Here is a 143,511-nt window from a genome sequence, read left to right as displayed (position 1 = left end):
GGCAGGTCTCTGCAGGGCTGCATGCCAGCTCGCTCCCCGGCAGCAGCAGCTGCTGCTGCAACTCTTGATGCTTGCTGGAGTGGTCACAGGGGAGGTTTGGGTCTTTCCCGCCACTTTTAATTCCCCAGCAGCTTACAGAGCACTTGTCAAGCCAGAAGATGTGCATTGAAATAACTAAGGAAGAAAAAGAAGTGAGGTGCAAGTTTTTAACAGCTGGGATAAATGACTGCTGAAAGCATTTACTGAAGGATGGCGTGACGTTGCCACCGCTTGAAGACTGTATAATTCAAGAGCAGATCTTCCAAATCATCACTAAAATTCACCCACATATTATTCAAGCTGGTGGAATGAAAACTGAAGTGAAATTCCTGTGCTGTGTTACACAGATGGATTGACTAGGTCATCGTTATAGTCTCTCGTGGGCTTGAAGATCTCGAGCCTATTGCTGTAATGTACCAGAAACACTGTGAGGAGTAATTCAGGTGCTGGCATCTTATCACCTGGTCTATCAGGACCTGCCTTCTGGCTGCCTGCTTTGATAAAGGTACAAGAAATACTATGACCTACTTGAAAATTATTCAAAGTCTTGTCCATGTGCTTTGTCACCTCCTGCAATGAGTTCGCTCCTACTGGGAGGAAATCTGCAATCTGCCCAAAGGCTCAGTGCAAGAAGTAACCACTAGCCATAAATACCTCTTTAGAAAAGGCATCCCCTTCTTACCCCAGTCCCACAGGAGAAGAGCCTGAGATCCTGTAAACTCCCACCTGACCGCAGCTCCAGCCCACTAGCACATGCACAAGGAGGGGTGATTATCTGCTTGGAGATACTCCTCCAGAAAAACAGGTTCAGGGAGACTCAGTGTCATTCACACTGTAAAAAATCCTCATGCTTTGAAATCAGAGCATGCCCCTGCAGAAGTGCAGGTTTCAATTCTGCAGGGGAAAAGAGGGACAGAGGAAGTGATTTTGCATCTTTCGATGATGCGAGCTGCAGATAACCTGGTACCTCCCAAGGCCAGTGGCCACCTTCCTGCTCCCTTGGTCACCACATCACTGGGTGGTCTGTGCTCCCCTCACTGTAGCAGAAGCCATGGAGCTAGCCTGGATGCTCTTGTGGAAGGGAGATGGATTTTACCCTGTTATGGTCACCTGCGAGGAGCGTGACCCACTCCTGTGTTTTGTTTGGGGTTGGAAAGGTTCATTCTGTAATTAACAGCATCTGACATAATTTCCAGGATTATGTTGTTACCAACAAAGGAACTAACGCTTTGTCCTGTAACACACACATGAGTGGCTCCTAGATGGGAACTAGTGCTGCCAGCCCACTTGGCATGGCTCTCTGCTCTTGGAGCTGACAGCAGCGCTCCCAGTGACACCGGGCTCCTCATCGACTCCTGGCCAGCCACTCGAGAGGGAAGCTCACACTTGGCAAGCACCCTACACATGTCTGTCACTTTTCCTAGCAGGAGCTATGGTGATGTGCCCTGCAGCCCTGCAAGCCAAATACTAAATGCATCAGACAGTACATTTGCAGCTAAAAATATCACTGAGCAATTTGCCTGAGAAGGAGCCTGTTCCTGGCTGGTTGGCAGCCAGATGACTTCGCCTCAATCGCCCCAGCTAGAGCTGCCTTGTGCAGTCCTTGTGTAAAACCATTTCAAATATTATAGCGTGGTAACATTGGTGGCTGAGTTAAATCTCCCAGAGAATGGAAGCTGTGGGTGCTAAATTCTGGCACAGGGAAACGAGTCCAAAGTACATTCCTTCAGCAAAATGATGGAAGTGTGACCGTCAGCCCAGCTTCACACATTTACATTGAGGTTTATGGTATTAAGCAGGTTCTCATGCCACAACCTCTGTTCACTGAGAATGTTTGACTGAGGGAATAGCAAGTGAAATCCCCATTCATTCATCAGATTACTGTATGGTCATCACTTGTCTCTTAAATACATAATAATTATAATGCATAGCACTTTGGCAATATTTTTCATCCCAGAATTTCAAAGCACTTCAATTAAGCCTTCTAATGCTGCTGAGAAAGAGGGCCAGGAATACACCCTCTCAGTTAATCATTAATGAGCTTGGAGTACACGATATATAGAGGTTAAAAATAACATTTTGTGAATATAATACATGATCTTGATAATACACATATAAATAATCTTGATCACTGCTGGGCAAAGACCCAACATTAGAATAAGTGCAAGGCTCCCTCCTGCAACCTCACTATTTCCTGTCTGTTAAAATGGACGTGACTGAAGCTGCAAAAGCAGCGCAGAAGAATTAGGGAAAGCTTGCCAGTTTTATAACCTTTTAGGCACCAGCTGAATTTTGAGAGAGCAGAGGTTTTTATCTGCAGACCACCTCCAGTGAACCCCACTGACTTACCCTGTTGCTCACCTGTTTCTTCCACACCTGCTTGGCCAGGCAGAGGTGAGATGTCTCACTGGGGTGAGATGGGGCAGCCCTGGGGGCTGTATGGCCCAAGCTCTTTTGAGACGTTCTGATGCCCAAAAGATTTCAGCTAATGTTGGGAGGCAAACAGGACAGGACAGATTGCATCACCAGCATAGCACCGCCAGCTTTTGTCGTGAGCCATAGTCTGTTTTCCCCGAAGGTTGGCTTTGCCCAGGGAGCAGGTTGGTTGAGATTCTCCCCACTCCTAGGAACAGCAGCACAGATCTAACTCACCCTGCAAAATAAGAAGCATGAAAATCACAAAATCCTAGTACTTGCAGGACCAGAAAGCCAATTAAAAGGACACATCACCATACAATTTTCAAGCTAATCGTGTAATTGCTTAGGAGCACGAGTTATGTTTTTTTAAATACCTGGCATTGACATTCCAGTTTTCATTACCAAGATGAAGGCAGATTTAATGTACAAATTAACTCACAGATGCACTGAAACTATTTTTCTTTACCCTGACCCTCAGTCTCCAGCCAGATATAAATCCCCAGCTGTGAATCAATGGTACTTAATGTTCTCCCATAATTAGGCTGGAGCTTATCTCCTTCTGCAAGTGCAGCATCCAGGGTGCAGCAGTTTGCATTTGTCTGAAGAAAAACTGCTGGTACGGGAAGGAGTGAGCCAAGGGACTGGCTAAGTGTGCTTTTGGTGGAGTGAGTTAATGTTTGATGGACAGGTGATGGAGTAGGCTAATATTTGAACCTCTGGAGATTTAACTTCAAACACTTGCCGCGATTTGAGTCAGCTCTGATCTGTTATGGCCTCTTGCCATGTCAAAGGTCTTCTACACAACCAAGCAGACTTCAGTCAGGCTGGCAGTCACACTGGCCGTCTCCACTTGGCTTGTAGAGGTCACCATGTCCCCAGTGACCTCATAGCCTTGTCCCAAAAAATGGCAGATTGTCCCAGGGCTGCTGTGACAGAGAAAGTGGAGGTGAATTGACTCCAGTGTGTGGAAAGGGGCAGATCCAGCAATGATGGGAATGAGGTGGGGCGTCCCAAATGTCCTGCTTCAGTGCCCAATTTCTAAACTATCAGTTTTCTCCAGTCAGAGGAAGTGATTTGAAATAACAATTCGGATACATCCCCCAAGGTAGGAAATTAACAGAGCTGCATAGGGAAGTCTGCAAAGTGTTTGGCAGCGTTCCTTGGAGCAGAAAAGACTTTGGGATGGCCGATTATATTTGCTTTTCTCATGCTTTGGTTTCTGAGGAAGAAGGGTGCTTTTAAACAAAGATTTCTAGCATACAAGGTTTCTCCTTGAATTTGCATTTGTTTGATATATATTGCCCCGCTTCAGCACAAAGCCAAACTAGTTTATCTCACAGTCTGCCCACCTATGTGTCTAGTTTTGATGAACTTCAGTCAGAATTAGCAACCAAAGCTCCAGCTCACAGAGATCTGTTTACTCAGCCCAAATAATCATAAAATAGGGACATGCCTTCTGGGCTTTAGCCTCTTCTGGACAGTCTATACTAGGAGAGTGTGCCAACTCGCTGGCTCCTTACTCTACTCTCAATTCTGTCCTTCCATCTCCCAGATGCATAGAGGATCAGCAGAGGTCCCATTGGGGAAAAGTGCCAGAAAAGAGCCTGGAAACAAAGCTGGAATGTGGGGCAGTTGCACTTGGGTGAAAAGGATGGTTGGGGGTTTTACTGTTCTTACTGTGATGCTGCACTTAAAATGTGGCTTACTCAGAGAGCAGCATATGACCCATGTGTACCTTGTCACAACCAATAGATCTCATGTGAAAAGCTGAAAGCTCTCAATAGCAGCTGGGCCCCAGGGATTGTCACAAGGCTGAGCTGTGTGAATTAAATAGCCAAGAGCAAAACCCACAACTCCTCTGACAGAGCCAGAACCCTTCCAGGAGCGCAGGGCTGCTCCAGCCCTGCCCTTCTCTTTCGGCACCCATGGGACCAGACCTTCCCAATATGACCCTTGTTGCTCCAGTGACTCCAGAGAAACTACAATAGTTTAAATCAACACCATGTCTGGCCCTTTGCCTTAAATCTCCCACACAGACTAGATTTTATGGACGCTCAGGGTCGCAACAAAGTCCTCATTTATCACCGTCAGGTTGCTCCCCTCCTATCCTAAATCAAACAAGCCCAACTGAGGGCAGCTCTTTTGTGGAAGGCTTTCTGGGCTGGTTACCTGCTCTTCCCTCCCTAATTGTTCATTAATGTAGGTAAACGATTTAACCAAATAGAGGCTGGAGTTTCCCTCTTCCAGAGGAAGGGAACATTGTTGGAGGAGGGGGACAATAACACAGATGGATTTATCTGTATCTGATTCTGGGTAAATATTTATTCTCCTTTCCCTTTTCTGCACCTTTCTTACCCTGGGAACAATGACAGATCCTTCCTGGCTGTGGGGCAGCAGGGAAATATCATTACACCCATTTTACAGATACACAACTGGGCCAAAGGTGACTTAAGCTCAAGGTGGGGAAAGTCAGCAGTGCTTTTAACCACTGAGGCCGAGGGACTTTGTACAGGAGCAGTCGGAGCAAACAGCCAGAGCCAGTCCAGCTGCAGGCAGGAGCTGGTGTCCCCTGCTGCATCACCAGCCATCCCCAGAGTGACACCATCCTGCCTTGGAGCCTCGGTCACCACCAGCCTGAGTCATGGTTCCTCTCTCCAACACGGCCTCTGTGGAGGCTGACTTCAGCCCCTCTGGCTTACCTGGGGAGGTGCTGGGAAGTTTCATTAATTTGTGTTTGCCAAGCAGATTTAAAGTGCTGTCTACAATGCCTGCAATGAATTCTTTGTAGCAATAGCTAGAGCATTCAGCAATACACAGGGTGCAGAACACTCCTGTGCCTTTTCTTTTTTTTTTTCTTTTCTTTTTTTTATTTTTGCAAACAGGAAAAATCGATGTTAGGTTTTTATTACAAAACAACAGACTACAGCCATCCTTTTTTTCCCAGAATAAGAATAATAATAATAACGCATTACGTCAGGTTAGTCAGTAGTTTTCACAAATCTGCAAGACGTGCACTGCTGACCTCTGAGGTAATTTTGGATCATGTTCAAGCCAAATAAAGGCAGATTTGTGGCTGCAGGTGAGAGATCCTCTGAAAAACCATAAACGTAACCACAATGTCCTCTGGTTTGATCTGAACTCAGCCTGGCCTTCATCAGTTTTTCTGGCACTAGTCCAGAAGTAAGACAGATTAATGATTTAAAGGCATTACACTATGATATGATGTAACTCAGCACAGGATGGTGGTTTTATGAAGATAGTTAGCAGTAAGTCAGCAGTAAGGACCCAGGGTAGCAAACTATCGGCCACCCCTCCTGGATAGTACCTTGCTCCTCAAAGGATGTTACAGGGTTGACCAGAAACACTCATGGCATGAATGCATCCAGTGATCACAGGGGCATAAGAACATGCTCTTCTACAGGGAAGAAAATGCTCCTGTGAAATGGTAGACCCCATTTTCTGCCTCCTGAAGGGACAGTGAAATACTTTGAGGCTTTGGTGGATGATGAATGAAGTCAAAGGAGAGAGGGGTGAGCCTGTGAGGGCAGTGGCAGTGCCCATGCATATGACATGACGTGGCATGCTGTGTGCCCCAAGGGTGGCTTGCAGCTCCAGCAGCAGTGACCCTATGGCCTGGGCTCTGCATGGCATCTTCTGTCATCTCTGCAGCCACTGCTTTTTGGACTCATTAGATATATCTACCAGGGGTCCACTTACCCATGCTGTAATCCCATCTCTGATTAAGGTCTGAACCCCTGTGTTAATCTCAAGCCTGTACAGAAAGTGTTCCTCAGTCTGTTATGACTACAGGTCTGTCTCTGTGCTAATAAATCAGCGTGGCTCCAATGGAGTAATGTAGAGCTTGAGGGAGCACTGGGTGGAGAAATGTATATGAATGCAAGTCAAAATCTTCCTTTAGCAGCCATTAATTACAGCTGGTGATGTGAGTAGGAAACAGCAGTCATGCTGGGATACTGCTGCTTGCAACTCAGTCAGGAGAGGCTGAAACCTGGAGAGAGAGAGGGCAGGCACTGTGCAGAGGACTGGGGAGATATGTGATGTTAAAAAACAACCTCACCTTGCACTTAAGGGTTAATACTTATTCAAGCATTTGGTCTGTGAGATGACATCAGTAGGGTCAGGCACAAGCCCTGTCATTGTATGGCAGAGGCATAGACAGAGAGGAGTGGCACATAAGGAAGCACATCAGTAAACGGTGCCAGCCCCAAGGGGCAATGTGTTGACATCAGCCAAGTAGTACTGCTTCTCCTCCACTTGAAGAAGACTGTGTGTTAAGCAGCAGTTAGCAGGGACTTTGTGAAGGACAGCAGGTTTCCTGGCCCTGCAGTCAGAAGGACCAGAGTGCTGAGCCAAGGCAGGTGTTGGGTCAGGAATCTGCAGGTAGTGAGGGGCCGGCCTACTCCGCAGTTGGCCATTTGAAACACTCCTGAAAGATCTTTTTCTATTTATCAAACAGTTCGCAAAGAAGCTTAGCCAGTTCCTCTACAGTGATTTGACAACAGCCAGCCTGTGACCATAACCATAAACAGGGAAGGAGAAATTAGCAGTGTGGCAGGTTTGAACAGCGCTCTTATGAAGGTGCATTCAAATCAGTGGTCAGATCACAGCCCCTGCTTTGTTTATGCAATAGCCACTTCTGCGTTTCCTCCCTCAACAAACAACTTTCTTATCACCGAGGTCTAAGGCGAAGCACCTTCACCACCCAGCTGGAACAAGTCAGGAGCACAGGTACAGGCTGTCCGGACGGTTTGGCGGCAGCTCCTCGCTGTGCCACGATGACTTGTCTGCACACCGCCTTCTTCTCACTGGGGTCACCCTGTTCCTGCCAGTACTGAAATAATGCTGTGTGACAGCAGAGACAGACGTCCAGCTCCAAAAAGTGGTGTTATCCTGTGATTGCTTTTCCTGACATACTCCTTTCACTTAGGCTAGCCACAGAGGCTCATCTGACCACTTTCGTACTGCCAAATACACTATCAGTTTAAGGCAATGTGGTACTTTCTCTGGTGTGGAGGATTTGGCTTTCCCGCTCAGCTCAGTAAAATTCCATGTTGGCTTCATCTGGTGTGACTCCACCATGGCTGGAGCAGTCCCACTGCTTCTGGACGTCCTTCCTGACTGCTTCTTCTCCATTTCAGCATGAGAGCGCTTGTGCAGCACGGGATACCAGAGCTGAGTCTGCTGTCTTGGGAGATCTCGTTTGGAGCCTCGTGAGGTCTCTTAGCAGATTTATGCTTAAAATATCTCTGGGCTAAGAAGGTGTTAGTCTCTCTCAGAAGTTCTCTCTCTCCCATCTGCTTTTTCATGTAAAAACTGGAGGTGCCAAAATCTGCTCAGAGGACTATAGAGGAACAGCCAGGAAAGATGCCTGCAGTTGTCCCTCAGGCTTCTGCACAGACAGCGTTTCACAGATGTGAAGTCATGAGTACAGCTATAAACATTTTAAGACCCACCTGCCAAATAGTTCTGGAGTTTTCGAGTGAGAACAAACCTTGTGTAAATGTCAAAGGGAAAAAAAAATCAGGAAGATCCTCATGTTGTGGGTGGATCCAGTGAATTTGCTTTCTCTGTCCATGATGAGCACAGACTGTTATCTTCACCTTCTCCTATAAGCTCACTAACATTCATTTAGCTATGTAAAGCACGAATTATAGGAATATTAAAAAAATATGTTTCTGTCACACACATGCTCTACCATTCTTTTTTTCAATGTCTTTTCCTATCATACAAATGGGAGTTAAAACAGATACACACACAATCTTTCATGCTCTAATTTCCTGACTTTTAGGTCCTGTTATGGCACCCACACACTCTCACTAAATGCAGCCTTGCTCGGTGAATTATGCTGAATATGCCCTCTCCTCTGTCAGCATGGGTGGCTTACATACACACAAGCAAACACACACACAGACTTCTCTTCCACTCCTACAATGAGAAAGTGCGGTGCAGGAGCTGATAGTAGGCTACAGGATGGCTCTCATCTCCTCACAGTGGGGGCAATCCCATCCCAATACAGCTCCCACACACCCACCTCACATCTCCACCTCGATGCAGGCCCCTGATCTTACCCTGGTGTCTCATTCCCCTGGTACTGTACATTTATTTGTGGAAGTATTTGAGTCTCGAGAGACAGGGCTGTAAGCAGGCAGATGTCCACTTCTGACAACCGAGCCCCTAGCACAACTCCCCTTGCCTTACTGTGATGGTGAGAGGGCTCTTTCCGCCTACATAATCCCTGGTAGCTCGGTCCACCTGCATTTTTAATCACAACTGAGTAACCACTGTGCTGATATTGGCTGGAGGGAATAGGACTCAATCATCCTGGACTTCAGTTTGTCTGTGAAACAGGAATGGTCCCTCCAGGAGCACCCTCCTGGAGCCCTTCCTCTGGGCAAGCTCACACTGTGCTGAGGGCCAGCACAGGGCTCAGGGTCAGGAGTACCCATCTGTGGGCATTTAAGCGACACTGAGACCTTCTGCCAACTAAATGCCTTTCACTGCAACATTGGTAAAAAAGCCCTGAGATGCTTTAACCACATCTGAAGTGATTCACAACCTGCTGGGCAGAGAATGGGAAAATATAAGGTACACTGCAGCAGGGACAGTGCTACCAGTATAATGAAAAGGTAGATCAGTATAGCTACATCATTGCTTATGAGAATAAGATAAAAAGATATGACCTCCCTAACATTCACTCTTTCTAGTGTTAGTGTAGCTATACAGGCAACTATATCTTGCTTCTGATAGTTTATCCCCATTTATCCCCAGTTTACACTCTACTAGCAGGACAATCTGGATTTTATTTGCCAGAATGGGGCTGCATTTTCCCTGAGATAGCCCAGCAAGCCCTCTTCACCACAGACAAGCCCTTGAGCTGCTGGCTCTCACCTAGTGATGGTGAATGGCCTTAACACATGTCGTCTCCCTTCCTCGTGTGCAAGGCTGTGCTATGGGGAGGGGATGGGAAAGAAGGGGGCTGTGAACCAATTCCAGCACTGAGTGCTCAGTCTGGGATCAAAGATCTTCTCTTCTGCAGCTGAGTGGTAGGTTTTTTTACCCTCTTAGTGTGGCCTGGCCAGTCTCACTGCTTCTTTCTCCAAGGGGTGCCCTTCAGGAAAGCCTGGAGATCATCCAGCCTTGGTGAGAAGTCTGACCTGCTGCAGCCCCACTGGCTGTGTCCATCTAGGCTGCAGCCCACTTCCCAGAAGGGCTTGGAGACCCAACCATTAAGTGCCCAGTTGTCCCTACTTTGTTCTGGGGGAGAGAGGGACACCCAGACCCTGCTGCTCAGGCACCCCAGGTCAAGCTGGGCAGTGTACTCTGGAAAACTCAGCCAAATTGCTGCAGGAAAGCAGATCTGTGCTCCTCCAGCCAGCAACCCCCTGCTCCAACTCCCACCTCCCACGTCCCATCTACTCTCAGCTGGGGGCAGGTGTTGTGCAGAAGCTGAACCAGTTTTAGTCACTGTCTCCTCACTTGTGGGCGAGCCCCAGCGTGAGCCTGGTGCTGTGGAGGGACATACGTCCCACTCCTCTCTCTAGCTGGAAGGCAGGGACGCCTGCAGTGGTCCTGCTCTGATGAGGAAGCAGTGTCTAGACACAGATTAGGCAAACAGCTAAAGCACAAGACCAGAAACTGAAAAGAAAAAGGAAGAAGAACAAAAAAAAAAAAAAAAAAAAAGAGCTCTGTTTCAGACCCAACTCTGTCCACAAATGATTTCTATGAGATTTGGGGCGAGGAAGGGAACTTCTTTATGTCTTTGTCTTCCTCACCTGTGTAGTATGGGATAATATTTCCCTTTCTGGCAAGACTATGGTCAGAGTTAATTAGCATTTGAAAAATGCTTTGAAATGGAAGATGCATTTGGAAAACAGAAGTATTATTACTGGAACTGAGTGAGTGGCTCACAGGGTAAAGAAGCATTTCACTTCTTTTTCCCTGTGGGTGGAGTAGTCTGGAGAATACTGGGATTTCTTCAGATTTATTCATTATTCAAAAATCTAGTACGTATTAGGTATCTAAAGCAGAACTCGGTTTGGATATTTATTCCATGAAATATTAGATTGCAGATACATGAAATCCAAGCTACATTGTCCAGACAAATAAATCACATGACACTGGAGCTCTTCCCCTACTGGCACCAACTCTCCTGGAGCAACTGCCCAAGGATGGGCATTTAAAATCTGTTTTCCATGACTCCTCATGCAGGATTTTCAAATATACTCTAAGTTTGCCAGTAAAACAAGCTCTTGCAAGAGTCTCCAGCAAGCAAAGAAAGAGCCCTGAAACAACTATATGTAAAAAAAAAAAAAAAAAAAAAAAGATTAATGTGCTTTGTATGCTCAGTCTATGATTCTGTAGGATGTTTTGAAGTATTAATTTGTAGTCTTGTGAAGCAAGTGGAACTGTTTCTGGACACAATCAGGCAGATGCTTAAACACTCTGCTGAATACAGCTTCCAATTATTATTTCATCAGTCCGAGTGCTCTTGTACTGTATTTTAAAGACTTCCTGTGTATTGTTTCACTGTCTTTCCCTGTATGCTCTAATGTCAATTGCTGCTGAGCCTAGGTGGGAAACACACCACCTCTGTTATCCATGAAGCATGCATTAGTCTATAAAAATGTGTTTTCCACTCCAAGAAACCTCCAGTAAATTTAAAAAAAAAAAAAAAAAAAAGTGATGGGGCACATTTTCAAAGCCCTGCTGGGTTTTGGGAATGGTGGTTCTTAGCTCTGTGTCTCTCATTAACTTCAGCTGAAATTGCCTGTCTACCTGTGCAGTTGTGGTACCATGCTCTGAAAATCTACTCTGAAAGAGGTGTCTTTTGGAAAAAGAGTCAAGTTCCTGCGTAGGCACAGGGGTTGGGATTGATGCAGAACTTGTGCATCCCAAGCCCATCTCATTTTGATTCTGTGGAGCTGAGTGGTGCTTCCCTAAGTGACTCCTGCATGTACACAGGCAAATCTTGCATATTTTAAATGAATAAGGATGTGATCCAAGTATGTAGCAGATCCTGCTTGGCGAGGAGGATTCAGGTTAAATCAATCTACTGATCCAAACCCGGGGTGATTTTTCCTTTGGCTGAGCCACAGACAATCAGTCACTGGTCTGTCTTCTCTAGATCAACAGGCTCCAGCTCAGCTAGGAGAGGTGCTGAACATGGGATAATCAGAAGATATTTAGACAAACTACAGCTTCCCTCCCTGGCTGGGTGTGCATCTGTTTTGAGGCTTGGGGAAAGACGCCCACCATAACTAGATGTGGGCAAAGCCCCATGGTTTGCAGCCACAGTCTGCACCCTGCACTTTTGCAGTGCCACACAGGGAAGAGGCGAGGGGGAAGATGGTGGTCAGGAGTCTGAACTGTTTAGTGTGGTGCTCTGCAGGGTCACTACCCCAGGTTTCAATCCCTGATGTATTGACTGTAAAGGGATCTTCAAGCAAGCTCAGAGGTATGGCTGCCTGCCCTAGGGAAGCTGAAAGCCGTGGGCACTATGCCATAGCTGCCTGTGGTAACTGCCTACATTCATGGTTTATATCATAGCACTGGTAGATAGGAGGCTCCTTGGCTGGCAGAGCTACATGCCCCATCAGCAAATGGGTGCACATGGATATATACCACAGAATAAATCAAAACATGGCAAATCCAGATCAGGACACTCAAGTTCTCAGCCCCTAAGTCTCTGTCTGTCTTCATCTCTTTCCCCCACTAACCCTCTTCTGAAGGATCTCCATGAAGTCAGCACAGCTGTGTGCTGACCTGTACCTAGGACTGGTGGCAGGAGAGCTTCTCTTGGTCCTGTGTGAGTAGGGGCCAATGTTATCACCTGTCTGTGCCACAGCAATGAGGTCTGTAGTGCAAAGCAATGTTAGCTGCTGCAAATGGTAGCCTGGAAAGTGACCAGGCTGGTGATGGCCAGCTCCTGCACTGGCCATGCTGTGAGAAGGTGTCTGCACCAGCCTGTATCTTTTCGGAGCAGCTAGACCAGCACAGGGATGGCACATGGCTCCCATTGTGAGTATCATCAATGAAACCCCTCTTTTTTATTTTGCTTTTTTTCTGCCTGGTTCTTCACCTGAGCCCCTGTGAAATGTCCTCTCTGCCAAAGTCTCTGCTTCCCATAATGATGGTGCAGTGCTGAGCCGGACAGAAACCAATGCAAACACCGAAGTAAAGCAGTATGAATAGATGCATTTGAGTCAGCTCCATCCCTGTTTAAGCCAGTGTCTCATCTTGAGGATGCATGCCTCCCACTCAGCCAAAGGCAAAGTCCCAGTTTAAACCCATTGCTCCTCTGTTCCTCTGACTCACGGTTTGAGTTGTATGTGCCAGTGTGTGTTTTTATCCCCCTGCTTACAAAGCTTGCTCCTGCTAGCAGTGACAGGAGTGTGAGTCTGTGGTATCCACAGGAGACCCAGCTGCTTGCTATTAATGTTTAATGACAGCTCTGCAAGCTGGAGATATTCTCAGACTCTATTTCAGTTGGTCAAGTTTCATACAAACCGTTCTCAGCAAACATTGTAAATCTACAGAGCATTAAGTTATTTAGTAACACTGGGCCAGATTCAGAAGACAGCAAAGAAAATTTGGTGTGACTTACTCCTTCCAAAGGCTTTCCTACATCCAGGCTTAATATTTTTTGCATATGCAAAACTCACTATCTGTTGCTGTGGTGTTTGTGCAGTGACAAATGTGTGTGCAACAGCCTGCACCAAAGGGTCAGTGCTGAATGGGACACAGACACCCTCCCCATTTCTCCCAGACAGGTTAGTGTGCTGTCAGCATAATCCTGCACGAGAAGTGGTGTCAGATGGTTTCCTAAATTACTGCAGCTCCATTATGTTAGGCCAACTGATATCAGCAGAGAATTCAGACAGCTAATTTTTAACCTTCTCCAGTTTTCCCTTGGCTCGTGAAACCATTTCCTGTCCTGGTCCTTCTGACAGTGTCCTGGTTCTCCTCCAAGCATCTATCCAGTGGAGAGACAAAGTTGTACATGATGTGTAGGAAGCTCAGATCCTAAAATCATGCAAACAGCATATAAGTGACTCTAATCATCCTAAACTTGTATTACTTATATGCCAAGCTTTCTAGCAGAAAGGGTAAGTCAGATCAGCTCAGCTAGGAATTTGAGCCCTTAAACCAAAACCTGCCTTAATTTAAATCTCATCGTAGCTATAGAGGTATTATAGCTCAAGGGGAATGTGATGCCTCCACCTCCATCTCTACCTTGACCAAGGACTTATCTGAGGCACATGTATTTTCTGCAGATACTGTTGGCAACTCATTTTCAAGAAAGACTGTGACTGAGAACGACTCTGTGGAAATTTTGAAGCGCAGGACTTGGCCTTGGCTGCCTTGATGTTCTGTGAAGACTTCGAAAGACCCTGAAAATGTCATTGCTTTGGTGAGCTTGTACAAAGACTTAGGAAACTCTGTGCACACAGCAGTGAGTTTACAGCACAGGAAAGTTGGCTTTACCAGCTGTGAACACAGGCACTGCGAGGGAGCCAGGACAGACCTTTTTGGGTGCAACGACAAAATGGAGTAAAGGCTGTCCAAGCCATGAAGATAAATTTAAACACATTACTCTTTCTACCTTCCCTCCTCAAAACCATGAAGGCTATTTATTGTCTGCCAAGGCGCATTACATCCCTAACTGGGGAGGGGACTGCACAGTGATGACAAACTGAATATCACAGGACAAGGGACAGAGACAAACCCCACAACCACAAGTACTCCTGGCACCATGCTGCTTGGAGAGCCAGGATCTTCACTGTGCTCCTCATCATCACTAACTTCCCAGTGATGGGAAGAGGTCCCTTTGCCATGTAGAGCTGCATGTGCTTGGCTGCCAGATGCTCACATGTACAAAACCACACAGCAACATTAGAGGAACAAGGTTTGCCTGAAGATTTCTGGTCCTGCTTGCTCTGGGACATGCTGGAAGTGCACAAGACAGCTTCATCCCTGCCCTTTATAGAGAGCAGGCAGCAAGCTGTGAAGTCAGGTTTCCATCTACCTGGAGCTAAACTCTTCAAACTCCAAGGTTGTTTGGACACAGAGATCATAGGTTCAAACCTGTGCCTCATGCTGATTTTTGGTCATGGCAAGGGAGACGTGAGCAAGCACAGTGGAGAAGGCAGAAGCTGGCTGGAGTGGGCAGTGAGAGGCTGTCACTCTGGGGCAGATTCTGTAGGCAATGGTTTTAAAACTTACTTTTGGCCCCAAGTGAAGGTGCCAGTCTATGTTGAGGATGCAGGGGATGCACCCAAAGTGTACTGCCACCTCCAGTCTTCTCTTTCCTTCCCTCAGTCCTCTTTAAAAACACCCCTTTTGCAAGAAGAATACACTCTCTGTTGAACTAGGAGTGCTGTCAGTGGCCACTGTAAGTAACCATAATAATCTGTAAGGCAATGTGCAGCTCTGATGTGCAAATGGGATTTAGGGAAGCCCTGCTAAAGGGATAACACAGACAGCATTTAAGCTGAGTTTCAAACTGATCGTAATGCTTCACTTGACAAATGTCTGGTTTTGAACTTTTTAAGCCTTCAGGGCTTTAAGCAGAGGATGTCAGTCTCCTGCAGAATAAATCCTTAATATTTTGAGCTTTCATTTAAGAAGAGGAAACAAACTTTTGAGCAGAAAGGAAGCCAAAAAGAATATCTGATTTCTTTGCTTTCATCATACACCACTATGTACCATTTATTTTCTCTCAGTAGCCAGGGGCATATCTTCTCTAAATATTTACCTACTCTCTTTTGAAGGGCATGTCTGCACTGCAGTCACCATAGGCATTTGAGTTTTAGACATACCCACTGTACTTTTGACCTAATACATCTATTACATCCAGGCTCTAATAGCAACCTAGTAAAAGCGAGGCCTAATAGTTACAGAGTGAGGTCAGGGTAGCCTGTCATATCTGCTGGGAATATCTTCCAGCCCTTGCTCTCTGCCACAGCCACCCTATAGCTACACCACAGGTCTTGCAGTGAAACTGGGGACAAGTGGGCGTTACTGGGCATGAAAGTTTGGCTACAGGAAATCCTTCATCCACACGGAAAATTAATACCTTTCTGAAATCAATATACATCTGCTGGGTCCCTCTCTGCTTTCGCATTCGCCCACCAGTCAAGCCAGACAAGCAGAGGCTTTGCCATCTTCACCCCTAGAGGATTTTAAGCCCTGATTGGATCAAGTCCAAGCAACCTGGACTGACCTCAAAGCAGGCCTGGCTTTGAACAGTCAAGAGACTCCTAAGGTTCCTCCCAGCCTGAATTATTCTGTGATCCTAGCCCAGAGATGCCCTTCTTGACTTCTTGAAGGGCTTGGCCCTAACTCTGTCCCAGCAACAACTGCAAGAATTCTAGTCTGAGCATTTTCAACCTCAGTATCAGAAACTAAAGGTATGACTATATCAAAGACACGTTTCTTCCCCACCTCACTTTCCCACAGGCAGGCAGTATTGATCTCTCCATCCTAGAAAGGAAACTAAGGCACACTTGAGTGCCATAAGATGGCTCTGATTGAGGAAATAGAAAAAAATCAAAGTTAACGGATAATCACAAGGAAAATAAGGATGGGTGACCAAAGGCTCACAATGACTCTGTCTAGTCTGATCAGTACTGTGGGAGGCCTTTGGAATATCTTAACTGAAGTTAAATAGAGATTCCCATCTAAAAGAACATGTCCAGATTGTAATCACAAACCCTGGTGCACAACCCACTTGTTCTCAGAATTGCTGATCACCTCAGCAGTCTTCCCAATGCCCTGGACAAGAAATGTTTTAAAATGCTTATTTCAATTTTTTGACCCTCACATCTCTCTTAAATTCTATCTGTTTTTCTGTGTATGGTGCTATGTGGATGGTCTAAAAGCTTATAAATATATAAAGGGTGAGTGCCACGAGGATGGAGCCAGGCTCTTCTCCGTGGCAAACAATGATAGGACAAGGGGTAATGGGATCAAGCTGGAACACAAGAGGTTCCACATAAATTTGAGAAAAAACTTCTTCTCAGTGAGGGTGACAGAGCACTAGAACAGGCTGCCCAAGGGGGTTGTCGAGTCTCCTTCCCTGGAGACATTCAAAACCCGCCTGGATATGTTCCTGTGCGACTTCACCTAGGCGTTCCTGCTCCAGTAGGGGGATTGGACTAGATGGTCTTTTGAGGTCCCTTCCAATCCCAAACATACTGTGATACTGTGATATGTGGCACAACCTGCAAACCAAGTAGAGGGTGAGTGCTTAGAAGCCATAGCTCTGTTCCCAATACTGGCTTTGCTTTTGTTTTGTATGAGCTCGCTTAACACCAGTGCCTCTCTCCACTTCCCTTTGCAGAAGGATTATACAAGTAGCAACCCACTGTGACATGAGGATGTGAGCATTCGCATGTCCTTAGCCAGAAGGTCCAAGAGAAAAGTATTTTGTGCCTTATAACAGCCCCATCTCCTTGTCTCCTCTTCCCCTGAGAGGACAAATCCAGCATTACCACCTGCCCAGTGATGTTTCCTCCATCCCCTGCAGCACTCTGGCTGTGCTCCGCTGTGTTTTTCACACTCCCATTGCCTCCTTTCTGTAGCAGCCAGAGCTCCACACCCACTCCACTGGGCCTTAGGAGCCCTGTTTTCAGTGGTTTCTATGAAAGTGAAGAAGGCATTAGCGTAGCTCTTTGTAAAATGGGGCTTGGGTACTCTTGGGAAATTTGCCTGAGGTCTCTTCCCAGACTTTGCAGTAGGTTCATCTGAAATGTCTTTACATGTGAGTGACATCTACACGTGAGCCAGACACCCTGGGCTCCATTAACAGAGATAAACAGGCATTTACAGGAAACAATTCATCTTCTCCTACGGTGGATACATAAAATAGCCCAAAGCAATCACAAAACAATTGCTTTCCTCTATAAACTATAAATTTAATCCAGAAAGCCATCTCGGTCCTTGACATGTATTGGAGGATACAGTTGCCTGGTGCTTTTTTGAGCTGCCCTACCTAAACTTAGACATTCACACACAGACAAGCAGGAATATACATGTACGTATAGGAGTCTGCAGAAGGCAAATGACCTTCCAGCATGTCACTTGGACACCAGGCAAAGGATTCTGCATTCACTATCCTGTTGCCAACAAGGTGAGGGTTGTTCCTTTCATGACAGCTGGAATTATTTCCCTCCACTGGATCCTTGTATTTATATCCTACATGTTAGTAAAAACGGTCCATGCTGGTATAGCTGAAAACCAATAATTGGGCCCACAGTGCTACAAAACAAAGCAATTATTATTGAAATCGTAGTTTATTTTATTAAAAAGAAAATTAACCAAGTGAGATTCATTGCAACTTCCAGAGTAATGCACAGGGGTGTCATTCTGGTTCTGCAGATAACTACCCCAACCAGGATATGTATGCAAGATGTCACGTTACAAGTGTTACATCACCAGGAAAAAATCTCAATGGCTGATCATCGCCCAAGGGGGATGTCAGTGTTCCCAGTTCCTGTGCAGAGAGAAGTCTTATAGGAATTAACTCTTTCCTAGGTGGTGCACACCACTAGATTTTCCCAGTATTTCTTCCACCTTGTTTACCCAAAATGAATCATCATTCCTTACTTTCCATTTTTGTCTTTCACTCAAGCCATAAATGGCATGACGTTGCAGTGACAATTGTCTATCACATCTGCTGTGTGACTGAGGACTTTTTCTCCTCCACCTCACCAGTGGATTTCTGCTGGATATTCACCACACACATCATTCCCATAGAAGTCAATAAACGTTACCTGCTAAACTCAGACCGGGCAGCCTCTCTGTTGTCTGGAGAGCAGACCTTTGTCTTACATAAAGAAATAATGCCTGTGCATCACCAAAATTACCCATCCTCTGGTAATACCCAAGATGGTGTGAACATACGTCTGTTTGCCCTGAAATACATTCTGGGGGATGCAATGATGAAACACCACAGCTGGTTACTGCTGGCATTAAGGGACCAGTGCTGCAGGGATTGATGCCATCCACAGCCCCATGCCTGGGCAGGACAGACCCTTCACAGTGAGGAAATTCCCCTCATCTAGAGGAGACATAAGCAACAGTGCCATTCCCCAAGTTCCCATGGAGTCCAGGCAATCTTCAGCCTCATAAAAATGTTATTTCTAAGTCAGGAGAACAATGGATAGAATATATTTCCTTCTCTTCCTTGACCTTTTGTACATAGAGACGCTCTTCTCAGACACAGGTGCCAAGGCATCTGAGCTGTTCTTCATGCTGAATTGCTGCGGTTTGTGCCTGGAAACTGGAGTCCAAACAGTTCCTGCTGTTGATGCAGGCTCTGTCCTCTTGAAAATTCACTTTTGTGCCCTGGGCCAGGCTCATGCAGGGCAGGAGGAGGTGTCCCGTGAGACACAAGTGCCTGTAACCTCTTCCCTCCCACCTGCTTTTACTCTTAGTTGTTTTGCATCCTTCTTGGTCTCTCAGTCAGATAGGACAAAAATTTTTGAGTACCTTGTTTTATTTCACTTCCCTGCTCATGGCCACCAAGGCCAGAGCTCACAGACACCTCTTGGACACTGAAGGCCACCATCAGTCCTGAGGCAGTCAGAGCCCAGGGGACAGCTCTCCTCAACATCTCAGTGCCCAGGACATCCTGCCTCCCATCTTGGCCTCTTTCTTTCACTCCTTCCTTCCTTCCTTCCTTCCTTCCTTCCTCCCTTCCTTCCTTCCTTCCTTCCTTCCTTCCTTCCTTCCTTCCTTCCTCCCTCCCTCCCTCCCTCCCTCCCTCCCTCCCTCCCTCCCTCTCTTCCTTCCTCCCTCCCTCTCTTCCTTCCTCCCTCCCTCCTTTCCTCCCTCCCTCCCTTCCTCTCTTCCTTCCTCCCTCCCTTTCTCCCTCCCTCCCTCCATTCCTTCCTCCCTTCCGGCCTTCTCTCTGTCCTTCTTCTTTCCATCTTTCCATCTTTCCTTCTTTCTCTCAAATGCAATTATTTTACTCTCTTTAATGCTGTGAAAGCTCTAAGTCTCCAAACAAGTGACTTACTTTCCTCCAGAGGAACTAAAGGCCCCCCCGCCAGCACAAAGTACACACTGTGTTGCCCCTGAATGTCTAGATTCAGGAAGCTTTGAGCTCTCATTGTTTGCAGTTCACAGAGTTCACCTGCATTTTGCTGTCCTCATCTATTAAACAAAACAAAGAGGAAAGGAGAGAGAAGGAGAAGTATGGCTGTGAAAGCAGCATTCGGTCAGAGAGCCCTCATGTTCCTGGTACCAGTTGTGGTCCAATCAATCAGTCTCAAACAGCCCACTAGAGAATAACTGCCCAACTTACCCAAATTTATTTTCTTTAATAACACAATCCTCCTGTGACCCTGTGGTTATTCCTGACACAAAGCAAGGCCTGATTGAGCCTGATATCTGTTCCCTTGCTCCCTGCTGTGTGCTGAGCAATGAAGCCGTAGTCCCCTTGTTTTCTGCAGACAGCAGCTTTAAATCACCGCTGGCCACTTCTGCCTGCGGGGGCTGGGAGACACTCTCCTGCACCGGTCACTCACTTGTGTGTGTTTGCCTGGTCATACTCAGGGAGACTTTAGCTTTTTCTGTTTTCTCCTCACTTGCTGAAATAAAGGCAAAAATGCCTGGAGAAGCTTGTTTATTCTTTGAGTGCTTGGCTCTGTGAGGGCTGTGAACACTATTTAGGTGCCACAGGACCTGGACAATTACACAGATACTCAGCTACAAAGCAAAAAATGCTGTAAAATCTCCACAGACTCTGGCCAAGTGTGACTACTAGCCAGGAGACTGGTATGTCTCAAGCCATCAGACACTGAGACTTAAAAAAGAAAAATGGAAACTTCAGGATTGCAGGGCAGGTTTGCATTGTAGGTAGAGTCTCAGGGCACAACATCCTATGTAACATTTTTATTGCAAACCGTGATCCTTCTTTGGAGGGTGTTCAAAGTCCTTGTGAGAAATGTGGAAGAATGGTTTTTGGGAACTGGGGAAGAGGAATCCTGCTCAGCCTGCCAGGAAAGGCCAGGGCTCCCTCTGCAACACTGCTCCAACGTCTGTCTTGCCCCTGGCTCCTGCCTTACCGCCAGATGCCTCTCCCTGTGGAAACCAAAGCCAGTGTTATCACCATGCGCATGGTCTCAGCAGGGTGAGTTGGGGTAGGAGTTGGCTGTGGTGCTGCCTGTTGTCAAAGGGGAAAATACACATATTGCTCACATGACTGGTCTGTCTGCGGGATGACACTTCAAGGTTACACCCCAGATTAAGCTTTGATTTAAAATCTATATCAGGTATCTCTAAGAACGGGTCTGCTGCTCAAAAAATGGAGAGAGAGCATCTCGCCCACAGAAGGAAAGAGATTTTTGGCACTTGGCTTTTCTGATTCAGTGAGGAGAAAGGCCTGAGTTACATTTTCTAGGCATGTAGGTATAGACCCAATCTCATATTACAGTCCATTGGAAGCAAGATCAGACCCTGCTGAGATAATAAAACCAAAACTGGGTCAGCTTGGACATTTTGCTTCAGTGAGGGTTTTAAAACAATTTCCCTTTAAAGAGCTGCACTTTTTCTAAGTCTTAAGGACTAATTACAAGAGGAAATAGCTGCACTCTGCCTGGATTAGAAAGTGGGTTCTGGGAAAGGAAAATCCACTCCAAAACTGTAGGAATGGCCTTGTGAGGCAAAGTTTCAATCCAAACCCAAACCCTTGCATGGTCCAGGAGCGGACGTGTGTTCCCTGGGAAAGGAGGACACGGCTGGGCCCCTGCCCTGCCAAGGTTAGGCAAGACCAGAAGTGAGGAGGCAGCGATGAAAAGCTGGAGTGCAGGAAGGGAAGGTCACCGGGGGTGCTCAGTAAGCCTGTAGTGAGGGAGCACGTGCAGCCTACAGGTATTTCAGGTATTTCCAGGTGGAGCAATGCAGTCTTCTCCTGGGCTTCGTGGGCAGGGTGTGTGCTGCAACAGGCCCCAGGGCTCCTGGATTGCATCGTGCTGCAGGGACCAGGTGTAACTGGGGCAGCACCCAAAGCAGGGAGCTTGGGATCTCATCTGTGTCCCCTGTGCAGCCATAACCCAGGGACCCAGGCAGTTTAGGCTGGGTGCATCTCACTGACAGCTAAACATCCACAACCCCTCCTGAAGTGTGCAGGTTGGGGATCTTTTTTGAGGGCACATGAACGGGCAGGGCTGAAGGCATCTCGCTCACCTGGCAGAGCTGCCACTGCTCACCCAGCACTCTGTGAGTGGACACCCACAAGTCTGGCCATGGGAATGTCTTATCATCCTCTGACACATGGAATAATTAATGGACTTGAAGCTAAAAACTTGGCACAGGCTGTGGACGAATGTGTTTTTTCCAGTCATTATCATGTTTGCACTTGGATGCAAGCCAAAGTGTATAAACCTTCCTGAGGACGTTAATTGGCTTCTTATTGCCTGTCCCTCAACATGGTGGAGGGCTCAGAGCTAAAGCTGTTTGGCTTTTCATAGGTTTGCTCAGTCCCCTAATCTTATGTGAAAATTATCTGGCATGAGTTCTGCAAGTCAGCATGGCAGAAGTATAATTAATTCCGTCTGTGAAGTGAAAATAGCCAATTTTCCACAGCATCAGCTTGGACATCAACAAGTCATGGAAGTAATATAGAAAAAACAGACAAAATTTGCACACATACAGCAGATATACTGAATTTTTATGGGGCTGCAGTGCTTTATGTGCCACCGTGTAAAATTGTCAATACAGATCTGTAGTACTCTTCATTCCCTGTATGTATTCCTCAGGAAGTCTGGCACAGTCTATAAAGACAGCCTCTTTTTCCAATCACAGAATCACAGAATGTTAGGGATTGGAAGGGACCTCGAAAGATCATCCAGTCCAATCCCCCTGCTGGAGCAGGAACACCTAGATGAGGTTACACAGTAAGTATCTCAATACAAGGAATTTGTTGAGAATGTGTGCTCATGGGATATTATTTTCTAGACACTACCATTCTGCAAGCAGTTCCTTTCCAGATATTTTGGCATAGAGCGGAAATTGTTTTTCTCCTACTAAGAGCAGGGATTTAAAATAAAATATTTATGAAGCTCAGGCCCATCCTTTCCATTACTCAGGTTTTCTGTCCCAGTGGCAGACTGTGTGCTTATGGGCTGTTGTCCTTCTCATCTTGTGTTTTTTGAATCATTAGAAATTCATTTGCCCAATCTGCACCTCACTTAACAATCTCCAACAGCTCTAATAGAGGTCTTCATTCCTCTTTGGTTCAGGCAAAGTCATAGCACTCACCACAGTCTGGCTGGCCTGGAGACCTGCTGGTATGTCTGAAAGCCAGCTAAAATGGTCTCTCCAGACTAATCCTGACCCCCCGACCACTGTTTGCTCTGCGTGGCTGATAACTTGATTTGGACAGGATAGCTCTCCAAAGGAAAACCTGAGCTGCTGATGTGCCAGGGAAGCCACGTTGCATTGTTTTTTGTAATGATTGGTGTTGAAAAGCACCTCTCAAGTCTCCATCCTGTTGTTTCGATACAGGTGAGTTGCAAAGCAAAGAAGAAAAGCAAGTTATGCTCAGCTAGCATCAAATAAAACTTGTTCCTATTAACTGTGCCCTGGTGACTATCCAGAACAGATGTTACAGATATACATTTCACCTCTGCAAAACCCCCTTGATGCTTCCTGTTCCATACTGGGACAGTGATGAAATTAAATATTAGCACCCATGTCATAAAAGTCAGCATGTGAAAACAATGAACTGAGGTGCCTTAACCTTTTTTTTTTTTCCACTATAATTAGAATAATGACTAGGTAGCACAGCTGTATATGTTGGCAAATGTGAATTCTTGGAGGCAACTACCACACTATGTATTACAATGACAGTGTTCGCGATGTCATTCTCTGTGATGCTGCAAACCAACAATTTGAAACTAAAAGATCTAATAAAGAGGTCATGTATTTACTATTTTCCTTTCCTCTACCTGCATATAGCCTTATTAGTGGGAAAAAGAGAGGGAGAAATCCATGTTCGTCCTTCACTCATTTCTATTTTACACTTCACATGTCCCAGAAACTTCCTCACCATCACAGGGACCACTTCTTATGCCTCTCATTGCTGAACAACTCTTAGAAAAAGGCCACGATAACTCTTTGTGTATGTAAAATGTAGCAGAAATATTAAACCAAAGATCAAAGGCAGTTCTGTTTCTCAGATATTTTCCCTGACCCTTTAAACTGGCTAGGTGCAGAATGAATAACAAGGACCAGACTGTGCCATCAGTTACATGGAGTTAAATTCAGAGTGGGCTATTGTAAATCAAGTTACTTTAGAGTTACACAGCATAACCGGGAGCAGATTTGGGACCTGAGTCTGCAGCCCAAAGAACCAGACCACAGCAGGAAAATCCTACCTCTCTCCCTCTTCATTTCACCTGAACTCTCCAGGTTTTCACATAAGCAGCCTCATCTGCCTGCTTAGAAAAGCTCACAAAGCTGAGGTCTTCCTAAGCTACCCAGCCAGAACAATCCCACCTTCAAGGACAGACAAATGGATCACAGATAAATGAGTTTTTTATTTAACTAATGTGGCAACATGCAGCCCAAAAGGACCAAACAACATCTAATTTTTATCAGCAGCTACAAAAGGTAGAGGGGAGAAGCTTGAATTGGATGGGTGCAAAGGTTTCTGGAGGAGGAATAAAACCAAAAGACTGTATTGAGTAAAAGGTGTCTGGAAGCACATTTATACAATAAATTATTTCTCTTCCCATTACATGATGCTTCTCCCCCTCATGCGAGCCTAGTGCTTTAATCTAGCTAAATACTTGCAAATTTGCACCACATTGGATCGAGATAATAGAGGGGAATAAGCAAAATGATGCAAGCCATGATATACTTCTTATTACAGCGATAGCATTTCACAGGATTAAAGGGGATTTCCAGGCAATGGAGACAAACCCAGTGCCAGCTTTATTGAGAAAACGTCACTGATGCTTCACCCATTAACATGTGGTAGTGCAAACAAAGGAGATTATCTCCGTTTCCAAAAGTGCATCATCAGTGCTGCTGTTTCATTTTTTACACATTTTCCCACTAAAGTGTTCGGTTTTGAAAGGTGACACATGTTGATTGTGGGGACCTGGGCGAGCCAATGGATTATTAGTCTTTGAAGTAGAAGTCCCAATCTTATTGCAGCATCCAGGGTAATTATCAATCGGTGACACTGGTGTTGGGAGTAACACTGCCAACCAGGATGAGAAAAGAAGGGGGGGAAAAAAACGCAACCCAAGCCTCTCCATCATGGGGATTTTATGGGCCACGTGTCCTGAGAACCTCCACTCTGGTCCACCCACTGAGACAAAGCTATTTGTGAACACCAGATTGTGCTATCTCTTTGCCACCGTGATCGCTAATTAACCAGAAACAGAAGTGCCTGGGTGAGAATTACAAGGCGTCAGGGGAAAATGAGTGAGAACCTGCACAACTGCGGTCCACAGTGTGGGAACACCCCTCTGAAGCCAATAGTTTGGACTACAAAGCAAATGGGGGCTTGCATTCAGCCATGACCCTAGGATCTAGCACTGCTCAGCCCTGAACACCTTTTTATCCCATTTATTACAGAAGTGACAACTGTCAGGGCTCCAGAGAGCTGCAGCAGCCCCAGGACACTGCTTGGTTGCAGCCCTGACCCACTGCCACTTCCATTTCTCTCACTGTGCCTCTCTCTCCTCCGTGATCTTCTGCATCCAAAGCAAAGGTCAAAATTTCTAGCCTCATAAATGTTAAAACTCTCAACTGTACAGCAAAGGGATGCAAAGGAGCCAGAAGAAAGCTGTTGTGAGACACCAGTTCACTTTGAGCCATCACAGATCAATGAGGGCCTGGGGCTGCTCCCTGGCCAGCCAGCCCTGGCTCACACCAGAAAGCTTTACCAGCAAATGCTGCCTCCAGTGAGAGCAACCTGGTCCCAATTAGGACGCTTTCAAGGGGTTTAGTGACTGTTTTAACTGACCCGCCGGATGAAGAACTCAAAAAGTCTGGACTGGATCACAAAATGTAACCATGTTTATCAAGTCACCCTTCCGTCATCAGGCTTGTCAACTGCCCCCTGTCCATCTCTCATCATTATTTTGATGTTACTGCTCCCAAAAGCATTGAATGTAAAAGTTGCTCCTCTGTATTCACAAGGGCAAAATGTCCAATCATCTCTGCAGGCTGCACCTCACATCCTGACACTAAGCTCTTGATGTAACAAAGGGGAATTTCACCTGTTTAAAAATTACGTTGGTGTACAACATACTGGTTTCTTTTGCACTTTTCCTGCTGAAGGTAGCCATTATAATAATATTACACTCCTTTTTTCCTAGCCTGGAGCAACGGTATATATCAAGTGTCCCTCTTGCCTGAAGTCAAGCAATAACAGACATATATTGTTGAAAGCCTGGGATCACAACCTCACAGAAAATTAGGAATATTTTTAAATTACTAGGCTGAATCTGTTCTCTGTCACTCTACTACAAATATAATATTTGCACAAGCACCTTTCACATTCAAATCTATTATGGAAACATTTTCAAGTTATTTTGAAAAAAATTTATAGAGTTTGCATTCCAACTGGGCAAATGATACATTCCGGACAAAATATTTGTCCAGTGAGTTAAAATCATTTTACGGTATACTTGAAAGAAGGACACAGAGACTCGTTTCTCAAAGCACTTTGTTAGGAGGATATTATTTTGCCCTGCTGCTCTGCCTCCTACCTCGGGCACCTCAAGCTTTTTTGCCTTCCTAAGGTCAAATGTTTCAAGTGTGACTGGGGATTTGTGTAATCAGACCTGGAATAATTATAAAGGGACCTGCTTTCCACTGGGTTGGTGATCAGCAAACCTCTCAAAGAATCCCTGGTGAGCTAACTACCAAAGTGGCCAAAAACTTGTGTCACACCTGAGAATCTTGGCCTAGCATGCTGGAGCCTTATAGCACTCCAGTGCAACAGGAAATGTTCACGATCTGTGTCCTCCAGATGGAGTGGATGAGGCAGGAAGTGGTCACTTAACTTTCATCTTTGGTAAGATCACAGATCCAGAGAAAAATCTGGATCAAAGGAACCCCTGGGCAGTTTCTCTTTCCCAGTGCTGTACCGCTCTCACAACAAAGGCTATTACCCACATGTTCATTTGAAGGGTAGACACTACAAAAAATCCTAAAATAAAGGACAACATGGTCCGTTGGGAAAGTGCCAGCTGCTTTCTCTGAGGGGAAATCTTTCTGGAAAGCTGCTGCAGATGTAAGGGGTAAAGACAAGCTTGGAGTTAATGCGGGTCCCAGGGACATGATACGGCTGGATTTCCAGGAAGTATTTGACAAGGCTGAACGCCAAAGCTTGTTGAAACACCCCTGACAACATGCTGGGCATTACTAGGGAGACTGCTGGACAACAAAACATAGGTCTCTCCACTCCTCAGGAAAAGGACAGTGCAGTTAGAGGGGACCCAGAGGGACAGCAAGTGAAATGATCGGGGGGATGGAGTGACTGTCCTATGAGACTAGAAGAGGCTGGGATTCTTCAGCTGGAGAGGGAAAAAGGAAATATGATGCTGGTTTACAAAACAAGGCAGAAGATCAAGTCTCACTGTCATTTACCTGGTCACCTATTTACCTGTAAACTGTTACTGGCCACCCCCTACAATGCTGGAGCCAGGGTGCACATGATGGAATGGACGGGAGCTCAGTTTAAAAGAAAAAAAAGAAAATACTTGTTCACACAGAGGATGTGGGACCTCTGGGACTGGCTGTCCTGGCTGGCTGTGTGGGCAGACAGTGTTGGTGAGGGAGAAGGCAAATTCACAAATAACAGTTCCGTAAGCAGGGACTGAAAGCATCGGGCAGGGTTATATCCACCAATGTCACACTCATACAACTGCAGGCCTGAGTCAGATGCTAGAAAAATTATTTATTTTAACTTTTAAAACCCCGGGTTTCACATTACTTTGCATTTTCTGCTTGAATCTCTGCGTATCTTCTCTGATGTCAGTAGCCCAGGTTTTGGCCTCCTGGGTTACCCAGCCTATGTAAACATACATGCTGCTGAAACTGGTTCCAGGAACTCCTTCCTCTCCTTGCAACCTCTTATCTCCCAGAGGAGATTGTCAGAGGGTACTTCAAAGCCCTTTGAAAATGGCCAGGGCTCTGCCTGTAGCCCAGCAGATATGGGCGCCCGCGCCCCAAGAAGAAAACAGCCACCCTGCACACAGGCAGTTAGTACCACCTTATTCCCACCACAACCACCAGCAGCAGGAGGGGCTTTACCTCCTCGCTATTGCTACCCCATCTTCAGTTTTTGCAATACACTGCCCGTCTTCTCACCAGATTCACTCAGGTGGGTTGTGGCAAATTACAAAAATGAGAGAAAAAGAAGGAAAGATGACAGGGGAAGGGAAGGGAAGGGAAGGGAAGGGGAGGGGAGGGGAGGGGAGGAGAGGAGAGAGGAGAGAGGAGAGAGGAGAGAGGAGAGAGGAGAGAGGAGAGAGGAGAGAGGAGAGAGGAGAGAGGAGAGAGGAGAGAGGGGAGGGGAAGGGAGGGGAGGGGAGGGGAGGGGAGGGGAGGGGAGGGGAGGGGAGGGGAGGGGAGGGGAGGGGAGGGGAGGGGAGGGGAGGGGAGGGGAGGGGAGGGGAGGAGAGGAGAGGAGAGGAGAGGAGAGGAGAGGAGAGGAGAGGAGAGGAGAGGAGAGGAGAGGAGAGGAGAGGAGAGGAGAGGAGAGGAGAGGAGAGGAGAGGAGAGGAGAGGAGAGGAGAGGAGAGGAGAGGAGAGGAGAGGAGAGGAGAGGAGAGGAGAGGAGAGGAGAGGAGAGGAGAGGAGAGGAGAGGAGAGGAGAGGAGAGGAGAGGAGAGGAGAGGAGAGGAGAGGAGAGGAGAGGAGAGGAGAGGAGAGGAGAGGAGAGGAGAGGAGAGGAGAGGAGAGGAGAGGAGAGGAAAATGGAGTGTTTTTTCTCAGCCCTAAGGTACAGGGAAGTCTGAAGCCTGCTGAGCTTGTAATTAAAATGTGGAAAGGCCATGACAAAGCTGAAAAGACAGAAGAATGGGATATGGGGAGCAGAAAAATGCTGAGCACCAGGCTTTGAGCAACACATCATTTTGAATCAAGAATAAATGAGAAAATGGCCTATGGAGAGGGGAATGCGGGGGGAGAGAGGTGGCTGTGGAAAGAGAGGATGACTGGGCGAGCTATTGTTCCAGCAATGCCCTCAGATAAATCTTGTTCTGTGCCCCTCTGCCGAAAGACTACAAGGTGTAGTGAGGCAGAGGAAAGCAGTGCAGCTGTTTCATGGTGTTCTTACCCCCACTGAACCACAGAAGACCAAGTGCCTGCCAGGACAAAAGACAGGACTCCGTGCATGCAGTCCTCACTCCATCAGCAACTTGAAAATGGAAACACAAAACATAAAAATCACATTTCTGCCTGTAACTTATTTTCTGCCATCGTTAACAAGCAACACCACTTGCAGTGGCTGGCACCAGGGACACAGGCAAGGTGGCCACAGAGGTCCCACATCACACGTGCAGCCAGGGACATCCCACAGTGACAGGAAAATTAACAACTGGACAAAGTACCCTGCTTTATCCCTTGTCATATTTATCCCATCCATATCAACCCCATTAGACCACTGCGACTAAAATTACCATCCAAAAAAAAAGGATTTTTAAAAGACATTTGGAGTTAACTGAATAAATTGTGGACCAGGATTCAGAAACATCAGATAAGTATACGGGAGATTGGTGACAAACACACACTTTTCAGAAAGGGTGAGCAAAATAATTTGCAAGACATATTGGGTTGGGATTGCAGCAGCCAAGTGATTAAGCATATCCTCTGATGAAAAATAACCAAAGGACTTCTACATGACTCTGTGAAGGAGACACTGAAACTAGCTTCTTTGGGTAAATGAATGCTTATGCACAAAAATGGCAAGCCAAAACTTACAGCGACGTGAGGTAGGTGGGCTGGACACAGAAGACCATCAAGAGCAGCAGAACTCAGGAGAAGAGGATCGATACTCATCCCTCTCAGTGAAGTTAGGGGGGAAGAGCCATACAGAGACAGTGTCATTACAAGCACACCTGCAACTCCAGAAGCTTAACAGGGATCCCTCCTTGAGTCTTTTTCATGCTGCATAAAGCTTTACAGGTGTGCATCTCTGCTGACTTGGGTGAAATGATTCCTCTTTTGCCTCCAAACAGTAGGACCAGAATCCAACCAAAATGCACAGACCTAAAGAACAATAGAGATCTGGGGACACTCTTGCACCCACCACTAGTGTCTGAATCAGTGTTTGCTATAGGTCTCCTTGCTCTGTGCTGAAGAGCCAGAGGAGCTCCTCAGCAGATCGGTGCAGTTCCTGGCATATCAGCAGGGCTGTTCCTCATGCTTCATCCTCTAGACACATTTCCATTGTCAAATTAAAAAAAAAAAAAAAAAGAAGGCAAAAACTAAAAACAAACGAACAAAACAAAAAAAAAAAAAAAAAAGCCAAACAGGGCTGAATAAAAAAAAACTGGTCCAAGCTGGGGCGTTATGCCTTTTTTCATATACAACACTGATTCATCCATCCTGTTAAAGCAGTGTGGGAAAATAAATTGGTAGTGCTGAAGAATACTCTGCCTCAGGTGGTAAAATTCATTAAATTATACAACTGCTTGTTCGCCAGGTTATACCATAGAGGACTGCACTAAATGGGTAATGAACAACCCTCATCACATTACATCTTCCCACTGTCTGCCAGCAATGTGGGAAGCTAAAGCTTCAGGAGGCCCTACTGGATCTTGGGGCCTTGCTGGCTTGAAACCCATCTTGCTCTTACAAAAACATTAAATACATTAGGACAGCCAGGCTGGTGGATGCCAAAAATCCACCTCATCCCATATCCTGTCCCTAGCCAGTGCAGATGCTTGAAGACAGTATAAGAACCAAGCAAATGCAGTGATTTTTCCCTATGGAGTGCAGTGATATTTCCTCCCAGCTTCCAGCTATCTGCAGCTTTGAGATTTCCTGAAGAAAAGTCTGTATTTTTATACCTAACAGCCCTCCCTGGGGCTCTTCATTTCCCCATGAATTTCTCTAATTGAGCTTTTAATCTGATCATGCCTGAAGTAGGTAGAAGTAGTTTCTATCACTTCCCATTGCTCAGGAGTCCCTTTGCCAGTTCTTCTGAGGTTTATAATGTCTCAGTCTTTCCTGAGTAGTTGTTTTTCCCCTCTCCACCCCTGGCTGAACGCCAGGGCAACACCAAAGGCATAAGTTTACTGAGGTCTCTTCTGTACAAACCTCTAAGCACATTGATTATCTCTTAGAGCTCAGAAAGGTTGCTCAATTGCAAGAGCACTCACATGCTTCACTGAGATTCAATGTTTAAACATAATATATATGACAATATTAGGTCAGCTGCAAGTGGTCATACAAAAAGGCCATCTCCTGCAGCAGTGTCTCCCTCTCTGTGGTCAATAACTGATGTCTAGGAAGAAAATAAAAAGCAAAGTAAGAGTGTGGTGAAGTTTCCTCAGACACTCTCTCCCCAAACTGGCACATTTTTTAGTGTCTCAGCTCTAGTTAACCCTCGGTCATACCCTAGAGGTATGTTCAATGCACAAAATACATGGCGAAAAATGGTAAAGGTGACATTGATTTCCATTTAAAAAAACCCCCACAATTTTTCATAGAGCACTTAAATTTTATATGAAAGAAACAAAATCCTCTCTTGGGAACTTCCATCCATCACAAAGCAGCAGCAATTTCAGCATTCCTGGAAAACCTTATGTACAGCAGGCTTGCCTCAGTACGCTCTTATCGGCCTCAGCTGCCACCCCATCCAGTATCTCAAGCAGGGCAGCTGAAGGAGCCTTTTGATCACAGCAGCACACACATGCACAACATTACCCTGGCGTACAGGATGGCCTGAACTGCCTCAGCCCTGCCCAGATGTCAGGATGCATAAGACAGCAAGCAGCCCACCTCAGCAGAAAAGCAATGCCTCACAGGTAGAAGGGTTTTAGCACTGGGATTTGGCAATGGCAGGTTCTGGGCTCTCAGCTAGCACAGCCCCTTTTCCTCCAAAGTGAGTGTACAAAGGCGGGGTGACTCAGCCTCCAGGGAGCACACCCCAGCTTCACACTGACCTGCACACAAACCCATTGCAAGTGATTCTTCAAAGGCACCAGGAATGGCAGCAGCAATTCGACACCCAGTACTCACCAGAAAGGAGCCCTGCTGGTGGGTCGGGCACTCAGACAGGGTTGCTGTGCTGCAGGTGAAAAAGCCACCCAGCAGCCCCCAGCATGTCAGGTAACAAAGCAGAAAAGAAGCCAAGACTTTGTTTCAAACAGTGAGGAACTGACCATGGAGAAGACAAACGGCACATTAATCTCCTTCCTCTACTTCGTGCAGGTTGCATGCGTTTCGATGTTTGAAAATGCATCACCCTTACAACCTGGGAGATAGGCAGCATGGGAGGGCACACTGGTATGCCATCCAGGTGTGCCTGCTCCACCAGAAAAAAACTCAACAGTGACAGTTTACAAACCTTGGTCGAGAGCGAAGCCCATTCTCCTGAGTGGTTTTTAGTAGCAGGACCAGTGGCTCCAGGAGGATGTCCCAGGGTTTAGATGCTACTCTTTGCTCGAGTGACACAGCCCTATAGCAGCTGCCCTGGCTCTGAAGGGCAGATGGCCTTTGCATACGGCCACCTGGGAGCTGCGCACAAACAGCCTCAAGCCTCACATGTCTAGGCCCCAGCACAAGGGAGAATACTCAGGGAGGGGCTGACAAGAGCTTTGCTGCCAAGAGGGAACAGGCTCCATTTTTCCACAAATGCCCTCCAGCTCCCACGGGGCATGCGTGGCACAGTGTGTGGTAAAATAACAGCCACCAGTCTCAGTGTCCCCCCAGTCCATCCTCAGCCAGGCTGTGCTCCTCCTGCTGCTCACCCTGCTTTCAGGGTCCAGGCACAAGAGGCTGCCATGCAGAGAGGCAGAATGCCCATCATCCTGCCCTTCCCACCTAGCCCATCCTCCTGGAGATGCAGCAGCACCGGAAAAAGTCTGTATTTTTTAGCCAGAGGCCTTTTGCCAGGGTGCAGGGAGCGCAGCCCCAGGCTGGCTGCACAGCTGCCTCCTCTCTGCCGGATATTGATGTGGTGCACAGCCAGGGACTGCCCTTCACCTTCCCCGAGCAGGCAATGGAGGCAGACACATACAGAGGTCAGAATTTATTTCCAAATACCTCATTTATATCATTCTCACCTGAAATATTTCTTTCAGAATATAGCCTACACTTAGAAAACAGAAAAGAGGTGTTTGTTTGTTTTTTATAAGGCACATCAGATTATAGACTACATAGAGACATCTCCCCCTCACTTGCTCTTGTAAAATACTGGTGATTTTAAATGTAGTATTTCTAAAACTTAGACCCTGTGTAGCCCTATGTAGAGCAGTATTCATAAAGTTATTAGACCTCAGTTTACATACACCTAGTAAAGGGCTATAATGAGTTGTATATACATCACATTTTCAGAAACAGTCACAGCTGGCTAACTTTAGTAATGCTACTCCAGACTATGAAACAGGCTGCTTATAAAATATAACCTACTGCTTCCAGTATGGCATGATACAAAGCAGTAAGATCTTGCAGAATCAATTTTGTTACTTTTGCAAAAGGAAGCTGTTCTGATTCAAGCCTGTCTCCTCCCAAACCCACATTTTTGATTGACTGAGGCCGTTTTACAGAGAAGCAAAACACCCAAGAGAAATCTGGCTCTGTGTTTTTCTCCCGGATGACAGTATGACTGCATATCTGAAATCCTGTCAAAGCATCTGAGTATGAAATATAAAGGTTCAGATGTTAACTTCATGACCAGTAAACATTAAACCATTACCGACCAGACATAATCAAGTTAAATGCATCCAGCTTCTGTGCTGTGGAAACTTTTTCTAGGCTGTTCCAGTGCAAAAGCCAACACATTTTTATTGAACCAGACCCTAGGTAAAGATTTCCATCCCATTTTCAAATTTTTAACAATAGAACATCACCCATTCTGCACTCAGTTCGTTGTAGAGAAGGAAAAAATACTGTTTATGTGTGGAGCCTATGCCAATACAGCCCAGAATCCATTTACATAGTGTTATTTTCTTTAATGGTCCAGGAGGTAAACTGTGGTCAGCTTCATCAACTCAAACAGCTTCCGCAGTTCTTGTTTATATCAGGCGTTGGTTCATTTCTGATGAAAAAAAGGTTTCAGCTTTCTGTCACTGCAGTTTAGTTTAAGACTATGAAAAAGGTCACTTCAAGGCTATGACCAAAGGGGGTGGGAAAAAAATAATATATATATATATATACACACATACATATATATATAAAATCTGATCTTGAAATATCTAGTGAAAAAAATAAAAGTAGTCAGGGCCATAAAAAGGCAGACAGACAGCACAAACTAAATGTCCTCTGCAGAATAAGTTAAAATACTGGTTCTTGCAGAGGGTCACATTACTCCTCAGGTCTCTCTAACTCACCAGGGCTGGAATTAGGCTTAGTTTAGTAGGAACCAGATTTAGTCAGAGAGTAGGTCACACTCAACTCTGCATCATGTTGATCACTCAGCTACATTTTAGGCACATTTCAGTTAATCTGTTGGACTGACCTGGGGAAAAAAATTATCAGTTAAATATCCAGGGTGACCTCAGCCGATTTCACGACTGTGAGCTTGGACAAGGTTAAACCACAAACGTCAGTTGCCTTCAGAAGGGAAACATTAACTTGGTTGAAAACAGCATCATGAAGAGGACACAGCAGCCTCAGTTTCTAGAGTCCAGTTTGTTATAAACCTTGATCTGCCTGATTTGTTATTTGTTTAGCAGCCTTAAAAGGTAAGGAGAAGCATCCTGAAATACTTGGCTGAAGACTTAAAACCAGATGTGGTTTACGTGGTACTGCAGGAATATTTGTTACACATATTTCTGGAAAAAAAAACAAAACAAAACAAAACAAAAAAACCACCACCACAAACCCAAACAAACAAAAAAACAAACAAAAAACAGCATTTACATTCCTTTCAGCTGAAATAGATGAACTGTCATCATGTCTGCAAAAATACAGAGGACATCACCACTGCTCAAGGTAGCAAGTTAAAGCTTGGTCATGTTCCTCGGGCTCCCACGCAGCTTCCTGGGAATGGCAGGGGAAAGAAGACAGAAAGGACTTTCTCAAAGTCAGGAGGTGACAAACGAGATGTCAGCTCCATAAGGGATTATGTTCCCTCACCGTGTGCTGAAGGTATATTCATGACCTTTCCAACTGTGGCATTTGCGTATAGATTACGCCTCTCACATACCCTTTTTAAAGCGATCCCCAAGAGCATTGGCTTGGGAAGACACAGAGAAGAGAGCAGGAGTGGGGTTTTAAAGCTACAAATGTCAGTTAGGAGGCACAGTGTTATTTTTCCCTTTGATCATCCACGTACAGAGCTTGACGTCTCCACCATCACTCATGTGTTCCTCCTGCAAAGCCTTGGCAACAAAGGCCTTTGGTGTGCTCCTCCCCATTGCATACGCCTTATAACACAACAAGCCAAATCCTTAGGACAAATCCTTCTATCCTCACAGACACGTGGTGCTCTTCTTCCTTAATGAGAGGTTTTAGTCACGAAACTGGATGCCAGACCTGATTTATAGCAATTATTTAACTAAGAATCCTTCTGCAACCCTTGAAAGGGCAACTGAAATATCCAGTAGCAACATATACACATACATACAGATCTACACTATACACTTGGGACAACACAGAATGAGATTTCAGCTAATATAGCCTCTATTTGATTTCCTCAGAGAAGCACTTGTGTCCTTGCAACCCTTATACAAAACAGCAGTATTTTTTCCACCAGGATTTGGAGAGGTTTTTCATCTTGTCTGGAGTCCTACACTTGGATTTCTTTGGTTGCTGCTGGGTATCTGAGTACTGAATACCAGCCACGATGGCCGCATCAAAGACCTCCTTGAGGTTTTTCTGAGTCAAAGCAGAGCACTCGATGTAGGATGCAGCTTTTATTTCCTCAGCACAGAGCTTCGCAGCCTCCTCCGAGACTGGCTTTTCTTTGCACTTGTCCAGCTCGATGAGAACTTTGACATCCTCCCGAAGGTCCGATTGTGTCCCAACCAGGATAATGGGTGCCTTGGGGCAGTGGCATCGGATTTCAGGAACCCACTTCTCACTCACATTCTGAAAGGAGGAGGGGCTCACCACGCTGAAGCACAGCAAGAAGATGTCTGTGTTGGTGTAGCACAGAGGTCTGAGCTTGTCAAATTCATCCTGCATGGAACAAAATCATGTTAGTACCAAACAGAAAGAGCACATCAGCCCCAGAGGGTGCCCCAACACACTCCCAACTCTAGTCTGTCACTGATGTTCGGAAGAGCTAAGGATCACCTGCCATTGGAGAAGCATCCTGACATCAGTACCCAGATCACTCAAGGTTTGGAGCAGAAGTCACCTGTACCCAGCTTGAGGTCTCATCCTGCACAGTTGCTAGCCAGCTTGCATCCTGCCACCATCAGGCATGCAAGATGAAGGTGGTGGCTTCCCCACATAGCTGACATTTTCTAATACCGCAGCTCGTTTGAGTGCTTAAATATTTCCTTCGCTCTTTGCACACAGGCACTCTGCCCCCATTTCAGCAGAGAAGCAATTCTGCGGGAAGCAGGTTACAGCACATGAGTGACAACGTCAAACATCGAAGTACTGGAGGGAGAAAGTACTTTCTATAGGTCCACCTCTTACAGGGGTTAGTGAACCCCTCCAATGAGGAGCACCCATGTACCTCAGAGCTGCTCTGCTAACACTCCTACCTCCAGACACCTACAAGAGCAGAGCAGACAAGCAGCAACAAGCGTACCTTCCCTGGAATAGTACCTTTCCTGGAATCAGCTTTTAAACTGGTGACTACTTAACAACATCCTACAGGATATGGGAATAATTTCCCTGCCATTGTGCCCAGGGATTTAAATCTGATGGCTGCAATAATGACTCACAATGTGCAGGCTTAACATGCCAATGGCATAGAGTAAGAGCTTTACCTTTCCCTCCCACCCATGCCACATCAAACAAACTGCAAACAGGCCTCACAGCGCTTCAGCGCTACATTTCTTTTTTATTTTTATTTCTCCTTTTAGTGCAAACTCCAGCAAAGCAAGGCCCTTTTCCAGCGTCAGGAACTAGCCACAAGAAAGTCAAACACCTCATGGTAATAAAGGCATGCTAGTCTTCAGCAAACAATCAGCAAGAAGCAAGTGTTAACTCCAGGCAGGCTGCTTTTATGCTGACAGTAGGATAAAAGCAGGGTAACATTAGCAGCCTGAACAGGTAGGATTTGCCTCAACAGCAGTGACATTTTAATTAAAACAGACCATGTTCTCAGAAGCTCTGAATTGAAAGTGCAAATAACACACACAGATTAAAACATTTCTCTAGTATCAGCAGTTTACTGCTGAATTACAAGTTCCATGTTAATTTTCAAGATGTGAAATTTTGCTTTAAAGCCTCTGGAGGCTCAGGATATGCAGTTTAAAGCCCCCTGGAAGCCTCAGAAGTCTTGTTTCACTCGAATGAATTTCTTCCAGCAGCATCTCTGAGAGAGACAGCAATTTATAAAACACAAGTCAAGAAAGTAAGCTTCATTAGCTCTCTTGATACTCAGATTAAGGCTCAAAGGAAAGGAAGCTCTCAGGTCTTGGCTCAGAGACACCCCGCATTTACTGAGATGCTGCCCTGAATGACAGGGCCATTTACAGAAAGTCACCTTGCCACTTAATTGCTACACGAGAAACCTCAAAAGGGCTCAATGCAATGGGTTTGAAAGCCAAATCCGGATCTTAAGGGTTTCTATCAAGATGAAATAGTGCCCTTCATATCCCAAGTACACTCATGCAGTTTCAATGGTAGGTACATGACCTGCAGGGACTCTACAACTCTTTGGGCTGGTGACGCTGAAATACAATTTCCCTCTGCTTGGAGTGCTTTTTTAGCTGCAGTTTCAGCAGCCATCTCATGAAAGCAGTTTTACCAAAGTATCCAGCTAGGTATCTTTTATTCAGGATGACTTCTGTCAGTTTAAATAACCACTTCATTTTTACAGCAGCAACTCAACCCATTCCAGCTGCACTTGGGCAGCCAGAACAAACATCTTAACCACTATCCACAGTGAAGGCAAGAGATGACTGGGACTGCCCATCCCTCCTGCACCTTGCAGCCGTGTTGCCACAGGCGCTACCTACCTGTCCACAGGCTGTCACTGGATGGCAATTTCAGCTGCCACACTCTACCAGGCCCTTGCGGTGCCACCGGTCTCTTCAGCAGGACAAGAAATCATGGGACTGTTCTGCTGTTTTACTTGGTATAATTACCTGCAGAAGGCTGCTTGCAGGATTTTAGCTTCAGTTTGTAGGGCACATGGGAGCCCTACACTGCTGTCTAGGACTGCACAGCCCTTCAAACCCCTTTCCTAAGTAGGGTGCTCAGTTACAATTCATCTAAATAGGTTTGTATGTTAAGACCACTGAGACTTTTCAGCATGGTTTTGGTGAAAGCGTAGACCCAGATCCACAAAGCTGCGCAGGAACCTAACTCTCACTTGCCTTCAAATGTCAGCTAGGTAGCAAAATACTTTTGGCTACTTTTGGCAATCCAGACTCAGCACCTAGCAAGTAGCGTTGCATGCTGCTCAGGGTGGTACAAGCCAGGGACTTGCAGAAAATACAAGGCAGTAAGAAATGGGCTCTTTTTATGCATCAGGCAAACTAGGAGCTGAGAGGCACCAACCACTCTCAACTCTTCAGGACTTAGATTAAAGCAAACCTCAGTTTTGTGGCAGCAGGGGGATGGGAATGGCAAAGATGAAGTCTCCACAGACAACACCCAGTAGGACTTTTTCTCCCTTCACCTTAAGCCCCCTCAAAAACACTGTCTCCAGACACCTACAGCTGTGGATGCTTTGCATACATACATCCCAAACACTGTAAGTCTTAAACACACAGTTATTTAGCAAAAATATAGGCAGTAACAACAGTTCAAAGAGAAAACCAGGTGGCCCTTGAATCCCCAATATGTTCAGCCTTTCTAACCAGGCAAAGCAAAGCAGCAGCTTGAGCCAGCAGAGCAGCAGCCTGTGCCCAGCCCCTATTCAGAGGCAGAGTCTGTACCCCACCCTTCAACAAACACCAGGCAAAGCAGTGGGTTAAGCTGCAGTGAAAATAATAGCAGTTTAATACGATGATCAAACACTGGGAATCCTTTCAAATCCATGAAGTCATTAGCAGGACTACTTTGCGCAACAACTTCTCCCCTCCTGCTGTCACTTGAATCAAATAAGTGGCTTCACTGACCTGACCAGCTGTGTCGCAGAGCTGAAGTCTCACCGGCTTGCCATCGACAGACACAACAGCTTTGGAGAGAAAGGAGGAGGAAGCAGGGAAAAGTGTGGTGAGTCCAACTGTACACGTTTTCCATTAAAGAAAAGAAAGAAGATTTACCTTCCCTCAGCTCTTACAGTCTTCAATTAGTTTAGATTTAACTACTTAACAGAGCTGGAAGGGAGTGTGGAGCTAACACTTCGGCACACACAAGCGCTTCAGGGCTTTCCGATTCATTTCACTGCAAGACATGAGGCAGTGAGCGGCTGCACTAACCCCCAGCTGGCAGCCGGGAGAGGGAGCCAAGCGGTCCCGGTCATTCTTCTGCTACAAAGGCTTTAGTTTATTATCCTCTGATATATCTTCAACACGGCCGGGACACAAAAAGCGCCCCGCCGGAACCAAAGAGAAAACCCAGAACCTCCCCTTTTACAATGGTGAGACAAGGCAGTTATTTAAGCTTTCCTTTTAGGCGCTTCCTATCTCGCCGAGAGCTGGAAGTTTTAGACCGGAGAGTTCACAATTAAAGCCCGGCTTTGGCCGTACGGCCGGGCGCGACACCAGCTGCCAGACTGGCTCCGTTACACGGGAGACCAGCCGGTGCTGCTGCCTGCGATGGAAGTCCAACAAGCTCCGGTCCTGCCTGAGTAGGGTCCTGCCCCCCAAAACAGCGAAATAACCGAAGCTGTACACCCCACCCGGCGCAACGCCGCCACGGCTCCGGGGAAGGCAGAGGCGGGACGCGCCGTTCCCCGCGGCGGCAGCACCCCCTCCCGCGCCCCTGCGGCCGTCCCCGACCCTTACCGGAGAAGTTGTCAAAGGCGGTGGGGATGTACTCAGTGGGGTACCCGTTGGTGGTGTAGCTCACCACCAGGCTGGTCTTCCCCACGGCGCCGTCCCCCACCAGCACGCACTTGATGCTGCGCCGCGGCTCGGCTCCGGCCCCGGCTCCGACCCCCGCCGCAGCCCCGGCCCCGGTGCCCGCCGCCCTGCAGCGGCCGCCCAGTGCCGCCCCCAGCGCCGCCGCCGCCCGGCCGCTGCGCACCCTGCGCGGGGGCACCGGCGGCACCTCGCAGCCGCCCGGCGCCGGTTTGCTGATGTATCCCGCCTCGCCCTCCTGCTGCGGCGGCATCCGCGCGGCGACGCGGAGCCCCGCGGGCTGGGGGGCTGCGCGCGGCCCGGGACCACCGGCCGGAGGGCGGCGGGGTGCAGCGGCGGTGGACGGGCGGTGCGGGGCCCCCGCGGGCCGGCAAGCACGGCGCGACCGCCGCGAAGCCAGCCCCGGCGCCGCTGGCTCTTCACCGGGCGCAGGCGGCTGTAGCAGCGGATCCCGCCTGCGCTGCGTTCGCCTGGCCCCGCGCTACCGAGTCCCACCCGCCAGCACCGCGCCTCCGCGTGACATAGCGCCGTGCGGGGAGGAGCCGCCGCCGCACGACCCGGCCCGGCCCGGCAGGCGGCGTCACAGCGCCCCGCGCCGCCCGCCACGACGGTCGCGGGCAGGGTGCGCGCCGCCGCCGCCCCGCGGACGCACCGCTCATTGGCCCGCTCGCTCCCGTCGCAGAGCGCGGCGACGAGCCCAGCGCCGCCACCGCGCTCTGCGGCGGGAGCGAGCGGGCCCGTGTCCCCATCGCGCTGTCATCAACCCGGGATATAGATGTTGGTATCGTCATTTTTCTGGTTCCGTGCCGCGGGGCGTGCTGCAGCTGCACGTCGTGCCCCAGGTGTCTGTTCCGTGCTCGCTGGAAGAGCTGGAAATGACAGGCCTGCAGGGCTGCCGTCCTCTTGCTTCTATAAGTGCGTCTTTTGGCACTTAAAAGGAACCTGTAAGAAAAATGGAGACAGACTTTTTAGAAGGGCGTGTTACAACAGGACAAGGGGTGATGCTTTTAAACCTGAAGAGTAGAGATTCAGGTTTGACATGAGGAAGAGATTTTCTACAATGAGCGTGGTAAAACACTGGCCCAGCTTGTCCAAAGAGGTGGTGGATGCCCCATCCCTGGAGACATTCAAGGCCCAGCTGGATGGGGCTCTGAGCAACCTGATCTAGTTGAAGACGTCCCTGCTCATGGCAGAGGGTTGAACTAGGTGACCTTTGAAGATCCCTTCTAACCCAAATTATTCTGTGATTCTATAAAGCCCAGAGCTGCATGCTCTGACCACTGAAGGCCTGGCCAATGCATGTCCCTCATGGAAATAAGCACTTGATACAGCTAATCTTGCTTTCTTATGTGTGCTGACCTCTTCCATAGGAAGAGCTGCTGTGGCTGTTCATAAGTTTTGGTGCTTGTGCACTCCAGACAACATTTTGGGCACTCCAAAGCAGGGCCAGACCCAAGGTCCTTCCTGGTCAAAGGCAGCCTGGAAGAGCCCAGGCTGGATGCCCTGTGCATACAGTTGGAGTGATGGGGAAGAAACAGCTTACTGGAGTCCTGTGCTGGGGTGGCATCACCCACCCAGTCCCTGTGGGGAGCACAGCCAGGTAGGGATGGAACACAGCAGCCAGTGGAGCACATGGCTCAGGATGACCCTCATGCTCAAGACCCACAGGGGCCACTGACCCTCCTGTGGGACAGCTCAGTCCTGCAGAATCACCTTCCCCTAAACAAAGACAGTGCTGCCATGTACAGGAGTCAGTGACAGAGACATCACAGGGCACCCAGCTACAACCAGGAGGTGTTTCCGAATCAGGTGCTTTCATATATTGATTCCCCTGTGAGGAAGCTTGAGAAGAGATGACCCAAGCAGCTGGGCTTTGCCAGGATCAACAGCCAGAAGGGCCAGAGTGGGAGCCTGCCTGCACTCAGGCATGTACCAAAATAACAGAAATGGTTTAATTCATACCTTTGGTTATTTTGGTGCAAGTCCTCTTGGGATTGCCTAGGTTAGAACAAAAGCATTCTATTTTAATTTAGTGTAATTATAGCCTGTCTACCTACAAAAGCTGAATTGCTTTAACAATACTGTTGCAACTAAGTCTCTAGAGTAACAATGCAGTTGTGCTGGCTTATTCTTGTTGAGAAAGGGAAAAACATTACACATGTAGGTGCAGGCTCACTTTGCAAACAGCTGCATCTCTTTGAAAGGTTACCACCATGGCAACCTGTTGTCCCACTTGTTCCTGGGGTTGATCCTTCCACAACAGAGCCCTAAAGCCTGAAAGTTCCCCAGCCGCCTGCCTGCAAAGTCACAGCATTTGTTTAGTTCAGTATTAGCCTGAGCCCAGCAGATGTTTCACTGAAAGGGGTGAGAAGCCACTCCATCGCTACTCTGCTGTGATAGCTGAGTGGGCTCAGAGCTACCTGTGGTGTGGTAAGATCTTGAGCACCAGTGCTGTTTCAATGGTGAACCACATAGCTTGGTGTAGGGATGGCAGAGGTGACAAATCACATCCCTGATCAAAATCAGGTACCAGTTCCAGTACCAAAAATTGTTACGGATCCTTCTTTTCCTTCAACTGGGCCAAGAGGAAAATGGGTGAATTGCACAGGGACTTGTGTCCTTTCTGAATTGAAAACAAATTGCCTCAGTGAAACTTTGAAGGTAGTCAGGATCCACACAAGACAAGGAATAACATCTTCAGTCATTTCCAAAGAACATGGAGACTAAATGCTGTTATTATATGTCTGGTGTATTTGCTCCCTACTGCTCTGTGCGGGGGGCAGAGCCCCATTTGCAGTCCAGTGTCTCGTTTTTAATCTGCATGGTTCTGAGTGTATACATAGCTGCATCTCTGCACAAGAAAAGGGAATGCTAACAAAAGGCACATAGAGTAGGAAAAGGTATAGATTTTAAGACTCTAGTTCCCTGTGAGAGTTTAATCTTCAGGCTCAAAGCAGCACCCGAGAAAGTTGTTTCCCACACACGAGCTTTGTCAGAAAGGCTTGTTGTACCTGAGGAGCAGAGCTATCAAGGGGAGTCTCCATCACCATGCTCAGATGGTTGTTACCTTTCTCCTGCCAGAGTCCAGCAGGCAGTAGTTTTCCATTTCTAGAAATCCAGAGGAACTTTCAACCTGGGGGAACAAGAAATGGGAGAAAAGTCAATAGGCCAGATCTGGTTCATACTACATTTTTGCAAGGAAAGAAATAAAAGGAGAACCATAATTAAAATTTAACTATATTTTACTCTCAGCAGCATCCCATAAATTGTGTATCTTGTTAGTACTGTGGAATGGCATGTGATGCTGGAAATCAACATATGGTAAATATACTGACAGTAAATAAGCTGATAGTAAATATGGTAAATACCATATGCGGGTCAGCTTTGGCTGTCATGGGCAGTGTGTCATGGCATGCTGAAGCCGTGAGAGCAGATGAATTTCAGTCCATTTTGGACAGTGTGCCAACTGAAGGTGAGCAGACATACAGTGATCACTGACACCAGGACAGAATATGACCCAGCTGAGGACACAAGGATGCCTGAGCAATGTCACCTCTTATCTGCAGTGACAAATAGAAAATCTGTGGCCTGTATCAGTGTTGTGATGGGAACTCATTAAGAGGAAAGATGCACAACCACAAGAAAAACTGTAGGTGGGAGATGAGAGGGTGGGCAATGTGCACTGAGTGACAATCCGTTTGAATGGTGTCAAAAGATGATGTGAGAAAGCTCTTCATACAAATGCTGCAAGCAAAAAATGCGACATGCACATTTTTAAACACCTTCAGTAGACAAATACAGTCAATGCATTGAGCTAAGTAGCCTCCAGTGAGATAGCTATAACAGTCTGCATTGTTTCTGTGCTTGGGGAGGGGGGCGTGAGTGGATTCAGTGCGGCATGGTTGCCCTATACTGTAATGTACCCTACCAAATACAGTAGCCTTTTGTGTAAGAGGATGAGCTAACCAGTTGTTTTGCAGAGGAGGGGGGGCCATTTGCACCACAGCAGCAAGTCAGAGCAGCTCCTGGGCAGCCGTGCCGAGGGTGCGCTGATGGAGGGATGCTGTGACAGATAGCTGTTGTCTCCAAAGCTTTCGGCCTCAGCCCTATCACATGCACACATCTTACAGGTTTGAACCCAATTGTTTTCAGAGCTCTGAGCTGGGAGATAAACAGGCTTAACTCCACATAGGTCAACAGGGTGGCAGTTGTCTGTCTTACAGCTGAATTTGGTCTAGTATCAGCCAGTTCACAGAAAAGCTTTTGCTCTATCTTACATGCTCACGTTAGTCAAATATTATTCTTTGAGAAAAATTACAGAGAGAGGAAATTATTTTATCTAGACATGAAGTAGGTCATTGTTATATCCTGGCTTATCATTTTCCCGGCGATATAAAAAAAATGAACTGGATGCTGGCCTCGTAGAATGAAAGCTTGTTTTTTTTTTCTTGTAGAAACTTGAAAAGCCTGACACGGGGAGAGGCAAGGGAGTGAGGCAACGCGCTCTGAGCATGACGTGATGCACTGCTGCTTGTTCAAGGGAAGAGTACAGCCTGCTCTGCAGGGCTGTCACCAAGATCCTGTTCTTTGTTGAGAAGAGCAATTCCAAGGTCTGGAAAAAAAACATCTGTGATGCACCCCTTCGTTTTCCAAAGAGCAGGATCAGAGTGACACGGCTAAGCTGGCTGGTGGCAGGGGAGGTGGGAAGAAAGGGGAAATATAAGGGAGCAAAGAAAGGGCAACAACCCGGGAAAGAAAAAGCAGCTTGTATAAATGATGGCTCCGACTCCAGAGGAGTGCTTTTGAAGCTGTGCTTTGAGAACTAGGAGGGAAAAGGGCTAGAGAAATACAAGATATTCCTGCTTTTATTAGATATTTGATTTGTAATTTAAAATATATATATGTGTGTATATATATATATATATTTTTTTTTTTTTTTTTCCCCAGGGATTTTTAAAGAACATTTTCATCACACAAGATTTCAATCTCAGGGAAGTTTTCACTACCTGGGGAAAGCAATCAGTTAGCAGCACACATTATTAACACAATAAACTCTCACCGCCCCACTAGACAAGTTCCATTTGAGAAAAAGCTACCAAAAACTCACAGGCAAACAGGATTGTTGAGATATTAAAAAAAAAAAAAAGGCACAATTGCTTCAAGCCTCCCAAATTCCTAGTTAATTCAGAAAACAAATTAACCCTAACGTGCAGTGTCTCTGCAGGGGAACCATAGTGGGAGGTGAGCCTTTTATCTTGCTTTCAAAATACTTTTCAGCTGGTCTGGGGTCACAGCTGCTGAAAAGTGCTGCATGTCATGTATTTTGTGTGACTGTCACCAATTTGCTTGCTTGTCCTGTAAGCCCCTCACTGCCCTTGAGCTGCCCCACGCCCCTCTGGATGCATCAGAGGTGGGAGCTCTGTTCAGGACAGGCCACGCTTCCCAGGGCTCTCCATGCTGGGTCTGAGCAGGAACCAGACAGTGGCCACAGCAGTTCACTTGCACACTGGTGGGGACACACTGGCTAAGATCTAGGTGATGGCAGATAAATGTCTCTGTAAGAAAAATTACAAAGATACCTGTTTGCCAAGCATTTGAAGGAACTGCCCCTGCCCTGTTGTATACCACATTTCAAACCTGTCCCAGGAGCCCCACTTTACAGAGGGAATCTGGAGAGAGGGAGGCAAGCACAAGGACTAAGCTGGAGGAGGAGAAAGCATGCTTGGACGGTGTACTGCACATTGGTGAGGATGGTGAGGGTGGCAGAGGAGAGAGCTGAGCAGAGAAACAACAGCTCAATTTGGAAACACGTCTCCAAGGAGCCAGAGGCAGAACAGCTAGCACTCAAAACAGAAATGGTGTCTGCAGCACAGATGCTCTTTGCCACACTGCCTGTCAGCCCCTATGTGAATCCCCTTATTAGTTTTTCTTAGCTGCCACAACACCACCAGTTCCCCAGGTGAACTCCCAAAACAGCTGTCAAAACCCTTGTCCACTACTCTCCTGATCTCCAGGGGCTCTTTCCAGCATCTGGGAAAAACTTTCCTTTCTACTACACATCCTCCTCCCTGTCAGGACAGACCTGTGGGTAACTTTTCTGCCACAGCCTTCCCGACATTTGTAGCAGTCCCAGGAAGAAGCCCTGCTGGCTGCCTCTGCCGGTTCCTGCTCCTACCCTAGTCTCATCCCTTCTGTGAGCACTCTCTTCACCCCTCACCCATGCTTGAGCTGAGGTGGCCTGCATTTACAAGCATCTTCATGTGACCCCACAAGTAGATCTCTGTGGCCCTCATGCCCAAGCCTAGACTGCAATCCACCATCTCCTGTGTACAATCCTACCCTAGTCTTCAGTGTCATAATCCGTATTCCTGAAGTTGCCTGTATCTGAGAGGTATTTTCTGCACGGCAGACATCTTCTTTTCTACACAAGCCAAAAGACCTTTATTGTTTTTTCTCTCAGGGTTATGCCAGGCATCTGTTTTGTTTTCACACTGGTTAGACATCCAGAGTCTTTTTGAATGGGGATGAAACCCCACAATCTGTGTGCACCAAAACTCATCACCCCCCTCCATGCACCCCATCTGCACACTGTACATTTTGCCAGAGTGTCAGGCCTCAGGGATGCTTCAAAGGGGAGACAAGTTCCAGAGCAGCCTGCCAGTCCTGGTGTTTCCTCCCCAAAATGTCCATCCTGGTGGCACAACAGATGAAGGGGCCTGATCTCCCATGCCTGCAGAGGGAGAGCTGGGAGGTGCTGGGGAGACTCCAGCTGCACAATGGGAACTGCAGAACTTTTGTCTGGATCAGGGAGTCCTCAAAGGCCAGACCTAAAAATGCTGACACTTCTACTTATTTATAAAGTGAATGCAAGGATACCTCTTTGCATTCCGGATGTGGGGTTGCATTGAAGCATAAGGTCCTCGTTTGAAAATTATTTGTGACAGAGGATAATGTGATCAGACCTGGCTGGAGGACTGGGAAGAGGCACCGAGAGCCCAGGCTGATGGGGCAGAGCAGAGAGTGCAGAGGAAGACAGTCAGCAGTGATGCAGGTGGAAGCAGAATGGTTTTGCATGTCTTAAACCCAAATGCAAATGTTGCAAGAGGAAAGAGAATGCAAGTGAGTGGATAGTCAGTGTCTCCCCTAGGTATAGAAAACCAGGACACTAAATACCTTCATAGCTCCAAGCGGTATCTTATGCTGCTTGTAAAATATGCCCAGATTGGTCTGAAATGGTCACTAACCAAGGCGAACAGAGATCACTACTCCCTGGAGAACTTCACCACCTCCCCACTGATATGGGATGTCCCCAGGAGAACATCTCACTGAACCATACATGTCCTTGCATGAGCCCACATTCCACATTCCATGAGGAGTGAGACCAGCTTCCTAATGGGGGACTTTTGTCAGTTGTGCCAGGAGGTGAGTGTGGCAGAGAGACCCATCTGCTCTACAGAGACTCTCCAGTGATCGCTTCTGCACCTACCCTTCCCAGTGAAGCTTGCTCCAGCCCATGGATCTGTGCTGATGTGCCTCTGTGGACAGTTTGGCCCACACATTTTTAGTTGGTTACTTTTGAAGTCTGGAAAACAATGATTCGTCCTAGTGTTATCTCTTTTGGAGCTGGCCACTTCCTCTTGGTGTCAAACTTGGAAGAATCTCATGGCCGCTGCCGAAAAGACTTTTCCGCATTTAAAGAAATTTTCTGAAAGTGGTTGCTGAGACCCTCTTGGTGGGCATTTAAAGGCTTGGAACAAGCCAGTTCAAGTGTCAGTTTTATTGAAAGTGAACAGGCTGTTCTTCCCTGATAGCTGCCCAACTTCCAGGGCAGGCATCGCAGGACAGCATCCACAGCTGGCTCCGGGACAGCTTAGCAGAGGTAGAAAAGCCACAGCTTTTTCTGTGTTGTGTGGTGACACACAGACAGGAACACAAAGGCCATGATTCCCTTGGTACAGAGTAAACCCCACCGTCCAAATCTGCACTGTCCTAGCTCAGGCGTTTGTATGTGGAGGCCCTCAGGTGCCTCCCTGATCCCCAGTTTAGCTGAGCCAGCTTACTGCTGAGTCCAACCCACCTCCCTGGTGCTGGCAGCTGCAGCTGGAGAGGAGCAGGTACTCCTCAGCACACTGCTTCACCCCACAAGAAACCTACTTCGGAAAAACAACTGTAAGCAGCTGCGGGATACCAGAAAGCAGACACCCAGACATTCCATTTCTCTTCTTTTTCAGGCAAGGTATGAAAACTTTCAGTTCCCCAGTTTCCAGGCCAGAACTTTTCAAACATAATAGGTAAATATAATCAGACATAGCAACTAGCCAGAATGTAACTTATTTTTTCTCTTTCAAGCCTCCTGCCTCTACCTGTGAGTCCCTTACTAACTGTTCTTTTAGCAGCCAGAGTGTCGCCTGGCCAGTGTACAAGGCCAGACTCAGGAAATTGCCATTATAGTCCCGGCTTTCCTGCTCACAAACCTCCCTCTGCCTGAGGATTTAGTTGGAATTAGAAAGAGTTTTTCAGCACAGTGCTAACCAACACAGCTCTACAAGGCAAACCCTTCCAGGGTGGTTTATTTTCACGAGCCAGCCTAGTTTAAAACAGTTTTCTGAAGAGAATGAGATTCAAAGGACTCCTTTGCTGCATAACTTTGCCAAACTAGTGTCCTCTATTAGCTGGGGAGGAACAAGGTAGAATTCATGTGCCTAAAAACATAGTTCTGCAGAAAAACTTCTGTAGGGTGAAAATTGAGCCTCAGTTTATCAGTAGATGAGAAAATACTTCTTAAAATGTCTTGAAGTCCTCAGATTAAAGACGTGAACAAGGGAAAATCATCACTGGTAGACCTCCCCCTACTCCAACAATTAAGAAGAGAGGTTTTCACGGACAGGTGACCTAGGGGCCTTGAGCACCAGCCTCAGTTAGGTGTAAATACAAACCACTTAAAGGCACCAGAGCTTTCCCACTGAAGTAAAGGCATTGGGAGAAGCAGATTAATAGATTGCCAGCTGTGTCGGCATGATAAGCCAAGCAAGGACCAGGGCACTTGCAGTTGAAAATGGATTGAGACCTCAGCAGGGACACACGGTAAATCAGCCAGAAGCCTCACACAGAACACCCAGCAAGGCAGAGCGGACAAACATTTCTTATCTTCGTTCTGCGTCAATAGAAATGGCATTGTAAAAGAGGTAGCAAAGTATTTGCTAGAGAGGAGGGAAAAGTCCACAAGCTTTTTCGGCTGTACGTGTGTGTTTTAAAGTGCTACTGTTTTCCTCAGAAACTTGTCATTGAAAACAAACAGGCAAAATTCACCCAACAAGTTCTTCCAGAAGGCTGCTAGGATGCTTGTTTTGGTGGATTTAGCTGGGCTGTGCCGACAGGGACACTGCCTGCCACTGCTGTTTTGTTCCAAAGACAGCTGGGAAAGTATAGCCTCTTAAACCAGCCCAAAATACAGCTGCTATTATTACCCCATGTACTCTGATTTGCCGTTAAATGGGACTCAGGGAAGAGGCAGACCTTAGAAATCCAGGGCTCTCTGCAAGGCGATGCTTTCCACAGCCATCTTCCCCCTTCCCACAGCTCCTGCTTCTCCAGCAGCCTGGCCTGATTACCTCCATCAGCTGTTGCTTTTCTTTCTGGTTTTATTCTTTTATTTAAAACTAATTAACAGAAGAGTGAACGAGGCCCAGATTTCTTCTTCTTTCTTTTCTTCCTACTGGAGGTGGTACTGAGCAAGGAGAAGAATAATTAGGGAAAGGCCATAAGCAGGCTTCCACTTCTCAGTGGGGTCCAATTTTGCAACCCCACCCTGTGCAGGTAACAGGCCCTCACTGTGCCTCTGCTGTCAGCAGAAATGTGCAAATATTCCCACCACACAGGAGATGTGCAGGTGTCAGTGAGAGGTGTGCTGGGAAGAACAAAAGACCAATATAAATACAGCTGAAGCCTCACAACCTGGATCCATATGGTCCCTGGATCCATCCCTGCCAGGTTATGGCCAGGGGTGGGTTTGCTGCAGCCGTGGCTCCCAACACCCTCCTCCTGCTGTAAATTCTCACCCCCGATGTGCAGGGCTCTGCAGGGATGTTAAATGCCTGCCTGGGAGCTGACCCGGGAAACCTGAAGGTTCTCTCTCAAAAGGTCCAGTTGTGGCTTTCAAGGTAACAAAGCAATGATACTGCTTCTAAACAACTCAAAATACAATTGTAGATGAAACAGCACATTTTCGTATAAAACTCTTGGGTAAAGCCTTAATTTACAAACACAGGTTCTCTGTATTCCCAGTCCCTGACACCATGGTGATGGACATGATCCAAGAGCAGAGACAAATGATCATGTGGCTAAAAATGAATCATCTCCCTGTTAACACAGGCATGGAGAAAATTAGTATGGAAAATTCATGATGCTGCACTGCTCTCTGTTTTTCTCAGCAGAGGAACTTCAGGCACTGCGGCTGTAAAGCACTGAGCACTCTTCCTAACCCACCAATTTCCTCTGCATAAACTATCCTTATGGATGTGACATGTGGTCTCCAAGAGGCCTCGAGGCCTCATACTTCCCAGCAAGACAAGAGTGCATGGGGTGGAGAAGCCAGGTCCCTGCCTAAGCTTCTGCAAGTCCTTAAGGGTCAAGTTAAGCCTGACCCTGTTCTCAGGACCAGACTTGCATGGCATGTGCTTCAAGCCTCCCAGCCTCACCAAGGTGGAGGTGGCCCTGACTTGTCCTGCATGGTCCTGGATGGCTCAGCAGCCCCACCAGACCTGGGGCACATCTCCTTGGCTGGCTTATTCTCACCATCCCAAGGGGCTTCGAGCCATGGGGCTGAAGCAGAAGGATGGGTAACAAGCTGGCTGCAGGACCTGGCAGGCTGGAGCCTGCTCTGGAGCCACATTGCCTTTTCAGTGCCCTCACGGTGTGTTTTTCCCCTCAGACCTGGAGGCTGAGCAGCACTTCCCCACCCCACAGGGATGCTGGGATGAGTGAACCCATTAAAAGGTGTGTGGTGCTGAGACGCCAAGGCTAAAACAACACAGGCCAGGGGATGTTTTCTGTCCCAAGCCCCACTGGTGTGCCCAGACATCCCCAGAGGGATGAGCGCTAGTCGCCCCAGAGAAGGAGCACTGTACCTAAACTGCCTGCTGGGAACCCTCCCTGGCCTACCCTGGCTCCCAAAATGTGCCTGGGCACTGGCTGCAAAAATGTTTGCTTGGTCTGGGACAAACTCATGCAAGGACAATGCAAATCATTTAGCTGTTCGGACAACTGCCTCTGCTTTGTTTATTAGTTTGTTAGTACCTTGCTGATAGCCTACTCTAGTATAGACAAAGAGCCTGCCATTAACAAGGGCAATAAAGTACCTACAAGGGAAAAGTCCAAAGTGTTTCACCTGGTTTTATAAGAAAAAGGTGTTTTCTTGTCTGGGGTTCAATGTCTTTTGTCCTGGTCACTCCAGGGCTAGGTAGTGTGATTTTTTCATGGTGCCTAGCAGAGGGAGCCCTGGCTGCCATGCGTTGCTGCCAACCCAGCAGATGCTGCTGCTGCTATTATGAATAATAATACAGCCAGGTTTAACACAGGCCTGCCTTGCAGCAATATAATGATCTGAGTGGCCAGCTTACCACAGGAAACAAAGAAATTATTATAGGATCAGGGAAAAAATAAGGAAAAAAAAGGAAAGAAAACAAAGAGCCATTGACAAGAGGCATAAATTAGTTAGGTCTTGAGTGTCATTCCCCATCTGATAAAACAAAAATGTCCAGAGCAACAATTAACAAAAAAAGTAAGAAGGGAAAAATATCTCTGTTCAGCTCCAAGTAGTGACTGTACACAGAGCTCATTTTTTTTCTCTCGTGCTTTCGGTCATCTTAGATCTCGGGTAATGTGGAGCTGGTTGCATGTGTGTGTGTGCACGGTGCAGTCCCTGTGGGTTTGGGAGCTGCCTTTTATGAAGGGCAGCCCTCCTAAGGGCTGAAGGGAAGCAAAGTGGATGCAGAGGAAATGGGAACGTGCTTTGGGTGCTCCTGGCAAACAGAGCTCAGGGGTAGGAACAGAGCTTGAAAAGGACTCAAAACTAGAGTTGAATGCAGCATGTGGTTAAGGATGGGAGGACAGCACTGAATAAGACTGATGAAACTGAAAAAGAAAGCTGCAGAGAGTGCGGTTCCCACGCTGTTCTAGGTTAAATAAGCCATTGCTGGCTCTCCAGCAGCAGCAAGGCAAAGGAGGGGTGGGCTGCCCCCACGAAAGGGCTGTGTGAACAATGGCAAGCTGGATACAATTTGGCATTGACACACTGAAGAGAAAAGGAGTAGTCTGTTTTCTACAGCCTGTGGAGGTAAATAATGCAAGAAATAATTACCTTAAATTACAGCAAGGAAAGCTCAATACAGATGACAGGACAAAATTTCTAATGGTACAGACAGTTGCATACTGCAGTTGCCTCCAGGGCCTGAGGCAACTCCAACAAGGTGAGACCCCCGGGGCTGTCAAGAGTGGTTAGAGACAGTTGATTTTATTTCTAGAGAGCTGGGATGTGTTCGTATTTCCTGACAGCTTCTCTTCCAACTATGGTTTTGGAAAACAATCCTAAGACTAATGGGCAATGGCTCTGTGATGATTTGTACTGACAAGAGAAAGGAAACCAAACAAAGCCCAGGATACATTTCAGTGCTCTCGCTCCCTCACTATAATATTTGTTCACATGTATGGAAGTAGGTGCACCTATTTGGTTCACTTTTTCTCCATTCACTTCACCGACCACCTCCTCTTGCCCTGTGGATCAATAGTATGTCGCTGCACTGCAGCCTGAAAACCACAGGGTTGGGTGTCCTTCGGGAGCCCTTTTGGGTCCCTTCCCCATGCAAGTGTGGCCACCTTCCCCATGCCGGGCACTGCCTGTGGCCAGGGGACTGCTCATCTCTGTGGGTGAGGCACACACAGGTGCCCCAGAAGCCTGCTAGAAGATAGAATCATGGAATCATTTTGTTTGGAAGAGACCATTAAGATCATCGAGTTCAACTATAACCTAACCTAACTCTAGCACTAAACCATGTCCCTAAGGATCTTTTCTTTACATCTTTTAAACAACTCCAGAGATGGTGACTCCTCCACTTCCACAGGCAGCCTATTCCAATGCCTGACAACCCTGTCAGTAGTCAAGCGCTGTCAGATGTGCAGCTAGATCCTGATAGATGCTATCTGTTCTGGATTTCAGATTGCTCTCTATCAGAGAAAGATCACAGAAACAAGAAGTTACTCTTGCCTCTTACAGTTTAGTGTTTGGAAGCAGCAGTTGTCCTTACCTATATTACATAATTTACCTATATCATACCATCTCTCTATGGTCTTCCTGAAAAAGTCCCGATTTGGTTTGCAGCAATTCCTTTTTCTTTCCCTGTTGGATCAACAGACTCAGCTGGTGCCCTCAAGATTGGTCTGAATTCCTTCTACTTTTCACAGCAGCTAGTGGCATCATAAGTGATACAATCAAAGTTCACCCAACAATCTTGTTGCTGTGGCACAAAGCTGAAGGGAGAAGCCCTGTCTTTACTGCATCAGCTTTTGTAGTTCATTTCATTTGTCAGTAAAATGAAGAAACACAAATTGAAGAGGAACAATTTTTTATTTTCTCGCTGCAATAAGGACAGGATTCTGCAAACTCCCTCTTAACCCACGCCTAAATATTATTGCGTTCAAGGCCTGACTGGAGCTGCTCTGCACGGCTGGTCCTTCAAAAGCTAAATGACAATAATAAATCGTTCCACTTAAATAAGGGCCTATTTCACCTTTTCACCACACTTATTAAAAAGTGGCGATGCTAAATACACTTAAAGATCATAGTCCTGGTAGGCAAAGCAGGTCCTGTGCACCGAACTGGCATGCTGCTTAGGGTTTTATTGCTATGGTGCTATTGCCTTGACAAGTTAAAATATCCCTATTTTAGGGGACCCTAGATAGAAAACTAACCATTAAAAAATAACTGAATATTGTCTTTGAATACAGTCACTGAGCAGTTGAATTTTTTTAAGCTTTAATCACACTTAACTTCACATTTGGCTATTAACCCACCAACTGATCATTAACTATATGGAGTGAAAACCTGATTTCCAGACGATTGGTCCCAAGCTGGGTTCGTTTTTAATTTTTTCTTTTTTTTGGTTAAGACTTTAATATCTCCTACCAGCATGTAGACAACCTATTGAATGCCCTGTAAGACTCCAGGGCTGAGCAGGGACGTACTTGCAGGTTATCTGCCTAGAAACACACTGCTCAGAGCTGATAAACTCACTGAGGCTCTATACTGCTTTCCAATTTAACTCAAGCCTGGCTAAGCGGCAGGAGTAACCTGACTGAATTGTTGTGGGTCACAGCTTGAGGTCTTTAATCAACATTCCCAGCTTAATCAATGGGAGTTCAGCTAGCCTGAAACCCAAATCGGGGTATTTTTGGTATTTAACCTGGTGCTTGTCCTTTTCCTATCAGGACAGCTGGTTATGGGTAGATGTAATGTTGCTGCTGAAATGATCAAATGTCAATTGGACTTCTTTTTTTTTTTTTTTTCTTTTTTTAATTTTTTTTGCTCTCTCCAGCTTTGAAATGCCCACAGCTGAAATTTTCTAGCAGTAACTTGCTTAGGCTGGTTAGAGACATCTGCTAATAAATGAAAGGAGTCTTTTTCTTTTTTTTTTTTTTTTGGTCTTTTCAGGAATAAACACTTCTGACTCATGTTCCTTATCCTATGCCACAAGACCATCCTTCCCTCCTGACTTCAGATCTGTAAGACCTAAGAAGCTGACTCTGACTCACCAGAGGAGAGCTGCAATTGGACTGTATCTGCTACATGCATCTTTTTTCCATACATAACACAGCCAGAACTAAGATGGGAGAAAGCCCCTTGTACACTGGCCCTGATTTCTCCCTGGGAATCACTGGGGTTTGGTTGCTTCCTTTAGTTAGAGAACGAATTAAGCACAGATTTGTAAATACCAGTATTAACTCTAGTGCACTGACAGGCACCAACATCAGGAAATATGTAGTTAGTTCCACCAGTGCTGCATCTTTGAACTTTGATTGTAAGTGCCTCTGTCATACCAGGGAAGTAGAACAACACATCTGGAACTAAAAGCTTCCTGCTAGTCTTCTCACACTAACTATTTGCAGCTTTTTTCCAGGTATGAGTTTTCAGCAAAGTATTTTCTAAGTGAAATATACCAATTCCTTAAAACTGTTGTTTTTCTTGTGGGAGCTACAGAAGAAAACATGCACAATACAATTCTTAAATAAAAGTCATGGGGAAAAACATTACAAATATCAAAGTATCACATTTTTCCATTGTTGACATTTAGAATAGTGTTTTCTTTATTCAAATGTCTTCTACAATTTAAATAATTTTAAGTGATCAAGAAAAATCAGCTTGAAAGTATTGAAAAGAAATATTTTCATTGACTCAAACTGCATTTTTATTGTTTGCCTGCAAATATTTTCCACGGTTTGATTTTCTATCCCATTTTGTGACTTGAAGGACTTTTTCCATTTCAAGTGCCTTCTCTCTGCAGAAAATAGTAACCAGATGCTTTGTGCCTTCGTGAAAAATAGGATGAAGTTCAGCTAAGACATGTACTCTTGGAATATGTTCATAGAGGAGCAGCACACCTGTGCTGTTGCTTTGAGTATACAGCAAGGCTGGGCTGTAAGTCAGGCAGGATACAAGTTTTCCATCAAATCAAGCATGCTACAGGCCTCCTGCAAGGAGTTGCCAGGATGAGGCTCAGCGGGACAAGAAAGTGGACAGGAATAAACAAACAGAAAACCAAAAAAAACACACACAAAAAAACCCCAAACCAACCAATCAAACATATATGTATTGAATTTTCCAGAAATGCAATCGTGTTGATTCACAGTCAGCAGGATGAATGTCCTAGTGTAACAAAAGCACCAGGTTTCCAGTATTCATTTCTAGTGCTAAAATCCTGCAGAAAAATCTGTTACCACGCATAGAGAGCAACTGGTCCTGATGGCAACAAAACTCACAGTGAAGTACCAGGCTGTAGTACTGGAGCCAAGAAGATGTGGAGGTGGCTGGTTCTGCCATTCTTTAGCCACATTGCATGCCTGCCTCCAGCCCTGCACAGCAGTGGTACCAGGAGTACACCAGTCACTCTGGCTACATCCTGCACATTTGTAAAACTGCCTCCTCAGACTGTGGCAAGCCCACTCCAGAAAGATTTTTCCAGCTCCCAGAAATGAAATAGCACCTGTAGCAGTACAGTTTATAACAGGGCTTCGGGCGAAAGAGCCCCAGCATTACTACAACCACTTCTATGGTCGCAGTTGTCATTGTCCCTGAGCGCAAAAACCACGATAAAACCTTGATCCACGAGCAGCAGCACAGTGCCAGCCATGCTTGCTGCATGCCCTGGGCTGGGATGCAGAGATGCTTGTGCTGTTGAGCTGCTGCATGTGGGGCTGCAGGGATGCTGAGCTGCAGAGCTTTGGGGCTGCTCTACAGCTTGGATGTTGCACTGAATGTTGGGCTGTGGGGATGCTGGGTGGTAGGGCTGCAGGACCCCTGGGCTGTAGGGCTGCAGGGATGCTGGGCTTTGGGGGTGCTGGGATTCAGGGACTGGAGGCTGGATGCGAGGCTGTTGGTCTGCGGGGCTACCGAACCGCACGTTTGGATGTGGGTCTGCCAGCACGATTCGCTGTGGGACTGCTGGGACACTGAGCTGGGGGCCTGTGAGGCTGCTGAGTGGTGGGAACGTGGAAATGCGGGGTTCGAGGGCTGTGGGCTGGGTCCAAGGATGGGCTGCAGGGCTGCAGGGTTGCGGGGCTGTGGAGGTGCGGGGCGGCGGGCCGGCGGGCCGGCGGGGCTGCCTGCAGATCCGCAGGGCTGGATGCTGGGCTGTGAGGCTGCTGTCCTGAAGGTGGGTGGGAGATGTGGGGGTACGGAGCTGCTGGGCTGGCTGCGGGGCGGCGGAGGTGCTGGGGTGAAGGGCTGGATGCGGGGCGGCGGTCGCCCCCTGCTGTCGGTGCCGCCGCGGCCGGGGGTGGCCCTGGGGGCGACAGAGCGGAGGCGGGACACGGCGGAGCTGGCGGGGAGGGCGGCGGGTACCAGCCTGGCCTCCGTGGGAGCATCTCCCCAACCGTATCCCGGCTCAGAGCCGGGATGAGGGGCCGGGAGCGCGGCGCTCCCCGGGGAACTGCCCCCGTCCCGCTGGCCGTGCGGGGCGCCTACGGTAACGTCCAACTGGGGGGCTGGCAGGACGCAGGGCTGAGCCCTCCCTCTGCTCTGGCAGCGCCTGGCCCTTGCTTTGGCCGTAGCAGCAGCCTGAATTTGCAGGATCCTGACACATCGGGGGAGGTGGGGGAAGGTGGCTTATTATTTTTTCCCTTTGCGTGTAGAGCTGGCAACAAAGGAGCCTGCATTTTCCTTGTGAGATGTCCTGTGGTGCCATCAGGTTACTGATTTATACCATTAGTCATAGCTTAGAAATCACAGCAACGCACTCAGGGGCTATTTGTGCACTAGCTGGAGTCACTCACAAGATACCAAACCTTGGCATCATCCTCATTTTCAGGTGGCTGGCTGTGGCTGTGTGCGTAGCAGAGCTGCAAGCAGGAATGGTACTCGTTGTCCTCAGAACCCCTCTCTTCCAAATTGCAGAGCATCCTCATTAAGCAGCACAACAAACTTGTGCTTACCCATAGCTTCTTCCCCCAGGGATCACTGCAAGCTTCCTGGCCATGTGTGGTGGGGTTACTTCTTAAATTTCTTTGCTTTCTATCCTAAAATCAACCAAACTAACTAGCTAATAATAATAGCCCTCCACTTTCAGAAATGTCCTGGTTTAAATACAAATAGGCTGTGCTGCACTAATTTCTTCATCAAGATTTGGATGAACTAAAAAATTACTCACCTGGTTAACTACTCCTCATCAAATATAGACAGTAACAGCCCCTAGGACACTGTGTGAAGTACAGTGAGTTTTTCAGAGCTGTCCTGGACCATTTGTGCAGTGTTAGCAGCGCAGAGAGAGTTCAGGGGGTAAGATCCAGTGCAGCATGTTTCTCAGCCCTCACATGCTCTGTGGGCCACTTTTGGAGTCAAGTAGCCAAGCTTTAATGCTTAAACTGCTCATGAACAGCATGAGGAAAAAACACCGGGTTTTACCCAGTTTTTATTTGCAGACCACAATATTTTCCAGAGGAGGTGTAGGCCATCTGTTGTGAATTGAAGACAACTGATAACAGGGTTGATTTTCCTAGCTCCCTTTCCCCTACAGATAACCCACAGATCCCCTCAGGGCCTGCAAACAATAGGTTGCAAACTGTTGATGTTGATAGATGAGCTTCCTCCCCCATCCACACAGCCTGGAAAAGTGCTTGCTTGTCTATTACTTAAACAAATTAAATATTCCAACCCCAAACAATGCTAGAGCTAATAATGAAAACAGGGACCAGTTTCAGATTTTAGTCTCCTACCTCCTGATCCTTTCCCTCCCCACCCCTCTGCTCTGGCACTTGCTTCTTAGATTTTCATTTAATAACAAAAAGTGCACAGATGCATGGATGTGTGTGTGCAGACTCACAATGTTGAGCAGAACGTCTGAGTGAAGCAAGGGGCAAAAAATCATACCAAAGGTACCAGTGTTTCCAGGTGTGGCCTCGATGCAGGATTTGAGCTGGCAAGGCACAGAATTACAGTCTTTTCTACAAAAGCAACAAGAAAAAAAAATCACTTTCTGCCTTTTCTACTCCTGAGAGCCTCTTCTGCCTCAGCTGACCAGTATTCTCCGCATTAGCTCCCAGGGATGGGAGCTGGTCATAGGCAGAACCAAACACGTATAGCTGCAGCACCAGCGTGAATACAGATATACAGAAGCAAGGATGCGTATAGTGCTGTCGACTCCTGGAGGCAAGCTTGGCTTGCAGCTCCCATACCTGTGTGCCAAGGTACTTGTACGCGCTTCAGTAGGGACATGTTCAAACCCTTGCACCACCAAATACTGGAACTATTTTAAGAGTGGGAAAGCATCTGGATAGCAAACAAGCTTTGTGTGTTTGGGCCTGGCCCAATTAAAAACCTTGTTTCTTCCAGAATATTGGAAGTAATGAAAGTGCCTGCAGTAAAATACCCGATAAGCCTTTCCTACTCTATAGAGAGGGTAAATACATGTCATTTTCCAATTAGCTCTTGCTCTGAGCAATTATGTTGATCAAATAATTGAATAAGTGACAGGAATGTGAATTCTGGAGGCAGTTAATTTCATTCATCTGCCAGTTTATAGCTTGACTTGCATGAACACATAAACCAGACTAAAGTGTTATTTATAACCTTGAAAATACAATTATAACAGTCAAATATGAAGAGCTGTGTGTTGTGCATGCAGAGAGGAAGCCAGTAAATTGCAATAGTAGCATAATGAGGGAGTTTGTAGTTTCCAGCCAGTATGTAGGACAGGAAGGATGTGTGGCTTGTGTTTGAAAAAGCAAACAAGGCTGGTGTTAGCATTAGGAGGGGGGGAAATGGCCCTGACCCAAATGAGGGACAGAGCAGGAGCTGAAGCCTCACCCTCCTGTTTCATGAGACATTGTGTAAGTGCTGTCCCAAACCTCCCCCCAGCTTTCCCTGTCCTGATACATACACACCTCTCTCTAAGTTAACCTGAGCATCATTTCTGAGGGAGAAACAGGACTGTGATCCTTTGCTTGGCAGTGGGTGCAAAAGAGACAAACTAGACACTTCCTACTTGGAATTGGTCTTGAATGACCACCAGGCTACTCTGGAAAAAGCTGCAGTCAAGTATGCTTGACAGCAAGGTACTAGAACAACTCTCGCAAACCTGGTCCTGACTTCCATCTAAAGCGTGAATCCTGTTTGTGAGTATTCTTCAGAAATAATAATAATAATAATAATAATAATAATAATAATAATAATAATAATAATAATAATAATAATAATAATAATAATAATAATAATAATAATAATAATAGCTCAGCAGGAAAACAAACCATTTGTTTTTCTTCTTAAAACTATCTTTAGATTATCTTAACTGATTGTACCTTTTATCGGACCTCCCTGTAGCAACCTGCCCTACCATCCAACAGGAACTAATTAGCAGAGATACACAGTAATAAAAGTAGTGCACAGGCATGAGCCATTGTCTTGCAGGGAGTATTACCTGGATGAGCACTACACTGACTGCAAGGAGGAAATCTGTGCAATTAATTGCTTCCTGATTAAAGGCATTTGCAGTCTGGCCCTTAAATCTTCAAAGCCTAAAAACACACTCTGAGTTAAATACGGAATTTACCTACAGTAGCCAAAAACATTGCCCCAGCCAGCAGGATTCGGTGTTGTAATTTTGGTTGGGAATAAACACTTTGCTATCTAAGTATATTATACCCCAAGCCAAGCACATAGAAAGTGCACCAGTCAAAACTAGAGGGTCACAGAAGGTCTTGTGTGGGTTTAAAACAGTTTCGAAACCAGTTTTGTTGAACCCATACCATTTTCCTGTGAGGATATGATCTTAAGGGAATTAATTTCACAGAGCATGAGGCAGCAGAGCCAGAAACTCCCCAAGGACATCTCAGACTGGAAGGCTATTTAAATGGTAATAAACTTCAGGGCAAAACAAAAAACTGTGACTGATTACAGGCACACCAGGAGAGGGGCTGTTTGGTGTGAAGATGCCAGGCAGCAGTGCAGGGGCCCTCTGCCTACTGTGCACAACACTTGTCACCAGCAAACCAGATGAGGTTTAACCCCACCGTGGGGGGAGACCTGTTTCAGACCAGGTGGACAGCAGGAGGGAAGCTCTCGCTGTGGGAGATGTTGAGTTTGGGTGAAATGAGTTGGGATGGAGGAGGAGGCAGGAGGCTGGGACTGCCACACTGAGTGACACCAGTGTTGGGCTCAGGTGGAGCCACATCCCAGAAGAGCAGCTGATCCACCCTCCCTGCACACCCTTCATTAAGTGCTGTAGTTTTCGGGAGGGTGTTGGGTTTCCTCCGCCCTAATGCGGTGCCGCTTATCACACCCTGTCAGATGAGGCAACTTTATTTTAGCGTGTCCAACTCTATTATTGCTGCCTCCTGGAAAGTTGCAATGTTGGTGAATTATGGAGCCTACTGCTCCTGCTGAAGAAAGGGAAGGCTTTGTTTGGGACCATGGTTTGTCACACTAGAGTTGAGGTGTCACAGAAATGCATGCTTCATTTGCTCATGTGCTGCTGTTGCTCTAGAATCACTTCCTTGTAGCTTCTTTGCCAAATGGTTTTGTTAAATTTACCAGAAATTTACTGATGTTCCACACATAAAAAGCACTTCAACATCTAATTAACTCTGAGTGTAGGAGGAGGACTCTCAGATTCAGGGGAACATATGCTCTTCAGTGTGTGCTTAAGCAGCTTGCTGGATGGAAGTTGGAGGGACAAAGATTACAGATCTTTCCTTGCAACCCTCCCAATCCCCCCTCTTCTCCGCATACAGTATCATTAGCGAGAGCAAGCAGGGAGGTATGTGGCCTGCATTATGTTAAAACAGATGCATGGAGTGTAATTTAATGTGCAGTTTGGCCTCTTTCTTCCACAAAGCCAATCTGGCACCTCTGCTGGAGAAGTTACATTGTGGAGTGGGAAAACAAACAATCCTGCCAATTGTTAGCGGGGGGAAAAAAAGCAGAACAGGAGCTGCTTATCAGAGAGCCACATTTTGAGAGGAAAATTCACTGAATCCTGAGGAAGGAAGGATGCTCTGCAGAGCTTCAAGTACCCTTCTGACAAACCCATCCTGCAGGAGCTGAGACGGAGAGCTGGACCCCTTCCTATTGTGAAAACTGGGTCCAGAGAGCTGAAAATGAACATAGCAACAGGAGTCCCTGGACTGCAGCAGTGATGTAAAGCTGTAATTAAAAAGAAAATTTAAAAAATCATGCTAATCTTAATAAATCTGTCTGGCACAGATAGTTGTTTTTGAATTGTGATTTCAGAAACAGTAGGAATGACTCAAAGTCCAGAGAACCTGAAGCCTGGAAGTGTTTGAGGCAGTTTTCCCTCAGTCCACAGACAGGCTGGGGCAGTGTCTGAAGTTTAGATGTCAACTTTGACCACATATGCAGGTGTTTAAGTGCACATGTCTCGCATCACAAAGGATTTGGCTAACTCTCAGCATCATGAGAATTTTGGTTGTGACTGGATCAGCTTTCTAGGAGGACAGAGAAATAACTGTGTGTTAGTGCAACTAGCTGAAGAACTGCATGTTTTGGGGTTTGGTATTTTTTTGTTTGTTTGCGGGTTTGGCTTTTGTTTTGTGTTGATGTTGTTGTTTTGGTTGTGTTTGTTTGTTTTGGTTTTTGTTGTTTTATGTGGGTTTTTTTAGTAACTTGAAATCATCCTTAATCCAAGCATCTCCAAGGATTTCCCAAGCAGCAGTGCAGTTAATGCTACATGCACTTCTCTCTGGTTCACCACCCTAACGCAACACATTCAATAATCATGTGCCAACATATTAGCACATCTGAACAAGACTCCCAACAGCTGCAGGGCCAAATTTATATTTTGGGTAATCTAAGTCAATGCCCCCAAGTCCAGATTGTGCCACGACTTGAAAAGATTAATAATTCCACTTTCACATCTGCTTTTAGCTCTTGTACTGTTCTATGAGAACAAATTGAATGCAATCATATCTGCTTGTATATGCAGTGGATGCGTCTTTTCCCCGGGCTGAGGCGATGCTCATCAATGCAGAGCTCTTGTGGGACCCCCACTGGTGACCGTGTGCCATCACAGCTCTCCTCAAGTGATTTGGGGAGCAAATTCTCTCCATCCTCCCACACCTGCCCAGGTGGGAAGTGAGATGCTCAGGCCATCTAAAGGAATGCAGCTGTGACCCAGCTACTGCATGGAGAGAGAGAGAGGATGAATACCACACAGTCACAAAAGGGTCATCCAAAATTGCCCTAAGTCTGTCCTGATCAGTCACGTAAACCACCAGGAAGGGAAATACTGCTCAGTGGTCAGCACAGGCCAGGCTTCTTGCTAGTACCTTCTCTCTGCTGTGTCAAACAGAGAACATCTGTGGCAGGGAATCTGGTTCAGCCTGAAACCCTGGAGTTGAGAACTGTATTACAGGGCACCGTATGGCCACTGAAGTTGTATTAGCAAGTTTCCGAAATACTCAAGAAGTAATTACCTTGTGTCCAAGGTGGTTCAGTCAAATTCTGATCTATAGTAATATATGTATGCTAGTCAGCATCCCTGGTAATTATAAAGGCCATAAATCTATTTTCACAAAAACAGTATACTACGTAAGACTGGGAGACATTCTTTCCACAGTTTATGGTGTTTCGGTCTGCACTGCCATTCAGTTTGTAGGGATTGAATGCATATAACAACTATTGAATCTCTGAGGGAAAAGCTGTGTCTACGTGCTATGCTCACAAACCTCCTTGACAGACATGCCCCATGTTGGATTCGATTTTCTTCAGAGAAAACATACTGAGAGTTTGCAGAACTACTAATATTTTTAAGTAAAAGGCAATCCAATTAAAACGTAAGAGTTGTGCAGCCAAGGGAATGTAAAGAGTGTGTAAATTATGAAGACTGGTGGTGGGGACCACTTGCATTATTGTGCTGGAGTGCAAAACTGTGTAAGGAGCATGAGGTCTCATTGGAATTTCAGACCAATGTTGAAGTAAAATGACAAAAGGTCACACAAGCTTGACTTTGAGAAGTCATTAAGCTTAACATCTTACACCAGGCAGCTGAAGCTGGGAAAAGTGGCTTTTCACATCTCTGCAGGGACTTGCAGTCTAGCAGTGTCTCTCAGAAAGAACAAGTCACATGTTGGTACATACCTCCAGGAAAAGTAGAAAGCTGAGATCCTCTGCAGGATGCCTGCCGGTAGTACAGAAACACAGCAGGAAAACACGAAGAATTAAGAAATTAACAATACAAAAATAAGAAAATGTAGAAGAAAAACACTACGAAAGAAGGAAGGAAAAAGATTTGACTCTAACATCTGAATGGTTTGGTGCAACGTGCTGCAAAAACATCCCAAACTACACTGGGAGGCAGCCCAGATTTAACATCGGTGCCTGCCCACAGCATACTGAGGTTTCAGCAGACACAACGCCACCTAGTGAGGAGAGGGACTGCACTGCACATTCAGCATTCAAGTTAGGTATGAAGGGACTCCGGTGACAAAATCATGTCTGGAAGGTAACAAACCCTACAGCATTACACTGCTCAGATGCTGATGGGGCTTCATGTATCTACCCAAAGTCCTACTAGACCAGAGTACAGCCTCTCCTCAATTTGACTTAGATACAACGTTGAGAAACATTTTCTTCCAACTTATTAAGCCAGACATTGACTATGTAAGAATGTAACTGGAGTGATATTACTTGGCTTTCATCACCTGGCTGCCTCTTCATGTGTCCCCAACAAATAACTGACCTGAAGATCTTTGACTTCACTGGAAATTTATTAGTGGATTTGAACTTTGAATCAACATCACCTTTCTGATGATGATGTAACGAAAACAGAAACACACCACTAGTGTTATATGTCCAGGAGTTTTAATACATGGTCCTTGCTGTTCAGAAAAGTTATTGCATTAAATTATAATACATAAATTCATCTGTATTAAAAAAAAAAAATTCTTCATTTTATACATCACAATTTTGACACAGCAGCTAAGGGAAAACAGATTTTATATGCAATTGTCTCAAAACAAAAACTAGCTCTTCCCCAGATCAACAAAACTGCTATTGTATTATTCAGTAGTTACTGCAAATCCCAGCTTGAACACCACTATCCCCACAAGTGCACAGCTCAGGAAAAGTGCCATTCCAAATTACCATCTGCAAATCTGAAATTTATTAAACCATGACTCTCAGCATGTGGTGACTTTTTCTGTTAATGGAAGTAGCATACAAAGCGTGTTTAATTTAATTGCACACCATTTTCTTTAAACAATAGTTCTTCTTTTATTATGACTTGAATAGATTCAAAAGTTACAAAATATCAATGCTATCTACAGCAGTTCATACAAATCCACACGTGTTTCAATTGTGACAGGCACACAAACATGATATTGATCACCCAAAGGAAAGGCCAGATTCCCTGATTCATTAAAACCAACATCCACATAAGCCCACTGCTCCGTGGGTGACAGCAGAGACAAAACCAGTAGGTCCTGCATTCCATAAATAGACTGATGAAGGGAGCCGTGACCGAGGCATAACAGAGTACATGGCAGAATTACATTCTAAATTTCATCCCCTGAAGAGGATAAGATGTGCTATACCAGCTTGCAACAGAAGCATGAACAGGGCTCTTCTCCTGTTTAGTCTTATGCCAGAGCTGGGAATTGGGAAAATACAATTCAGCTTCTTATACAAAATTCTCAAGCATCACAATAATCAGAGTCTTGAGACACAGTTCCACAGTTTACCCTTCTCTTGCACAGGAAAAACAAACAAAGAAACAACAAAACCCACGAAAACCTCAAAACCATAAAGCTCATCTGTACTTATTCTACACTCACAAGATGCTTTCTTCTGCTGTAAAGAAAACAATAACAAAATATCCTGCCTTCAGAGAAAAAAAAAGCCCTCGCTTCTCCCTCCTCTAAAATACCCATCACCATGGAGAGATCTCACTTCTCATTCACTTGACAATATTTCTTACATTAAGTAAGGCCTGGTTGCTACCTTTGCCCACTTTAAACAGATGATAGAGAATATATTATTTCAGCAGACTTCACTAGGTTCTGGTATCAAAGATAGTTCACTAGTGAAATAACACGTGTGACTCTCTCATGGAGATAACATGTTCTCGCAAGTTCTAACTTTCACTGTCCTTATGCCTTTAAATAAAACCATAGGTATTCCAGTGGTTTGCAATCTGTTTTAGCTAAAAGCACTGAATAACCCTTTAAAACCATTTTGTACTTTTTTTTTTTGTGATTTGCTAGCAAAAGCTCAAACACTGAAGAGTAAGTGAGCAGAGACAGTAGAGCAGGACGCTTTGCAAAATCTGACAGTTCAAAAGGCATCCAAAGAGCAAGAGAAAGAAAACTGGCCACTGAAGTGAAAACTGCATTGAACTAGCACTGTGTAAACAGGGAGAAAGGAAGCAGCTCCAGCATAAGCAGTTATGCAGAATGTTTTACTAGCTTTATCTTTCAGTTGTGCAGGCAGTCACAACGTATTCATTACCATGATACAAATTGCAAAAGCTTTTACTTGAAAGGACGAGAGAAATAGGAAACATAATTATTCCAGTTAAGAACACTTTTTGACAGGCTAATACAAAGTTACTTGGCTGTAACATGATTTTCTCACAATTAAGGAAGTCTGCAATAAAGGAGAAGTTTACACAGCTTAAAAGGTGATGCTGGTGATGCTTTCTAAAGCCAGTCTTTACACAAAACGTGGCTTATTTTATTTTCAGAGACACTGAAGGAGACAGCCATCACCTTTAATCCAAACAAAAGAGCATTTGCATAAACTTCCCCACCTACATTGGAGTTCCCAACCAAATACGGTCCTTATGTTTTCTGCAGATAGTTCTTCTTGGTTGTCGTTGTATTACATGAAAAAATACTAATATTTGCAGCAGAGACAGAATGTGTATTTTGAAGATTGTATCATTTACAAAAAGCCTCACAGCTAGTCTGCTGCTTCTGTACAGCAAAACTAGCATCCTGCTTCTTCCAAACAAAACAGTACTTTCAGACCCTCTCCCTGCCCTGCCCTGCACATCTCAAGAGCATTTCTGCCTCTTCACTATGGTTTCTAACAGTAGGTAATGGCCCTTAATGAATTTATGACAGCACCTCAAGCAAGAGTGCATACTTCATCAACCAGACTTGACCCCAATGAAATCCACAAGAAAACAAGGAAGCGGAACACGTCGGGCAAAGTAATATTCTCACTTCTTCTCTGAAGGGAACAAGTGTTTCTGACAGCAGATTTGTTTCAGACAGCTGTAATTAAGCTGACAGACCAACTTATTAAATAGAAGCAGCCCCTTCACTCAAACACAAAAACCTATACAAAAAAGCATTTTAAATTTAGATTTGCCTCTGAAATTAACAAAGAGAATTTGGATGCTGGAGAAACTGAAGAGTCTGCACTGCTACCAAACAAATCAGACTGTGCAAATCCATGTTGTTTATCTGCAGTGCTGAGTCACATCTGGATGGTGGACGTGCCTCACCAAATACCACACCCTGCGAGCGTTTCAGCACTTCCCCTCCTACCAGAACCCTGCCTTAAAAAGGAATTCCTACAGAAGCGTGAGGAGAAGTGATCTTTTCCTGCCATATGGTGTATGTATATTCAAGACTTTCACAAACATTTAGCTGAAAGTTGTATTTTATAGTATTTCCCAAGCCACAAACACTACACAAGCCATTCTTACAGGATACACTGTTCAAGGACATGCGATCTTGATCTTACTTCTCAGTCCCCTACCCGCCATCCACCAAGAAAAGCAATGCATCATCGCAAGCTTTGATCGTAAGTCTTCAGCTTCTGGAATGCAGCAGTTAGACTTCTGCATTTTTCAGGGACTAAAAAACCCATTTAGTTCATATATTCAATGTACAGCATTTTCATTAAGTGCTTTCACACTCTGTTCATAAGAACAGTTGGATCACTTCACACCACAGAGGTGGTACTTTCCGGATTTATACGCATCAATCTTGAAGCATTTCTCAGATCCTGTAGCTGCTTGGCTGGCTTTCCAACTCCTTCCTCAAATCTTTTTTCCACAACAGGAAGGACAGTTTCATACAGGAAGGATGCATTCTGTCTAATGAACGCTTTCTTCTCAGGGTCCTGTTCACACCGTAAACTGTAATCAACATGCTGGACAGCCACCAGGATGATTTCCACAAGACTCTCCAAAAGAACCATATGCAGTTCTGGAAAGTAAAGCTTTAACGCTTCCTCCAAGAAGGCCATAGTCTGTTTAGTGAAAGCTACCACAGTATAGCTAAGGTTGACCCAGCAGTCATCACCTGTGTATTGGTCAAAATTGCCCACTCCACAGCTTCTCATCTCCTCCCTGAGCTTCCCCAGTGCTTCTGGAGTCATTAGGTTCATCCTTCTCCACATCTCCTCAGAGTTGCGGTGCTTGGTGGCCTCAATGATGATATCCTTGTAGCTCTGTAAAGCACCTTTGATATCCTTAACCAGAAGGGCATGAATGACGAAGGTGAGGTCCAGTCCAATCTCGCTAAGCTGCTTGCAGTGCTCTTTAGCTACCTGGGGTATTAATGAAAAGTGAAGGGTGTTACTAGTGTGCACATTTACCAAATGCATAATTCTCAGAAAACAGGGAAGCGTTAGTCATACTTCACTTATTTCTCTTGCTTTGAGAAATTCCTTATTAATGAGAAATTAATAGCTAATAGATAAACCCCGCCTGTCAAAAATACTCCAGACAATTACATGACAACACACTCACACAGACTTTTTTTTTTTTCCCTATTAGCAGCTGAAACAAACCATAACCTGAGAAAGTTAGTCTTGCAATACATTATGGAAATGTAGTCCAGGAAAACAAACAAAGTGTCTTCAAGATACCCAACATTCAGATGTAGCTTATGTAAATTTTAGGACCTCCTGTTAGCTAAGGGAAAATTAAGAATAAACACATTTTGCATCTCTGATAAAGGCAGGGGTTTTCTTGCTGTGTATTTTCATCTTAATGCTTTCCTCTGAATATTAACCTTTCAATGCAGGAAACCTCTCAATAGACTCATTCAAGAGTCCACAACTAACCTAGGGTTAGAAAAGAGGATTTACAAGCTTTGCAGCCTTTGGTTTGGCCATCATGTCACACCACTCACTTTGGACCCTCTTACCTTGACACACTCTGCTGCAGTTGACAAGCTCTCTTTACTATCAAATACTTGCTTACTGAACGCATCTACGAACATCCTCATGGAAGAGCGGGCCCACACAACGAAGGCCGAGTAGCAGCCATTGTTGCCAGCAAAGTCTGTCTCAAACTCTCTTGCCGTCTCTAGAAGGCTGGTGAAGAAGACGTGGCAGAGCTTGTGGATGTAGAGCAGCGTGGCACCCTCGATGCGCAGCTGTCGGATGGCCGTCTGCACTGCAGCTGCCCGGTTCTTCAGGAAGAGCTCACAGGCCTTGGTGGACTGGCCCAAGCGAATGAGCTGGGACACAGCTCGGCGGGTGGCCCGCGGCCCTCCCCGCAGCGAGCGGTCTGGAGACAGCTCAAACACCAGCACGTCCGTAAGCTGTCGGACCCGCTCATCCACCTTGGCTCGCAGCTCCTTCACGGGCTGGCTGACAGGCTTGTCCCCCAGGTACTCATTGAGCTTATCCAAGAGGTCTACCGCTCCCTCGAAGTCCCGCTGAGCAATGCAGACGTCCAGGTCCTCAGGCAGCTCTTGAATCCACTCAAGTGAGAGGTCAACCACCTCCTCCTCAGCAGAGGGCTCTTCCTCCTCCTCATCCTCCTCAAAAGGGTTGGTGGATTCGGGGGGTGTCGGGGCAGGCCGGGGAAGGGCCTCCTGCTCCAAGCGTCGCTTCTCACTGAGGGCTTGGTTGCGCTTAGTCTCCTCCAGCACCTCCAGCCACTCCTTCTTGATTTTGGCGTTCTCAGCCTGGAAGATGCGGCTCTCTGGGAACATGAGCAGTTTGAACATGTCCTTCATGGGCGGGTTGTCCTTGACGTTGACCACAGCCAGCCTGTCGAGGGGGTAGAGGGCATCATAGCGGTAGGCGCCACGGCGGTTGGGCAGAGTGGTGGCCACGAGCAGGCAGTCGTTCATGAGGAAGGCGTGCACCCGCTGGATCTGTGCCATGTGATCGGCGTCGTACTCCACCAGGTCCCCGTTGTAGACCAGGTACTTGCCGGGGCTCTCGGGCAGGAGATGGCGGCAGCCCTCCACCTTCTCCAGGAGGGTGGTGAGGGTGCGCTGCCGCCCCTCCTCGCTGGCCGCAGCCTCCTTGGCCGACAGCGGCAGGAAGGGGTCGGCGGCGGCGGCGCGGCGGGCGCCCAAGGCGGGGTCATCGCGGTCGGCCTGGAGGAGCAGGGCCTGGGTGACGGCCTCCATGATGCCCTTCTGCTCGGTGAGGATGTGGCTGAGCTGGTACATCTCGCTCTCCAGGTAGCTGATCTCCCGCGCCGTCTCGATGAACTGCCGGTAGTTCTGGTAGACGTTACGCTTCAGGCTCTGCGCCGTCTCCTCGCTCAGCGCCTGGATGCGCTGCCGGTGCTCCTGGAGGTCCCGGTCCCCATCCGACTGCTGCGACAGCTGCTTCACGTACTCCCCCGCCGCGAAGCCCCCCGACTCCAGCTGCCGCCGCAGCCGGCTGCTGCCGCCGCCTTCACCCAGCGACAGCGCCATGGCCGCGCCTCCCGCCGCCCCGCTGCCCGGCGCCGACCCCGCTGCCGCCGGGTAGAGCGCGACTGCGACTGCGCCCAGCGGTGCGTACGCCGCCTGCGCCAGCATCGCTGCGCCGATCGCGCATGCGGGGACACCCCCTCCCCGCTGCGCTGGGGCAGCGCTGGCCTCGGTCAGGGACGGGAGGAGGAGGAGTCGCTCACGGATACCTCCGTGCGCATGCGCCAGGGATATCGGAGCGCGTTCGGCGCATGTGTAGTCGGAAGCAGGTGGTGGCGCAGGAGTTAGCAGCGCGGTGTGGATGTGCTGGCGGCCGTTCGGGCTGTTGGGGCGGCCTCGCGCGGGATGGAGGACAGCGACTTTGTGTTGGCGCTCCAGCTGCAGGAGCTGTGGGAGGCGGAGGATAAGGAGGCGGCAGCCGCAGCAGCGGCAGCGTGCGTCGAGGCCTCGCCGGACCCCTCGCCCCTCCGCCCGCTGTCGGTGGTGGACGAGGCCTGGGAGCTGCTGGACCCCAGCCCCGACGTGCATGGCCTCTTCGTGCAGTTCAACGAGACGCTGTTCTGGGGGCGCCTGGCGGCCGTCGAGGTGTCGTGGAGCCCGCGCATGACCCTGTACGCCACGGTGGTGGGTCGGGGAGTGCGCTCGGAGGGCGGCCCCGCGTGGGGAGGGGCCGTCGAGCGGCCTCCTCCCAGGCAGCGGCCGGGTGGGGCGGGGGATGCGGGGTTGGGGGCGCTCGCCAAGAGCGGGAAGGCGGCGGGGAAGCCGATCCTTGCCGAGGAGCGCTGCCGGGTGGCGTTCACCGGCCTCAGGTTTCGGGAGCTGCCGTGCCTCTGAAGGGGCCCAGCAGTGTGCAGAGGCTGTGTCCGAGCTGTCGGAAGAGCCGGTGACCCGTCAGGTGAGCAATGGCTTGTCTCATCCTATAGTTGTGGGATTTGGGGAGGGGCAGGAAAACCTGTCACTTGTCGCTCTGTGCTGCTCCTAACTGCCTTCATAGGGACTGTACGCTAGTGCCACAGTTTCGATTCTAGGTATTTGAATGTCCTGCTTTTCTAACATAGTTCACACTCTAGGATGTGGGTTGGTCGCTGTCATTTTCTGTTCTGTCCGTCATTTATTGCCTTTGGCAGACATGAATGGCTTTTCCCGTGGTGCGGGCAAAACTGGAGAGATGTTAAAGTGGAATAAATAACTTGATCTTAAAGTGTGTATGTCAAAACTTAAAAGAATATACTTGTATTGCTGTCAGTTTTGTTGTTCTCTGGTATTATGATGGTTTTTGAGCATGGCAGAAAGGCAAATATGAAACAACATTAATATTAACAAGACTTAGAGTGGACTAGGAAGAGGAATATACAAGAGATCTGAAATTGAAAAAAAACAACTTTGTAGTGCAGGCTGCAGTTCTGCAGCAGATCAGCTGATGCAGTTACTGGCTGCTGGAGTCTTCACCCCTTTTGTCCTTTGCTGATTGCAGTACTACTTAGACACTTGAAAATATTTGGATACTGGACTGGTAGAGGAATAACTCAATAACAAACCAGCAAAAAATGATATTTTTTTTTCTGCTGGATTACTATGAATAACTGATGATATATAAAGGTTCAGTCAGAGTAGAAAGCTGGGGGAGGATGAGGGGTGAAATGAACTGGGAGTTAAGTTGCTGTTGACTGGTGTGAATCTCCAGCCTCTGTTTTATATATTTCACTCTGTCACGTCTAATGAAAACAGTCCTTTGCCTCCTAAACAGGTTAGCTTGGAACAGTCCATTGACTTTGTTTTTATAATTGCTTGCTTTAAATTACGTGATTGCAAGAGATCTAATAAATGATAATTTTGCTTTTGCTAATTTAGTCGCAGTTTATTCTAAGGAACCTGTGGGCTTCTTTTTTTTTTTTTCCTTCTCGGTTAATTATATTGAGTTTTTCAAGTGCTTTTTCGTGTTCTGAGTTACCTGGCGTGTGTTGGATGGGGACAGCATTTTAACTCCAATTCTCAATTTTCTTCATGTACTACAGAAACAAGGGGCTTTTCATATTTTCTTTCTGTGTCTCTTCTAGCTGTGCTGGAGTGTGTAAATATGAAGGAAAAGGTGGAATGTGTTCCATTCGTCTAAGTGAGCCACTCCTAAAGTTAAGACCAAGGAAGGATCTCGTTGAGGTATTGAAGATTGCTCATGAATCTGCACATAAAATGTATTGTGCCTCTCTCCCCACCCCGTACACACATTTTGCATTTCATAGTGGAATTCTTGTATATGGTGACTTGTAGATCATAAAATGGTGGTGGCTTTATTGCTCTCTTTGTACTGCTTATGTGGGCAACATTATGGTAATCTTTCAGTTTTGTGTTTCGAAATGGACAATTCTGAGTAGGAATCTGAAGTCACTTGTTTATTTTACTGACTTTAAAAAGGAAAATTATCTTTTAATATCAAAACCAAATATGGACTGAAAACATAATCAGACAATGGCTGTGGTTTTATCTTCTAGCTCAAAAGGCCAAAACCAGAAAGTAAGGATATAGTATATGACTGTAAACAGAACTTGGTGTTGCTGCTTGTGCTTGTTTGAATTGGCTCAACATTCAGATTTGCTTAATGGACAGAAATGCAGTAGAGTTACACTCATGAGTAGATTGTAACTCTCTTTGGTTTCAGAGAGGATGATCTCTTTAAAGATCTGACTTCAGTCTGAGTGTTATTTCCCTTGTTTGGAATGTCACTTACTGTAGTAATATTCTCCAGTGTGTTTTGGTGATATGGCAATAGAGGTAATAGGATTTGACAGGTAGAACAAGTATTATGTTTCTATGACCCATACTGAACATACGGATGCATGAAAATAAGATCAGTACTAAGGTAAATGTAAAGGAGCATAATACTTTCAGCTCTATTTTGAAAATATACGTAGTGCTTTTCAGTAGATAGCTAATGATTTGCATTATTTCAGACATTGTTGCATGAAATGATCCATGCCCTGCTTTTTGTTACTAATAATGACAAAGATCGTGAGTCTCATGGACCAGAGTTCTGCAAACACATGCGTCGCATTAATCGGTTGACTGGAGCTAATGTCACAGTAAGTGTTATCTACTTAACATAATTTAATAGAGGATTTTTCCTGATTTTCTTTTTCCGCATGCCTGGTGTGTTATGAGTTATACACTTGTTCTTCTTTGACACACCACAGTTCGCACTAATACGAATTTGCATTGAAGTGTGTGCTAGTTCCGTAGTTATTTTGCTGGGGAGAATGGTGGGGACAGGTTGAGGAAGATAATGATGAGTTCTTAGTCATATAGCTTTTGAGTATACCCTCTGTAAATATTTTTCCTTAAAATTTTGTTTTAAACTTGAAACAACTTAATGATACCAGGGACAGCATAGGTTCATGTTAAGAATAATATTTGGGGAAGAGCAGTCTGTTTTAGTTAAGATATACATCAGTAAAGGTTAGTGGGTTGATGATGTTTAAAAATAATGTGTCTGGTAAGTTCAATTAAGAGAATAGCTGGAGGGAGAATACCATACTAGTATTGTTTATAATGCTTTCTAAACAGTACATCATTTAGGGTGAAATTTTAGATAGATTTTCAAAGTTACTTTATTGCAGTTCAAACAAAATAGCCAGAACATATTCCTACACATCCTGTCTCTCTCTCTCTCTCTTTTTTTTTTTTTAAAAAAAAAGCTTTTTTTAATGGTATCTAAATGTTGATCAAATTTTATCCAGGTTCAGCTCTTTTAGCTGGTAATGTAAAAATCACAGCAGTAATGGAAGGATGAAATTATAATAAATTTAAAAAATAGAGCTTGTGATCTAAAATTAGAAGCTTTCTGAATGACTGCCTTTTTTTTTTTTTTTTTTAAACCTAGATCTATCACAGTTTTCATGATGAGGTGGATTTGTACCGCCAGCACTGGTGGCGATGCAATGGCCCCTGTCGAAACAGAAAACCTTACTTTGGATACGTGAAACGTTCCATGAATAGGGCACCATCTGCACGAGACTTTTGGTGGGTTGAGCATCAGGAGACATGTGGAGGTACATTCACAAAAGTGAAGGAGCCAGAGAACTTCTCCAAGAAACCCAAGGAGAAGACTCAGCCAGCAAAACTTTCAAATTCTGACTTGGCTAACAAAGGTATTTTAAGGAATTATTTTCTTACTTTCAAACGGGTTTTGTCCAAACAGTTCCTTGACAGGTCAACCACTGCCTGAGATTTGTTTAGATATTACTGTTACATAGCAAAGAACACCCATTTTATTCGTGCATTTCTAGGCTCCTTCTCAACTGTTTGCTAAAGGTTTAGTTTGCTACACTGTTTTCAAGCAGCAGGTTTTTGGGGAGAAGCACGTAAAATACTAAGCCCATGATTTATACATGAAAAAGTTACTAACTTTTCTCATTTTATTCTCTTCTTATTTTGCAGGCAAGACACAAACAAGTGATATGCAAGATCTGATGCCTTTTAGTGGAAAAGGATATCGGCTTGGAGGAGGAGAGAGGGTACTCTCAGAAAATAGCACAAATTTCAGTAGCAGTGTTAGAAACAGTGAAATACCTGGTTCACAGCATCATTCAGCATTGAAGACAATACCAGTCCCTAAAAATGAGATAAAATTTGAAAAATCACCCCGTAGTGGCACCTTCTTTCCACTTTACACTGATGATGCCAGTGAGAAAATCAACTTAGCTTCAAAACGTGAGTTTCCTAAACTCTCTGTTGCTAATACAAAGGCTTACAAGAATATTAATGGATCACCTGTTAAAATTGCTCATGTTATGGAAGAAAAGCCAAACCAAGGTTCTGCGAGTGGCAAGAGAATTATACCACTTTATAACAAGCCACCAAAACAAATTTGTTTAGAGCAGACAACAGCAGCTCAGGTGGCATCTGAGAAAAATAGCTCTGAGTGTACTAATACAGCGCAGCAGTGGCCGAAAACGGAAGACAGAACTGCCTTTGAAAATTATTTCATTAAAAAAGGGAGTACTGATGTCGCTTTAAGTATAAATACATGTATGAAAACCAAAGCTGAAAATACAGTGTCCTCTGCAAGTTCCAGCACTGCTGTAAGGCAGGATAAAAAAGTCAGTTGTCCTGTTTGCCAGACTGAGGTTTTAGAGTCTAAAATAAATGAACACCTTGATTCGTGTCTTGCATAAAACTTTTCAGAAAGCTGTCTCAAAAAGATAAACCAGGGCTGAAAACACTGCTTGAAAACTACTCAGGGTTTGCTTAGCTGTGGTTACTTCTATGTGTGCCTGTTCTGAACTGGAATTTAAACTACTGTCAGCATGCTGAACAACAGCTTTGTGGGGTTGCATGTCAGCGCTGACTAGGAAGCTAGCTGCTACTTGGGTTCCAAAGAATCAAAACTCATGTTTTAGGAGGTGGATGTTTGTGCCAGTGTTCTTGCTGAAGAACCTGGGTAATATAAGAGAAGGTGGATACTTGGCAAACTGCATGTTTTCAAGGCAGTTTTAAAAATTAAGTAATTTTAAATCCTACTAATTTATTCTTAAGACTCCTTTATGTTGTTTTTTGTTTTTTTTTTTTTTTTTAAGTGTTTTTGCCATTCTTAAACACCTATAATAGAAAAGAGTTCTTCTGTTTAGTGCAATTAAGTGCCAGGTATTTTTAGAGTAGTAAATATTTTGCATAAGCCACAACTACAGTCTCAGGTGGTCCTTCTTGCCTGTGACCTCTCAGAAAAGATAGATGAGAGTAAGAATCTCAAATACGGGCTTTTGTCAAAGATGGGAGAGGCATGGGCATCAAAAACTTAGCATGGTATCCATTCGGCTGTAATGGGTGGGTTGTAGCAGGACAAGAGAAAATCTAGAAAGATGATGAAGCTGCTAGGAAATCAAGCACAATATGCTTGGTAGATGAGGAGAAGGCCCTACACTGAAGGGCTCAATTAAAAAAAATCATTTTGAGGAACTTGTTTTCAAAAAGGATTTAAAAGTTAGATATGCTGTTAACAGTTGGAGTGGTCAAATAGAAGCTAGTGAACATCTCTCTTACGTGTCTTTTGGTCAAGGATCCCAGCCAGACTCTCCACCCACTTCTGATGGTTTGCACAAATTCTGTGTTGGAAGTTCACTAGTTTTTAGTATATAGGTATTATGTGCATGAGTAATGGACCTCCATATGTTGATACTAGTAAGTAAAATTTGTGAGGAATATTGGTGGCAATACTGGTAAAGACTTCCTGACTGTATTATAAAAGCCTTAATGATTTCTCAGTTAAACTACCAGTGCTTTACAGGCCAAAATGGCATTAAATTGACATTAGCCGACAGTCTTTGTTTTTCTTCTTCTGGAAGCCAGCCAGCTTGGTGGTTAGTGTTCAACAAGCCAGTCAGTTGAGCACTAAAACCATTGTGCTGTGAGAAGTTTTGAATGCTGAGCAGATGTGCTTTCTTTATAAATTTTCTGAAATGTTAACAGTTCTCTTGCTGCACTGAAAGTATTTAACAGGTTAAACAGTTAACAGCTTGATTCCTTACTGGTAAAAATGAATATAAATATTTTTGTGTATAAAATGAAAAAATGCTTATGCTGTTACATATATTGTTGCTACAACTTTAAATGGCTATATTAGCCTCAGATGCACATATGTTTGCCTTTATATAATTACCTACTTGCTGCTCTCTTTTGAAATTAGGAAGTAAAACTGATGTGCAATGGCATTTGGCAAATGATACCTTTACTCTCTTTAAACATTGATCTATTTTTTCGAAGAATGGCACTACAGCTGTTGGGTTGTTCTTGCTTATTCTGAATAAACTGGTACTGAGTTTTAAATTTTCATTAAGCCTGTGTTTCACATGGCAGCGGTAGCCATCTTGCATTATTCACCAGTGGGTTCACTTAGATATCTAGTAACAGTCTAGTTTATTAGGTCATGTCTGTATTGACACTTTTCCTTCTTAAATTTCCCTCTAAAAACAGATGTTGGTGAATATGGACTGCATCAATCTCTGCGTTCTCCAACATATTTTTAGTACAGTTTCACTTTTATTGCATTTCTGTGAAAAAATTTACAAATACCAATTTTAAAACGTGATGTGACACATTAATTTTCCATACTTCCTTCTTAAAACTGTAGTATTTGTCAGTGTTCCCAGTGAAACTTGACATTTACAGGGACAGTACTACTCAGAAGTATTGGTACTGTCACATGACTTTTAAGATGAGAACTAGATTCACACTGTGAATGGTCTCTCACATCATAAAGCATTGCATTTTTGAGTGGTATTTCCCTTACTATTGTTCCCATCGGTTTCCTGGTTTGTCTTTCCCGCTGCAACTGAAGAGAGTAAAGGATCGCCTCAGGAAGGGAGTATTGTTAAATACATTTTGATATTCAAATAGATTTTTACAATGTCTTCTTTTACATAAACAGTGCTCATTTGAACAACAAATAGAAAACAAATGTGGGAGTTGGCCTGTTAGTATTCAGTGGATAGTATAGACTGCTCAGGGGCTGAGGGGAGAAACTTAAGCTATAGGCAAGTCCTGTCTCAAATGTACAAGTGTCCTAAAATAGGTCTGTTTTCAAAAGAATTTGAGCCATTTCAGACCAGCTGTAGAAAAACATCACCTCTGCCCATGCGTGTTTTTCCAATGAAGTATTATAATGTCAAGATCTCTTTTATACAGAGATAAAGGTGACAAAGAGCTGGGTGCATAGGCTTTGCAGTTGTCACCTATTGCAGGCAATAAACAGGTCAGGGCTGTGGCTTTTGGCTATGTTGCTGTGAGTGCTGTTTCTGTAAGATTTTGTTCTTGAATACAGTGTCCTTCCCACAATTATAACAATGATTACCAGTATGTTTTTTAAATATACTTGTGAATTTGGGTCAAAGGTGAGAAGTGTCATCTTCTGTATCAGTTGACTTTGTCCCGAGTGAGTTTAAATACTGTCTATAACATAAACCAGTAATGGATCTTGAACAAACCTGCTTCACTGAACTGCAAAATAAGTTGTCTGACTGGAAACCTGAGAAAAAAGTTAATATACTTGACTTTTGAGACAAATGAGGTATGAGGTCGGTCAACAAATGGCTCTGCAAACTAAAGGCAAAAGCAATCTTCTGTGGTGATCTACTGGAATTGCTCAGAATGACTGAGATAATGTTTCTAGAGGCTAAACTACCTAAATGGAGGTTACCTAGCTATTTCATTATTATGAAAGAGGTTGCTCTTAAGTTGCCTTGAAACTTGTTACAGGGCAAGAAAGCTTGAAGGTCAAATATTTTCAAGTGTTTTTTACTTTGTAGTCAAATGTTATCTAGGAAGTTTTCATAATACTTTGAGTTCTGATGGAGAAATTGGAAGTAGCATTTTTCTCCAGACTAATAAAAATAAATTAGTATCTTTCAAGAAGATATGTAATAGTCTGCTTTATAACGTGTTTTAAAAGTGATAGTTTGCCATTCCTCTTTGCTTTACCATCTCCAGTAGTGCAACCACTCATTGTATGCACTTGGGGCGTCTAGGTCACATAGGAAGTCTATTCTTACAGCAAATTCAATCCTAATTCCTATGTGTAAGCTGATGAGGTGGCTGTTTATGTCTAGGTGGAAGTACATGTCTTGGGCAGATAAGGTGCTGCTGCTCAAACTGAAGGAATTAGTTAACTGAGCCTCCTTTCTAGGAACGTTTCTCAAGAGAACAACTAAATGTTGTTCATTTGGAGCAACCTACAGAAGGGCTTATGTTATCTTGTGCTACTTGCCACTGTACCACTGTTGGTAATAAAGGACACCAGGTAATGTGGTACAAAATCAAAGGCTAGAGAGGGTTTAGTCCTAACTGAACAACTAGTGAATAATTCCTGAAATGCAAAGTATCGCTTCAAGCTTCTCTTGCTGCAGCAGCAAGATATGCTGTAGAGTAAATGGCTAGAAGAATTTTTCTTCTTCCTCGGGTGTTCTTTTGGAGCCCCTCAGTTCTGTTGCATTTTCTATTTACAAAGCATCCCTACACATCCTTAAAGTAAAGCAAGTTACATTGTACTGAAGCATAACAGCAAGAAACACAGTTGACTTTCTGAGGAAGAGCGAGATTGCCATCTCTTCTACATGTTTTGGAACAATTCATAATGATGAGAGTGTGACACAGACCACTCTGGCTGCCACCAGTCATCCTTGATTATGGTGTCTGTGCATCAGCTGTCGCATTTTGCCACCTTAAATTGAAAAGCCACTAAAAGGTTGGACGGGGTGACCTCCTGAGGTTACGTGTGACCTAAATTCCCCTATAAGCATATGATTGTTGCTGCCTGACACTTACTGTGACAGAAGTGAAACATCTGCTCTCCATCACCTGCTGCTTACCTGCCAGTTCATTAATTTTACACCTCAAACTAAAATACCCAAGTTCTTACCTGCATCTGGATTATGACAGCTGTTTTGAAGTCTTAAGCTTAAATAAATGTAAATGTATAAGATATTGTATGTGACTGTAAAGGCTCCACATTATATTACCCTTAAACTGTAGTTTAGGGGTAGACAGGCTATGAAAAAGACTTGTATTTCAGTGTGTTTGAAAATACACTCTGCATGTTTTCAGGTACTTGTGTGCACAGAAAAACCGACACCAGGCTGTGTGGATCTTTGGGATTCTTCAACAGGCCATTAGGTGGCACTCCTTGCCCTTCAGGAACACTTTTTTCCTCCTCCCCTACCTGTACACTGAAAAGAACAGAAAGTGCAGACTTAACAGCCTCGTGTTTCACCTACACCTGCACTCCAGGCTGAAGATGTATCAGCAGGACCCCCCGACTGGACCATAATACAAGTTAAAGAGGAGGAATGGGGAGGTGTAGGGTGAGATCTGCAACTAGCTGAGAGCTGAGAAGTAGAAATTATGTCTATCTTGGTATTCTGTGAGTGTTTCTTTTAATTTTTCTGCAAGAGGGACTTGGAAGATGAGCCAGTAGGTCCTTTTTCTAGTTCAGGGCTCAGTGAATAACACTGAAGGCTTCCTTTTGTGGTGTAAGTGTACTGCACCATTTGCATCCATTGCAGTGAAAAATCTAATGTTCTGTTACCACTTGTCATCAGCCCAGCTCCTCAGGAAAGTCAGGATGGAGTGGTAGGAAGTCAGAAGGGTTTATAAAACACAAAACTTGTCTCTGGCTCCTTGGCTAAGCTGAGGAGCTAGAGGGGTGTGACAGGCTGAGGGGAGGGTAGTGTGCTGTAGGTGTGAAAGCTAAAAAAGGGAGACAGCCATGGCCTTAATCTCCCTGTTCCCTTTTAGCTTCTGCCAGGCCAGGCTGCTTTAAGACTAGATTAAGTTTCTAAGAAGGTGCAGCAGCTTGGCCTGAATAGCTCACCCTGTCGCTGTCTCAACCATCCCCTATCTTTCTCATAATTTCATCCCTTTTTTTGTCCTGATAAGCCTTAGACCTGACATTTCATAAACTGCATAACCAAGAACATTTGAAGGAGCAAGAACCAACAAGCCAAATAGTTGGCTACCCCATTGCTTGATTTAGACGCAGTAAACACTTTATTTTTCTTTAAATTACACCAGTCTCTGGACTATAATTTGTGTGTTCACTGCAAGTAACTTCTCTTTAGAGGTGTTACTAATTGCACAAAGTCTGGGGTGAAATGCGGACTAGTAAAGTTCCAGTACAGTATCTTACCTACAGGAATATAGTTCAGTTGGGGTTTTTAATTCCTCTAGTAGCTTCATTCAGCAACTTACTGATGGGGGGAACAGCCAAGGGACTCTCTGCTTTTGCTCCAGTTCCTCCCCACTGCTTCACTCCCCTGCTTTGGCCTTCCCACTGACCACCCTGCTCTCTTCTCAGAAGCATCCCAGTAATTATCTGCTTTCTTCCCAGAAAGATCCAGTTGGTGGGTTTATTGCCACCCATTTGTAAGCAGATTTTGATTCACCAGGAGGGTGAGGGTTGTGTTTTGAGAGAGGCACAAAGCAAAACACCTGTGCAAATCATTTGCTTGGAGGGTGCCCACCTGTAAACGCTGGTGCAGCGTCTGCAGCACTTGCCTGCAGCCGGTGCAGGGTGGGATGCAGCACCCACACCTGGCTTGAGGAAGCCCTGGCTGTTTTGTTCAGCTCAAGGGCAGCTCTTCTCAGAAGCAAGAAATAATTTGACCAGAGCAGGGTATTTTTTATGTCACTTCCTTTGGAGTGCAATGTACCAAGTCCAACAGTTTTGGCCTGTCTAATGCATAACCCAGCACACACTTGCTATTTTACAGGCATTACTTCCAGGGCTTGTAGGGTCGTGCTATTTATAGTGCACAGCACATCTCACACCAGCTGTTTTTCAACAACAGCAAGACAAACTCCTTCCTGTGTGACAGGACCACACAACTTGGCATGGGCTGCTCCAGGTAACATGGCTGTGCAAGGATATGGTACAAAATCTGGGCTGTTCTGGCAGATGGCGAATGTGAAAGAGAAAAGTTGTCCTGAGGATAAAACACCCCAGGGGCTTCAAAGAGGGCACCACCTCTACAAGGCAGGGTATGGAAAGCTGTGAGTAGGAGACTTCAGTCTCCGATCTGCTGTCTTCTTCAGGGTGTATCACAGTTATTTGGGTCAGTCTGTAGCTTTGCATTTAGCAATATCTGTATAGGAAATTTAATTTAAACATAAGAAACAACTTTATTACAGTGAAGGTGGTTGAACACAGGAGCAGTTTGCCTGGAGAAGTTGTGGAGTTTCCATGCTTGAAGATGCTCAAACTCCAACTGGACATCACCCTGGGCAGCCATCTCTGGGTGACCCTGCTCGGGGCAAAAGGGCTGGACCAGACCATCTCCTGGAGCCCCTTCTACCTCTGCAGGCCTGGGTTTCTGCGTAACAACACCATGAGCATTCAGGACAGAGTGAAATTGCAGCTGAAGGCAGTTAAGATCCATCTGCTTGCCCTTGTGCTGACACAGCCCAGGAGTGCTCACATTCCCTTCAACCATCAGTTTATTTCCAGCTGCACATTTCTTCCTCTCCTTGCAGAGTTCGGCATGGGCAGCTCTCATCACTGCCACTACCCAGGCTGTGTCTGGCAGGGACAAGTCCCCCATCCCATGCATCAAAGACTGGGGACATCAGGCAGGAGCTAGGCATGTGCCATGACACAAAGACAGGTACAATGAAGCTCTGCCCTGCCAAGCCAGGCAGACAAGCAGGTAGCTCGTCACTGCTTCTCATGGCCTGCCCCGGAAAGGCAGGTTTTAATTGCTGCTTCTTGGCCAAGCCACACAGCAGGGGAGGTCAGGATTATCAGCCCTGCAGATGATGTGAATTAAAGCTGAGATGTAATTAACTTTGAATGTACCTATAGGAGATTTAGAAAGCAGGAAAAGCACCTGATGACAGGAAACAGGAGGTATTTCAGGCACTGCAAAACCCCCAAAGACTATTTAAGCTAGCTGGCAACATTTCCCAGGCAATTTGGTGGAGTTAAGAGGACACCACCCAGGGTGTTTTACCACTAACATTTGGGCTGATGCTTGGGTCTTGAAATGCAGTTTAGTCGAAGCAGACACACGTCCCAAGCAGCAAGCAATGCCATGTTGTTGGAGCTTTTTGCATGGTGTTACAGACATGAGCATTTCCTGAAGGAACAAGAAGACCTGAGGTTGGAGGGAAACACCTGAAGCTGCCTTAATGCAGCATTCCTCGTAATCCCCTTACAGGCTCCAGAAATGTTACCTTCCCTCTGGATCTTCTGCAGTGGAGTGTTTGCACACTAAACTAATGCTTTGCACCCTTAGCAGTGCAGGCACTGAACCACACATAGATCAGTCTGTGCCAGCCCTGCAGCCAGTACTGAGGGATATGCTGCCTTAACTTCTACAGGAAAGTCTGCTCTTGGGCAAGCATCCTCACTCGGCTTTGGGATGTTACATGATGGGTTGATCCCAGCTTCAAGTGTATTTTCACGTGTGGCTGTGGATTTATGTTGAAGCAACACCGTTTTCAAGAGACTGACAAGCAGATGTCCTGTTTGTAAATCCTGCACCAGTTTCCAGTCTCCTCATATCTATTTCCTTTCTTCAACAGAAAGTCTACCCAAGCTTGGTGTGAATCACAGAATGGGTGGGGTTGGAAGGGACCTCTGGAGATCACCTAGTCCAACCCACCTGCTAAAGCAGGTTCACCCAGAGCAGATCACACAGGAATGTGTCCAGGTGGGTGTCGTGGTTGAGACAGACAAACGACATGGACCAAGTTCTTCCAGGATGAAAGTAGTAGATGCCATTTATTGCCACAAGTGCATTTTTATACAGTTTTACCAATTCATGTGTCTCTTCACTATTGGTTACAAGTTACAGCAGTAACATCTCATTGGCTAATTTTGCTATCATCAGTGTTACTCTTCTACTCCCTTCTCTCTCACAGGTACATCCTTAATATCTCCGGATACTCCTTTACTCCCATCTTTCTCATGGGTAGGCCTTCATATCTTCAAGGCTAATTTCTGTTCCCATGCCCTCCGTCAGCGAATCCACGGACCCACCGTAGTCCCCCACAGGTGGGTCTTGAATGTCTCCAGAGCAGACTCCACAGCCTCTCTGGGCAGCCTGTTCCAGTGCTCTGGCACCCTCAAAGTAAAGAAGTTTTTCCTTAGATGGAACCTCCTGTGCTTCAGTCTGTGCCCATTGCCCCTCACCCTATCGTTGGGCACCACTGAAAGGAGTCTGGTCCCATCTTCTTACCATCATCCCTGGACAGACACAGCTCTCCCAGTTCCTCCTCGTAAGAAAGGTGCTCTAGGCCCCTAATCATCTTCATAGCCCGCTGCTGGATTCCTTCCAGTAATTCCTTATCCTTCTTAAACGGGGGGGCCCAGAACTGGACACAGTGTTCCAGATACAACCTCACCAGGGCAGAGTAGAGGGGGAGGAGAACCTCCCTCGACCTGCTGGCTGAATCTGCTCCTGGGTGATGCTAGCATGATTAGATACAGTGAATTCAGTGCTGGCCGAAGGGTACGTCCCATGAACTGCCACAGTTCAGCTGTTTCATGTATAATGCCGCCACCTCTGCCAAAAGATGAGGAGCCCCCTCAGCAATTCAAGATTATTTTGTGTCCCTGACACAGCCAGCAGCTTGCCACACTGAGCTTTTGTCAAGCAGCACCAACTCAGGACAGGCAGAAGCAGCAGCCAGAGGCTGTAGTGCTGGCCACGACTTTGCCACCACTCCTCTCTCAGCATGTTTTGCAACTCTCAGCCAAGGGCTTAGGTAGCACCTGACCACTCAGAAGGGCAGGCACCAGGCTGCTGCCAGCTTTCATCTCAGAGGAAAAACTCCAAACATTTTTCTCAGCCAAGCATTTTATAATTTAATCCACCACCCAAACAAGGGGTGTGCCACAAAAGCCTGCAGCTCGGCTGACACATGGGCCAGCGCCTGGGAAGCCAACACAGCCTGGAAGGATGTGACAGCGCTGGGCTGGCCATGGCGCAGGAGAGGCCCCCACGCATGTGTGGGAGCAGAAGTGGAAAGGGAGGGTGCGGAGGACATAGGAAACAGAGCTGTTTGGCTCTGTGCACTCTCGCCTGAGGAAAATAGAGCAAATTTGCAAACCTACTGTAAGCACTGGGGGTGTAATCAATCGTCTCCCACTTGCTCTGCTCCTTCATCTCTGCTCCATGGATGTTTAGTCATAGATAAAGCTGCCTCAAAGTATCTAAACAAGAGCTTGCACCATTGTAATCAACAAAAACCCCCCACCTTCCAACTAAAATACACGTCCTTTGATTGGTACAGGTTAAAATAACTTTTGTTTGTGCAGCGCATCCTCCACCTAAAATAGAGAGCTTCGTCTCATCTGTCGTCCCTAGGACACTGGGAACACGTTGTTCTCCCCGTACGGGGAGGCTGTGCCCCGGTGAGGACACCAGGGGGACCCAGTCCCCCGCCCTTGCTCCAGCTGTCCCCAGGAGCAGGTTCCCGAAGCGCCTCTGCGGCCCCGCGCCCGCTCCCCGGGATGGCGCAACCCCCCGCACCCGGGGCCCGGCTTCCTGGGCTGGTACCAACCTCCTTTTTACCGCCAAATACATGCCCTCCCTGCTTATGTCGTTGCATAACATTGCATGGTTATGAAATTGCAGCAAGTTTTAACTATATTCAGTTGCTTCCTACTTGCGCTATTTTAAGCAAAATGTTTTTTTAAAAAACAAAAACCAACAGCAACAACCAAAAAAACCCCCACCAAACAACAATGTTCTCATACCGTGGGTGGAGAAAAATAAAAGCAATCAAGGTAGTTTAGAAATTGCTACCTACATGTCATGAGAATTCTACATATAACAGAAATGTAGGACCAAAGCGACTTAATTTACTACAGGTTTTGCTTATTCATTAAAATACAAATGCAGAACACGTGCCCAGCGCCCTATTACTCACTGTTGTGTTGTGGCTGGGGAAAGGGAAACGAAGGGAAAATAAATATGCCCAATATGACAGCTCAATTCTTGCTCTTCGCTATCAGGTACACCATCAACTGGACTCTAATCTCAAAAAACCAGATCTGGTTATTACCCATGTCCCCAATTCCCTTTGCCAAACACTAGTGGTGTCTGCAATCACATTTTCCTTAGAGAAATATTTTCTCTTCTATGTCCAAAGATGATGCCAAGTCCTTAAAAAACAACAGTTCTGAAATATTTTTCTGTTCCATTAACCCAAGGTACTGCACTCACCAACCGCTAAAACTGCACTTTTCAGGTTCAGGGGTAGTGGTGTTTAGTTTATTGCTGGTTAGGGCATGTGGCTTTGGTTTTTTGTTTTGGGTTTTTTTTGGACACATTCATTCCCATCTTCATTGTATGGAAAAAGTTCTCAGGATTGCAAGAGCAATTAAACAGGTTCCAAAATTCTAGTTTCCTTATATTTCTTAGAGCTGATACTTTTACTGCTTGGCTTTTTGTTCAACCCTTGCTTTTCTTTAAGTAGTGAAATACTAGGTCACAAGACAATGGAATATTCAGGCAGTAGGCTTTCTATTTGCGAGTAGGAGTCAAATCTCTGCATTTTGGCTATTCTGGATTCATCTTTTATTTAAAAGCAAAAAGAAAATTGAACCACAGCAGCTCTTGAAACAAACCCAGGAGAGGAACTGGTTTCACCCTGGTAAACCACACTGACACACAGACAGGCCCACAAGGAGCTCTGGATCCACACGGTGAATATTCAGAGATGAATTTTACTTGCCATCCCCAACTACATTTGAAAAAGAACGGGTTTCCAGTTTAGACATTGCCCTGAAGTAGCAAGTCAGCTGTGTGTGATGCTGGTATGATGTTAGTCCACCTGTGCATTTTATATCCCTCCCCACTCAGATGCAAGGCATGCCCTGCAAACTTTCAGCCATGTGAAGATGCTGGTACTGCGCTTATAGGCTGAGCTGGAGATTTATTATCACATTATATACAAAGTAGGAAATTATCCAGAAGAGCCCATAAACTATTACCAATAAAATTAATAATAGGAAATTTAATCCTGAGCTGCATATTTAATAAGAGAGGGAAAAATCCCCCAAGTCCAACAGCTTACAACTGGAGGACACAAAGAAATCAACTTCGTGTTCAAACAAAAAGTTCCAGACCTTTTAATCTTCAGAGATAAAAAATATGCTATTTTACAACATGTATCCATGAAGAGAAAGGTGAACAGGACACATCAACAATCTTCTTGTGTGAGGCCAACCCAGTGTTATTTCTCCTCGTGCTTCATGTTCCTCTCTAAAGCCAACACCTATAGCGTATTTTCCTTATACTCACCCCACACACGTATTTAATCTTTGGTCTCATCCATCAGTTTCTTCCTATTCTACTTGACCATTTCTATTCAACTCATCCCTTCCTCCTTGTCATGCTGAGGCCTTGAGTCTATCCCCAGGGGGCTGGTGATTTGCATCTCGTCTGCTCCTTCCACTTTTAGAGCAAACTCTTAGTACTTGGCTCATCTATTTGGGAGCTACAGGGGTTTTTTTATTCTTTCAGGAAAGGGATAAATGTACTGTATATTCACTCAACTTCAAAGCTATGGGGAAAAGCTTGATGGAACTGAGTGAGTGGTAGCAAAAGTCAACAGAGCAAATTCTCTGGAGCTGGTTTTGTCTGGCAGGACAGAGGACCCTGAACCTGCTTCTGTCAGCTGCTATCCACCTCTGACAGACAGGGTCAGGCAACTCAGATTCAGCAGACACTGCTCCAGAGTGAACAGAGCTCCTGCAGTGGTGTAATAGCACAAACAGGCTTCAAGGCATTTGCAGTACTTAAATTCAAGCTTTACTTTACACCTGCAAAAAAGCTAAGTGAATATTTTATAGGAAAGGTGACTCTGGGAGATTCGAGTTCCTGCAGATCCATACCCACCCATACCCCCCCAAAAAAGCAGATGAAATCCAAATCCAATTAAGTCCCATGAATTTCTTCAAAGTCTTTGCTGCTCAGTACTCATAAATTCCCACTATGTATTTGCAAGTGCATGCAGCTCTCTGGATATCTGCATGCCTGCAGGCAAGGTGCACAGGCTAGACTTCCCAACAGACTTCCAGGGCTTTTGAGACTCAAAGTTTACTATTGTAATTCAGCAGCCTCCCCTCTTCATCTAAGAATTCAGTAGGCACAAAAACCATAGAATGGTGTGGGTTGGAAGGGACCTTAAAGATCATGTAGTTCCAACTCCCCTGCCCTGGGCAGGGCCACCTTCCACTAGACCAGGTTGCTCAAAGCCTCATCCAGCCTGGCCTTGAACACTGCCAGGGATGGGGCATCCACAGCTCCTCTGGGCAGCCTGTTCCAGTGCCTCACCAACCTTAGGGTGAAGAATTTCTTCCTCATATCTAATCTAAGTCTGCCCTCTTTCAGTTTAAAAGTTGCCCCTTGTCCTATCACTACATGCCCTTGTAAAAAGTCCCTCTCCAGCTTTCTTGTAGAGCCCCTTTAGGTACTGAAAAGCTGCTATAAGGTCCCCTTGGGGCCTTCTCTTCTCCAGGCTGAACCCCAACTCTCTCAATCTGTCTTCAAAGGAGAAGTGCTCCAGCCCCCTGATCATCTTCATGCCCCTCCTCTGGACTCACTCCAACAGTTCCATATCCTCATGTCCGCTGGATGCAATACTCCAGGTGGGGTCTGATGAGAAGTGGAGGAAAACAGTACTTTCCAGACTGATTGTACTGATCAGCATGGCTTAGAGATGGGATCTTTTCACCACTGACTTTCAAGTGGTCAGCACAGCCAGATGTTTTATGTAAGATACAGGTTGTCAGCTAGCTTCCTCTCAGACTTGCAAGAGTGGTTTATTTGAGAAACACCCAAGAGAAAACTTCATCTTTCCCTGGTGCAGTGTTTGACTTTACTAAGCAAAACCACCTCCCCGCATACTGTGCTCAATAATATGATTTAAAATATACAAACAGGTTTACATAGAATAGTTGCAAGTGCCAGACAGGCTTCTTCCTTGTTCAATGTAAAACAAAGATGAGAAAAACCGTATTTCAAGAGAACATGTAAGAAGTTACACAGCACCAAAGCATGGAAAATGCCTCAAAGCACTTTGGGATGAGCCCAGTAGTGCTGCACTTCTATTTCAGCCTAACATAGGGACAAGAACCATCACCTTACAGCACAACTGAACTCAACAGTTACCAAAGTGCCATGAAAGGTGCTCTAGAGCTGGCAGACTCATCCTGAACCAGCACCAGGCAGACAAGCACACACAGGTGGGCTTCACAAGAGTTAGAGCCATGGCAGAAGCACAGTCAGACAGATGTTTCTTTGATTACCACGCAGTCATTACAAAGCTCATCAAAAAGCTTAGGGAAATTGTGTGGCATCTCATATGGGTTGGCATCTGTAGACTCTAACATTCTTCTGCCATCTTCAAAGGGCTCATAATTTATTTGGAGCCATGTAAACCTAAAGAGCTTCCACTAAACCTTTACAATCCTGTTCGAAAGGATTTTGGATTTGCAACTCGCATACCTGTCAGAAAGTGGTGAAAAAACTAGAGCTGCCTCTGTTTCTGTCATCACTTTTTGGTCAACCTAAACTTGGTCCTGTTTCTGAGGGAGAAAATCATCATGAAAATGATCACCACACCCAGGTAACCGTAGGCAGTCTTAAAAAAAAAAAAAAAACACAACAAACAAACAAAAAACCCCAGATTCTTCTCCAGAGCAGAAATAGCTCTGATTTAAAAAATACAAGAAAAATAAAATAAACCACACAAGAGAACAAAACTCCTTTCCCCACCCCACCCTCCTTTCTCCCCCAAATCCACATGCCTCCTTTATCAGGGGGCATTTATAAATTACTTGCTATGGAGTAGTTTTTCATGTTACTAAGATCACAAATAACCACATAGTTTTCAAGAACCTTTATACATCATCTTTTTTTAATTAGATTAGCTTTACAAGCAACTTGAGAGCTCTTTCATAATGAAACACTGCTTTTCAAATTACACAACTTTATAGGCAACCTGTAAATGAATCCTGAATTTCTTTGCCTGCTATAGATAAAGGTCTCATATTTTACAGCTGGCTAACATCATGAATAAAAATAGCATTATGAAGCTTTATCTTTAACCAGGACTAGACACATACAGATCATAAGACAGTTTAAAAAATAGTTTTAAAACAAGGACCTGCTTGGTGATGCTCAAGACTGAATATTCAACCGACATGAAATGAACAGTTTAGTCTAAAGGACATTGAAGAAATGGCTGACCTGATTTGTTGACTCTATTGTAATGACTTACATGGAGTGAAAAATTAAGCACTTTTTAAACCTGTCTGGCAAGCACAAACCTACAGTGTGATTAGAATTCGATACGCCCCATGTAACTGCAGATGTTTGAATTACAGAGGGACTGAAATGAGTTTAAAGGCTTATGCTTACATTTCGAAAACAAAACCAACCAAACCTCTGTTAAGGTAGTACTAAAGATGAAGTAGAAGAGGTGGCTTTTTTGCTTGTTTCATCGGTAGCCTAAATGCACTGCAGACCAGACAGTAATGACGATTTGCACTCCTTGGCCAGGTTGGCAGAGGCACTTACAGTAAAGGTATCCTGTCTGTTTGTCTGGGAAGAAAGTAGAAAAGAAGAAGAGAACTGCAAAGGGCAAGAACTTACTAAACAAAAGGAAAAGCGAAATCAAAACAAAACCGGGATTTCTGTTCGTTCTCCTAAATGATACACCAATACTGAATTTTTTCCCCTTTCTGTCAGTTTGTTACTAAACAATTAGCTTTTTCATGTTTTACATGAACAATAGTAATCTTTTTAATAAAAAATTACTGAGCTTTCCATAGAAAAGGTCTCTAATTGAATACAAACTATACAGATGCTAAAATTGTCACAGGTTGTAATATATACAGAAATATTTCTGTACACTCACATTGTTTTGGCTAAGTAAGGAAATAAGGGACAGATAGAAAACTGCAGTGGGTAAGTTGATCAACCCCCAAACTCCTGTAAATATGAATGCTGTCCTTTATAGGTTTGTTTTCTCAAACTTTTAAAGCTCAGGAAAATAAAAATTCAAAAAAATAAAAAAGAAGAAGAAAATAATCAGTGTCCTAAACATCAGTTTCTTAAAAATAAGAATATCAAAGTTTCTGCACGTATCACTTTTATCCTGTGATGTCCCCTCTCCTTGATAATATGAAAACAATGTAAAAGAAAATAAAGGTTTTCTTACTCAATATATACCTCAGTATTGATCAAAGGGCAGTGCCTTTTTTGGGGAAATCCTTCAGCACAGTGAAAACCTAAAGATGTATTGCACAAGGAGCCTACAGTGATGCACTTCAGCTTCAGTGTGCCAACCATCTCCTTGATACTATATAATAGATCAAGGTGTCATCTTACAGGCCGTATGGGACACCAACATTCGAAAAGGAAATAAAAAAAAGTAAATTTTACATATTCTATTAACTTATATACAAAGGAAAAGGGGGTGGCAAGTATTCTTTAGAAAAGGGAGAAAGCTCAAAATTTTCTGTCAAGTACGTAAGGAGGTTCTGGGTACCTCTAATAGCCTAGGAAAGCCCTTGTTTATTCTTGTAACTTGATGGTATTCACCAGGTCCCCAAAGCCAATGACAGCAACCGATAGTGTCAAATTCACTTAGTGCCAGTCACTTAACAAAAAAAAAAAAAGAAAAAAATAAAGAAAACAATAAACCAAAAAAAACAAAGAAGAGACAGAAACTTCGCCTCTGTGGATTCAACACAAAACCACAAACTGAATGTTACTAATAGCAAGATACTGATTTGCTTCTGTTAATAAGGTTCAAGAGGACATAGTAAAAAAACAGTACAGCAGCAATCTTTAAAAGTTAAGATTAGTGTGAGATATGATATAAAACAATCAGGTTTTTAGCTGGTAATTAAAGTGCTCCTTTTATGACTTAAGGTGTAAAGAAAATTAAAGTGATTATCAGTTACTGGCAACCCTTACATTAAATTAGGTCTTTCATGGCAGAGGAGAACAGTATGAACGGTTTTACAAAAATAGATCCATGTTATTTTGGAGAATACTGAATTTTTTTTTTTTTTTCAGTTTTTCTTTTTTTTTTTAAGACTCAATTTTGATAAACTGTACCTGGTCATACAAAAATTACCCAAAATTCAAACTTTTACCATATAAAAAAAGGGAGAGATGAATTGGATTCAGCTGGATGGCAGGTCTGGCAAAATATAAGGATGGACAAATTCTATGTAGGGCACTTATGTCCAGATGCATATGTTGTTTCTTACTGATTGCTTATCTTCTTCACATAAGCAGTCACAGGCCTGGAGTCACAATCACATAGTACAATGCTTCAGCAGTCAAAGAATCTTCTATTTGATGCAACATTGAAACACTGCTTCTTTATTAAAATGTTGGTTTGTTGTTGATTTTCCTTTATCTTGTTATTCACATTCAAAAGTTAATAGATAGCATCAAGATTTATCAGGGAGAATAGCCAAGGGGAGTTGCTTATAAAACGTCTTTCCCAACTGAGTCAGAAGGTTTATTAAGTTCAACCCTCACACCTTTTTCACCTGCAGAAATATGAAAAGGAAATTATTATTTTTCAGCATTTATCAAAGTATATTCTATAGAATCGCTACACCACTTTCCAAATTACTTTTAAGAGAGTACTTTGAAGACTGTCTAGCATATATGACCTAGCAAGATACATGTTTTTGTACACATGCTCTGTGAAGTTAATGAGCCATGGCTATTCATGATCTCTAACAACAGGCATTTATTTTGCTGCCCAAGTAGAAAACTGGGTACTTCACGTATGTACAGTTTTGAAATTCATCATTTGAGCCTTTACATGCAAAGGTAAGCTTTAAGAATGGCCAATTAAGAATCTGACCATATTGTCCATTATTCTGGACCAGAATATCCAGAGGTTCTTGGTATTTACCTTTGTAAAAAAAACTGAGGGATTTTTAAAATGGAACATTCAGTTTGACTTGCTGCTAAAAAATAAACCAAGCTCACACCTCTTCTGCACTTCTCTCTGAAAACTGACCTTCAGATACCCCCACAAAAGTTTGACTATCAAAATTTCAGACACAGCAACCCATATTCAGGAAATATTCACACATATTCTGGATAGTTTTAGTTAGACTGACATTAAGCCAAAATGAAGAGTGTTCTATTTCTGACATTTTATTCTATAATTTCCTATTTTGGCATCAATGGAAAATAAAGAGCATCTTGCACAACTCTTGCTGTAGATACAGAGCAAAGGTGGCAGTTCTAATTGCAAATGAAACTGGACTCTCAACAATATGATAACACAAATCAATTACAGGGCAAACCGATACCAAAATCCTTTCAACCCAGCCTTTGTTCCTCAAGTGCCTGCAGTTTAGGATGACCCTGGAGAAGGAGGGGAGTCAGAGGGAGCACAAGCCCACCCCAACCACTTCCCTGCCAAAGCTGCATGGAGACAATCAGAACAGCTCTGATCCAGCAAGGCTGGCTCCAGGAGCTGCCCGGCTTACAGACAGACACGCAGACAGGCTTCCTGCAGAGGCCAGTTGGGCATTATTCAGCACTCCTGCCTACCTGGGAAGTCACCAAGCAGCAGGATGGCCTGCCCGGCCAGAGCTCAAGGGGCTCCCTGTGCTTCCCTGCGAGTCAGGCAGGAGCTACATTCCTCTTATCGCTCCCAAAATGCACTGAGTTATCGGCTGCACCAAGGCAGACTCAGCCAAACTGCAGCTTTTGCAGCTGCTAATTAGCTCTGGGGCTACTTATGAGCTTCGGATGCCTAACAGCAATGAGTGGAAACTTCATTTGAAATGACGGGCACGCGTCTTCAGCATCATCAGTTTCAGAGCTTGTTAAGAGACTGTGGAGAAACTGGCCCTGTGCATGCACGCTCTTCTCGTACACCCAATTTTGGTTTAAACTACTGTAAAAAACACAAAATCATGATGGCAGTTAAAAGCATGACAGAAGTCCTAGGCCATTTCTCCTTATAATGCTAATTTGAACAGGAAAATTAGATCAACTTCCTCTTGAGGGAGAAGCCAGAAAAGGAAAACAGATGCTAGATATGTGGAATTGGAAATTGAGGAAGTAACTCCATTCTTTGATTTCAGATTTTAATTTTAGGCTTTTGTTATTCCAGTATAGAGATTGTAGTCAAGTTAAGTTGTATTCACTTGTTGAATCACTATATTCAACCAAAACTATTTCCAGGGCTCTCCGCTCTGCAGTGCCTCACAGTCTCTGGTGTATTTATTCTCCTCCCCTATTAGGGAGACGAAGACTAGGGAGAAGCTGCATCCCCCATATAGAAATACTGAGCTGCCTCAGGTCTCAGAGGAAGCATGAGCAGGACAAGGCTCTGACCTGGATTTCCCAAGTCACTGCCCAGCAGCTCAACTACTGGGTCACCTTCCCCTGTAAAACCTGACTCTCTCCCCCTTTTTGTGCACAGGGTGGGCCAAGGACATGAGGCTGGCCTATGTAGCTATTCTTCCAGAAAAAAATATATATATACAGCAGACATTAACAAGAGATTACCTGTTAGATATTTTACTTTAGCTCGTGCTCTTTCATCTGCATCAAAATACCACACTGTTATTGCGTACCTAGGGAAAAGGATGGAAAAAGAACTCCTGAACTATGAAGAAAAAACAAAGCGAAGCACTTGACATAAAACACAACCTAAACGAAATGATACTTCTGTAATCTGACAAAAGACTTAATAAAACACGAAGCAAACAGATTTGGTGGTTTTGGTTGGTTGGAGTTTTTTAATATTAGAAGGTATTGTCTGAACAGTCACTGAAAGGGTGACACTGAGGTTCTAAGTTTATGCTTATTTGTCCTGATGAGTTCCTATTACAGTTCTTGTCCAGAACCTGTAATAATATAGTTTCTCCTCCTATCACCTAGCCCCGTGACCTCATCTTTTACTGTACTTGGTCAAGTCCATCACTGAATCACACTGCAAGAACCTCTCTTTTTGGACACTTGCCATAAGGAAATTTTACTACCTCTTCTTATGTAGCTCCTCTGGTTTTCCACTGCCTGTGGCAGATTTAAATATGAAATGCTAGCTATTGAGAAAAGACTTTAAGGAGCTTTAGTAAACAGCATTTCATCCTTTGACTCTGCTCGGAGCATGAAGTGGGAGGGGAGAGCAGTACAGCCTCCAGAAAGGCTGCAAGAGGATGCAGCTGATGGTAGTTTCAAGTTACTTCTTGCAAAGGTATGTGTGTTAACTCACAGTTCCAGTCAACCTTCAGTACTCTGGCCATCCAAACGTGTTGTTACAGGGGCAACAGGAAGTCTGGATCAATAACTCCAATGATTTACCTATCAACACTCTCTGGAAATGCTACTCAAGACTGGGGGCAGTGAATGCAGGTACCTTCAGCATCACCCACTGCACTACACTGAGGGACAAAAGAGATATCAAGTTCCCCCTGTGGCTCAGACTGGGACTTCCTGACTACCCCAGAGAAGGGAAAGATTTGTGTATCAGCTGTCATTTTTGCCCCACGGCCCTCTCCCAGTTCCCAAACTAGAACATGGTGGGGCTTGGTTTGAAGAAGACTATTTTCTAACAACTCCCTCCCAACAAGAGGTGACATAAAACTGAAGTACCTAGCCAATCTTCCAGCAACACTGTAGGGTGCTGAGGACAAAGGGAAGGGAGGGGAACATAAAGCCATTATGGAGAAATAATGAAGACAACACCCCTGGGCTAAGGTGGGGGCTGTTATGGCTCTGAGTGCTCCTACCCAGCTCTGCCAAGTACACACCCAGAAACTTCTGGTGTTTCCAGTCCTTCCTACCCACCTGGGAGGATGTCTCCAAAATATGAGAGCAGACATCAGTACAAAAACCAGCAGCACAGCAGAAGCCTAATCGATCTAGAAAAGAACCTCTTCTCATCATAGTGCAAATGGAACTGTACATGGAAAGACCCAGGATCATGTCATAACTCACAGCATCACTCATTTCTCATTAAGATTTGCTCATTTATTGACAATAGAGGCATCACGCAATATAAAAATTCCATCAGTCCTACCTTGTAGCAAATGCTGGCTGTACTTCATGAGGGTTGCGGCGATCAGACCAGAAGAATAGGAGTCTATCAAATTTGGGTTCAATATCAGCGAATTGGGCTTTACCTTCTGGAAATATCCGAAGGATGCCTCCACTTACCTACAAATTAAATATTTAAAGCCAGTGCTTGAAAACAACATCTCATTGTATTTCAAAGTACCGAATACATCACATTTGAAAATGTGTCATAGATTTGGAATGGAAATAAAAGCCTTTAAGGGATACTACAGAAATTATGGATCTATGGCTTTTTCATTTTGCTTTCATTTAACTAAACCTTTTACACATTTTTCACTGGGTAATTTCAGAATGTCTGCAAATATTAAACCTCCATTCATGTTGAAGTAAAAAACTGTGGTTTCTATTGGTTGTTTTTTAGTTGCATTACCTATTTGCAAAAAATAGACAAGACTGACTGATATTACACAGGTGGCTTAAAATATGCCAATACAGATGAGAGAAATGTTCTCAATTAGGAGACTGTTTCATTTAACAACAGCACAAGCTTATGTCACATTTCTGTAATTATGATGAGGAAAGACCAGGAAACTTTAAACTGAAGGTTGAATCTGTGTTGCTCCTGGTAAATTTAAATCTTTTCCAGGCTTTGAAAACAGCTGGACCCACCTATGCATGCCTACAAAACAGCACAGGTAGGTGAGGTTCATTATTTTTAAGTCACATTAACTTCTTCCTACTGATGGTATTGATGTTGTTCAAATCTAACTACAGATAGTCAACTTAGGCCTTCGTGGAAAAGTGCAAGTACTAACAAAGTAAATGGACATAAACTCTGTTTTAATTGTTATCTTCATCAGTGGACAAGAAGTCACAATTTAGATCAATTTGTTCTCCTAAAGAACGTTTGAGCTTCTTTCTTTACTAAACAATATACTTGGTAATATACTAATTGTAACTTGAAATAGATATCACAGGTAATGAAACACTAGCTGTATATTTAATTTAGGAACAAGTGTAAATTTTTCACAGTTATTTTAAAAATGCAAATCGCTTGAATTCTACACTCTGATATGTATTCATTCTTTTCCAGGAGAAAAACTGTAAAGCAACCGAAAATACCCCAAAGCTTCATTTTAAGATTTTCAGTCCAACCAGTGCACTTATATGTGAAGATGCTATAATGGCAAAAAAGGCTAGTAACTTATTTTATAACTGAAGGATCAAATCTGACATTTCAAAGAGCAAGGCAGAAACAGAAAGCTTCAAGCACATCCATTTCTGACTCAGCTTTCCGATCTACCAGTTTTATGTGAGTATGTTATCAGTGTCATTGTCTCATCCAGTTCTCATAAGAAATGGACAGCACTCAAAAAAGGGAAGAGGTGAAATAAAAAATAAAAAAAAAAATAAAAACAAAAAACCACACACACCCCACACAAACAACAAACAAACTCCCAGCTGCAACCTGCGTTATCCACCGCTGGTGCACCCACTTCACAGAAACTTACTGCTTATGTGCTCTTCCATATGCTACTTTCTATGTAGAACAGAAATATCAGTAGTTTTACCTTCATTTTTTTCACCCCTATATTTAATGGGAATAAACTTCTCCATAGCTAACTGCACATCAATCAAGGAATAAACAAAGCTATGTTCACATTACTCTCTCATGCTTTCAATACAGCCAGTTAGCTGCTTCCATTCTTCAAATCTACCGAATCCCACTGAATCACTAGAAAAATCCTTATGAAAAAATTACTTCATCGTAGTCACCACATCTATGGAAAGTTTCAAGTCACTAGTAGTAATACTTTAGACCACTTAAACCCTGTTATAAATCCTCATCTATTCTACACCCTGTATTTATAATGGTACAAAGACTTGTGCTGCTTTGAACCATAACACTTGCTTATTTGAAACTGCTCCCAAGCTACAGCATCTTTCTTTTTATAAGCATATTCACATAAGAAAACTAGTTACACAAACAGTAAACTCAAGATTCAACAAGAATATAAGGAGGAGTAAACTAATATCAATTATCTTTTAAATATTATTTACTCTCTGTGTACATGTGGATGCTTACCATATAAATAATGTACAACAAATCGCATAATTAGGTATTTATGAAACCTGGATACTAGCAGATACTTACATGTATAACTAAGCAACATACACGAAAAACATGCAACTCTCCTTCAGTCTCACTGTCAAAGAGGTCTTGCTGGCATCACTCAAAACCTTGAAAAAAATGCCTCATCTCTATCTGCTCTTGCTAACAGCAGAATCAGGAGCGCAAAAAATACTCACAATTAACGTATCGTAAGAACACAACTAGGGCAGAGAAGTACAGGAACAAAGATCTGTAGGAAACGTGAATTAGAAAGCACATGTAAAAAAGTTATAGAAAGAAATTATTGCATACCTTAGCATCCCAATCTTTATTAAGGTAATATATACATGTAACACATCTTCCATCTCCATTTGGGTTATCAACATGACGCACGTATCCTGTTCCATTGCCTGGATAACAAGCCACCATAGCCTAGAGCCAAAGAATCAAACATAGTAATTAATTTTAACTGTGTGTACGGGAAAAAATGTCTACATTTTATCTGTATTCATTCCTAAGTACTTCATACAATAGCAACAAAAAAAGTAAGCTAGAAATAATGGGAAAAGAACTTTTAATCTGTGTTTTCTTTCTAGTTAAAAACTGGTTTTGAATACAAACAGATGTCTACAAAGGCATGAAACACATTGAGAAGAACACTGTTAATTAAGGTATGGAAGGTGGGGCTGCTCCCATGTTGTGACTAATCCTTCAGACTTCCCTCCCTTGAATGAAATACAAGAGAGGAAAATGTCCTGTGTATAATTAAGTAACATGTGCTTCTCCTTGTGATACGACTCCTTGTTTTCCAGACTCAGGTTCACAGACAGTTATATTTTTATCTTTTTTTTTTTTTTTTCTCCTTGTGTTTCCAATTCCTCCTCAAAATGTAGTGTTAAACTTTATTTTTAGGAGACTTCTTAGACAAGACCATCAGCCCATCTTACTCAATCACCCCAAGTGCATTCTTGGGCTTGTGTTTTGTCCTGTACATAGGAGGTCTTTGAACCTTTGTTGAAACAAGCCTACACGTACAACAAAAACATCCTTTTTAGTCAAGAAGTGAGAAACTGAAAACAGACACCGAGCAGTAATCTGCAATAACCTTCTGACATCAAACGATTCCCAGTACAGTAGTATATTTAACTTCCCATGCTGCACTTAGCTCAACTGACGTGAAAGCCCCCTGGAAGGTGGTTTGATTTCTGAGTCTTCAGACATGCGGATATGCGTGTGAAACAAACTGACCACCTCGCTAAGGGATGGCCTGATTAGCTTGATTAGCTATCAGTTCCTGTGCCATGTTTGTTGCATGACACATCCCCATAACTTTATGCATTTGCTGGAAACAGTAATCATTTCAGGTTTTTGAAAGAGATCAGAACAAAGTTTCCCATGCCAAGTCATCTAGAGTACACAGACATCTGCAGTGACAATATCCTATCTGCAAGAAGTCATAACATTAAAATAAAATCAAAAGAGAGTTTCTACCAACAATCCAATATACTCCTAACCTCAATGAATGTTTGCTGTCTAAAAAAAACAACTTAAAAACTTTTAAATGCTGTAATTCCTGTCTACATTTAGCCCCACTAAGTAATAATTTAAGTCAGACCTCTGAATTGCAAACTCTTAAACCTCTCTTACATAAAACATCAAAAATAATTTTCCCAATAGTGTTAACTGTGAAAATGTAACCCATCAGATTAACAGTACTTCAGATCAACTAATTCAGTGTATTTTTTTTGGCTTTATACTGATAATTTTAACTTATTTCCCTCTTTTTAAAATGTTAACAAATAAGGCTTTACACAATTTAAACTACTTGCAAGAAACTGTGTTTTGAGCAGGCTGAGAAATAGTTTAAAGTACTTGCAGTTCAATCAGTAAAGTATTGTATGTCACATATAAGCAGAATCGATTTCACTAAAGCAGCAAACATTTTAAAATCTTTAGTCTTAACTAAGGGAAGAAGCAATTTTTTGGTAGCTCCTTCCAGGCAGAAATCAGAACACAGTATTTGACAAATAGCAGCACTGTGGTAATATAAAAAAACCTAAAAATTAAGCCAAACTTCATTCACATGAGATGGAAGTGACTACATTGCATAAAAAGTAGTCAAAACTACAAAATTCAAATACCCCTGTAATTTTCAGATCAGACACTTCAGCTTCTCAATCCCTTTACTGTAATCATAGTGTAGTCATCATTACAGGTCTCACATTACTTGATATATGTAATATGTAAACATAATGTGACCTAATATTTGGCAAAGTCATTACTTATCAGTTTTGTTGCAGGAAGATAAACCCACAAAAATCAAAACAGTGAGTTAAAGATACCAAATAATGTAATAAGGGTTCCGTAATTTCCTTTCTTACAGAGGAAAAAAAAGGAACAAAAAAAAGCAAAGCTGGGCTGGAAGAGGAAGATATTTGGTTTCCGCTGAAAGCCAACCCTCTTGAAAAAAAAAAAAAATAAAAATCCCACGTACCACATAAACCCTATCGAGCTCTCATAGAGCTTGAACAGTGCTGAGACCAGATCCGGGTCCAATCCTCTAACAGCGTTGCTAATAAAGTTTCAATTTAATGGGTTTTGCTGAGAAGCATCATGCAAATTAAGCCACGACATTAACTGTTGCTCAACATCTATGTGAAACAGCTACTAAAATTCATTCAGAAGGAACAAAACACTGGTACCAAGCAGCCAGAGCAATGTCAATTCTCACTGAAATCATGAGGAGTTAAGACTCAGATATAAAAAGGTCTTCGGGCACATAAATGACCTAAATATCTGCCACTGAGCCAAAAAAACGAGTGTTAAAAGTTTAGGATAGCTCCCAAGTCTCTCTGGCCAATACAGGGCTTTTTTCAAGGGCACACTTGGTTGCTGTCTGTTCCTCAAAAACATAATTTTACAGTTAGAGAAGCATAAATTTGCATCCTATTGCTATAGTTTCCTTTATAAGGTACTGAAATGGGTACTTGTTCTCTTTGCTGAAGGGAAATCAAGAAAGGAATCTTTAACGTCAACATTGCTGAAGAAGAAGGGGACCAGCAGCATTTTTGTGAAGTCTGGGGAAACATCAGTTGTCATAAACTTCATATAAAAAACAGCCGCATGCAACGTCAGAAGTGTTTCACACAATCCTTTGGGTCTAAAATACAGTCAGTGTTTTAAAAAAGCCCTTGTTTTTGAGTTTAGAGTCTGAAAATTCTGCTATCATCAACTGCAAGAGACGAGAAACAGTTTTGCTGCGATAACTTATCTAATATGTATTTGTTACAACAGTAAGAATGACTCAGCCTTTAGTGGCAAATTGGAAAGCAAACAAATTTGCGAATCAGACAGCGTAGCATAATATACATTGCTTTTGCCAGTTAGTGTGACAATTCGCTCTCCCCAACTGAACTATGATAAGGAAAGTCATGAAACTTAACAGGACATGGGAAATATACTGTAAATAATGAAGTCACATACTTTTGATGTTATTACAACCTTTTACAGCATAAATAAGCAAGCAAACACACGTATGTCAAGCAGAGAGAACATTTTAGGCTTGGGGCTTACCTTCCAAAAAAAAAAAAAAACCAAAACAAAACAAAACCAACCAAAAAACCCTCCACCACTGTTAATGGCAGTCAAGAGAGCCAGGCATTTGAGACCAGAATGTCCAAGATTCCTTAACATTTTGGACTATGAACAATGAAGTTGTTAGCTCTCCGAAACAGCTACCTGTCTCATCAGTGCTCCCATAAAAGTAATCAATTCATTCAACTCAAGGCATTACTTGCATTTTCTTAATAGACAAGGAGGTCTCCCCTTTTGTGCTTCCTTGGCATTACAATTTTTAAGCATTCAGTAATCTTAATTTCTGCAAAGAATATATTTAAGTCACACACTGGATTTGTTCACCCACTGGATTTCTTTGCAAACACTTTTAATGTTAACCTTCTTTAACCCAACAGCATTCTCTTTCAGTCTGAGCACTCATGCCTAGCCACATGAGCCCTGTCCTAAGATACCCTCTGGAATTCATGAGTAATTGAGAAAGCACGAGAGTGCCTCAGCCACCCTGCAATCCACCCAACTTGTGTTTATCAAAACCAAGTACTCACACACTTAAGAAGCTGTCGATTATTCATTCACATACAGATGCTGTAGTTGCAAATGTTTAATGCTGGAAAATTAACTCTAGGCCATCAGCCCAAACAAGCAACCAAAGAAGTAAGTGAAACCACACATTTTTTGCTAAGCATGGACACCCTTAGTGTGCCAGCCACTACCCTAATTAACAAATAAATGCACAAAGGTAACATATTCTGAGTGAATAATCCATAGTCCATAACCATACTGTTTTCTTCACTATGTAAAGAGGGACCACCTAAAGACACTCAACCCTAGGAGGCACAGCACACCAGTACAGCTGAAAACATGATTTCATATGGGAGCAGCCTCGACCTCCTTTCACAGAGAAAGAAGACAACCTCACCCATATACAAAAAAGGAAGACATGCTGGTTAAGACTGAAGGTTCTTCCTCCACCCTCTCCATTCCTCACACAGTTGGATACCTGCAAGTTTAGATATTGTTCCTTAGCAAAAAAAAAAAAAAAAAAGAAATGAAGCATCAACAGCAAACTCTGAGAAAACAGGGAAAATATCAGCTACATGACAATGTAAAATTCCTCAGGATGGGGAAAAAAAAATCCCAAACCCAAACCACAAACAAAAAATGAGAGAGGACATTTGTTCTGTCATATTTGTTAATGTAAAATAACTTTGTTTAGCTCAGATTAAAAAAAGCCACATCAGTCAATGAGATGTCACTTTTGCTCTTTGCTGAAGGAACTGCAAATCTCAGTGAGCAAAACAAAATGTCTGAATGTGAGACCGATGACTTCCTATGAAAATTTATCAGATGCTTTTACAACAACTTCACTGGAAATCCTTGGCATGGCTCATCTGACAGATGATTCAAGGAAAGAAAAAAAAAAACCACAACTCACACAACACTGCAATGGAGAACCAAAGAAAAGAAAAAAGAAATCTGACCTGTCCCTATTTGGTCCATCCCTGATGTTCCAGTTCAAGAATTTGTTCATTCCTGACCAACAACAGTCCTGACAAAATACATTCCAGTTTAAGCATGTCAGTAAGATTTCTGACAAGGTGTACAAAATAACAACCAAATTGAAGGAAAAAAGACTCTGTTGGTACTATCTTGTGTGAGCAGTGTCAAGATTACTGACTTAAACATGTTAACATGGTAAAACTTGGCCTGGATTTATAACTCTTCTACAAATTCTTAATAAGCAGAGACAGAAACTTGCAACAGAAAGAAAACATCAACAGGGAGAAACTCCTGTCATCCTTACCCCAAACACAGGAAGCCAAAAGAGGTAAGATAAACTCTTCGGGACACAGCTAATCCAAGTATTTCCATACTAACTTTCACCTGAGTAAAATTTCATGCTGATATTCTCTAGGATCTAGTAAACAAGGCCAGAGCACCAACTTTTCACACAAGTCAACACTGTGAAACTAGACAAGCTGGAGGGAAATATCAGCCCTCGCAAAGATTCCCTCATTAAAAATCCATTACTTGCAATCACCATCAACTGGAGAACCTGCAAGAGGAAAGCAAACCTCTACTTGTGGGCTTAAACATTAAACAATGCAGTAGCTCACATGTCCCCAAGAGAGAAGGAAAACCTGTAGTTTTGAGTTAGAAGCTAACATAAAGAACATTGCAGCAGCTTTGAATCATTTCTCTTTAAGCTCTCTCTCCTAAGTCACCTCTACAGCAATTAAATTTTTCTATTAGCAAAGGAGTTTAAGCTATTATTTTCTGTTGTATTTTCCTCTGCAGATATGGTAAAACACCTAGCTTCAGATTAAAAACAACAACATCATCAACATCAAACAAAAACAAAAGAAACCTCATACCAACAAAACAACAAAAAACAACCACTACTTTAGATAGCAGCTATTTTGGTCATCTTCTGGTAAGCACAGAGTAAGCTGCTCTTTTAGGAAAACACAACTGTAGGCAAGGACAACAAGCATGGGCCACCCCTCTCCTGTGGCTGCTGAAGGTAGCAGCACAAGTTTTAACAGGCAAGCAGGGTTGGCAAAGCTGCCAGCTCTTGAGCTGGCAAAGGGAAGGCAAACTGAACTGAAAACTGAGATGAAAAGTGAACTCAGATAGGAAGGGACAGAGGAAAAACTGAGAGTTGACATAGATGCTTACACTATAAATAAAATCAGCACATGGCTATGTACGTGGATTAGATCTTCCATGAGCTTCTAGGGAGTCTGGAAACTAATGGTAACCTGACCCAATGCAACAGTCGATACAAGATTTCTACTCGCTTTGACAGAATTGCATTTCATATGCATACAAAAATCAAGCAACATATCATATCAAAAGTTTGGCACAACAGATTAATACTTCTACTGCATTGCTTATTTCTAACTTGCCAATCATATGCTGATTTCTCAAACTGAAGTTCAGAGAAAGCTTTGCCAACCTAGCAGTTCAGTGGCAGGCTCTTCAAATTAACTCACTGCTTTACTCTGGTCTTCAGTTTTACATGATGTTTACCTGCTGACAACATGCACTTCACACATCCTGATAAACTGACACAAATCAGAAGGCAGAACCTTTCATGCTGGTTCAGTGGCCACGTTCAGCCCAGCACTCCAGGGCCAGAAGATCCACACGGAGTTTCAATCCAAATGCCTTGAACATAACCAAGGTGCTGCTCAGCAAACAAGCTCAGGTATTGTTCATTGTAGCTACATAAAGTTTGGTACTCCCTCTTCACTGTTAAACTCTAATTGTGCTCAACAGCAAGATCACATGAAGTTGATTTCTAAGTATCACTCCTTTAATTCATGCACACGCTCTAAGAAATGACCATGAGCTCTTGAATTGCTGAAGAGATGTACATACAAGTTTGGATAATTCATCTGTTCTACACGGCACAGAAAAAAAACCAGCACTGCGATTGCTTATGGCTGATACTCAGGAAATCACTGCGAATGTGGGATGTTCTCACACTTTGATGAATGCACCTAATAAATAAAAACCTCACATAGGACAGAGAAGCTCTCATAAAACTATCAAGCAAGAGCCATTAACCTAGGGGAGATGGTAGAGATTCTCGCTATGGGGATGGAGACAGAAGGCACGTCTCCCACACTGAGGCTTTAACAAAGCCTTGAGGAAAGGTGGGCAATCTGGAGAAACACATCTCAAAAGGTGAGCTGATGAGTGACTGAAAACAGTGTTATAGACAGACATAACAGGAAGACCTTAAATACACTTCCTAACTCCCAGCTGATGTCCTGCAGCCCCCACTGCTACTAAACTGAGATAACAACATTTAAACATTAATGAGGTTCTCCCTGCTCACCTGTACCTAAGCTTGTAAAATTGGAAGTCTCAAATCTCCAAAGGCAAAGAGATCGCTGAGTCAGCTTACAAGCTTCAGGGGTAAAAATAAAAATTGTATCTTCCTTAATAGTTAACAGACCGGCATTTTTCAGGCTGCCAGCCAAGTTAGGTAGGACATGCCTATTGTAAAAATTCTGCCAGTTTAACCCAAAGATGCTGTTTTAAAACTGAACCAGTAAAACTGCAGTCCTTCAATCTTACAAAGGCCTAGCTTCCTTTAACTTAATCTAACTGCTTATTAGGAAAATAAAACTGGGTTAAAGTCTAAAGAAATATACAGAGTTGTGCACTGGCTGAAACAGGATATTAAAAAAAAAAGTAAAGTTCACCTGATACATCTCTGAAAATAAACTATGTATTCAAGCCTAAACCACCTGCACCCCCCCCCCCCCAAAAAAAATTTAATTAGTACATCCGTGCTATGTTACTGCTTCAAAGCACTAATAGCTCCTCTAAGCCTCAACATGACACCTTCTGATAGCTGTGATATCAAAGTCTATTACAAGCTTAAAAAAGAAAAAAAAAAAAAGGCAACGACCTAGAACAAACAAACAAATTCCACCCCCCCCCCCCCCCAATACCTAATCAAGGCTTCCCAAAGAAGGTAGATAAAACCCACTGTCACCAGGGGCAGAAAGTTCTCTCTCAAGTGCCTCAGAACAAACGCGATACTTAGCTTCACAGCTGAGAAGAATTTAAAACATACTTTGATTTGTGTCAGCCTCAATCTGTCTACATTATGATTAAATAAGCTGACCAATGCACTTCAGATTCAAACAACCGTTGAAAAACGTAAAATGTGTTTGTAGAACTGGCCGCCCTCCATGGATAACTCCCCATTCCCTCCAAGAGAAGCAGCCTGGTGACTCAGTGTTTTGGCACTGTAAAAAAATTTGACAGAGAAGGAAGTCAATCAACACAAATTTTAAGAGTCTGTTTATAATTTAACATCATAAATGCTTTGAAATGAATAATACCTTTTAGAAACCAAGTACTTTGAAACTTTTTTTCCCCAGGATGGGGCAGAATGTTCTGCTCTCGCATGAGCCTAGTCAACTTACTAGTTTCATAACTAACCATTCAGAAAGAGCACAAAGCAGCAACATCTTTAAGAACTAAAAATAACAAAACACTAAAATAGTAAGAAGTTAAATCTCATTCAGCTACATAACTTAAAATATATTCTGACAGTAGTTTGTGCACATCAGATTTCCAGAGCCAGCCACATGACATCAGCAGGCAGACTGATGGATGACACATGAAAAAGCATAGTTATCTATTTTAAGATCACTACATATGATCAGGGAATTTGTTTAGTTGTTGGAGACCTACTGGATAAACTGAACTTACATTACCTTCAAAATAAAGCATGCACGTTAGCCCAAACTTCAAAACTGGAGGCCTCTTATGCTGCTTAATACAAGGAGAGGGTGGGAGGAAGAAACCCTAAGGATGAAGGGTGGGGAAAGGGGGGTTGTTTCTTTTATTTATTTTTAAACAAAACCTTACTGTAGTATCTGTGAAAGTAACGGCTGAGAGATTTGCCATTTAAAGAATACCATCCATCATCACTACCATTCTCCCCCCCAAAACTACACATACTTGAGAAGCCTGGATCTTCTTCCCTACAGAAGAAAAGAAACAGTGCGTGATAGTTTCGCTAAATACTAGGAGATATATATAGATAGATAGACAAAACAATTATTTTAGTTATTTCATATCTTACTTAAAAACTACAATTTTGTTTCAGCTTTAAGGTGAAAAATAACCACATAACTGAAATTTAGTTGGCAGGGAAGTTTTTTTTTTTTTAATATAAGAATGTTGTGAAACTGCATGGTAATAGGATTGCATGTTTAGTACTCTGGTTAGCCAGATACCTTAAAGTACTTGTGTTTTGTAAGTATTTTAAGCTTACTGCATCTAGATGAACATTCACTCAAGTGTCCAAGTTAAGGTCTCAGTTACCACCTCTAGATTTTTAACCACAGAAGAATTTACTACCATCAACAGCACACTGAGGAAAATGATTTTTAAAATAGTTTTTAATGGTATTTGCAAGCGGGCAAACATGATTCGGCATGCCCACAGCATTCCACACTTGACACCATACACTATAGCATTCACTCCTACTATTAAGAGTCCAGACAATTCTTTGAAATTATTTATAAATTAAAAAACCGAATAACTAGGCACTGAAATGCTAATAGATGAAGCACTGCTTTAATTTATATTAATATAGCACAGAAGTCTGACTAAGGTTTAAAGCCAAATAGCAACAAACAGTCTGTAATACACTTTCAAGTCACCTACAATTTAAATCCAAAAAATGCTGACTGTGCCCATACTGCTTTTTGAGGGCTTTCACATATAAACTGCCTCCGTCCAAGCCCTTCTTTATAATCTCACCATTGCACTGTAATAGGGCCTCTCTCCCAGCTGGTATAAACAATGCTTGGGGTTTTTTTGGTTTTAACCAGATCACCCAGTGCATCCAGTTCCAAAGTAAGCAGGCGTTGCACAAATCCACTGGCTCCCACGAGCACATGGGGAAACCCTTGAGGAAGAGCTGTGGCCACGCAGAGCTGAAGGCTGGTCATAAACACCAGGAGCAAGATTGCTGACGCTGGCATGAGACTCAGAAAACGTGACTCCAAAACCCAAGCCCCTGTCTGTGTATGTCCCAGCAGAGCCAGCCACGTATTTCAGGTTAAGGACACATTCTGTTGCGTCGGCTTGGTGAAACTCCTGGAGGAGGGCGGCTCAGGAATGCAATGTATTTGCTCTAGGAGTACGTGGCCTTGTGAGCACAAGAAAGATCTGAATGTACCCAATACTGATTCCAGACAGCGAGAAACACCTCAGGAAACTGCCCGTCCTCACCCAGCTGATGCAAAAGCCCCACAATCTTCTTGAACACCAATTCAACTGACTCTGCAACAGATTTACGCTCATGGCAGCAACAAGCTCATCTTTAGGTTAGGACCTCCTGCATAGAGCAGAACTAACTCCCTAGTGCTGCTCCAACAGGTCTTCTCCCACTCTTCCCATTGGTCCCAACCACTCATGCTCCAAGAGACCAGTATGATGGAAAAGCAAATCACCCTCATGTCTTGGGAAAAAACATGCTCCATTACCTATCAATTGATTAAAAGGAACCCATCTGGTTTGTTTCAAGCCCGTCTAAACTTCGCATTAGGAAACTGCTATGAAAGCAACTAATCCAGGCAAAAAAAGTTACCTACTTTCCTCCTTACCTCTGCTTCAATAACAAAAATTATATTTCATATATTCATCAAATTATTCACCCTTCCTAAAAGGCATGTAGGCTTCTCCGCAGATCAGCCCTTTTCCGTGAACAACAATTAAGAAAAACCTGTTGATGGTATCTGTCGAAGGTCCTGTTAATCAACATTGCTATGACTGCCTGTAACTTGACAAGTAGTGTGGCTAGAAATAGGATGTTAATCTCAGAATCCAACTTTCCCACTCTAAAAATCAGAAGGTGGCAGAACCCAAACTCCACACAAAGCGATGACGTAAGCAGAAAAGCCAAAGTGTACAAAACCTGACAGGAGCAAGAAGAAAGCCTCTCTGAAACAATTTGTCACTGAGATTTTTTTTTGCCTCTTTCAAGGCATTTAGAAGAGAACAGAACCAGGACCTCTCTCCCCAAATACTCACACAGGAAGTAAGAAATCCTAACACTGGCTGGGTTAGCATGCAGCCAGTACTTACATACTCCTAAACCTTCTTAAAAGCACCGCGTTTAGTAAAAAAGAAAGTATACTGCTCCACACCCCCCCTCAACATGATGGATTTCAAGACAGGACACGCACATCTCACTCTCTCATGTTTCTATAGAAAGGTTTTTCTGTATGTCCCTAAAAATCAAATCAGCAGGAACTTTTCTGGTAAACAAAAGGACAGCTAGAGGTTTACAATCTACCATACCCACTGGGTAGAGATTGCAGGCATTAGCAATACTAGCCTAGATCAGGTGTCATGTCAGACCGTGAGGATTGTTCCATAGGACATACTTAGGTGCAACTTACATGCAAGATCTGCAGAGCTTAAGTTTTATTTTTCAAAGCCTGTTTCCAGCTTTAAGTTATGGCCAAAAAACCCACAGAGATAAAATAAAAAAATACATACAAGAACATAACTGATGAAAAACCACTTGCCTCAGTCTGCAAACACCCTGAAACAACCCAAGGACATAAAATCATCATCTTAAACAACAGCAGTGAAAATTGCTAATGGATAGATGATATACAGTGAAATGAAAGGAAGATGAAAAAAGAGAAGGAGGCATCAAAAGAACAGCAGCACTGGCAGCAGTCCGCATTACTGTAAAGGGAAAATAATGTTGAGTACCATGAGAACTACAGAACAAGTGGAACAACAACGAATTTTGCAAAATACTGGATTCCAGATTTCTGTACAAGAAATCAACTTCCTCTTCAAGTCTGCAGGCAATCACTTCAGATTTCAGGGTTGGCAGAAGTGTATTTTTTCAGCGATACTTTAAAATGATATTTCTACATCATTACTGAAGATAAACAATGGATCTTCTAAAACATGTACCTATTATTGTATATGAACAGTGGCTAGTAGTTTCTGAATAGGAGACAGCATTTCAGGAAATCAACTGTGGGCAGCCAGCTGATTTACTAATTTGTATTATGTGTGTCATTACACATAATACAATGATGATACACTAATGATACTACAGAACCCAGAACTCACTTTTTCTCCTAAGTCTTCACCGGATCTGAGATGTGCAACCAAAGAAGAGGAAAACCGATTTTGAAGTCAGAGAAAGGTTGAAGGGAAGGAGGTAGAAGAGGAAGAGTCTGACAGAGCAGACACTTGCCAATTATGTGTTGTGACAATGAAGGGAGCAAGTTCCACAGCACAGGTTTTAATTGCGACTGCCCTGCTACTAACCCCATGAAATCAAGCTAAAAGCACTTATGACTGAAATATCTCATCAGGCCTCAGCTATAATTGCTCTTCTGCGTCCTCCAGTCCCTTAATCAACCGCACTACAAAACATCTCGGATGTCAGAACTTACTCTTAGCACACAAAATTGCTACTGAAAACAAGAAAAAAGCCACCACTCCATGCACAGCACAGTACTATCATACTCACATCCACCCACTGTGTGCAGAGGGCTCTTCACATAATCTGTCTCCCAGATAAAATGCCCACATGTAGCAGCCTTGCAAAAAGCTACCTCCCTCCAGCCTGTCTGTATCTCTCTGAATGGCACCTCTGTCCTCAAGTGCATCGGCTGGTCCCCCAGCTTGGCACAGACAAACTCTGAAGTGCCAGAAAAAAGACTGCAATACATTTTATTCCTAGGATTAATACAAGCAATGCTATGCAGCTACCAGTAAGATGACTCAAAATTACTCCAGAAAACAATTTACTTCCTCTGTAAAGGCAACCTTAATTAAGGGTTCCCAAACCAAGATAACCCTTCCTTGCAAATGAAGGACAGATGATAAACAAAAGTATAACTGATTTTTCAAAGGGAGAAATCTCAAAGGGTCTCCATTTTCCCATCCCTGGCAAATTCTGTTCCCCACTGAGTCCCTGAAGAATACCATTGCTCCCTCCAGAAAGCTGTATTCAAACTGCGGGGGGGAAGAAAAAAAAAATTTTTTTGGAATTTTCACTCATTCAAAGGCAGTTTTGCTCTGGGGTTTGCTATGGAGCTATTACTAGTTGAACTGTAGAAGCTGAAGCCTCAATGGTGAGGAAGGATCATTTGTTACAAGCTTTGTCCTTCACTGGGTGTGTACCTTCAAAGTAGGAGGATGCAAGTGTAGAAAAACACACAGTACAAGTCAGAAACACCACCTCTGCAACACTCATGTTGCTATGTGAGAAGACTAAACTGAGAATAAAGCTAGTTGACAGTATCTTCATCTACATTTCTTGTCCTGTAGAGGAATATTATTTTTCATGTTTACAAGGCTCTTCATAAAGTTATAGAACTAAATAAGATAAACATATTATTTTTACCTATTACCTATATAGATTACAATGTAATTGTGGTGTAGCCTTTGGCTCATGTGAAAGGCCACTTCCATTTTCTATTTTCACTAAGGAAAATGACAAAGTCAGGACTCCAGCCTAGGAACTCCTGTGTTGTTCTTGAGTCTGTGCCAGGTGTTAGGAGGCCTTGAGGAGCCACTACATGTCAGTTTCTCCAAGCTATAATGGAGATTTAATAAATATTTACTGTAGGCATTGATTTTTATGCAAAAATTAGGAACTTAAGTATAAAGCATTTTAAGCATGGATCTTACATCCAAGGTATTCCAAAGTACTGGAACAGGCCAAGAGCAACACAATAGGAAATCGTAACAGGAATTTCACTACAGCAAACTAAGCTCCTTTCAATGAAAAATGAGGAGTTATCAGGAGGACCCCCTGTACTTTTCCCACGTGACCTGAGAAAAGGGGGTGAGCAGCAGAGTGAGTGTGTTCCCATGCAATACTGAAATATGCTGCATAAGCCATCCTAGCCCTGACTGCAGAAGGTGCGCACAAGGGTAAAATGATACCAAGAACTCGGACAACAAAATGGCAAGTGAAATTCAGGAAAGAGTAAGCGCAAAGGAATACCCTCTGGGGGAAAAAAGGCCTCATTATACACAGTGATGTCTTCTAAAGCGGATAGCATTATTTTAGAAAAACACTGAATTAAATACAGGCTGTTCTCCTAATAATATCATCTTAGCGCAGCAGAAGAGGCAACTAAAGTGTCATAAAGCACCAGACAGGGAAAGGTGACATGGAATTTGTATGCCAGCATACAAATTCATTATGTACTTGTTCATTAAATACTGTAATTCTGGTTACCTTACCTGGAAGAGATACTAGCAGAATCCGAAAAGCTGCACAGAAGGGCACCAAGAATGACCAGAAACCTGGCACAGCACTCATCCAAAGAAATACTAAAAAGGCTACAATTCTTCAGTTTAAGAAAGAGTATCAGCTAAAAAAAAAATACATAGAGGCAAATGCTAGTCTTTTAAAGCCACTAGAAGTAAAACTAGTGGGAAACAAGTATTCACAATAGAGAATCTAGAAGACACTGAAATCATCATGCAGAAGGTTTTAAACAAAAGGAAGTTCCTTTTGCATCTAATCAAACTGCGGGACTTGTTATACGATGCTGCAGAAGCCAAAAGTACAAACGGCTTTTAAAACAAGATTATATAAATTAATGGCAAATATGTCCATCCACCTGTGTGTATTATGAGCAGTGGTCCAGATGCAACCTCTGGCTCAGAGTTCCTGAATTGCCAGCAGGTGGATGTTATATAACAGCATCAGTTTATATTCAATTTGAAGCTTCATATACACACCAATTATTGATTACCTTACAACAAATACGTAACAGTATGAACATAGATGACAAATACTTTTGTGGAATGGAGACATCTGATAAGGAAGAACTCTCATCTAGCAAATACGAGAAGGCATCTTGCCTGAATCTAAATCTAATTAGCCAGTGTACAAAAACTTCATAAGTCTTGAGCAGAGTGGGTCATCAGCATTTGAACAGTAACAAAGGCTGGTTTATACTTTGTTCCACTGCATTCTTATTTTTAGAGTAAGACTGGATACTTTTCAAAACCACACACCTTTAACCTACAATTCAGGGATGGTCTAGCATCTAGTTAATGCAGAAGGTCACTTCAGATGAGCACAACTCCATCTGGCTTCAATTTGTGACTAGACACAGGGCATGGATGCTCAAACCGGCATCTCCCAAGCGACTCTTCTCTTTCAAACGCAGTCCTTGCAGAGGATTGATTGTCCATCGACAGGGTGCCTGCAACTGCTGAATACCTGGCAGAGAGCAGCAACCCAGGCAAACCCAGTCTCCTGCACCCGTGCCAGGGGCAGCCCGTCTCACTCAGTGCCTGCTCCCTCTCCCTTCTCCTCTCTCTCAACAGCAAAGGAACCCACCTCTCCAGGCCGAGATCTCCAGGGAAGCACAGGCAGGAGGAAAGTGGGCAGGAGAAGCAAGCACATGTGGGAAATACAGATGGAAGAACAACCAGGAGTTAAACAGGGGGTGAGGACTGTAATTTGAGAGCTGCAAGTTTTTGATTTATACAACAGCCTGACAAAATACATGAGCCTGTCTCTTACTCGTTCAAAAGTTCCTTTCTCATACTTCTCCATAACTATTTCAAATGTCACGCAGGTGGCATTTTTCTTAAGTAAAATAAAACTAAAACATACCACAAATATTTTTGTCCAGATGGTTGTTACAAATTCGTTGCATAAAGTAAAAATACAGAAAATATTAAAGTAAAGCACTTTTCAGTAGTCTGTGGCTTTGGAACAGCATGTTTCACCTGTCTCTCTAGCAAAGAAAAGATGGCTATCCCTGGTGTACTATGCCTTCTCACTATAAGAGAGGTCCCAAAATCACATATGAACTGTAAAATAATTCTGGAGAGAAAGAAGAAACTCCCTTATCAATAAAGAACTGACTTTAACTTCCCTAAGTTTTCGGTTAAATCATCCTTGTGAAGCATACACATGCTTTAAATCAGCAAGCTATGCTACGACAGAACTGCGTAATAGGCATTAAACATAAATGAACTGTAAAATAGGCAACATGGGAGAAAACAGTGAAGAGGCAGCAGCACAAATTTTAGTACAAGTTAACACCTGGATGACCAAGTGTACAAGTGGCCACTTAAATCCATCAAAGGGATCCAAGCCAGAAGTATTTTAGACTTTTACACTACTTATGTAACTCACCACAACGTTCCTTTAAGAAGCAAATCACTGATAATAGGAACACAGACTTCTGGTCACTTCACTCAGAAGTTCAATATGCAGGACTTACTACCGACTACATCACTGCTGAAAAAAAAAAAATCTATTTTGAGATACTTCAAAAATTGGCTTGTTTTGTACCTCCTACACTCCAAAAATGCAGTACTTGTTTTCCACAGGAAGGCTGAGGTTGGCAGGCAGATGGAGAGGGGGAAATCACCTGGTCCAGCCACTTGTTCATAACCGGGTCACCCACAGCAGGCTGGGTGACCAGCAGTTGGGCTTGAATATCTCCAAGGATGGAGACTTCACAACCTCTCTGGCAACCGCTCTCTGATCACCCCCACAGTGGAAAAAGCATTTCTTACATTTAAATGGAATTTCTTACATTTTGGTGTGTGTCCACTGCCTCATTACTGGGCACCACTGAGAAGAGCCTGGCTCCTTCTTCTTCATTCCCCATATCAGATATCTGCACAGACTGGCATAATCTGCCCAAAGCTGCTTCTCTCCAGTATAAACAGCCCCAGTTCTCTCAGCCTCTCCCTGTATGACCTGAAAAAGTGAATCCACTATTGTGAAAAAGAGTGCTACTGACTGATGCTCTATCATATAGAGGCTAAAGGAGACACAAATAAGCCACGAAGAGATAAAATCAGCAGCATCTATTTCACTGGGCATCATATAATATGCCAGCTGAAACGAAGTCAGTTCAAGATGCCCTTATCAGCTGGCCACAGTTTCCTTTCTCACAGCAGAAGGCTGTGTGCCAGCTGCCCAAACAACAACACAGCAACCACTGGAACTGGACAGGCCCAATGCCTGCAGCTGAACAGAGACCACACGCTGCTCAATACAGCAGAAGCTGTTTGCAGAGCTTGGCGCCCATGGTGAGGGTTACCTGCTGGAACAGATGCTGCAACAGGACAAAGAGTAGCAATAAGAGACTTGCTATTAAGCAACTATAAACTGCTTTGGAAACCTTCCGCATGTGCATGCCTGGTCTTTTACACAGTGCAGAGAACTTGAACATATGAGGATTTCTGCCTCAAAATTAGTACAGACCAAATTTTTGAGATATAGCAATTTAAGTTCCACATTATCACAACAGTCAGGCTAGTCTACCTTCGTAACTTCTTGGTTTCATTTGATTAGTAATGTCAGGACTGTTCTAACTACATAGCTGCAGCCTTCCAAACTACGCAAGCAGGAAGATAACAGACCCTGGCACACCAGAAGGTCAGAAAGCCACAGCAAGAGCATGCCCAGCAGAGAAGCCTACAGCCTCCACCACTTCACCAGGAATTTTGAGCTATCAACAGTGCGGTGTGAATTGACAATATAAACTCCTCCTGTAAATAGGTTTAAAATATTTTTACATATACAGAAAAAAAAAACCACACAAAACACCACACAAACCAAGCAAATACTTATCAACCCCTCAAGCCTTCAGCCAGTTTACTGCATTTTGAAACTTCTTAGTCATCTGACAACCAACGCAACAATTCCTCCATCCTGTCAGGATCAAAAGGCGAGCAGCTTCCTGAACTCCTGCACTGTGTTCACCTTTGCATCACTTGCAAAAAAATCCCTGTTTTTGTTGAAACAAGGCAAGGCAGTCCCAGGTTCTGCTCACTGCTCAGCAGCATGAGCAGCATCTCCTCAAAACTGTCCATGCCTTTATGGTAAAACTATGTGTTCTGAGCTGGTCTGACCCTAATGAATTTATAATATTAATCATTGGATATAAAACAGTCTTTTAAGTTAAGCCCCATTAACTACCTTTCATCTCTTCATTAGAGCACTATGCATGCAACATACACACAACCACCCCACCTCCACACTCAATGTCCACACAGACATGCAGGTATGCACACTACTACCCCGTTCCTATTTATAACATTGCATGTTAACAAAAATACTCAAGTAGTTTTAAGTTCAATACCAAAGAACAAGTCTTCAAGTGTACGCAGCTGTTACATGCATAAAAGCATTGCTCTGGTTTTGAGAGACACTGCCCTGGAACAGCAAGTGAATTTGCTTTCAACCTGAAGCTTATGACTGCTGCTTACCCCCTAATTCTGACAAAAGCCTGCACTGAAAATATGCTTGATCAGCTATCGTTCATAAACTACCTTCAGAAACTGAAAGAAGTTTACAAGAATTTAAGGAGTACCAAACAACTTTTTCAAAAGGCAACAAAGCCCAGCATTAGTCCTACTTTTGATGTGGTCTCAGTAGTAAGTCACAAACATGGAAGACAAAAAGGGTGTCAATAAATAACAATTATTCCCTTCAGGGGTAGCTGCAGATTCAAATAACTTTACTGCCCTGCTCAATGAAAATCCTGTTTTCAAAATATTATTTCCTTAGTGTAGTGCAAAAAATGTAACAATGATTAAAGATCTTGTATTGATATATTTTGAGTAAGTTTATTTCAAAAAACACCTGTGCAGTCCTTGTACTGCCCATCATCACTCCAACAGTGTCGAGTAAAAAAATACAGCAGCACAAGAGACAGGGAGCCCCACAAGTGTCCCATTGAAGAATTAACTAAGCAAACCACTCACAACAGTCCCAAACTTCATTTTGAACTAAAAAAAGTGCTGTCTTTGTACAAGAGCTCTCCAAGGGAGCCTAAAGAACATCAATTTAGTTTCTGGATGGGCAAGAAGAAAATTTTGCTCTATATAGAGTATCTGTTTCCCTTCTATAAAGCAAGTTTCCTTTTGGCTGTGGCAGAAAGCCTTCATTTAAACTACCAGGTTAAATGTAGCTGACTAGCTACAAGTATATGATGTACATACCCACAGATACATACCTACATACTAGTACTCAGCGCAGGACATGGAACTGGAAGACAGCGTTTTGCAAACTTTCAATAGCAACCTAGCCTGTTCAAGCCAAAAGCTGTCAGATACTAACAAGGACAGTCTAAACACCACAACTGAATTACAAACATCACGAAAGCAGGTATAAATCACAAACCAGAACAATACGCTGTCCATTTACTTGCAGAAAATAGCTAGCAACCTATTCAGAAATTAAGCATCACCAAGTAAGAGGGAAAACATCTCTCCAACACCCAGTCAAGGTTACTGATACAAATAACCCAGAGATTTGAGAATGCTGTTCAGACAGTCCTATGACTTGGCAGGACATCACTTCCAAGGAATTTCAGTCCAAGAGGCCACTGGCAAGGGGAAGACAGCTCTTCCTCTTGAGCTGTACAGTTACGAAGAGGATCATCTTGATTTTTGGGCGGTATTGAATCAAGCCCATCCTGCACAGGCGAGACAGCATAGCACATCAAAGCAGCAACGCTGACAGAAAAAATCACTGATACCACCGACAGGAAAAATGAAATTAATTACCCACAGTGTACTGAAATCACTGACGTGCACAAACCACAAGGCTATGGGTTCCTAATCTCCATAACAGCAACAACTCAAAAACTAACTGCAGTTGCACAGTCAACTGGAAAAAACAAACACACACAAACCAACCCAGAATTTCACAGAGTGGTCCTAATGCACCAGGAAACAGAGACAGGAGAAGAAAAACAAAATGGTACTTAAATTGCCCATTTCAGATAGAGTCCCTGAAACAGGGCAACTGTTGGAACCCAGCACAATACGATGCGGCTGAGCAGGGACCTTCCTTACCAGCGACAGCCAGCAGCAAACTGCAGCACAGCATTCAGCATAGAGGACACCAGGCCAGCTCTGTCTTGAAACCGAGAAACCAGTAACATCTTTGGTCCTAATAAAACTCTAGAATAATGGACAGGGACAGCAAACACAAACAAGAAATCTAGCTATTAGGTTGGTTTTGAAGCTTGAGATGGGTTGGGCTGGTGCAGAGATGAAAGAAAAAAAGTCTTCATTTGGAGAAAATACTGTTTTCCTTGGGCATGTGACATGGGATCACATGGTGCGTAGACCAGCAAAACTTCTGTGTAAAACTGTCATAAGGAAGATCCTTGAAGGACAGAGGAATGCATTTCTGATGGCAAGAATTGAGTCTCACACTGAACATGGAAGAATAAAGAAAAGATATGTTAAGGAAGAAAAAAATACATAGCTATCCAAGATTTCATAAACTGTACTCAAACTTTCACAAGCAAATTTTGGTATAATCAGTCCCTAAGTGTTAGACTAAGGCTGCAGATTGGCAAACACTTTAAGCCGGCATAAATTTGCATTGCTGCTGAAAGTAATTCTCACCATCTGCCAGTCCTCTGTGCCAGCACAAACATCCGAACACTGAACCAGGAGCACTTCTTTTGCCAGTTTATTTTTCAGATGGATCAGTTCCCCAAACCAGTTCACAGGATGGCCATGTAAATACTTGTGCTGGCAAAGAAGGGTGACTACTCCTCTGACAGCACCAGCCAACTGTTCACTAACTACAGCCTAAGACACAGGGGTATGGAAAAGTTCTCAGCAGCCACATGCAGTGCTTCCCACCCTCAGAAACACTGTATTCATACCAGACTTTAAAGTTACAATGACCACACAGCTGCCCCTCAGAAATTAGTATATCTTTGTAATTCTCTCTGGTAGGAGAACCTGCCAGAATCTCAGCAATGTTCGTATTTTCATTTTCAGTAGCCATAAACAAGTGTATTTTCTGGATGCTGTGCTTCCCGATCTGTGATTCTGTGTGAAAGATCATTTGCATTGGAGAAAACAGACAGCCTTTTGATCACCTGTTCTGTTTGGGACCCAAAATGCTTGTACGTGAGGAACAACAAATGAAACTACTCATCATGTGTCACGGTTCTATCCCAACAGGGATATAAGAACTGTGGGCCACTGAGTATCCATGAATCACCATACAATCCTTCACTGACCAGAACATTCATCTAGAAGAAAATGTCATTGCCAGCAGAAATGCTGCTGTCAGGAAAAGAATTGGTAAGGATATCAGTCATATTGTATATCAAGGTCAAGCAACTCAAGTGAGAAGACCTAGCCATACCTTCTCACAACTCAGTGACAAATTCAAACCCATACAGTCACCCATTAGGAACCAATTAGATCAGTAAGTTTTCAACCAAAAAATAATTCCAGGTGTGAAAGTGAAAAAAACCAAACACTGGGTGATAGAGAAGAATCTCTGTAACTGGGCATGGCACAAGCAAAAATTGAGAGGAAATCCCCTGCATCACCAACATTTTTCATCCTAGATCCCCCACCTCACCTCTTGGCCCCTCCAAGGAGAACAGGACTCACCTGAGCTGCAGCAGACCCTCACATCCACCTCCATGTTAATTTCCCCTCCACCAGTGTTTTGCCCCCATCATCACTTGCCAGTACCTGCTTGGTTGCCAAGCCCTTATTCTCTACCTCTTATTTTAATCTGTTGTCTTATTGCTGCATGCAGAGTCATGGTTATATTTTGCAGATTAAGATATAACAGAAAGAACATCCAGAAATCTTGTTTGGGCCTCCTGTATATTATTTTAAACAGCAGCTGCAAAACTCAGGATGACCTACCCTCCTCGCATGCTCCCTCTGCCCCCTCTCAGTGCTACATGGCTGCTGACAGCTTTAGCTCCATCAGCAGATTACTGCTCCTTAATTATATTCCTCTTTCGTTGGCAACATTGATCCAACACATTTGTAGAAAAACTGCTACATAAATAAATGGCCAGAGCAGAGAGCCTCTTCTTTCCAGTTTCCATAAAAGCTAACAGCAGAGCACAAGAAATCCACTCACTCTTGGAGGATTATTCTCTAAAGGAGCATTACTAACTTTGAAACAAGCTAATTTAATTTGGCATAGTTGGACTAGTCTGAATCCAGAGCACTCCAGGTCTTCAGAAAACTCCAGGATACTTTAGCACACAGCATCATATTGATAACTGACGAGCATCCAGGCAATTATAAGCAGCAGCTAAACAATTTATTTTGAGATTAGAGCCAGGGAGAGAGTAAGAAACAAGCAATTGTGTAATTCAGCAAATCTACGAAAAAGTACAAAAGCAGGCTTGCACAATGTGGTGCCAACAGAGCAAATTTTTAAGCCACAGGTGGCTGAGAAGCAGCAGGTGCCACTGGCCTACTGGTAGAGATGGGAGAGCATTAAAATGGAGCCATTTGAACTGTATCTCTTCTGTTACAAAGGAGTGGGAATGAAGCAAAAACCAAAGGGATGTAACAGAGACTGCCAAACTGTCTGTTCAATCTCCTACCAGAAAGAGGCACAGGATAGGGTTAGGGAATGGGTGGCACCCGGTGTGATGGGAGCAAAGCAGAAATGGCTAATAGATGAGATGTCCATTTATACAGCTATTAGGAACCCAGTCTGTGACTGAGATCTCCCAAATTTTTTCCAATACCAGTAAAAGATGCAAACTTTGGATTTATATGAAATTGTAAATGATCAGTAGAGTCCACAATAGGGGAAAAAGAAATCCAGCACAAAAATCATTAAGCTGCACCCTCCCTTGCCCCCTTTTCAGCTGCTGTGTGGGGATGGAAGAAAAATCTTCTCACCTGGGTGAGATTCAGGAGTGTTTCAGTCCCTGACTTCAATGAGCAGGTTTGTAACTCCATCAGCTATCTAAGACAGGAAACAGAAATACATGCATCTACAGGTGGGGCAACTGATAAGATGGAAGAAAAAAGAGAATTAATATTTTGGGAGGAGATGGAAGAAGAAAAACTTAGAAAATAACAAAAAGTAAGAGAAAGACGCTATAGCTCTTGTACGCAAGTATGTGCCATCAACTGCTAAAGACGGAAGCAAAGTCTGTAAAAAGACTAAAAGAACAAAAGCAAGGAATGCTGTGTCAGGACTTCTGAGCTGAGTAAATAGTTAGCCATTCTCTTATACCTGCTGCTGTACTGTCAACCCACCTCAAAGGTAGCTGGCTAGTCTATATCTACTGCCATATAGATACCTGTCAGGCTGGAGAGTAATCTACTGATGATCAGGTCTAACCAGAACCACATCAGTTTAAGTAGACCAATTTTAGGTAGCCCTGGAGAAAACCCCTAACAGAGACTTCAAAAACGTAAAATCTTGCGTTTCTCGCTTAGCATTTTACCTTCTTTCACATCCTTTACCTTAAGAGACCAGTCCTGGTGAATGTCAATCAGTTTAAAACAGATTCCATTAAAACAATTTAGCTTCTTCCCTGATAGGTAGTTTTACTGGCTAAGAGATGCAGAGTATATCTCTCAAGACCCATTTCCTTTCCCCTTTCCATGTACTGCTTCTAGACACTTTGTAGAAGCGATAGCAGATTCCAGGTTGACGACACCAACAGGTATACAAGTTCCACCTTAACTAAATTTGAAGTGATAATCTAGGTATCATCTCTTCCCTTTTATCTACAGCTATTTACCCCCAACACCAAAAACAATTAGCCTTGATCAAGAGCATCATTAAAACCTTTGATCAATAATCCATTCACTTCCATAAAAGTACCCAGATGCTAGTTAGAGCACAGAGAATAAAACTCTTAAGATTTTTAAAGGCGTATTTAATAAAAAAAATGTTTTTGAAGACTCAGTAATAGAAAGAGTGTAGGAATTTCAGCACACTATGTAGCAGGTTTATTTATGATTCATTCCCTCTAATAGGATATGCTTGTTTACAGAGCTTGAACTAGATCTGGTAAAGGTTAAAGATTCAATAAAAGCTCCTGTGACATAATGCCAACCATTGCTCAACATTCAAAAACATAGTCGGTTTTCTAAAAAGACACGGCAGTGAATCTAACAACAATATTTAAAATAACTGGCTGCAGGCGGTTTGGGGTGGGCTTTTTGCTTGTTTTTTGTGTAAAGGTCTAATACAAAAAAACAGGTTTAAAAAAACCAAACCAACACACGTTTAGATCTGTTAATACAAAATCACCTTCTCCCTCAAAGCTACAACACTGCACCTCTGATTTCTCAGTCAATGACTTTTTGAGGAAACACAAACTCCTAGACTTTACCACCCCCGATGTCCTCAGCACAGCTCCATCCCTGACATTTATGAACACAGCTCAACTCTAGCAGGTCCCCTGTTGCATGAGGTGCCATACCAAACCACAACCATTTAATACTGTGCAAACCCATCACATTGTGAGAGGGCAGGCAGAGAGGTCCCCCAAGGACTGGAATTATTTTGCTGGTTCTGATGCTGGGGAATTACAAATCTCACCAGTGACACTGCAAATTGGTTTATTTAGCACCTTTGGTAAAACGGTACACTAAGTTCTCCACACACCAACTACGCAAACCACAGTATTGCAACATACACACAAGAGAGCAATAAAATTATTCTGTAAGAGCTCAGTTGGTCAACGTGTGCTCCATTTCCATGCATTTTGGTCCTATTACTTGAAATGAAACCAGTAAGAATAAATAACAGACATGGATCAGTCCTCTTAAGTCTTTGCTGTGAATGCAAATCCAACATACCCATCAAGATTTGAAAGTGGACTGCATTTGACTAAGTGAACTAAGCAGCTGTCACCATACAAAGTGCACTAAACACAAAAGCTCCAGAGCTAACTTGCTGTAGCTATTACGGACCACTGCAAACCCACCTATGCTGGCAAGAACAAAAAGTATACCAGGATTCCTACAGCAACACAATCAAACCTAAACTCAGAAAAAACATGTGCAAGTGGAGAAAAAAAGACTTCAGATAACCAAGAGATGCCTCCATGTTTACTTTACATCTTTCTCCCACTCCTCTCTAAACACCCAGGAGCCCTGAAGGAACTTATAGAAGTTTTCACTGTGAGACTGTGCCCCCCACCATGGCCCTTCAATTCAACTTAGTAACATTAATGACAGAGGAAAGCTGCAGTTCTCCACTGACAAAAAAGTAGAGAGGAGTGTTTGCTCCTATCCCTACTGACTTTACAAATCACCACTCCCAAACACCGACAAACCCCATGTTTTAACAGACTAAAGTCTTCCACTGGCTTGTCCATCTCTTCTCACCAACTGCTTCTGTTCATTCTGTGAGTCTGTAAGAATGACTGACAGTTTTCATTCTGTTCTTGCTGAAATTTTAGTGAACGAAGCATTCCTGCAGCACTACAAGCACTGGCTTTTGTGGGGAGATAAGCAAGGGAGTGCAAGAAGACAAACTAATGCTTTTCTGTTGATTCCTCTACCTGTTCTGATCCCCCAAATACAGAGGAATTGCAGCAGTGACTGAAAACCAGTAGGGCTAAACAATCTGCACTGCTTTACTGCTCCTCCACAAAAATGTGCAGTATTAAGAGATTTTTTTTCCGTCTTTCACAATTAGCAAAAGTTACAAACATAAGATACAGTAGTCCAGGAACCACACATGTGATTCAGGATTACAGTTCTAAAAGTCTTTTTCCAAAGATCTGGCACATATTATTTACAGAAGCACACCACTGCACATAAAAACAGAAGCAGTATTCCTCCTCACTGCATAAAACTGAAACCCAGCAAAGCCACAGATATTTTTAGAGTGCAAATTTGAAGTACTGGGGACTTAAAGAGATTTAGGACTGTCTGAAAGCTAAGTTGGCTTAGAAAAGTCCAAGCTAGCAAGAATCTAGTAGGAATCCAGACCATATTCCCTCTAAAATGTTTCAGCACAGTACTGTTTCAACTAAAGGTAAGTAAAGATCACATGAAAAAAAATCCCACCCACTTTTCTTTATCAGAGGAGTTTGAATTTCCCATGCCCCAAACAAATCCAAGGCTGTTTTTTGCCTTCCAGTTCTCCCCTCCTCCCGTTTCCTACCAGCTGAGATTCTGCAGCTGCAGCAACAAGAGTCTGTCTGTGAGAGTGCAATCACCACAGCAGGATGGTTCCTACCAATTCACTAGCTTCCTTCTGTTTTAACAGAGGTAGCAAACTGTGAAGGGGCTTCCCTCTCCTCTTTTTTTTTTTAATGGAAAAGATACTGATGAATATTCATTGCTAGTCCTTCACCAAGAGCGTGAATTTTATTTAAAGACCTAGAAAGGAATTGCAAATTAGGCTAATACAATGGGAGAGTTTGACTCAGTTCTCTGGTCCCAAAATAAGATTTTTGGAGAAGAGAGACTTCATGATAATTAAAAAAATGAAATGCTCCCCAAAGCCACCCTGCTCCTCTCACGGCTGTGACTCCCCTGCCCACTATAGCATCAACTGGCAGAGTGTGGGGTCACACTGTAACCCACAGATGTACAGTGCCACTAGAGCTCTCACCCACCAATGTGAGTCTCCTATCCCAGTTTTTAAGCCCAGTACTTGGCAGGCCGCATTCTGAGCCAGGACTTACCAAAACCCAGCCCATTCACGCGAGTCTGCAAAAGTTATGCACAGAATTTTTCACACTACTCAGCCAAGTGCTGCTCGAGGTAAGATGTGCACTGTTGCTCCTCTCAGGAAGGCATCACAGCTGGTGCCCAGCACACGCTATGCCCCATTTTCAGGAGCCCATGAGTATATTCCATTCAGCATTTTTAGGGAGACCACGAGAGAACTCTCATTCCTATATTCATCGCCCAGCGGTAAGCTTCCAGGTCAAGGTTTTCACAAAATGCAGAGCTATAAATGAGATCGCCGGGTTTTTTTGTACATATATATATATATATATATATCTTTTATAATTGCTCTGGAAAAGCAAAGAGGCAAACAAACCCTTTCACACCTCCTCGGTCGAGAGCAATGCCCGGGCGCTGACCGCGGACAACACCCACCCGCCGCCGAGGCTGCGGCCAAGCCGGCCCGGGCCCGTGGTTGAGGGTCCCGGCACGGCCGGACCGGAGGCCGCTCCGGGGAGCGGGGCGGCAGCGAGCGCACGCACAGACAGACGCACAGGCACACGCACTGACACGGACGTGCACACACGCATGCACACCCACCTCTGCCCGGGGAAATGCCGGCTCCGCCGCCCCACTCCCGCCCCAAAGCCCCCCCGGCTGCAGGGAGGGAGTCACCGGGGGTCCCGGCTCACACACTCACTTTCGTCCTGCCGTTGATCTTGTAGTTGCCCAGCTTGCCGTTGCAGTGTCGGATGAGATCGTCCATGCAGTTCATGAGGAGCCGGATGGTCTGGCAGCCCGGCTCCTTGCCCTCCACCCAGGTGATCTTGTCGCCGCGGATGTCCTTGGAGGAGTCGCTCTTCTGGCTGACGAGCTGCCCGTCGGTGAAGCGGCCGGTGTGGTGCAGGGCTCGCACCTCCTGGGCCACCAGCCCGCCCAGCTCCTTGCCGAGGAAGTCGTCGACCACGCAGATGCCGTGCTTGTTCATGCAGGGCACTATGTACTCCAGCGCCAGCCGCTGCGGCACTAGCGACTTCGTCTGCCCGTTGGGGCGCAGCGCTGCCCCGCCGGGCCCCGCCTGCACGCCGCCCGGGTACAGGTTCGACTTGTCCCGGTACAGCAGCACCGCCTCCCCGGAGGGGGACGGGGACTGGGCCGCGGCTGGGGCCTCCGCCTTACCGCCGGCGGCTGCGGCAGCGATGTGGTTGTTGGTCAGCGGGGCGGCCTCGGCGGAGGCCTCCGGGGGCGGCGGCGCTTCGCCCTTCGCCGCCGCAGCCCCGGCCCCCCCCGCCGCCCGGCTGCCGCCTCCCGCCGCAGCCCCAGCGCTGTGGGCGCGGGTCTGCGGGGGGTGCCCACCGCGGAGCTCGGCAGCGCCCCCTGCTGCGGCCGCTGCCGCCGTGCCTCCGCCGCGGCAGATGAGCTTGTGCTTCTTCCAGTCCTGGCGCTGGTGCTCCTTGCTGCAATAGAAGGAGCTGCGGCAGCGCCCGCACCGCAGCAGGTTCTCCATCTTCCCGCACAGCTCGCAGTACTGCCGGTCCCGCTCGTTGCTGCTGCTAGTACTACTACCACTACTGCCGCCGCTGCTCTCACCGCCGCCCTGGCCGGCTCTGCCGCCGCCGCTCTCACCGCCGCCCTGGCCGGCTCCGCCGCCGCTGTCATTCGCCATGGCGCTGGTGGTGCCGCCGCAGCCCCGCTCCGCTGCCGAGGGGTTATGTAAGGAGGCGGGTGGGAGCGGCGCTAACACGGGCCCCCGCCCGGCCGCGCGGGGAGGGAGCGCTCACTGCATCATGGCCGCCCAGCTCCGCCGCGGCCCCCGCCGCCCTCCGCCTCCGCCGGCCTGCGGCCTCCTTCGGGGCGGCCGGGTGCGGAGCTGCCACGGGGGCCCGCGCCGCCCTCCTTGCGCTGCTAATGCCGCTAGCGCTGCCTCATCGCCGCCCCGCCGGCGGCGCGGCCGAGGAGGAGAGCGGCGGCGGGGGGCAGCCGGCTGGCGCGGTGGGGGGGCTGCCTTCCGCTCCCCGCCGGCCTCTCTGCCCAGTGCGCGGGCCGGCGCAGCCACCGCCTCTCCCCGCCGCGCCTCCGCCGCTGTGTCGGGGCGAGGAGGAGGCGCCACTCTCCCGGCCCGCTTTGCACGTACGCCACTTCCAGCCCGCCAGCGCCGCCGGCGCGTCAGGCGGGCGGGGCCGGGACGCCAGGCGGGCGGGGCCGGGCCGGAGCAGGCCGCGGCGCGCGGAAGGGCTGATCGGCCTCAGCGCACCGCCGCAGCCGCGGGGCCTGGGCATAGCAGCGGCGCCGAGCGCACGGATGGGCCTCGCGTCGGGCGGGCTCGGCCGGCGTGGCCCCGTGGCGGCCATGGGGCGGCCGGGCGAAAGCGGCTTCCCGAGGAATGCGGCTGCCAGGGAATGGGGGAGACCCAGCTCGGGGGATGTCACTGATCTGGGCTGCCTCTGATCTGGGCTGCCTCTGATCTGGGCTGCCTGAGGCGCCCCGGCCGAGCCTGGGCAGGCGGTGGGTGACTAATCTGTGGGTGCCCCTGTCCTTGTCTGCAGCAGCGAGCTGCATCTTTCGGGTTGAGGGAGGGGGTGCAGGCCCGTGGCAGGTGAGGCGGGAACCCCGAGGAGCAGGAAAGGAGCCGGGCTGACATGGACGCTTGGCACCGTGGCCCTGAGTGACAGGGAGTGTGGCGGCTGCGGCACCCAGCCGCAGTGGAGGGCCAGGTTTTGTCGCTCCCGTAGGCCCTAAAATATCCTCCCTGGATAGCTGGGAGAGTCGGATTTGTGCTGGCTCCTTCATAAATAACATGTGGCTTGTGTGCCACCTAACCAGGTGGTAAGGAAGGCTGGAGTTAGCCCCATTAAGAAGAAAACAAAGCAGCATGCAAGAAGAAAGAGCAGATGATGTGGCTTCTGAAAGGAGGAGTTAGGCCTAGCGCTGTGATCAACATGGCAAAGCCCCTGACAGGAAAAAGGAAACTGGTTTGGCAAAGCAGTGTTGGTGGAGGGGCAAAGGTCCTGAGACAGTCACAGCAGCTGTCAGAAGCCACATGAGGATCTGGGCTTCTCTGAGGTGATGTGAAAGCTCCGATTGATCTGGCTTAACCGTGGCCTTGCTTACTTGCTTGTAGTAGATGCTAGGAAAGTGGAGTGTATTCTGTAATTTCCTGTTACACAGCTCAGCATGGTGGTCGGTGCCTCAGAGCCTCATGGTAAGCCAAAGCAAGGGCTCCTCTTGTGCTGGGGGTTCTCCTTCCCACCCCCTCGGTGGACCATTTGGTGAGAAGACAGCAAGCATTCAGTTCAGGGGCTGGGCTGGTGAGGGGCAGCACCTGCTGTTGGTGTGCAGTACCTGTAAGTTAAGAAAATCCTTTCTGAAGTCCAACAAGTATCAGATGCATTAGCCATTATACAGATCTGGAGGTAGAAAGGTGAAATGAATCCCTCTGGTTGGTAAACCATAGGCTGCCACAGGTTTTTTTGTGATTTTGGATAAATGTGTTTCTCTTTGCCACTAGAAAAGGATTAGTAATACTTTTGTTCCTTACAGGCTGTTGTGAGGCTTAAGACTGCAATATAGTTTATGATGGTGAGGTAGCTTTATGTACACAGTTAAAATGGTTTGGTTCTTCTCTCTATAGAACTGGATTTAAAATTAACTGACATAGCAGTGGGAGTTGGAGGAGTGTTAGGCACTGCATGTACTATGTGAGGGATGTAAAAGGAGAAACAAAATGTGCCAAGGCTACAGATGCCTGTGGTACGGACACAGAAAATGAGAGAGCAAAACAGTGTGAATTATTAGAAAGGCAAAAGGAGTACTGAGAGGACAAGGTCATGAAAGCCCAAAGGATGAGATTTCAAGGTGAACAACATGATCAGCAAGATCCAAGGCTGATTTAAAAAAAAAAAAAACCACAACCAAATGAACTGGAAAAGCTGAGAACTAAAAACAGAGTTGCAGATTAGTAATCTATTTGTTCATTGCTCTTAAAGGGAGGAAAATACAGCAGTGGAGGCAGAAGGAAGTGGTCTAAAAATGCGTTTTAAATCCAGAGCATAAAGGGCACAAATTTTTAATCTAGGTTTAATGAGAGTTGTTCTTTAACTAAAGGAGTATGAGGTATGTCAGCAATACTAGGCTAGACATTCCTCTAGCTTGCTTTAAAGTGAGATGAATGCAACTGAATTCCGTGGACTTGCAGCATTGTTAAACTGGGCCAAATGAGAAGGGAGTCAAGACTGTTATTTTCAAAAACTTCAGAAATGCAAACAATGATGTTCTGCCAGAAAGAAACTGAAGAGTTAAAGACCTTCTGCATTTTTCTGTACTCCTTCAGCAAACATAAGGGAAATGAAAGTCACAGACTTAAAACTCAATAGTCCAACTATGAAACAAATAATAAAAGGACCAAGGTAAGAATATGGTGTGTGACTAAAACCTAATGATAGTTATTAATTCATGGGCTAATTTGGCTTCAAAAGTCTTTTGTTCTTTCCCTCTCCCACACATCTTTTGGGATGTAGTTAAATGTCTTGGGTTTTGTTTTAACATTTGCTAATCTACTGAGCTACTTCAGGTTGTCTTGACATACTGTTCCCCAGTGTGATCAACAGAAATAACATGTTCAGCAAAATCCATCTTCAGGTATATGAAGCATTTGCCATATTTTATGATTACAGCACTTTACCAGCAGCACAAAACAATTTAATGAAGGTTGTTGTCCAGTGAAAAAGCTGCAGAAAAGAGTCGTGGTAGTGGTAAGAATGCTCTGGAAGACAATGAGTATTTATATTACAATAGTGTCTACAACATGCTAGAAATGTTTTCCAAGCATATAAAGACTCTATTCATTACCAAAGAGCTTGTTCCTTAAAAGACAGCATAAGGACAAAGAACAGCAAAAAGCAACATATGGTGTACAAAGCAAAATGACCAACATGATGGTTGCCAAAACTGAGGGGGAAGGGACTTCTTTCTCTTTCTTTTCTGCACGTTACTCTTCACTTGCTCCCTAAGCATCGTGTTTCTGAGATAGCTAATATCTTGTCTATGTCAGTGAGCGTTGGAAAAAAAACTTGACTGGTGCTAGTGACAAGACATTGCTTTGCAGAGAATGCAGATGAAAAGTCCTTAAAGTAATACCAGTCATGATGAGGATGTTGTGGGATAAACTTAATGCAAGGTCACATTTTTTTGTCACCATTTAGAGATGGATCTGATATGTTTATTAGAAATAAAAAACAAAGGTTGATCAGTTAATAACTTTCCTGTTTTCTTTAAGTAGTAATAATAGCTGTATTTATACCATGCTTTAAATATTTTGAGTACTGCAGTGGTAAGGTTGTATAAGCAACCAAAAAAGAAATCTTCGAAGCACCACAAGAGAGAGGAATGCAGAATAACAAGATTAGAGAAGTCTAATTCTCAGAACAGAATTGGCTTAGAAATGAAGTTTAAATAAGAAGTAATATCTTCCTCAGATAGTTTTGCTGTGAACAGGAAGAAAGTCCCTGGGATTCCAGGTTGTTTTTCACTGCTACCAGAAGACCACTGGGAAGCTACACGTGCTCCCAAGGCTGGTTGTAGTGAAAGGCATGAGCCAGACAGAAGTGTGTCCGCAAGAGTGTCATGATTAAAATTCAGAACTTGGGAGCTTGTAGCATTTGCCCTCTTCCCCCCCAGACCAGTCCACCATGTTCTTCAGCCTGATTGCCCTTATTTCACTTAAACCATTATTCACTGATCTCAACAGTGGCATTTTTCAAGCTTGCTTTTCATACTAGCAAGTGAACTGTAACAGGTTTGCAGCTTTTCCAAATAAAAGTAGAGAACTGTTTGTCTGAGTTGGATTCTCCGTTAAACTCACTTCCTTTCTAATCAGGACAAACTGTACAGAGTACATCCAGAAGGCTATGCAAGTGTTCCTTTTTAAATGCACGCTCTTTTCCTGAGGTGCTCAAAGGGTTAGCGTGGTTTACTCATCTCCCAAATACCTCTCCTGCCCCCTGTTCTGGCAGAGCAGGAGGGGTCACCCATCAGAGGTGATCAGGAAAGTGTGGGGTTATTGACTGGCTGTGCTGCTGCTCACAGAGGAGCGCACTCGGTTTCATTCTGCAACCATGTGAACCTGTCAAGTCATTGTGGCCAGCACAACCAAAGGGGTCTCAGCAGCTTTCAAGATCCAGGCTTCAGCTCTCTGATACGCCAAGAGCTGGCTATTCTGTCACAATATGAAGTGGCACAGAGCTTTGAGACAATGGAGAATTTGGCTTAGAGCCCTGAAAATAATCCACAGCACCCTGAACCATCTCTCATCCTGCTTAGTGCTTATTGATGCCATTGTAGAGTTTCCCTAAAAGTTTGCTGAAATTAAAGTGACAGAATTTAGTTGTTTATCACTGGATATCATAATGGTGTAATGTTTAAAGGAAAAACCTTCCATTATACCCTGAGCTTATAAGTGTTGGGCTAAATTGTAAGGAGGATTATTCTCAATTACTTTGTGTAAACTGATGTTGAATATTGCATTTAATATTGCAGGATTCCTCTGGGCTCTTAAACTGAAATTGTTTTTGCTGTCCCTGAATCTGTCTGAAATTTGCTTCTCTGGGAACATAGCCTCTTTTTATTGCATAAAAAATATGGTTGGGGTTGATCCAGAGAGATTTATGCAGGCAAAAATATTGGACTGCTTTAATAATTTTATTCGTATTTAAAGAAAAATGAATTATGCTAAGGAAGTACAAGACAATGTCTTCTTTGGTTTTTTTTAAACTGAAAATACTGCTACCAGATGTCAGTATCTGTAAAGCTATGGAAATTCAGCAGAGCTTTGAAAATGCTCAAGACTGACTCATTCCAGTTTTGTCCCCATTTTAAACTTTGTACCATGGAAAGTTCAAAAGCTTTTTCCACATTGTTTGTGAGGTTTTTCCAGAGGGAGTATTTCTGGCTTTGGTTAGAAAAGAACTCCCTGTCTTGCTAAAGATTGACAATTATGTACATTTTTGGCCTCTAACTTAAGCAAGCCAGCAGGCCCTCAGGGTGCTTAAGGTCTAGTTAAGGACAGAAAGTTACTTTTAAAGAACATTTTTGAAGCACTCTGGGAAATCCATAAGCAGTTTTGGGGAAAAAAAAAGATAAAAATCCTGTTTTATCTATATGTAAGTCAAATTTATCTGAACTGCTCCAGAAGTTTTTCTTGATTTCAATGCAGGTAAGTCTTCCAGCATAAGAACAAGGGACTCCAATGTAAAGAAAGTCTCTCTAGCACTCGGTAGGTCCGCAATCATAACATGACCTTTTCACTTTCCATCTGATATGTGCTTCCTGCCCCTGTGTCATCATGATTCAGCATCGTGACATGCTGAAAGATCATCAAGGTGGAAACAATGCCGAGCAGTGTTAAGATGGTGTGGCCTGCCACGATTATTTTGCACGCACCTGATTTATTGCACATCATATTTTCTCTTTCCTCATCTTTCAGCTGCCAGGCACGTAGTTCTGTCTTCTGCCAGTGCCTGGCCTTGCATTTGGAAAAGAGAACAGGGATGCCCTGCGGTGTAGGCAGTTTGCTCTGTGCCCCTTGGTTTGGGAAGCTTGAGAGTGCCTCATCTCAAGCATTACAATATATCCTGCTGTTTAACGGGCCACAGTCTTATGTTTTTTTTCCTGATGCCCTAGAAACTGTTACCCAAAGCTCAAGAGAGGAATTCAAGAACTGCTCCTGAAACCATTAAGTTGTATTTGTTAAAAGACTGGACGTTTTGGGTGAAGATACAGTTTCTGTTACTGCAGCTGGCTAGCACAATTTCTGTTATCTCTAAATTATTTTTCTTATTGAGGCAGTTGTACCAGGAAGATAGATTCTAAGAATATTGCAGGCTTAAAACATCTGCTGCTATGAAAGGAGAAACCTGTCTCAGTAATTTAAGAGAGGAAGGAAAGTGTTTTGGCTTGATAAGACTGACTAGGTGTTATTCCTCAATAAGACTTAGGCTTTGATTTTTTTTGATGAGTTGATTTCTCAAGAAACATGGGGGCATGCTTCGTTTTTGTTTGTTTTCCAAGTGAACAATGGTGTCCTCCCCCTTTTCTTGAACAATGGGGATAAAATATTATAGCTCACGTTCTGTTAAATTATAATATCAAGATAACACATCTGTCCTGAACAGCTCACCTTTGCCACCACTGGCTGCAGGCACGTACATGAGCATTGTGAGCCTAAAACCTGCAGAGCCATTGCTACCTCGATGGACTCAGTACAGCTGAGCTTCATCTTCCCCTGTACCCGCAACTCCCCTTCTGCCAGGACAGTGCCTGTGCCTCCCTGTGCACCACTCTGATGTACATCAGAATGCAGTGTCCTGTTACTCCCGAGGGCTTCATGATGCCTTTTCTTTCATTTCCATCCTTCCTGAAGACACAGGCTTTTACTCCCATGTCCTTCCATTTGCCTTCAGTGCTCCTCTTGATCCTTTCTGCAACGCTTTCTCCACTTGTGGTACAATTAAGCCACAGTGTTGAGTTGCTGCCCACCAAAAGGGGTGGTTCTGCTCCCTCCAGCAGCACGCTCCTCAGCACCACATTTGTCAAGCCCTTTGGTGAGTCAGTTCAAGAGAACAGTTCTCTATAGGCTTAACAAGATGGATCGGCTTACCCAGCAGTTTGATGTGGTGCAAGAGAGGGTGTGGACCAGCAAGGCCAGGAGTCAGGCAGGACCACCCAAGTCAGAATGGTAAGCTGACTCAGTCATGTCATGTAACTTCAACCTGATTTACTTGGTATTACATAACTTGACCCATTTCTACTTTCTCCTCAGTGGAGAGAGAAGCCTTTCCCTTTGAAACTCAGTTTGGAGAATCAGTGCAGGATTCTGTATCAAGACAGGATCATGGCTGGCATCAGCTGATTCTGTCTAAGAATGCAGGAAGAGATGTTCCAGGCTATTCATTCTGTGCACAGCATAACAGGGACTCACATTTTGTGAGTTTTGTAAGTTTTTGTTTGTTTGTTTTGTTTTTCCATTTCCAGCAGTTGAGAGGTTCTGCCTGCTTATTAAAATAGTTCTTGAGATTTTAGAACTGAAAAAATGAATTAAAAATTGTGATATTGATGCGCAGTCATTATGGTGGTGGTGCGTGTCTTCTTGTTGCTCTGCTAACAAGCACAATCCTCTGTGCAAATAGTCTAGTACCAGAGTAAGATAGTCTACTACCAGAGTAAGACATTTCAGCATGTTTTAAAGCACTTCCCAAGTAACATATACAAAGGCCAGATACTTACTAAACCAGGAATACGAGTAGTGGATATATAGTAATTTAAATTCCTATATTAGTATGAATTGCTGTTTTCCCCCTGCATGGTCTAAGCTGACACTATTCATTTTCTCTCTTTCAGTGGACATTCAGATGGTGCAACGCTATTAATGAATCCAGTAAAACACAATGCTGGAGTTGCATGCTGAAGAGCTTTTGGAAGGCAGTACCTAAATATTAGGTCTCGGAAAATTAAACTTTCTAGGAGTTCATGCAAGCACACAGCTGAATATGAATTATTAACATCTTTGGTTTGTTCTTGGAGTGATAGTACGTGCTACAGAGCTGTAATTAGGGCTGGGCTGCATCTGAGTCTTGCTATCATGCTGCATCAGTTTGTTGCTGTTAGAATTGCTACCCCTGAACCTGTTCCTTGCTCACCCAGGTAGCTAGTTAGTGACCTAGAGATAAGGTGGCATTTATTGGTACTAGAAGAAATGGCCTTTCATTTTTATGCAGAAGCAAAAACCAGGTCAGCAAGCAATTTACACATTCTTTGTCCACCCACAGTGCAATGGAAGATGATAATGCGTATCTTGTCGGGTTGCGTTTAACTTTTTTCCTTACTGTTTTATTAGGCTTACATTTTCTCCCTGGCATGATTATATTTTTATTGTTGTGTTTGGTAGGGGTTTTTTGATTGTTGTTTCTTTTGTGGAGTGGTTAGCCTCAGACTGTGTCTAATGCTAGGACCCTGTTCAGGAGTTTTCATTAAAAAACAGATTGCTAAAGGGGTTTCTCAGATGACAGTTTCCTCACAGTGTGATACAGATAGAGTTCGAACTGGAGGGGATAGGCAGAGAATAGATAGAGACTCTGTCCTCACCTATTTACTGAATGGTACATGTTGTTGAAATTTAGGTGGGACACAATGCTCCTCCCTTGTGCAAACATATCCTCCAATAAAAGCCCTGTGCTTTGGCCAAAAGTAGTTAAGAGTCTGCTGCTTTTTTTCTTCCCCTTCCCCTCCCCGCCAATAAACAGCAACTTATCAATGTGAGAGGCCAAACGTGGCTGGCTTGTATACACACAAAGGCTCATGTGTGTTTGTGGATATGCCTACTCTGCATACCCAGCCTGGCTCCTACCTTATTTTAGCTAGGGTGACCATTTCTCCCCTATTTTAAGGAATATTCCGCATTTCATTTGTGACATGAGTAAAAGAAATGCTGAATCATATCTTTGTGGAGCAACACTCAGCAGTGCATTCACTAACGGAACCTTATTTTCAGTTTAAAAATATCAGCCTCAAGAGACTGATTTTTTTAAGAAAAAAACTACAGCATAAAGCTGAAAGAAGTTCTCCCTCTGTTATTTTGAGATAGCGCTGAATCACAAACCTAGAATAAAAATCAATTGAGAATGTAGGTTCATATTAGAGAATCTGTCCCAAACCAATGATTTTTTGTTTGTAATCCAGATATGCACAGTGCACATAAGAAAGAAAACTTTTTCAAGGTTCATAAATGCCAAAGCGTAACATGGAATGCCTGCCCGGTGCACTATATGTTATACTGCAAAGGTTTAGTAAATGCAACATGCAGGGTGAAGCTGTGAAGCAAGGTAGCAAGTTCATTTCCCCTCGTAAACCTTCAGAGCAGCTCGATGGGAGCCCTTCCAGAACGCTCTCTGGAAACTTCCATCTAACCCCAGCACTCTATAAATAGAGGAGGTCTCCATCCCGAGGAGGTTTTGGAGGGCGGTTCTGCAGGGGAGCGCCAAGCTCCCGTGGAGGCAGCAGAAGGGGCGTTACAGAGCAGTGCGGTGGGAGCGGGAAGGAGAACGGGACCTCCTCGTGTGTAAGATGGGGTCTGCAGACGGGTCAAAAGGAGAATAATTAAGATGGAAGGCTCTTTGCAAAACTGTTTGTGGGGGGAGAAATTCCTTTAGATCCGACGCAGAAACTACTGCTGGCAGAGTGGAAAATGCAGCCGCAGCGACCGTCAGCTGCCAGTGACAAAGGAAGATACCTGATATTCCCTCAATCAGTCAATAAACACTCCCAAAGAGGAGATATTTCACTCTCCAGAAAGAATGGAGAAGTGATTTCACCAGGGTAAATGAAAACAGCAATAAATGCTGTAACAATTACCATATTTTATCACATAGAAATTTTTAAATTGCTCTGATGGACTGTCATGAGAGAGATACTATGCAACTCTGGAGCAAGTCCCAAGAGCAAAACACTTGGAACTTTGTTTCTGAAAAATACGTAGATATAGAAGAAAACCAGCTGCCTGCTACGGAAGCTAGAAGAATCTGTCCTAACACTATTCCATTTTCATTAATGTAAGTCCCTTGATTGACAGCAAACTAAAAAATGTTGTCTTCCAAAATCTGGTTGCAGTGTGTTTTCTAAGTTTTATCTATGGTTTAAATGCAGGGCAAAAATTTTGTTGAATTCAAGCTTCATGTATGATTAAAAAAAAACAACAAACAAACACCTTAAAAATTAGATTGAAAAAGGAATATTTCACTCTGACTTCTGATAGCTCAGGCTCATGGTAATATCAAAATCTTGGTTACTGTGTATTTGAAAGAAGAATATTCCATTACCTGATTATTTGGGAGGAAAAACCTGAAAATTAAAAAAAAAAAGGGGGGGGGGAGGGGAGGCTTAATTTTGACTAAGCACAGTAATTTGGAGTCAACAAAGCTAATTTGGAAGACAATGTTCTTTCTACAGAAAAATGAAAAATGAAAGCAAACCATTTTCCTGCTTACAGACTGCATGTTGAACACACCGGGCTGTACATAAGTTATTATTTGATCTCAAAGACTTTTGATATGCAATCTTTAAATATTTTTCTTCCTGCCAGCAGAGTTTCAGAATTAAGAGAGGATATAAAAATGATAAAAAATGATAATACAGGAACACTAAGCCATAATCCCTACAATATTATTATTCCTCTGCCTTCCTGAAAGTGTCACCCATATACAGTTTCTTTAAAGGTGAGAGAAATGTGCTTCCTGGGCCAGAACAGTACTTCTTTCAGGGTGCTAAAGTTTTATGGTAGAGTTTTAAGATCAGAACAATCTGATCTTAAATAGGCTAGAATGTATGATAGAATGTGCTAATTATAAGGTAAACTACAATAAAAAACAATGAAAAAACAGTTAAAAAAACCCAAACAAAACAAACAACAAAAACCAAAACAATAGACTGATGACAAATTACTTGGTCATGTGTATGGCTTTTAAGTACACTGTGATGAAACGTGTACGAATGGGAAGGGATTTCATACAGCAGCATGCATTAGCTCCCAAACACTTTGCTTTGTTTTTTGATTCCAGTGAGCTAAAGTCATCCTAACCTGCTTCAACTGAATCATCCACTGCAGTCTCAAAGGCCAGACTGGAAAGAGTTTTCTTCATGTAAACCAATCTGTTTACACACACAAAAGGAAGAGCACTCACTCCAATGCTGGTGCAATCTCTCTGAGCAGCTGCACAGAAACCTTTAGGCTGTACTCTGAAAGTGATGCACAGGTACCTGTGATGTGTACAGTGGTTTTCAGAATATTTTGTTAATATTTTGCTAAGTAATGAAACACATTGTGTATATGTTGGTCTGGCAGCACTGTGTTGGTATGAGTGCCTGAGAAGGAAGGGAGAGGCCAGAACTTGTTTCCAAGTGGTTTATTGACTATTAAACTCTTATAGCCAGATAAAAGCAGCAGCAAATAACCTGATCCTTGTGTTACAACAGTGCACAGTCTCACCTTGTCCCTCCCTGCATCGTATTTCCTATCTAGGTCACTGTGCAGTGCGAGGCTGTTGGCTTAGCAGATAATGTTTCCACACACTGACCCAGGCGCAGTGATGACAAGCATGTTTTCAGTCTGTTTATGCAAACCACCCGTGTCCCGAGCCTGTTCCTGGCACGTATTTTACCTTCCTGCTTGCTGTTTTGGTGCCTGGTACAGCTTGCCCAGCCTTACCTGATGGAATTGGCTATGCTGACATCAAAACAGCTTGTAGATAAAGCCATCTTGCCGTGAACCTGTCAAATATAAATTCCATTGCTACCCTGCAACTGCTATGTAATTAAATGTTCTCCTAGTAGGCATACTCTGGTTTAACAAGTTTTATGAGTCATGGCAGCAAAGGGAAAGGAGAGTCCCGAAAACCAAGAATGGGCACAAACACCTCCTCGATATTCATCTTCTTTACACAGAATAAGGTTCTTGCTTGTCCAGAGAAGTGAACGCCAGGTGTTCTTGGACTCCTTGTCAGAGTATCTCATGCTGATGCTCACTGAGGTACCTGGAGAAAGTGATTTTGCAGTTCTGAATTACATGAAACTTCAGAGTACAGATGCTTGCAAGGAAGTGGTTTGTTTTGAGTGTGCAGCATATTGGTTTGAGAGTGCTTGAGAAAGAAGGAAGAGGTGAGAACTTGCAAATTCTGTGCTCTCATAAGCTCAACCCCAAACCCACCTACACCACAGGACATGTAGACACGAGGAGAGCACATCCCTCTCCTTTATGTTGCCAGGGACCAGCAGCCAAGATCCCAGTGTTAAAAGCAGCACCAAACTAATTTCTTCCTAGCTGCAAGCAACTAGGTGCATGAAAATCGCTGGTGTGAGAAGGCAGCTCAGGAGCTCTGCTCTCTTGCCGCACTGAGGCAGAGGAGCGCAGGCTGTGTGTTGGCAGCACCATCTGCCCTCAATGCTGGCACAGTTCCTTTCAGCCAGGAAGGACTGTGCCCCTGGCAGTGTGCGCAGGGTGGTGTGGCTTTGTGTGCCCCTGGGTGGACCTCAGTGCTAGTTGTAGACAACTGCCAAGGTAGGGAAGAGGCAGCCAAGGAGCATATGGGGATGAGAAAAGGTTGGGCATATCTGGAGTTCCTCTGAGCAGACTCATCAGTGTAGCTTGCACTGAACACAGTGAGCCATGGAAAGCAAATGTCAGCTGCCCTAGCTTCTGGGTGCATGGGGCAAATCACCACAGAGGTGTATAAGTCAATCTTTTACCCCAGGTCTGTCGGCTGAAGAGATTACTGCTCGCTCAGCACTTGGGCACACACAGCTCCTGCCAGCTTTCCTTGACCTTGTCCTGGTTTTGTTAAAAAACAAGTTTCTCTTTTAGTGAATTTGCCTGTCAGCTAAAGCCTTCATATTAGCTGCATTTTCCTGGAGAACCAGATACATGTTTTGGTAAGCATAGCAATGGAATGCAAACTTACTGATAAGCACGATGGACATCTCAACTGACCAACGGTGTATAACATTCCATTCACGTGAATACTTCATATAAAAGTGGGAGATCACGAGGATCTCGTCCCTTTTTCCCTTTTTCCTCATGGCTGACATTAGGAGAGGACCTTGCTGGTCATCCCTGCGAACTGAGGCCTAGTGAGAGACTGAATCCAGCTCCGGTTGGCTGCAGAGTCTAATCCAGGACTTTGGGTGCCGGTTCTGCAGTTGCTGAAACTTTCAAGATTGGTTTTGTATATTTTGTATTATTTTCTCTATTCTTATTAGTAGCATTAGTAAAACATTTTTAGTTTTTCCAACTCTCTTCTCTCTGTCTTTCTTCTCCTCCCGATCGCCTGTCCTGAGTGGGAAGAGGGGAGAGGGAGGGGCAAAAGGGGGAAGTGGTGGGGGGAGAGGAGGTTAACAATACATCTGCCAGGGTTTGATTGTCACCTTGCAATCTAACCCTCGACAGACCTGTTTACTAGCAATGAACTAGATGCAGGCAGACCTTGGATTTCAACTGCTCACTAGTGCAGCTTGCTTCGACTCTAAAGGGACGAGGAAAGCATGTACAAGCAGTTTTGCTGACAAACCTGCAAGGGTAGTTGTGGTTAGCAGGAAAATGGTGTTGAGGCAAGGTGGGGTAGACTGACCCTTCAGCTGCAGCTGGAAGAAGACTGTACAGGCTGTCTGCTCAAGCAGGGCTTTGAGAAGGGCTCTTCCCCTACTTGCTCTCTCCATGCCAGCCCAGAAGGTGCTGCAGCTGCCCCAGCAGTGTGTCTGCTCCTCCCATGGCTGCCCTGATAAGACAAGGATCAGCCTCTGCTGCAGCTCCTCTGCTTACCTTGTCCTTTCACCTTAAGCTCTTCATTTATCTGGGTCCCATTGCAAATGCCAAATTATACCCTTAATACCTCTGAACAGGAATGGAGGGTTAAATAAGATAAAAGATTAGAATATCTGAGCAGAATATGTGCTTAACTAAGGGTCCTTAGTCTAAATCTAAAGTCTCAAATGCTTCCGGGCATCTGGCTACAGCCCTGGTGGTGCCAAGGCTTGCAAGGCAGCTGCCCATGTGAGCCACTGGTCTTAACACCTGCCAGTTCAAGATCAGGACACCAGCTTCATTTGGTGGGCATCATAACCCTCCAACAGGAGAAAGTGGCACATGAAATACTTTGCAGAACCCCACAAATCTGAGACAGGTGTCTGGCTTGCAGAAAGCAGTGGAATTCACATGCGGCTTGCTCTTCCAGACACAGCCAGTTCCTTGCTTCTCCCCTTTTCAGTCCTCCAGGCAGTTTTTGAGGTAGCTACAAAAGCACATGCTTGATGTGCTGGCAGAAGAGAGGGGCCTGTACAAGCAAGAAACATGGTCTGTACACAAGAAACACAGGAGGTCTGGCATAGAGTGGCTATAGTTTGTACATCCCAGGAAAAATGAAAAACCAGTACGTTAAACTGTCTGCTTGTTTTGACTCAGATGACTGGATATTGAGACTAGCTAACATGTGTTAAGTGTAATTTAATTTCCATTTCTCTGTCTTTTATAAGCTGTGAAGTTTGTGCTGATTTTCTGTACTCATATGACTTTCTCAATCTTCACAGGCTTCAGTTCTGATCTCTTTTTAAACCTTGATATATCCATGCTCGTTTTAGTCTTGCAGAATATTTTTTAATAATATGTACAAGATACGGTGTTTTTTATCTATCCTCACAGCCAAATCTGTGCCAGACTTTCCTCTTCCACCTTGATTGCTGCAACATCCTTTCTCTGGTTATGAGATGTATACACATTTGCCCTGCAGTTATTAATTCACAGAGCTGCTGCAAAGTTGTTCTCTTTGCTTGCTGTTTTGTCACTCCTTTTCACCAACATCCTTATCTCAGTAGAAGTACTTAACCCATTGTATACAAGCCCAGTTCTGTTGTGGCTGATGTCATTACTGTGTGCATGCAGATGGACCTATTTGCACACACAGAGTGGCTGAAGCAATTTTGCTGCACCCCAGGTTGCTGCAGGAAGGAGCATGCCTGGAGGGTCCTGCTGCTGCTGCAATGCCCCTGAGCATTGCGCATCCCTCAGGGTTCGCTGCAAAGAAGTCACAGGCCATTAAATCGCTGACAGGGGCTATTTGTTTCCAGCACCACTTTTCCCAAGGCCCCATGGCTGTCGCATCAAGGATATGCACCACTCCCATGACAGGAGAGAGCGAGGAGCCCTGCGAAAGGATGGCTGTAGGGTGCCAGAATAGCCCTGCCACCCCCAAAGCAAATTCCTCCCGTCTGCAGCGCAATTGCTGTGAGCTTCAAGTTGCCTCAGGAAGCAGGTCATCAAGGGCAGGCTCTCAGCCAAAGGACCTGATATTCATTACTATAATCCAGGGTGGGCCACTTAATCTGCACATTCAGGTAGCCCAGGGTCCCTTCTTCCCTGGTAGATTGCCTGCTAGGGTCCTAGCCAGACTCTTTCTCCTTCACCATCTCTCCTGTCTCTGCTGAGATGTTGTTCAAGTTGTCTGGGGGCTTATTTTCAGGAACAGTACGACACTGATCTATAGTTTTTTATGGGTGCATGCTACACATATGGAAATACTGTAAAGCTGTTCTCAACAAGCACAGATTTAATTTCCCCTAATTGTGAAACATCAAACACAGCCGCTTGTCTTTTCCTGACAAAATACAAGGTCAAACCCCACCTTTGAGGAGATGCCCTATACTGTTCCATACTTAAGATTTTATCCCTACAACATTGTGCTCAGTCATCCTGCCCTTCACTTCCAGGAGACGCTCCCAGTGAATATCTGCTTCCAAAAAGCTCCTTAGTCCTGTCTGCAGCCAAACTGGCAATGGTAAGGCTGCTGGTGCCCCTCTGTCCAGTGACCTGGCCAGGCAGTGATACCACACTGCTAATATATTTCTAAATGTGTGTGACACTAAGTGGTATCACATACAGAATACTGCTCTAGTTTCACTTCATGCTGCAGACAAGATTAACTCAGATCTTAGAAATTAAAATTGAAATATGTAGGCTCTGGGTTCATGCAGGTAGTTATGCACGTAGCTTAGGAAACAAAGATCCTGAACCTGATAAAAATAAAGAAAGAAAATATTGTAGATTCTTTTTGTGACTTCTGTTCTCTCATTGCCATACAGAATTTGCCTTGCTTGCTAATCTAGGGCATCATTCCATTTTATCCTTTTTAAGACAGTGTCTTTCTTCTCCAAACCATGCTTTAATGTTAGTATTTTACAAAACATAACAGAAGTTTAAACATTTTAGCTCATCTATGCTAGAAAATGGTACTGTGGTAACAATGCAGAAGTAATCATCCCCAGCTATTGTGCAGACAGCATGAAGACATTTTATAATAGAATAGTAATGCCCAAATAAGAACTGAAAGAAATTTAACAGCATAAGTCACTTCTCTGTCATTCAAACTAGAGCTTTTGCCAGTATAAACTAGTTTGGTTACAAAACATCACAGTTCTTACTGCAATTATTATACTAGGAAAACCAGTAGATCCAGACTGCCTACAAAAACATGACTGTAGCAGCTACCAATATCCTGAGGACTTCTTACACCAAAGTCAGTCCAGTTGTAGTTCTTGATTTAATTGAAAGTTATTCTAAGAATGACTTTGTTCCAGTGGGCTGGATTCCCTTTCATAACAAAAGTGTAAAGTGCACTTCTTGTAAAATCATATATTCCAGGAAATATGTAAACTGTTTGGTTTTCTTCTTGTTTGGTTTTGTTTTTTGGTTTGTTTTTTTTTTTGGAAGGGGGTGGTGTGGTTTTTTGTTTTCCTTACAGCTGGGAAAGGGACTGTGGGGTGAAAATAAGTAATTTCTGTATTGCTGCAGGAATTCTGCATTTCCACTAACTATCCAACCTCCCACCAGTGTGCTGTCCTTATTTTGCAGGTCGGTGAGATTTTGCAGCTCCAGGTGACCTCTTTTTTCTTTACAGATAGCACAGCTATGCCTCACAGTCAGCACAACAGTTAACCAGAACTTTTTTTAGCTTGATAAATATATCTGTGTGAAGGCATTCTGCTGCATGCATGCATCCAAGTGGGGCCAAGGTGTGGGCTGGGCAGCACGCAGCCCAGGGCTATGGTGGTCCCATGGCGGGCAGGAGGGAGGCTCCCTCCCAGCAGGTAACACAATGGAAAATGATAACATGCAGGGTATAGCTGTGTTAATCCCTCAGTTGCACTACTTCCCAGCCACATGCTTTGGTTTCCAACCAGTGCTCAGGTGGCCTCACGAAGGGCATGTTAGGTTACCTGCAAATGGACAGCTTGGGGACATCCTGGGCATCTGGCTCCACCCTCAACCTGGGCTCTTTACCCCTTCTGGGCTTATCTGAGCTCTTTCCTTCTATTTGCTTTGCTGTGTGGTGGCTTTTTTAGGCCTGACAGAGAAATAAGAGCACCATCTTCATTTCATGAGGGGAAACAGCCATTTCTGAGCACTGAGGCAGCAAGACCCAGGGAGTGCTAGCATGAGTCAAGTTTATCTCTCACCATTGGCAAAGTAAGCAGCTGTAAGATGCTGGTGGCTTTGCTACATATTTTAGCTACACCAGATCTTGGGAAGGTACAAAATACTCTCCCT

At 44.4% G+C, this 143,511-nt stretch overlaps 5 protein-coding genes across 6 annotated transcripts; 2 read left to right on the top strand and 3 right to left on the bottom strand.

The window, feature by feature from the left end:
- Window positions 1-32,692: 32,692 nt before the first annotated feature.
- RHOU (ras homolog family member U) lies at window positions 32,693-40,270 on the bottom strand. Its single transcript, XM_065834513.2, has 3 exons — window positions 39,699-40,270; window positions 38,868-38,926; window positions 32,693-35,799 (listed from the first exon to the last, which is right to left on the bottom strand). Exons 1-3 carry the CDS (start codon window positions 40,024-40,026, stop codon window positions 35,344-35,346), a joined length of 843 nt encoding a protein of 280 aa, XP_065690585.1. The 5' UTR covers window positions 40,027-40,270; the 3' UTR covers window positions 32,693-35,343.
- A 24,361-nt stretch (window positions 40,271-64,631) lies between these two features.
- Window positions 64,632-70,264, bottom strand: EXOC8 (exocyst complex component 8). The gene is made up of 2 exons (XM_065834565.2): window positions 68,655-70,264; window positions 64,632-68,052 (listed from the first exon to the last, which is right to left on the bottom strand). The coding sequence occupies exons 1-2, from the start codon at window positions 70,167-70,169 to the stop codon at window positions 67,444-67,446; spliced, it is 2,124 nt and encodes a 707-aa protein (XP_065690637.1). The 5' UTR covers window positions 70,170-70,264; the 3' UTR covers window positions 64,632-67,443.
- A 92-nt stretch (window positions 70,265-70,356) lies between these two features.
- Window positions 70,357-81,861, top strand: SPRTN (SprT-like N-terminal domain). Of its 2 annotated transcripts, XM_071806316.1 has the most exons (6): window positions 70,357-70,777; window positions 72,224-72,323; window positions 73,115-73,243; window positions 74,041-74,308; window positions 74,598-74,870; window positions 79,755-81,861. In XM_071806316.1, exons 1-6 carry the CDS (start codon window positions 70,512-70,514, stop codon window positions 79,940-79,942), a joined length of 1,224 nt encoding a protein of 407 aa, XP_071662417.1. In that variant the 5' UTR covers window positions 70,357-70,511; the 3' UTR covers window positions 79,943-81,861. The 2 variants fall into 2 exon arrangements, with proteins under 2 accessions (XP_071662417.1, XP_065691422.2); XM_065835350.2 differs by lacking the exon at window positions 79,755-81,861 and having other exon boundaries at window positions 70,362-70,777; window positions 74,598-79,639.
- A 7,685-nt stretch (window positions 81,862-89,546) lies between these two features.
- EGLN1 (egl-9 family hypoxia inducible factor 1) lies at window positions 89,547-126,052 on the bottom strand. The gene is made up of 5 exons (XM_065833946.2): window positions 125,077-126,052; window positions 98,157-98,276; window positions 95,736-95,872; window positions 94,220-94,287; window positions 89,547-92,229 (listed from the first exon to the last, which is right to left on the bottom strand). The coding sequence occupies exons 1-5, from the start codon at window positions 126,040-126,042 to the stop codon at window positions 92,165-92,167; spliced, it is 1,356 nt and encodes a 451-aa protein (XP_065690018.2). The 5' UTR covers window positions 126,043-126,052; the 3' UTR covers window positions 89,547-92,164.
- Window positions 126,041-133,904, top strand: LOC139827564 (uncharacterized). Its single transcript, XM_071806318.1, has 2 exons — window positions 126,041-128,782; window positions 133,770-133,904. Exon 1 carries the CDS (start codon window positions 126,041-126,043, stop codon window positions 126,806-126,808), a length of 768 nt encoding a protein of 255 aa, XP_071662419.1. The 3' UTR covers window positions 126,809-128,782; window positions 133,770-133,904.
- Window positions 133,905-143,511: the final 9,607 nt, after the last annotated feature.

The sequence above is a fragment of the Patagioenas fasciata genome, chromosome 3, assembly GCF_037038585.1.
Source record: "Patagioenas fasciata isolate bPatFas1 chromosome 3, bPatFas1.hap1, whole genome shotgun sequence".
Lineage (NCBI taxonomy): Eukaryota > Metazoa > Chordata > Aves > Columbiformes > Columbidae > Patagioenas > Patagioenas fasciata.
Note: the sequence above shows the minus strand (reverse complement) of the source record. Positions and strands in the feature narration are given on the sequence as shown.

Bases quoted from the DNA above. Each gene is read 5' to 3' on its own strand.
- EGLN1 (XM_065833946.2), bottom strand. From the start codon at position 126,042: ATGGCGAATGACAGCGGCGGCGGAGCCGGCCAGGGCGGCGGTGAGAGC. The intron at 98,277-125,076 runs GTGAGTGTGTGA...CTTTGGCTCTAG, and splicing joins AGATCAACGGCAGGACGAAA to GCTATGGTGGCTTGTTATCC. The intron at 92,230-94,219 runs GTAATCTCTTGT...ATATTTCTGCAG, and splicing joins TAAAGTAAAATATCTAACAG to GTGAAAAAGGTGTGAGGGTT.
- SPRTN (XM_065835350.2), top strand. From the start codon at position 70,512: ATGGAGGACAGCGACTTTGTGTTGGCGCTCCAGCTGCAGGAGCTGTGG. The intron at 70,778-72,223 runs GTACGCCACGGT...TGTCTCTTCTAG, and splicing joins TGGAGCCCGCGCATGACCCT to CTGTGCTGGAGTGTGTAAAT. The intron at 74,309-74,597 runs GTATTTTAAGGA...CTTATTTTGCAG, and splicing joins TTCTGACTTGGCTAACAAAG to GCAAGACACAAACAAGTGAT.
- LOC139827564 (XM_071806318.1), top strand. From the start codon at position 126,041: ATGGCGCTGGTGGTGCCGCCGCAGCCCCGCTCCGCTGCCGAGGGGTTA.
- RHOU (XM_065834513.2), bottom strand. From the start codon at position 40,026: ATGCCGCCGCAGCAGGAGGGCGAGGCGGGATACATCAGCAAACCGGCG. The intron at 38,927-39,698 runs GTAAGGGTCGGG...TTCTCTCCAAAG, and splicing joins CGCCTTTGACAACTTCTCCG to CTGTTGTGTCTGTCGATGGC. The intron at 35,800-38,867 runs GTCAGTGAAGCC...TGTTCCATGCAG, and splicing joins TCTGCGACACAGCTGGTCAG to GATGAATTTGACAAGCTCAG.
- EXOC8 (XM_065834565.2), bottom strand. From the start codon at position 70,169: ATGGCGCTGTCGCTGGGTGAAGGCGGCGGCAGCAGCCGGCTGCGGCGG. The intron at 68,053-68,654 runs GTAAGAGGGTCC...TTAATACCCCAG, and splicing joins CTGCAGCAGAGTGTGTCAAG to GTAGCTAAAGAGCACTGCAA.